Source organism: Silene latifolia, chromosome 10 (genome assembly GCF_048544455.1).
Source record: "Silene latifolia isolate original U9 population chromosome 10, ASM4854445v1, whole genome shotgun sequence".
Classification (NCBI taxonomy): Eukaryota; Viridiplantae; Streptophyta; class Magnoliopsida; order Caryophyllales; family Caryophyllaceae; genus Silene; species Silene latifolia.
Genome location: NC_133535.1, coordinates 10451750 through 10595928, shown reverse-complemented (window position 1 = coordinate 10595928; position 144179 = coordinate 10451750). Strand labels below are relative to the sequence as shown.

The following is a 144179-nucleotide window of genomic DNA, read 5'->3' as shown; positions in this document are numbered from 1 at the left end:
CGATATTAGAGAGTCCAACTTTTTAAGAATTCCTAATGAGTGTAGATCTAGCTTTTTCCTCTTAATAATTTATTAGAAAATTCTCCTAATCAAAGTAGATCTAATACATCAATCATCAATATCAATCAATCAATCAATACTATATATTAAATCCAGAAACCAAGGGACTTCAATGTAATTAAAGAAAGTTATACAAATTAATTATACTATATAGTTTTAAATCAATAGCACCGTGTGATGGACCCGATTAAGGGATCTCAATGCAAATATTATATAGTTTGGGTTAAAATTAAATTATATAGAAATTTGGTAATTTTCCTAAATATTTGTAAGAGACTAAAACATGGTCAATTTCATTAAAATAAAATAATTAATTAAGATGGTCAATTTCCTTAAATCAAAATAAGTATAAACATGCACACTTATGGTATTAATTATTATCATCATAAAATTATATATTAAATTTAAAATCTATGCAATTTTATTAAACTTTATAGTTTATTAGATGTATAGAGATATTAATTATTTAGCATACAAAAATAATTCAAGTTAGATTCCATAATATATAATATTCCATAATTCTTTCGATTTGATTTAATGCATATATGTAATATATTTATATAAATATATAATCCTCTTAAAATTGCATGCCTAAGTAGTAAACGTAATTTCGTCAGTAATGAAAACAATCGTAGTAACATTGGATATAGTTAGAGTTAGAAGACCGAGTCAGGTATGAGATTTAATCACTCATTTGAATAGTAAAAGTAACAATATTATGAGCGAGATTAGTGAAAGTGGTAGAAACAACAACGGGAGTAGTGAAATAATCAATATTAATACGGCAATAGTGAAAGTAACAATAATTACGACGGGAGTAGTAAAATTATCAATATTAATGCGGCATTTGTAACACCCCCATACTCCAAGTGCCTTACCAGGACCACTCAGGTATAAGGATGCTACCATCTCGGTTACCCGAGGCATGATAATCATAAGACAATGAAGAAACATACTTTATTAAACAAGTTAAGTGATTACATAACAAAACCAACTGTAAGCAAAATACAACTGCTCTCAAACTATAAACCAACTGAAAGGAACTGTCCTAACAAACACAGCGGAAGACTAAAGACTCTGATATGTGATGACTTCATCCCCAGCTAGATCCCACGCGTATCCAAGATATACCGCTAAGCACCGCTCACCACCCCGAATGGATCACCACGAGTTTTTAAAACATTTAAACGGGGTCGTACTAATCACACAATTCACCATATATATATATACAATAAGATAAATGACGACTTAACTTAACCGTCACACATACACAACCAACCAACTCCAATCATCTCAATCACCGATTGTCCACTAGACCAGACCACCGCCCGGTGGGGGACCGCAGCCGTACCCACCAAATCCCCGCTCCACATAGTGAGCGATAACCCTGTCCATTAATGTGCACACCCCCTTCCGTGGCGGGTTCCACGAAGGACGAAACTAGGGCGTGAAGTCACTCCCGCAAGTGACCCCACTCAGCCGAGAACGCATCTCGAGAACCATCAACAGCAATCACAACCACAAACACAGTACAACCATAATATCAAACAACCAAATACAACACATCACCAATATCCCATTATGGGACTAATACTGAGTAGGAAATCCTACCTGGAAAGCAACACAATCATCAGACGATCTAGCAGCTGTCTCAAAACCTCTCCTTTACAAATCCTTCTCCTATCACATAATCACATAATCGCAATCTAACCTTAACAAATCATAAAAACCCCCCAATCCCAAAATTAGGGTTTAACGAAACTTGACGAAATACTATAAAATTGGTATGCAGATCTTACCCTCGACGCAAGGATCACAAAGGTATAAAGAACGATGGAATCCGACCTCTCAAACTCCGGGATTTGTCAACAATGCGATTAGGATTAAGAACGTACTTGCCTTCTCTCTTAAACAGTAAATTAGGTTTTGCAAAAGTGATTTAGAAACAATGACGGAAGGTTATATATCTTAATCGCATAATTAACAAAACCCGAGAAAAACTCCCCGTAAACCGGCTACTCGATCGAGTACCCAAGGCTACTCGATCGAGTACCCCCTTACTCGATCGAGTACCCTAGTTACTCGATCGAGTACCCAACAGGTCAGAAACTATTTTATTTCGCAAAACTCCCTTACTCGACAGAGTAAGGCCTACTCGATAGAGTACCCCAAGACTCATAAATACGGAGTATTACAGTCTTCCCTCCTTAAAAAGAACTTCGTCCCCGAAGTTCAACCCATACATAAAAACAAACATACTAACTCGATCAAGACACAACAACGTGACTAAGAACTCAAAACAAAACTCCAACCCAAACATGAACTCGTAACACCAACTCCACTAACTATTCCTACCTCCACAACATGGCTCACGATATCGTATCAACTCCATTATATCTCTCTCAACACTAACTCCATACCCTACCAAAATACTCATAACATCAAACGGAATGTTACAGCATTAGTGACAGTAACAATAATTACGACGGGAGTAGTGTAAAGTTGCATAACCCATAAATTTATCATTAATATAGTTTTCTATGTCATATCCACAAATTACGATAAAATAAATTTTGAGACAAATTCATTACTCCCGCTATTAATATTTAAGTAATTTATTTAATAAAAAAAATTAATGGTAAGTAGAGGTAGCCCGGGCGAAGCCGGACACCAATACTAGTATATATACTTAAAAGAGGAACTTTTGGAGCGATATTATTGGCTATTGTTTTAGAGTGATTTCATTGGTTATTGCTTTTATTGAATAAATTATATGTATAAATAAAATTTGTACATTATTTAGTTATAAAATTTTAAAATAAGATAAATATATTAGTACTTAATAATTGTAAATTATTAAAAAGTTATCTACATAAATCGGGAAAAAAAAACACAAATTCTCATTATAGACGGACACTATCCGTCTATACGTATAGACGGATACCATTTCCCCTCACAAAATATCCATTTGACATAAAGTGGGAAACACATGGGGGTGCCCCACCTTGTCCCCCCTACCCATTTTATTAGAGGTCTTTACCCGTTTGTTCGCCCCACCCGTCTATACCAAGACCTATTGAAAAAAAAATAATCTAAAGAACTTTTCGAGCGATTACAGTTTACAGAGAATAGGAGTCGTCTAAGAGAATGAGAATTATATCTACTTGAATTAAGACTAGAATCATACGTATGATGATTATAAGCGCAAATTCTTATTTGCGACGGAGGTATCCGTCGCAAATAAGAGACGGGTACCATATTCACTCACATAATACCCATAAAGGTGAGAGACAAAGCACATGGGGTGGGTGTCCACCTTGTCCCCTCTACCCATTTCCACTCACATAATACCCGTCGCAAGATCCGACCCGTCACAAGCAAGACTTATTGGATTATAAGAGTCCTATCACACATTATAGTGATTCTCTACTCCCAGCTATATATTGTGATATTGTGGTGCCCCTAACTCCAGAAACTATTACTCTTTCTGTTGATTAGTACTGTATTATTTTTAATTTCAATTGCAATTATTAACAATGCTATTTATTCTTTGAATTATAATTATGTTATTTAAGTTATAGTTTTTGTATACCTATGTTTAATTTGATTTTTTTTTTTGTTTTTTTGTTGTAGGTGGAGAGGATATTACGGGAAAATGAGTACATACACCTATATATTAAGTTGTCGGACAATAGGTCATCATCCGAATAGGCCACCTTTAATCCTTTAGTGTCATAGTTGGTGTTCGATCTTTAAAAAGTAAGACGGTTATTGTACATGTGAGTACTGAGTATGATGGCTGTAGGAGAAGAAATGTTTAAACAAAAAGTCATCTTGTGATAAATTGTTAATGTTGTTGTGGGATGATGAATCTAAAAATATATCTATAGACATAGATGTTTTTGTTGTTGTAGATGGTCTTATTGTCTTAATGACATTATCGAGGTCTTAAAATATAAATATTATTTTTGAGAAATTCTTAAGTACATTTAATTGTCATTTATCAATTTCTATGAATAAATAAATACGGAGTAAAAACTAAGCTATGTCAAGGAGATTAACAAGGATTCTTCAGTACATTTATCAATTTCTATGAATAAATAAACAAAAACTTAGTATTAGCTCTATGAGTGAACATTTACCATGATCCTTCGGCGTTCGCCATGTTTAGCTAAGCCCTTTCTTCATCTGTGTATCTTAGCTCTCTAAATAGAGCACTTATTAGATTATTCTACAAAGTAGTTAATTTAAACAAACTGCAAAAGTCGAATTACTTAAGAAGTTAAGTGGACCTAAACTTTGATTCACAACTTGATAGTTAACTAGGGCAAGAATTTGATCAACAATAGAACAAGTTATATTATCTATTTGAGTAGTATACAAAGTCTATTTGTATATATAAACATTTTTTGTATTATGACCACGATAGATTTCCCTTTCCTCAATATTGGTTTGTTATTATACTGTTACTATATATTTTACAAGATGTTGAATATAATGTCATTATATTTTTGACCCGAATCATTGTGTAAGAAATCTGCACCCAAAACATTATGCAAAATAGTCTACCCAAAACAGCAATCAATAGTACCATATTCATTATTGTAACACCCCCATACTCCAAGTGCCTTACCAGGACCACTCAGGTATAAGGATACTACCATCTCGGTTGCCCGAGGTACTGAATATCATAAGACAATAAAGAAACGTACTTTTAAAGTAATTATAGATTAAGCGATTACATGTTATAACCAAAACTAATAAAAGGAATTACAAGCTTCTCATACGGACTACAGCTAAACTATCAAAGCTACTAGACTTCGTCGACACAATGGAAGACTTCTAAGCGCCACGTGATGACTCATCCCGGCTATCCCATACGCGTCATATATCACACCGCTCAATAATCGCTCACCACCCCGAATGGATCACCACAGTTTTTAAAACATTTAAACGGGTCAGTACTAATCACACAATTCAATACATATATCAACAACAAGGTAAACAGACAGGTGAATTTTAATCGTCATCACACACACACACACACACACACCACCAACTCCCATCGTCTCAATCTCGATCGTCCTTTGGACCATTACGCCCGATGGGGGACGCGCCGTTCCCACCTAAGCCCCGCTCATCGTACGAGCGATAACCCCGTCCCATTAATGTGCACATCCCCTTTCGTGGCGGGTTCCACGAGAAGGCGAAACTAGGGCGTGAGATCACTCCCGCAAGTGACCCCACTCAGCCGAGAACGCATCTCGAGAGCCATCAACGAACACAACCACAATCACAATCACAATTACAATTATCATATCAATCAGCTAATTACAGCACATCACCAATATCCCATTATGGGACTAATACTGAGTAGGAAATCCTACCTGGAAAGCACAACACGCAGACGGTATCTACAGCTGTATCAAAACGGCTCCTCTACGAATTCTCCTCCTATCATACAGCACATAAAGACTACACATCACAAACTACACACCAAAACCCCCAATCCCTAAATTAGGGTTTCACCAATCTTAACAAAACATTATAAAAATTATGTTAAAAGCTTACCCTCGACGCAAGGAATCCAACGACACGAACTACGATACGAACTGACCGTCTGAACTCCGGGAATTGTCAAGAACGCGATTAGGAAGAAGAACTAGTTGCTTCCTCTCTTAAACAGGTTTTAGGTTTTTGTAAAAAGTGATTTAAAACAATGACGAATATGTTTAAATACCTTAATCGCGTAATTAACAAAACCCGAGAAAACTCCCCCGTAAAACCGGACACTCGATCGAGTACCCAAGGTACTCGATCGAGTACCCCCTTACTCGATCGAGTACCCCAGCTACTCGATCGAGTACCCAACAGGTCAGAAACTATTTTATTTCGCAACTTGCCCTTACTCGACAGAGTAAGGGCTACTCGATAGAGTACCCCAAGACTTATAAATACGGAGTATTACAGTCTTCCCTCCTTAAAAAGAACTTCGTCCCCGAAGTTCAACCCATACATAAAAACAACCATACAGACTCGACCAAGACACAACAACTTAGCTGAGGACTCAAGAACTCGACCGAACATAGAACATGAACGCTTAACACCCACTCCACCAACTATGTTTACTTCCACAACATGACTCACTATATCGTATCTACCACATATATATCTCTCACGATACCAACTCCATACATAACCAACTACCATCCTCTAATGCTGCTAGCTCCATAATATCATCAACTATCAAATCCAATACCAAGACACTCATAGACATCAAACGGGATGTTACATTCTACCACCCTTAAAAGGAACTTCGTCCTCGAAGTTTACTCACACTCGTAACCTCATCATCCAACTGTCAACACTAGCGAAATATTCTCACACTCCTAAACATCACGCTACTACAAGCACGGTCATGACCTTTAATAAAATCACCCACAACACGAATCGATCTTTTATTCTACATCAAGACTCAACTTCCGAATATATTACCATATGTACAACCATCAAAATCTGTTTTATCGCATCCTACTCCTCTTAAGACAAACGTTACGTCCTCGTAACTCACTAATACCAAACCATATCTATATCTCATTACCCTCTGTACCACCACATGTCTAAGATAACCGTCTATAACCCAAACACTCACCATTCTTATATCCAAGGCTCCCATACATAAACATTTCCCATTCCTCAACTCATTCGCAAAAGCAAGCACCTAACCTATACCATAAACTCGTAGCAAATCACCATACCCACTCTTCATTATTACTGCCAAACAACATACCTCTCTACGTAAGGCACTTATCTCCCAGAAGCATAACTCACGATCCGCACTCGTTACGTACACGCACACTAGATCCTCAAATTCTTTCTTTCATTACCGCAAAATTCATACACAACTTAACATGACACTAATTTCCCCAACACCCTACACTCACTGTCTCAACAAAAGATTATGAACTACCTGCCGCTTTCAGATCATTACCACACATGTTCCACGAATTATTTTCCATTACCATGTCTACCGATGTCTCATCTGAAAACAAGATCAAAATTACCGTAACAACCTCTCACAACCGTGTCCCATCAACAGATTATTACTATCCCATGACAACAACGAAATATATACAACTCTATTTCAATCATACTCTACCTCATTCCCAACTTAACCTGGTAAAGAAAACATGAATAAGCAAGACAACTGTCTATCAGCACAAACTGACACTCGCAGAGAGCAACATCAAACAAAACAACAATCTATGTATAACTGGTATGTACTTTCGAAACTCGAATCATAATCATCCCGCCTACTCCACCACAACCGGTGACGGCATCACAACACCGCCACCAACAGCCACACCGTAGTGCGAAAATACCCGCATCACAAAGACTATGTACCGTGCCGGATCACCACCCGAGGCACCACAACCACACCGATAGACATCACAACTGCATACAATTCCCATAAATACTGACTCAGCATATAACTTCTCAGACAAGAAAAACTTACTCAAATCCACCTTATTAAATCACCACGCAACATATTATATGGATAAACAGTAAAACAGATAACATCTTATGAACATCATCTCTATCATTTCCCGGAATACACATGTGTTATCAATACACATAAAATTATAACTAGCCATGTCAAATCAATCAAATTATTACCTTTTTGGATATCATTCAATTAAATTACCGTGTCCAACATATATATTACAGAACATTCATAAAACAACTTTATAATTATCACACCATACCACTTCTTGTGAGGTCAGAACCTCACACAAACATTTACACATATAATAGACCCGTAATCACAACCAACTAGTCAATCCTGACCACGTAAGTCACCACTCGAAAAAAATTACCTGCCGCCCGAGTTTAACTCATATGCCCCTCATAACATATTCCCCCATTCGTACAACCATTACTTTCTGCCAAATATAATCACACCTTCACTATTCAACTAATAGCGTCCGCCTCATCTAACCACATCTTATACCCTCTCACAATCATACACAACAATCAGGTCACTACCAAATCAACCTCTTTAGAATTGCTACCTTTCTAATATTCCATCACTCTTAGCCATTAGTGATAACACCACAACGTCACCGCTGCTCGTATATCAAATATCTTACACTCATATCAAAATAACATGGTTTTTCTACCATTTTTGGTTAACATTGCAAATAACGAACATCAAACCCATCCACAAAATTACCTCAACATTATTCCCAATGCTATCTTATTTGTATTGTCATCCACTCTCCACCAAATATCTCGTATCGTGCCAATACTCCACCAACTTCTTACCCCCTTAATTCCTCGAAACTCCTTACCAATCATGTTGCCCTGAAACTCCTATATAACCTTTAGCTAACATCCTCGTGATACCATCACATATTTCGATGATTTCTTATCTTTATATCACATAGCTCCGGTGAACATTTTCCTCAGCTTACTTTTATCCTTCTTTTCTCTTTACACTCAATAATACCAATTAATAGTTCAACTCCTTATTCCTTCTAGCTAACTCTTTAGAAATCTGGTTACCTCTTCGTTGCTTCAAAACTCAGTTCCATTATTTTCTACCGACATCATCTCACTCTTTCTTCCCATGGATCTTCTCTTATTATGCTATCACTCATACTTGCCACTAATCTATCCATAGAACCAACGTTTAATGTTCAAACAATTGCATCCCCCTTTTTACATCTCTAGAAATCAGAATTCATTTAATACCGTTAATTACCCAAGGAAATCACACAGTAGTTTCATCTTTTAATAAACCAAACCTCCCAAACTCACTCACTGTCTACAAATACATCTCGCGACATGTCTCCACAAAGTTCACTATATATTACTCTTCTCAACCCCTTTAAACGAACTTTCACTACATAAATCCATAACCCACACGACTCCTAACCATTTCCCTCCATAACTCTTTACACATCTCAAGCTGCCACTATCCACATTCTTACTTTCAATATTTTCATTCTCACGTTCATTATACTCACATCATCCCTTGCCTATATTCACTTATTTTTACATTACTCAACACACAATCATATCACTCATCCCGTCTCGCAAAACGTGCGCCATGCCTCAATAAACTATACTAATCTTCCTTTTCTTTTTCCACCATCTATCATAATCACATATAACTCATGTCCTCCTCACCGAACTCATACTCATCATAGTGCCACTCTTTACATCATAAGATTGGGTAACTTACGCTTCAGGACCAACACATACGTAAAACAATGCATACAGAAGTAATACAACACCTTTGAATTAGACATAATATGCAACAATTGTCAAAAGATAAACATATGACCCGAAACACGCATATGACCTGCACAGACCCCACTCGATCGAGTACCAGAACCTACTCGATCGAGTGCCCAACATGCTCGATCGAGTGCCCCGACTCTTAACCCAAACGGACCTTCGATCTCGACTTACTCGACCGAGTAGCGGCTACTCGATCGAGTGACCCCATACTCGATCGAGTGCCCGAGGTACTCGATCGAGTGCCCAAAAACACGATTCTGGTCAAAATAACGACAAGTACCCACTCGATCGAATCAAACCCACTCGATCGAGTCATGCAGACTCGTGAATACTACCCGCATGTTATCTCACATACCCCAACGTACTATGCATTCATTATTATTTCAACATTATGATTACAACTACGCATTCAAATCTGCGCGACTCCTCATACAATTAACAAAATAATCTACTTCGTGTTATTAAGTGCCACGTTATAAACAACCATCATGCTTTTCATCCAATTCGTTATATAAAACACATATCATTGAACCTCTATTCTTCATGTTACTACTCACCAAAAGCCAAACATTACCATCTATCATGCTCATATAACATTCAACTTTCTATTACCCGCATGTTTTAAATTTTCATAACTTTTCATAACACAAACCACACCCATACACTACAAATCCTATTCCCATGTTGCTAATACAACAACATTACAAATCCACTAAATCACACATCATCATATACGAACTACTTTCTTTTTCTACCATATCATTCATCATTCTCATATACTTTTCCAACGATTCCAACCAACATGTCAACCAACTATCATGCAACATGCTTTCAACAAACCATACACAGCACAATTAACATACACGTCGCACATATACACACGGACTCCACGTTCCCATACCATGTGACTGGCTTAAGTATCATGGGGCCAAGATTTTGAAGTGAGGGCGCCTACTCACCCAAAACCTAGCATCAGCCGGGGCTCCCATTACACATACACCAGGTTCATTTTATTAGACTCCCTATGTTCATTATGTTCATTTGTTGAGTTCCAAAATCGTCGCTACGATACCATTTGTAACACCCCATACTCCAAGTGCCTTACCAGGACCACTCGGGTATAAGGATACTACCATCTCGGTTGCCGAGTGTGAATATCATAAGACAATAAAGAAACGTACTTTTAAAGTAATTATAGATTAAGCGATTACATGTTATAACCAAAACTAATAAAAGGAATTACAAGCTTCTCATACGGACTACAGCTAAACTATCAAAGCTACTAGACTTCGTCTGACACAGCGGAAGACTTCTAACTGCCACGTGATGACTCATCCCAGCTATCCCATACGCGTCATATCACACCTGCTCAATAACTGCTCACCACCCCGAATGGATCACCACCAGTTTTTAAAACATTTAAACGGGTCGTACTAATCACACAATTCAATACATATATCAACAACAAGGTAAACAGACAATTTGAACTGTCACACACACACACACACACACACACACCACCAACTCCCATCGTCTCAATCCGATCCCTTTGGACCGGACCAGCCCGCGATGGGGGACCGCAGCCGTTCCCACCTAAGCCCCGCTCATCGTACGAGCGATAACCCTGTCCCATTAATGTGCACATCCCTTCTGTGGCGGGTTCCACAGAAGGCGAAACTAGGGCGTGAGATCACTCCCGCAAGTGACCCCACTCAGCCGAGAACGCATCTCGAGAGCCATCAACGAACACAACCACAATCACAATCACAATTACAATTATCATATCAATCAGCTAATTACAAAGACATCACCAATATCCCATTATGGGACTAATGCGAGTAGGAAATCCCCGGAAAGCACAACACGCAGACGGTATATCTAATTTGTATCAAAACGGCTCCTCTACGAATTCTCCTCCTATCATACAGCACATAAAGACTACACATCACAAACTACACACCAAAACCCCCAATCCCTAAATTAGGGTTTCACCAATCTTAACAAAACATTATAAAAATTATGTTAAAAGCTTACCCTCGACGCAAGGAATCCAACGACACGAACTACGATACGAACTGACCGTCGAACTCGGAATTGTCAAGAACGCGATTAGGAAGAAGAACTAGTTGCTTCCTCTCTTAAACAGGTTTTAGGTTTTTGTAAAAAGTGATTTAAAACAATGACGAATATGTTTAAATACCTTAATCGCGTAATTAACAAAACCCGAGAAAACTCCCCCGTAAAACCGGACACTCGATCGAGTACCCAAGGTACTCGATCGAGTACCCCCTTACTCGATCGAGTACCCTGACTACTCGATCGAGTACCAACAGTCGAAACTATTTTATTTCGCAACTTGCCCTTACTCGACAGAGTAAGGGCTACTCGATAGAGTACCCCAAGACTTATAAATACGGAGTATTACAATTATAATTAAAATGCTTCCAAAGCAACAATATCGATCAAGGTAAATATTCAGAAATTATTTCTTGATATTGGCCGGGCATGAAATCTAGTATATACTATTTTAACATTATGAGTTTATTAATCTCTATTGTACACTACCAAATCTAATATACATACCAAAGAGATTAAGAAAGACAAAGAAGACCTAAATTAATTTTACATCCAAATACATGTGAAAAAATCAAACTCGTAACCCAAAAATCAATACCATACTTGATAGCCGTCTCCATCTGACCGTCGCTGGCTGCCGTTAATGGTGGTTGTCGGTCGCCGCCTATTAGAGAGGTGGTTGCCAGTCGCGTATCAGTGCTGCGGTGGTGATTTTCTTGTGTCAGTGGTGGAGTGGTGATATTGTCAGAAGAGTTTGGTTGGGTTTTATTGCTTTATGAGATGAGGAAAGAGAAAGAGATCAGAAAAGTTGTAATTTTGAATTTGAATTTTTTTTTTTAATAAAGGGTCTAAGGGTCGGGTATGGGTCTCATAACTTAGACCCGGACCCGAAATATTTTCTTAAAACCCATACCCGACCCATATCCATTAGGTCTAAAAAAATGAGACCCATACCCGACCCATTAGGGTCCGACCCCCAGAATCTGGGTCGAGTCCCCGACCCACTGCCATCCCTACTCATGATAGACTTAGAAGGGACAGTGGGACGCTTTCACTACTCAAGTTTAGACCTAGTGGGTTAACAAGGCCGATTTCCGTTCGGGTTAATTTCGGATTTGTAAGAGGTTAAGTCACCTTGGCTCATTTTTGGGTCAATTATTATCAAGTTTTTTATGGATAATAATTGATGTGCAACATTAACCATTCAGGTGGAGTTAATTCGAGTACAGGCAGGGGCGGAGCCAGGAATTCAATTTACCTAGGGCTAAATAGTACAATATTGCAAAGTGATATCGATTAAAAAAAAGATATTCTTTTAACGTTTAAAATATAAGGTAAGTATAAAAAATGGTAAGATGTTAGTTTATAAAAGGTTTTGTGGATATATAATATTTTACACTCCTGTTTGAGCCAAATATAAAAATATTAAGCACAAGCCACTAATTTTTATTCATATTATACTACTATGTATTTATTTATGTATGTTGAATATAACTAATTTTTAATTGTTCTAACAATTTTTTAGTGACAAATTATTTATTGTACTCCTAAAAGATTTTAGTAGAATTCTTTTAAATTGATGTAGTGATACTCCAATCTAAAAACCAAAATATTTAAATTAGGACGGAATCTTTGAAAAAAAATGTATTAACATCATTGTAACAGAAGAGTTTTTTTCATACCATAATGAGTAGATCTCCTGAGAGACGGTCTCTCAATAAGTTTATTGAGAGATTATTTTACAATTTTAAGAAAAAAGTGGTACTAAAGGTAATAGAATAGGTACAAATCATGATTAAAGATAAAATGGTTACATTAATTATTTAAATAGGTACGAAATTACTATCACGATCAACAACAAAAGGGTTACGAAATACAAATAAAAGGGTACGGAAGACTGGTCTCTCAATAACTTATTCATTGAGAGACCGTCTCTCCTAAGTTTTAGTGTTGTAACAATTGGATATGGAAATAGGAAGAACCATACTAAAGAAGGCACAATTAAAGTAATGAAAATTTCCACCATAAATTAAGGAAGACATAATCAATAAAACGAAAATATTCACCACAGCAATAGCAAAAACTTCCACTAAAGAAAATATTTAACGCAAATTAAGGAAGGAACAATAAATGTAAAGAAAATCTTTAACTATAATTAATAGCAAAAAGCCAAAAATTGCTTTCATTTATAGGATTCGAACCCAGGTCTCTTGTGTGAAAAGCATGTACACAACCACCACACCACAAAGATATAAGTGACATTCTAGTAATGGATATAATATTTATCTTTTTTCTAGAAAACTACTCGGGCTTAAGCCTGAGTAGCCTAGCCCTAAATCCGCCCCTGAGTACAGGTCAAGCTCGTGTCTTGAGTTTGGGTGCCGGGTTGAGTCCGAGTAGAGACATTCGGCCCGGGTCAGCTTTGTCGGGTTTATAGTCAAGTTATCATAAATATTTGTGTAAATCCGTTCTACAATAAGCTTTTGAGAAATACTTGCGTAAGACGATCTTTCGCAAGTTTATTGTAAAACGGGTTATCATCCCCTATCTACTAAAAGAATAGGTGATCTCGAAAGTTTTCCCGCCAAAATACACATTTCTCAAATAAGGAAACTAATGATAATTAAGTGCATTTACAAAATAAGGAAACTAATGATTACAATTTATTTCATTTAATTATTATCATTTCGTTAAAATTAATCTTTTCATCAAATTATATTATTTTCACTAAATTCTAAAATATAATATTTTAATTAAAATAAAATAAAATTGATATAAAACTATAAATTACAAATTTTTTTGTTGATGGTATTGTTAGATAACTATTATAGACCCCGTGCAATGTATTCACGGTATTTATAGAGTTTTAATTTTCAATGTATTATTTGTGAAATTTAAATTAACAATTTACCTATTTTTCATGTTTCTCATCATTATATTTTGATTTGAGAAATAAAAAATTAAATCGTAAGAATTCATGAAATGAGTGTCTTTTTGAATTTTTTTTACCGAGAAATTAATGACGTTACTTTATAAATATTTACTAATAACATTTTTTTAGCGACAACTTTTTATCATAAATAATCAATGAATTTTAATCATAAAACTCTTAAGAAAAAAAATAAATAATTTCTTTATCAGAGAAAGACCGGAGATAAATTTATGCAAAATGTGAAATATTGAACGTTATAAATATTCAAATCTAAAAGATTATGCCCATTTATAACCTATCATGTAAATACCTATAGTATATGCTAAAAATAAAGAGAAATGCTAAATCCCGCACACACTTTTACTAAATCACGCACATTTTTACGTCTTATTCCGAACATACCCCTCTCACTTCTCCCCTCAAGAGAGAAATCAAAAACCCCAAAAGATAAATTTCCCCAATAGTACGGGACCATCAGATTGCATTTTTTTTACAATAGATTGCAAATTTTGTCGATGGAAAACTGGAATACAACACTGACTTGTTTTGGGAGTGGCTCTCAATAACGATGACGATTAAGTGTACATGGATCATTTAGATTGTAACTACAAAAATTCAAAGGCTGAATTGTGTTATTCTTGTAATTGGTGGGGATGCATCTTTAAATTGTACGTCGTGGACCACTGTAACAGCCGCCACCGTACATCGACAACCGCTTACTACTCCGGCCAAACACCGACGACCGTCGAACCATACTCTGGCCATCTCTACGACAGCCAATATATCGAACCCCTTCAACAACAACAAAAATCAAAACCCTAACTATAAATTTCCTTTTCTTTAAATAAACATTCATCATATCGAAGAAACGTCGTGTTTTAATGAAATTGTTGATAGAAGGGCAAAATTACTTCTAATATGTTGAATTAAGATCCATGATTGACAAACTATTATTGAATTGGTTTATTTTTGAGAGGGAGAGAAGAGAGAAAACGTTTTTTAATTATTTTTAGGTGGAGGGTAAAATGGGAATGTTCGAGGCAAAATGTGTAGGATTAAGTAAAATCTTATGCGGGATTTAGCAAATACGAAAATAAAAAACCCTATTCTAGGAAACATGTTTTAGGCGAGATTTGGAGTTTCGCCTATTCATTTAATAAATAGGGGATGACTTAACCCATATTCCGTATAAAAACGAAATTGTAAATCATTGTTCTTAGTTTCATGACAAAAAGATTTTAGAAAAATTTATAAATTGAAATCATTAGCTTTGTTGTATAAAAATATTTTCATTAAAATACATTTCGGTTCATTACTCAATTCTCTTGATTATTTTTCAGTTCCAACTTTTTTTGTCAAAACAAAACAAAATGTGAACAATTATGAGCTACATATTTTATATGAAATTTTATAAATATAGAAAACTCTATATACCGTGCATATATTGCACGGGGTCTAAACTAGTTATACTATCATATTGTAGAACCGTTTTTATATAAGACTAAATGATTCGGGTTATCTACTGAGAGTCCGAGATCTCATTTTCTTTATTTAGTTACCAAATGACCATCCAAGTAAATAATTTCTGAAACATCCGTAAATATTTTCAACTATTCAAATAAGGTTAAATTACATTTAAGACATCCCCTATTGACTAAAAGAATAGGCAAAGCTACAAGTTTTCCCGCCTAAACTACATTTCCTATTTTGATTATATCTTTTATTTACTTTCTTATTTTGATGTAATTTATTATTTAAAATTTGTCCCTAAGATTTTTGTGATAAAAAATTCATTCTTTGTATGCTAAATCGTAAGTAAACGATATGCTAGTAAAAAAAATTATAAAAAATTTCATTAATTTTGTTTATAAATATATACATTTCATGACATTACTCAATTTTTTTATTAGTTTTATAATTTTTTTTTTCTAAAAATAAAAACTCTACAAATACCGCGCATTTATTGCGCGAGATCTAAACTAGTTTTACATCAAATGTTCTAAAGAAACTCAGCTCTGTAAAAAAAACTCAAACCATTCTTTTTAGTTTTTCGTCCATAAGATAAGTTATTGAATTAAATTTCTATTTTACCCTTCTAATTCACTACCTATTTTTAAAAGATGATAAAATCTCTCTTTTCCTTGATTACTTGATTTTTTTTTTATTTTTTTTGACAATTAGTTACTTGAATTTTTACGTATTCTGAAGTAAATGATATTTGATTGAACTTTCGAATTTTTGGTAAAGAATCTTTGAAATCTAAGTTTTATAAATATAGTGTGGATATTATGCTTAGGTTAGATATAGAAACATCGCACCGATGATAATGCGTTATGTTTGGTCCAGACTCCAGACCAACAAATACCCATCTGTGAAATAAGTGATGGACTGATTAGGTGATCTTCAGAGATATTGAAATTCAGTAAGTAAACACCTAAAGTACAAGAAGCTTAGAGTGGAAGGAGAGAATAACTTTCAATGTTATATCGACATTTCACTTTGACAACATGTCAAATGATGTCTTAGCACGATATAACACTTGAACAAAAGAACGGAATATCTTCACAATACGGACATGTCTCAGACTTGAAAAAATGATTAGCTTGAATTTAGCTTTGGAGTCTGCATTACATTCCCGCTTTCAACAGAATTGAAATTTGCCCGAAAAGCAACCTTATACGCAGGCGTGCGTAGCAATAGGCAAAGTCGCAAAGACGATGAAGGATTACACAATAACAATGAATTATGAATGTAGCACAGAACCTCTAGTTCTACTGCTAGATGTAGAATTATTACAAAAAGACAGGAAGAGTCGAGTCTTTGTAAAGTACAATACGACGAACACACAGTTAGCTAGAGTGGCAGTGAACCCTCTCTTTTTCTCAAACAGTCATTACATTATTGACTGTACAGGAAAGCCACTGAAATTCCACATTATTGCTCAACTATTCTTATTCAATAAAGTTATCATAGAAAGCACAAATATACACCAAAAATTCATCTACGTCAATGAAAACTTCTGATGTGACTGACGAGTTTGCCGTGATAGATGGTGCAGACGTGTAGTTTTGGTCGAATTACCTGCACATGGAAATCAGAGAACAAGGCATCATTGAATGTCTTAATATAAGTCCCAACATATAAAGCTTTCTAATTTCCGTGATTAGAGTACAAATGTCATTAGCTAAAAATTGAATGCCAGAAGTGTAAACTAAATTCCTTCACAATATAGCATAACAACAACATCAGAGCCTTAATCCCAAAATGATTTGGGGTCGGCTGACATGAATCATCCTTTCGAACCGTCCATGGGTGAACGCACGCCTTAAAACAAACTAAATTCCTTCACAATATAGCATAAAACAAAGAAAAACAATTGATCGGGACATAGACATTAGACAGTATATTAATAGCACGTAACTCAAACATATACGGAGTATTTATGAGAAGTTAAATGATCAAAGCTCAAAAAATATTGATCAAGAGGCCAAAGATAGTCCTTGAATCGTGAAATTAGGGGCACATTGACCTCAAGTCAAGCTCTAACAAGCACGGCTGAGTGCTGACAGGCAAGAGTCATTTCGGATGTAACTTCTTGTCTTAAAGGGAAGCTGCCTGCTTCCTGTAAGGCAAAATAAGCTTGTCTTTACTTCAACAACTTCTGTAGTGTGTCAGTGAGTGGCCCACATGACATGTCAGGTTCATAGAACAGACAGCAATCAAAATGGCAAGGTGTGGCGTGTCTTCCATTTTCCAGCTCCTTGAACTCCGATCATACATGGACCGTATATTGTAAAATACTTTCGAGTTGACACCATTTCACTGATTTTTTATTTTTTAAACATTATATATCTTGAGAAAAGGATCGGCAATGAGACCCGAGAATAAATCATGTAACAGTAATAATGGTTAAGTGTTTACCTTAGTAGATGGTGCAAATACCCTTGGCTAACTATGAGACATGGACCACAGAATAAATCCTCATTTAAATGCCTATATAAATGAAAGAGTGATCAAGTTCAAGAGCATCACACAACTATACAAAATGAAACCAATCCACCTCCAAACAAAAAATGAAAGTCCAAGTTTTATTTCAACCCTATGTAACAATGCAACCTTTTTTCTCATCTTTGTTTTTGTAATGCAAAGTATTACTGTAACTTTATCATTCCGTAGTGTTGGCTACCCAGGCAACGAAACCGACCACACTGCATTGCTGGCCATCAAGAACCAACTATTGGTTCCTTCCAAACAGGTTTTAAGCTCTTGGAATGACTCTATTCACCACTGTTCTTGGGAAGGGGTTACTTGTGGGCGTAAACATAATAGAGTGACTGTACTAGATTTGAGTTCCAGGGGTTTGGCAGGAACCATATCCCCTTTCATAGGAAACCTAAGCTTCCTTAAGATCATTAATCTTTACAATAATAGCCTATATGGAGAAATCCCCAATCAATTAGGTCATCTAGTCAGGCTTCAAGAACTACGGCTATATAACAACACAATTGTAGGTGAAATTCCAGGTAACATATCTGGTTGTGTTAACCTTAGAGTGTTTTTCATAGCCAACAACAAACTAGAGGGAAAGCTCCCAACAGGATTAGGAGCATTGTCAAAGCTAATAGACTTTCGTGTGCAAACTAACCATCTTAAGGGGTCTCTTTTTGACATCATACAAAATCTTACTTCTTTAGTAATAATAGTTGCTACTTACAACTCATTTACAGGAACTATCCCAAACAGCATTGGTAGGATGCAAAATCTAACCTACCTTGGAGTTGGAGCAAATGAACTCTCAGGCGCACTTCCCACATCCCTTTTAAATATCTCCTCCCTTCAAATTCTTGATTTTGGCGACAACCAACTACATGGAGAACTTTCAGCAGATGTTGGGCTCAATATTCCTCGTCTGAAATGGTTCAGCCTTGATGGAAACAACTTCACGGGATTAGTTCCAATCACAATCCAAAACCTCACAGCTCTTGAATTTATTGGACTCGGTGATAATAATTTTATCGGAAATGTTCCTTCTTGTTTTGGGAATTTTCATAACCTAAATGTTTTATATCTTGGAGGGAACTTCCTAGAGGGTGACATTAATTTTATAGATACACTTGTTAACTGCAGCCAATTACGTTTCCTCAATTTGGGATACAATCATTTTTCAGGAATATTACCCAAATCTGTTGTCAATCTCTCCACCTCTATGGAATGGCTTATTATATCAAATACTTCGATAAGTGGAAAAATTCCAGAAGGTATTACCAATCTCAACAATCTTGAGAAATTTTCTATGAAGAACTGCGAGATAACAAGATCTCTTCCTCAAGATCTCGGAAAGCTCTACAAATTGGAACAACTTTATCTGAACTCCAACAATTTAAAAGGTAAAATTCCCAATTCCATGGCCAATTTATCGCACTTGAGTGAGCTTCATTTAGAAAACAACATATTGGAAGGGAGTATACCTCCAAACCTTGGGAATTGCCAAAGCTTGTTGTACTTGAATTTATCACACAATGAACTCAATGGAACCTTGGGAGATGAGCTATTTGAAGGATCTGCTACATTTGTCAGTGTAGATTTGTCTCATAATCATTTGGAAGGCTCCCTACCTTTGGAAATGAGTAAACAAAGTAACCTACAAGTCTTAGGACTAGAGAACAATAAGTTTTCAGGTTTCATTCCAGATAGTCTTGGTGACTGTACTGACCTTTAATACCTTGACATGCATGGAAATTCCTTCCATGGAAATATTCCCTCATCCTTCGCTTCTTTGGCTAGCCTACTAGAAATTGACTTATCTCAAAACAATTTATCAGGCCCAATTCCAGCATTCTTCTCTGAATTTCACTTATTATATTACCTTAATTTATCTTACAACAATTTTGAGGGAAGGGTTCCAACGAATTCAGTATTTGCAAATGCAAGTGCGGTCTTTGTTGCTGGCAACAACAGGCTTTGTGGAGTAATTAAAGAGCTTCACTTACCCAAGTGCATTGAGAAGAAAAGCTCGGGAAAGAAGAAAAGAATAATGTCTCGTGCCCTTAAATTGATAATCCCAATTGTTGGCGCACTAATTGGGATGGTAGCCATAGCATCAGGGCTGTATCTGGCATGTATCAAAAAGAAAAAGACACCTCTTTCATCAGGTTCAATGATGGGGATTGTAACCATGAAAGTGTCTTACGACATGTTACTAAAAGCAACGGCTGGTTTTTCTTCAGAAAATCTACTTGGAATGGGATCTTTTGGATCCGTGTTTAAGGGAATTTTGGATGGAAAGACGGTGGCAGTGAAAATCCTCAACTTGGAACAGCAGGTTGCATGTAAGAGTTTCATGGCAGAGTGCAATGCGTTGAGGAATGTCCGGCACCGAAATCTGGTAGGCGTCATAACAGCTTGTTCTAGTATTGACTTTCAGAGAAACGATTTTAGAGCTCTAGTATACGAGTACATGCCAAATGGAAGCCTAGACAGATGGTTACATGGACGGGACAGAAACATGATCAGCCTTGCTCAAAGGGTGGATGTTGCGATTGATGTGGCCCATGCAATCAGTTATCTCCACCATGAGTGTGAAACTCCAATAGTGCATTGTGACTTGAAACCAAGCAACATATTGCTAGACAATGACATGGTCGCTCATGTTGGAGATTTTGGATTAGCAAGGTTTCTTACTCAACCTCGACATCCAAATCAAAGTAGTACTATTGGAATTAAGGGAACTATCGGCTATGCTGCTCCAGGTAATAATATCGTGATTCCTAATTATAATTTGTGTGACAAACACCATGAAGTACTATTGCCAATATATCTACTACTTGCTAAATATGTATAGTCACTGAGTAATTTTAATGCTTTGTCTACTTTTATTAACTACTCAACAATTTTGTGGCTAAGCATTGTCATTGGGTTCACTTGTCAGAGTATGGGATCGGAAGTGAGCCATCTACAGAGGGTGATGTTTATAGCTATGGGATATTGCTACTTGAGCTAATGACAGGAAAAAGTCCAACAGACAACATGTTCAATGAAGGCTACAGCCTTCATAAGCATGCGGAAGCAGCATTACCTGACCAAGTCTTACAAATTGTAGATCCATCACTTGAAGAAGATAATCTCACTGAACAAGCCGATGACAGACGGGCAATTCAAGATGAGCTTCAACGAAGAGAGGAATGCATTACTACTGTGATCAGTGTAGGAGTGTTGTGCTCAAATCATTTGCCACAAGAACGAATGAAAATAGTCGATGCTAGAAGCAGGCTCCAATCAGCAAGAGACAAACTTCTGAATGCTAGAAACAGGCGTAATCTTCCTGCAAGAGGTATATCATTAGACATATCATGAGTTTATTATTAACGAATTATTTGTGAACTTTCAATTTGATTAGAAGTTATGTTAACATAACATTATTTCCACTTGTAGCGCTGATGGTTACAGGGGCCTGACCGCCAAAGGTTGATTTCAATCAGGAATACGATATTGCTGAATGTAATTTCTGCTACGGAGTATTAAGTTTCAGTCAGTTTGCTGTATGCATGACTAATAAATTGTTAAAAGTATTGTACTACTTATAATCATGTACTGTAATTTTGTATTGCTCTTTCTCAAAGCTAACTGGTTTCTTGCGTTTTGCTGAACATCCACATAGTTACCGTTAATTCAACACTCACAATATAATACTCCCTCAGTTCCGTTCAATTATTTTGCTTGGATAAATACTGCTCATAAAGAATAAAAGAAAAGTTAAACAAATAAATGAGACGGAGGGAGTACTACAAGTGCTGTGAGAGTTTAACCTCAATTTCTATGTTCTTATCAAGTAATTATTATATGCATTATTGTAGACTCTGTCCCGGTTATTTATTGTCCTTTCTATTTTAAGAATGAATTTGATGAGTAACTTGATCATTCACACTCAATTTATTCCACTTGTCATTTAGTAATTGACTCCTTCTCCTTTTCTTGGTCTTTGTGCTAAAATCAAAGGATAACAAATGACCGAGACGAAGGGAGTAACATTTTTAGTCTTCAAATAAAAAGAATTGGAAGAAAAAAGAAAGCGCACCTTCAATAATCTTCAATTTCAAACATAATTTGCTTACTTTGCTGCATACCGGTAAATTCCGTGGTTAATCTTCACTTTCCGGTCAAATTTTCAGGGAAGAACTAGAATCTTCTTTTTTGGGGGTTTTTTCTCAATCATAAATTCTGGTTTCAAATGGACTATTTTCGAGCATGTTTGGCCTGAATTCTCAAAAATGAGTTTTTGGTAAAAAAAAAATGGATTTTTAGTTTTTGCAAATTTTTTTTTAACTTTTAAAAAATGGTATGTTTGGCCAAAAAGTATTTTTAAATCCAAAAACACATTTACAAGTTAGGCCAAACACGAAACACACCCTTCGTCTTCCCACAAACATGAAAATTTTGGAGTTTTTTTCAAAAATAAACATTTTTCACAAATTAATTGTCAAAATGGGCCGACTTTCAAATTTATTATCTAAAATGGGTCCACGTAGGATCGGATTTATCAAACCTAGGCCGAGGAGGCAAATCGCCACCCCGCTTGACGACTTGTTTCGTTGTATAATCAGAAATCCCATCCCCCTTTCCCACATCAATGCATTCCCAATCAAAAAAAAAAAAATTGCAAAATCGCCAGCCCAGTTGACGTTTTCGAGTGCGGATCAAATTTTGCAAAGCTTTGGCAATATAATTCCTCGCCCAGACGCCTAGGTGCTTGGCGACTTCAGTCTTGATCGCCAGTTCGGGTGGCGACTTGCTCTAAGAGGCAAACATCAAGTTTGGTTGTCTATTAAGTGAAACTTTGGCTATAGTCGCTGACGGACTTGGCGACTTGAATCCGAGCTTAACTTCGGTGATGACGTGGACCCATTTTGGGTAATAAATTTGAAAGTCGACCCATTTTGATAATTAATTTGTAGAAATTGCCTATTTTTGAAAAAAAAACTCGAAATTTTGAGACCATTCTATAATTAAATATAACCAAAATGCTTAAAGTTAACTTGTTTTCCAAAAGATCATACTTGTGTGTAAAATGATTGGGATATTTTTGTGTCCACTTTTTCATTTTCTAAGATGTATCCTTCTTTTCTTGCAAAAATGTTTTGACTATTAATTTTTGGTTACAAGTTTAGAATACGATAAACCCGTTTTTTCAAATTGACCATCTTAAGAGGTCTTCAGTTTGAAAAAAATCACTGACGTCTCAACTCGTAGTCGGGAATTATGGTCAGTCAAAGTTTATTCGTTACAAAAGGTTTGACCAACAAACTACCGACTACGAGTACAAAAAGCTATTTTTTTTTCCAATTTCAACGCCTTCGGCGCCTTGACTGTAATTGGTTTGAAAAAAAATTTGTCGTTTTCTGAACTTGTAACAGTGAATTATTGTCAGTCAAAGTTTTTTTCGAAAATCGAGAGGTGCACTTTAGAAAACGAAAAAGTTAAGGGTACACGAGAGAATATCCCAAAATGATTTCAAAATCTTGTCCTTTGAAAAAGTTTGGGATATTCTCTCGTATACCCCTCAACTTTTTCATTTTCTAAGATAAGATGTAACCCTCTTTTCTTGTAAAAAACTTTGACCGTTAATAACTTTTGCCTACACGTTCAAAATACGATACATTTCTTTCAAATTGACGGTTTTTAAAAGGTCTTCAGTTTGAAAAAGAATTCACACGACGTTTCAACTCGTAGTCGGAGATTATGGTCGGTCAAAGTTTATTCGTTAAAAAAAGTTTGACCAACCATAACTATCGGCTACGAGTTCAAAAAGCGGTGAATTTTTTTCCAAATTCAAGGCCTTGACGAGAGATAAGTGGTTTGAAAAAAAAAATTTACCGTTTTCTAAACTCGTAACAGAGAATTATTGTCGGTCAAAGTTTTTTTTTGAAAAATAAAAGGTACACCTTAGAAAACGAAAAAGTTTAGAGATACACGAGAGAATATCCCAAAACATTTAGAATGACAAGTTTTAAGAGAAACTATTGTTTCTCATTTTTCCATTTATTCTTTGCTTATTCTACTACTCCGTCTTCCACCACCTCCCCTTTTCTTTGTTTGGGTAAGAGATCATAATTTTGTTTCGATGACTTAGGTTTTTAATTCGGATAAGAGATGGACATATTAAGGTGATGAATTAAAAAAAATTAGATTAAACATGAAAATGACGAGTTACAATTGAAAAGTCGGCTTTTTTTCGTCGAACATGGATTTTGGACGGTTTTTTAGGAAAAGAAGAAATAAAAGGTACTGAAAAGCCCAAAAAAAAAAGTACTTGTTCACGAATAACCCCTAAATAAAAGGTAATTTTTGACAGAAAAAATCCAAATTAAAATAAAAATTTTAAATAGTTCAAATAAGAGCATATACTAAAAATCCACATTTATCATTTTCCTCCATTGTGCCATTTTCATTACCATACACTTCTATCCCAAAAATACACATGATCCCACATTAAAATGATTTTGAACTACAAAAAGTTGTCAAAAAAAGAAAAGAGCGAACAATAAGGAAAATAAATGAAAAGTGAAAAAGGAATAATAAATAAAATTGGAGGGTGTATATAATTATGGCGCCAATAAATGTCAATAATTTCAAAAATAAAAGTAATATAGAACCGCATTCGAACTCTGAAAGACCAGAAATAATAGTGGTACATTAACGAAACAAAATCACAGAAACAACGTAATAGGCCTACTAGTCACCCGATTCAGTATTACCCGACCCAAATATTTATTGTTGCAAAATAATTATTATCCACAAATCATTCGATAATAGCTGACCCGGAAATGACGCAGCCGACCCAACCCGAAGTCTACAAACCCGAAATGACCCGACTTGAAATTGACATGTCAACGATCGATTGGCTGCAAGCAAAATGGGCGGTTGCGAGTGGGAGGCGGTTGAGACATGTCGACGATCAACTGCCTGGGGATGTGCAAGGGTGTTGGTAAAGGGTGGTTGTAGACTTGTAGCTTGTAGGAGTTGGTGGCATCGAATATTATAATGTTAAAATTGAACTGTGAAAAAGAGAGAGAAGATAAGATAATTCACGGAGAGGGATGATATTGGAAAGGTGCACTGTAAATCTGTAATGAGTAAAAACTTACCGCAAAAATAACACCCATTTTGAATATATCCACATGTACTTTCTCAGTTTCATAAAAGAAGTTTACGTTTGCCGTATATAGATATATTAATGCTCGTTTTCTTTTGTTTACATCCTTAGTTGCATATAACTAAAAATTAAAAGTTTAAATATTCATAATGCACCCGGTAAGACAATTTAAACTATCTTTTATGTTATATTAGAAGTTGTATTAAACATCCTCCCCACTTCTGATCGCAAACAGTAAACGTAAACAATTTTATGCAACGGAATAAATATTTAACAAAGCAGATGATCAATGCCTGAACATTTTTGATAGACTCAATAATGTAGGCTAACAAAAAGACGATAGTATAAATGCAAGGCAAGATATGTCTTGCGCAAATTTTCTTTTGCAACTATTGACCGACGACGAAGTGACAATTTTTTGCCAAAAGCACGAAAAAGACGTCGTACCTTGAATTACAGGTTTTCAATCCTGAATTAGACAAGTCATTAGTATTTGGTAAGCAGGAGTTGATTAGTCGTCATTACTCATTAGTATGAATGTAACTAGAAGTGGGAACAAACACAGAGACGGTGAACTCTCCTTTTAGAGGCAGCACCGCAGCAGTTGCCAAAGAAGGCCATTAGCACCCATGCTAAACACATGCTCATATTTCGATGACATTCCGGTCAATCATGTCTCAAAGACTCCCAACATTTCCAGCTGCTCCTTTGATATTGGCACCAACTTCAAAAATGAAGGTTTTAAATTCATGAAGATGTAAGTGCCTATATAAATCAAAGAGTGATCAAGATCAAGAACATCGCACACAAAACAGCTCCTGACAACTACACACAAATACACAATGAAACCAATCAACTTCCAAACCCAAAATGAAGTTCCATGTAATATTTCTCTACTATGTAGCAAACCAGCCTTTCTTTTCGTCTTCATTTTTGTTATGCAAAATACTACAGTAACTTCGGCATTGCATAATATTGACTACCCAGGCAACAAGACCGACTACATCTCATTGTTGGCCATCAAGAGCCAACTATCGGTTCCTTCAAACCGCGTTTTAAGCTCGTGGAATGAATCAATTCACCACTGTTCTTGGGAGGGGGTTACTTGTGGGCGTAAACATAAAAGAGTGACTGTACTAGATTTGCGTTCTAGGGGTTTGGCAGGAACCATATCTCCTTTCATAGGAAACCTGAGCTTCCTTAAGATCATTAACCTTTACAATAATAGTCTATATGGAGAAATCCCCAATCAATTAGGTCATCTATTCAGGCTTCATGAACTATGGCTATATAACAACACACTTGTAGGTGAAATTCCAGGAAATATATCTGGCTGTGTTAACCTCAGAGTGATTTTCATAGCAAACAACAAGATAGAGGGAAAACTCCCAATAGGATTAGGAGCATTGTCGAAGCTAACAAACTTTCGAGTGCATATGAACCATCTTACGGGCCCTCTTTTTAAAAACATACAAAACCTTACTTCTTTAGAAGCAATAGATGTTAATTACAACTCATTTACGGGAACTATCCCTAACGGCGTTGGTAGGATGCGAAATCTAAAGGTCTTTGCAATTTCAGAAAATATACTTACAGGCACGCTTCCCACGTCCCTTTTTAATCTGTCCTCCCTTAAAACTCTTGATTTTGTTGGCAACCAACTACATGGAGAACTTCCAGCAAATGTTGACTTCAATATACCTCGTCTGAAATGGTTCAACCTCAACGGAAACAACTTCACAGGATTAATTCCAATCACGATTCAAAACCTCACAGCTCTTGATGTTATTGATTTCGGTGATAATAATTTTGTAGGAAAGGTTCCTTCTTATTTTGGGATTTTTCATAATCTAACCATTTTATGTCTTTCAGGGAACCACCTACATGGTGATATTAATTTTATAGATACACTAGTTAACTGCAGCCTATTACGTGTCCTAGATTTGGGTAGTACTCACTTTTCTGGTGCACTACCCAATTCTATTGCCAATCTCTCCACCTCTCTGGAATTTCTCGCTATAGAAAATATTCCGAGAAGTGGAAAAATTCCAGAAGGTATTACGAATCTCAACAATCTTGAGATTCTAATTCTGCGAAACTGCACATTAACGGAATCTATTCCTCAAGATTTCGGGAAGCTCTACAAATTGGAACTACTTCACTTGGACATCAACAATTTAAAAGGTAGTATTCCAAGTTCCTTGGGCAATTTATCACACTTGAGTAAGCTTACTTTACATAAAAACATATTGGAAGGGAGTATACCTCCACATCTCGGGAATTGTCGAAGCTTGTTGTTCCTGAATTTATCATACAATGAGCTCAATGGAACCTTGAACAATGAGCTATTTGAAGGATCTGCTTCGTTTGTAAGCGTAGATTTGACTCAAAATCATTTGGAAGGCTCCCTACCTTTGGAAATGAGTAAACAAGTTAACCTACAAGTCTTAGGACTCTCTAACAACATGTTTTCAGGTATCATTCCAAACGGTTTAGGGGATTGTTCTGACCTTCAAGTCCTGTTACTGGACGGAAACTCGTTCTATGGAAATATTCCTTCATCCATGGCTTCTTTGGCTAGCCTCCAAGAAATTGACTTTTCTCGAAACAATTTATCTGGCCCTATTCCATCCTTCTTCTCTAAATTTCCACAACTATATTACCTTAACTTATCTTACAACGATTTTGCGGGAAGGGTTCCAACGACTCCAATATTTGCAAATGCAAGTGCGTTCTTTATTGACGGCAACAGCAGGCTTTGTGGAGGAATTAAACAGCTGCAATTACCTAAATGCTTTGAGAAACGGAGTAAGGTGATCATTCCAATCATCAGTGCACTTGTTGGAGTGGTCGCCATGGCGGTAGGGGCCGCAGGGCTGTACCTGGCATGTATCAAAAAGAAAAACACACCTCTTTTATTAGATTCAATGATGGGAAATGCAACTGTGAAAGTGTCTTATGACATGTTACTCAAAGCAACGGCTGGTTTTTCTTTAGAGAATCTACTTGGGATGGGTTCTTTTGGATCCGTGTTTAAGGGGATTTTGGATGGAAAATTGGTTGCAGTGAAAGTCCTCAACTTGCAACACCGTTGTGCATCTAAGAGTTTCATGGCAGAGTGTAACACGCTGAGGAATGTCCGTCATCGGAATCTGGTAGGCGTTATAACAGTTTGTTCCAGCATTGACTTTCAGAGAGACGATTTTAAAGCACTGGTATATGAGTTCATGCCCAATGGAAGTCTAGACAGATGGTTACATGGAGTAGATCGAAACATGAGCGTTGCACAAAGGGTGGAGGTAGCGATTGATGTGGCCCATGCACTCAACTATCTCCACCATGAATGTGAAACTCCAATAGTGCATTGCGACTTGAAACCAAGCAATATATTGCTCGATAATGACATGGTTGCTAATGTTGGCGATTTTGGATTAGCAAGGTTTCTTACTCAACCCCGACATCCGAATCAAAGTAGCACTATTGGGATCAGGGGCACTATAGGGTATGCAGCTCCAGGTAATATTAGTGTGATACCTATTTATAATTAGTTTGACAAACATTATATAACTATATTATCATCAAAAGACTAAGATGAACAAACTCGGTATCCGCTAGACGTAATCTAAAATATTAGCTCTAATTTTTTTTTTTATAAAATAGACCCTTTCATACATGCAAATTAGAGAGCTTACCTTGCTAACATGATTCTTAATAAGTGAATGTTATAAGACTTGCTTATCTATTTAATACCGATTTACGAGTCTAAGCCTTTGCACTGGGTTCCCATGTCAGAGTACGGGCTTGGAAGTGAGCCATCTACAGAGGGTGATGTTTACAGCTTTGGCATATTGCTACTTGAGCTCATGACAGGAAAGAGTCCAACAGACAACATGTTCAAAGAAGGCTACAACCTTCATAGGCATGCGGAAGCAGCATTACCTGACCAAGTTTTACAAATTGTCGACCCATCACTTGAAGAAGATAATCTCAATGAAGATGCCAATGACACAAGGGCAATCCAGGATGAGCTTCAACGAAGAGTGGAATGCATTACCACTGCGATCAGTATCGGAGTGTCATGCTCGAAACATTTGCCACAAGAACGAATGAAAATAGTCGATGCGAGAAGCAGGCTTCAATCAGCAAGAGACAACCTTCTCAGTGCTAGAAACAGGCGTAATCTTCCTGCAAGAGGCATATCAAGATTTTAATCAAGATTACATGTATGCTGGTATGACATTTCTACTTGTACCGTTGATGGTTACAGGCTGAGAGGTTGATTTTAATCAAGATTACATGTATTCGCAACTGAAGGCTCAAGATAGATCAGAATGATTGAAACTACAAATCCACCGTAGTTGACTGTAAAATGCTTGTAAGTTCCTGTCAGTCTGCACTGCTGTGCACAATGACTGACAAATTGTTATGCAATCTACTAGTTATCGTGTAAAATAGTGTTTTTTCAAGGCTAGCTGGTTTCTTGTGTTAAGCATACCATCCACATTGAATGTACTAGTAAGATTTGATACAGGATTAAAGGATTTTGCTTCTGGATTTGTGTGAAATTATGAGCTTATTATCCACCTTCCGTCCAAGTTGGTAAGGTGTCTTATTGATGAAATAACCTGCAGTCAAGTATACATTCTCCTTGGAAGCCAGCCTGAAACCGCAAGCCCGGGTCTTAAGTTCGGGTGTTCGGTCAAATCGGAGTCAAGTCATTCGGCCCGGATTAAGTTTTGTCAGGTCTACTCAAGTTATCATAATTTTTGACAAATACTTATGTAAGACGGGAGATTTTATCATTAAACTAACTGATTCAAGTTATGAGACCGCCGAGATCATCATGTTGTTATTTAGTTACCAAATGACTAGTGACCATCCAGGTTATAATTTACGAAACATTCGTAAATACTTTCAACTTTCGGATTTTTGGTAAAGAATCTTCAAAAATCTAGGTTGATAAATATAGTTTGGATATTATGCTTAAGTTATACTCCCTCCTATTCACTCATTTCCTCTCTCTTTCCGTTTTCATGATAGTCGGATTTTCTTCCCTCTTTCCTTTTTTGGAAGGTTTTATGTGGTCCAAATCAATTGTATGTGGGGTAGAGTAATTTGTGTAGTCCAAAATTATTTTCTTATTTTTTGTGCAAAATGAAAGAGGAAGAAATGAGTGAATATGAGGGAGTATATAGCACCGTCGCACCCAATGATAATGCGTTATGTTTGGTCCAGACTCCAGACCGACAAATACCCGATTTCTTGGCACGATATGATGAATATAGTTTTTTTTTTTTTTTTTTTTTTTGGCAGCTGTAAAAACGAGTTTCATACAGATGACATTTGACTCAATTGGTCAAATGTACTTATTTTACTAAAACTATAAACTGGAACAACAAGGAAGCTACATCGGGTAACATAAATGTGTTGATAGCGAACGGATGGCTGAATTCGGGAAGCAACTTCAACATCCTGAGCAATCTTGGAGCGACGAACATAGATGGCCAAACGATCGAACCAAACCTTACTCATCTTAACCAACCAACGAGACCCTTGACCCATCGAGAATGAACAAAGTGTACTTACACCACAAGGATGTAGAAAGGAAAGGCGGAATGTAGACCATAAAAGCCTACCTCCAGAGGATGATACGAAATGCGGAAGCGGATTAATAGAAAAATAAAATAAAAGGGATATTTGCCTTGAATTCATGGGTAGAATTCAAGTCAATGGGATATTTGCTCGGGTTAGACCTATAACTCGAACAATGGTGAACTATAATCAAGACCTATTGATTATAAATCGGGTTAATGCTTGAAACGCGTCAAACAATAACAAATTTGGATCGAAACGCGTCGAGCCATCAAACAATTGCAACAGCAACGTTCAAGTTTTTTTTTTTTTATCATTCATGTGTGTGTTCCCAAATAAACTTGATTGGCTATAAATAGCCTTAAAAAGCAGCAAACGAAAAGACAAAGGAAAACTAAAAGACTAATTATTAATGATAGCTATTAATACAAACATTGCATCCACCCATGCCATTGATCCATTGAATCAAACCATGTTTGTCTCGCATCATACTCCCCTTCTTCAAAAAGAATCGACCCGATTCTTGGACCGACGACCTCCCGGATCAAATACAAATGTTGTAGCAAATGTGAAGATAGTTAAATTAGAGTAGACATTAGAATACTTCTTTAGTTCATCATCTTCAATGTAGTGTTCAACCTTGTCAATTTCGATCGAAGTGACTCTCTTGTACCATCCTGCAAACCACTCTCCACGCACAAGACCGATGGAAGTAAACTTTTTTTTTTTTTTGGATGAACAGTACCACGGTGCGTGAACAGTATTTTTTTTTTTTTTTTTTCACGCTTGGAATAAAAGTGATGAACCAGGTATGGATTATACAAAGTCGATCAACCCTCGAACTACCTCGCTCGAGTTTAACCTTTGAATTCCAATCGCAATCGGAAATTCAACCAACATTTTGACTTTGACAAACCTTACCCTTTTCTCCAAACAGTACCGCGTGCCTTGAACTTTTTTTTTTTTTATCCCACGGATGAACATACCGCGTGCCTTGAACAATATTTTTTTTTCTCACGGATGAACAGTAACACGGCTGTGAACAGTAACTTTTTTTTTTTGTAATTTTTTTTTGTCTCCATCACGCCTTCAATAACAAATTACTAGAAACTTGTTCCCGAGATGCAAAACCGATTAACCCTCGAACTACCTGTTCAAGTTTAACCTTTGAGAAAAAAAAATATTCTCATTTTACGCCACATTCGTCCCATTGAGAACGCTCGGGCTAATATTCAATACGCGTTGAATAAAAGCGGAAACAACAAATGCTAAACAAGCAAGAATTGTACTGGTGAAAGGGAAAACTTTCTGATGTTTTTATTTCAAAACTTGAATGGTCTTATTCTCCTTACAACTAGCCTTTATATAGCAAAACAAAACAGAGAAAGACTCTTGGCTTAACCATAACTTACGTACACCTAATCAAACTAGTAATTAGGCCTTAAAGAGAGTAATAAAACAAACATTTAAAAGAGTAAAGAACCATCCTCTTGAGCTACTCAAACCCCTCCTTCAATGCTTGAAATTAAACACACCATGAGGGACTTGGACTCTCCAAACCAGCCGTGTTGTTTCGCCAGGAATTGAGCACGAGCCACGTCATCATTCGAACCCTCACTAGCACCATCGATCACTACCTCATCGACCTTATCCATGTCCGCATCATTCCCTCCCTCTTGGAAAGGAATTGACCTCAATTCCGCTATGCCATCATCATCTAAATATGGAACAAGATCGCCAACATTGAAAGTAGCGTGAACGCCATAACCTCCCGGAAGCTCGACCTTATATGCATTGTCATTGATTTTTGCAATTACCTTATAAGGACCCTCCGCGCGAGGCATCAATTTATTTTTACGCTTGCTCGGAAATCTTTCTTTTCTTAAATGGACCCAAACGAGGTCGCCTTCACTGAACACCCGAACCCGACGATGCTTGTTTGACTTGCGCTTATACATCTCGTTAATGGACTCAATGCGAGCCCGAACTTGCTCATGCAATTTCACCATTGACTTAAGCTTTGAGTCAGCGTCTTTGTGCACCAATTCACCCTTAGGCAGAGGGATTAAATCCAAAGGAACAAATGGATTCAGCCCATAGACAATTTCAAACGGAGAATGCTTCGTGGCAAAAGTAGGAGACCGATTGTAAGCAAACTCGGCATGAGCAAGCTTCGTATCCCAATCCTTTTGAGTCTTACCCACCAATCCGCGTAACAAGGTACCCAAAGTCCGATTTGTGACCTCCGTTTGCCCATCGGTTTGCGGGTGATGAGATGTACTAAAAAGTAATTTAGTACCCACCTTCTTCCACAACGTGTTCCAAAAATAACTTAGGAACTTTGAGTCCCGATCGGAGACAATAGTTTTTGGAATACCATGGAGGCGCACAATCTCGCGATAGTACAAGTCAGCTATGTTACTCGCATCATCCGTTTTATGACACCCGATGAAGTGCGCCATTTTAGAAAATCGATCCACCACCACCATTATCGCATCTTTGCTCCTTTGGGTACGAGGCAATGCGACGACGAAATCCATTGATGTCAATCAACCTCCGAACTTTGACAAGTATGGGGATGGTTGTACCAATTTCAGCTCCAATGCCCATAGACTACGTGCTTCTTTCAATTCTGATCAGGGGTTTGTTGGATTCGTTCAGCTAATCCCGAATACAATTGATGCTCTCGAATTTCAGATTTGTCCAGATTATTATCGGGCTGATATTCAGGTGTTAAGGAATGCATTCGGTTCTAGTAAATTTTGGGGCAGCTACTCGCGTAATTTGCAAGCAAAAATCGATGCTATATTATTCTGGAATCCGGTTTCTTCACAAGGCATGTTCATCAAGCAAGAAGGGCAACCTGGTTGTTCTTGGTGTGAATTTCAATCGAGGAGGAGTTGGGAATTGAACATGATGAACGAGCTTATAGTGTGTGTTGAAGATGACGAACTAAAAGACGGTTCTAGTTCATTGTTAATGCTCAACTTCGATCATGCTTTTATATTCTTGCAGCTCGTGTTTTATCCTCGAGTACCGAGACTAGTTTCTGGTTTTGAAGCATCGTGGTACTCACTTGAGGATGGGTCTGAATTCGATCTAATTACTGAGCCGAGGAGATGCATAATTGATCCTATGATGTTGCAAAATCAGACTTATTGTTTCTTGGTTGTTTTTCAAGCGAAGGATGCTGCAACATTCAGGAATTCATCTTATTTGACTTGCTTGTTTGTTAATGAGTTCGAATTCTTTGTTAAACCAAGCGAGAATGCAGCAACTAAGAAGGGTTCCTCTTGTTTGGGCCATTTGTTGAATTCGGAATTCCAGTTTGATTGTGTCCATAAATTCAGTCTGCAATATGAGCTAAGTTTGGAGTTGCAAGATCAGAAAGATTCATTTGAGTATGGTTATGGGTTCGAATTGTTTTCTAAACTAAACCAGTGCATGCTTGTTCTTTTTGAGTTGCAAGGTCAGTCACGTTATTCTTTGTTCGATTGTCAAGTGAAGAGTTGTGCTGCAACCGTCCAAAGATATGCGAGTTCGATTTGCTTGATCGTCAAGAAGGATCGCGTTGGTCTACCTAGAGTTGTGCACGGAGGGTGGAGGGGAGGAAGGCACAAGCAATTATGGGACAAGCTAGTTTGGCACAAGAGGGTCTCGACTTTCAGCAGCACGGTGAAATTTAAAGGGAGAAACAAGAGGCAGTTATGTGTTGGAGATGATTCGAGTTTGTTGCATGCATTCGTTATCTTGGTTGCTCTCTTGCTTGCATTGTTCGTTTTTGATCCCGGACTCCCGGTGGATTGAAGCTACAAGAATTGAGGACAATTCTCATCTAAGGGGGAGGGGATGATACAGAAATGGCTAGGAGGGAATTAATACCCTATTTAGTTATTATTGTGTTATTTATTTTGTTGAGTTTAATGGTTATAATTAGCTAGTTAATTCTCCTTAATTTAGCTAGTTAATTCTTAGGATGACAAGAGACTTTTCAATTGTCTCTTTTGGGCTATTTAAGCCAGTTACTTGGAATAAGAAAGTACTCAAGTTGTTTTCACAAAAATATCAAATTACTTTGCAATTGTCGAGCACAATTCCGAGTTTGAACTATTGTCTAGACGCGCTTCTAGCATAGTTACTTGAGTTCGAGTCAATAGGTCTTGGCTTGGTCTCGCAATTTGTCGAGCTATAGGTCTAGCTTGTCAAATATATCCTTTGTTCTTTACTTCCGCTTTTAAATTCGCATCATAAGTGGTATCAGAGCTTCGGCTCTTGATTTCCAAAAAAAAAATTAAGACGATCTTGGGATTATCATCTCCTATTTCGTTTTACCAAATTTATTTTTTTAAAAAAAAAAAAAAAAAAAAAACAAAAAAAAAAACAGAAACAAACGTACAGAATCCAAGACATGGCCGAATTTGATGACGATGCTGTACTTGCTCAGGTGCGCGAGATGCTTCGAATTCAGGGGCGAAGGCCAAAGCAGGACGAGTTCAAAATTAACGAACTCCCGGAATTCACAGGAGGCTCCAATCCAGAGGACTATTTGGAGTGGGAAAGAAAGATAGAACGAATGTTCGAATTCAAAGATCTCAACGACGAAAAAAGGTGCAAATACGCAATCTTGAAATTGGGAAAGGGAGCTTCGTTGTGGTTCGAGGGATTGAAGGCCAAACGTACTCGGGCTGGTAAGGAGAAAATCGCTTCATGGGAATCGCTAAAACGCAAACTACGGAAAAGGTATGTGCCATCAAACCATCGAATAACCACTTACCGTAAAATTGCGGAATTTAAACAGGGGAAGTTGAGTGTGGGAGAATATATAGATGAATTTGAGGGATTGTCGTTGATGGGAGAACTGGAGGAAGTCGAGGAACAAAAAATGGCTAGGTTTTTGCGGGGATTAAATTATAATATTGCTAGTATCGTAGAGATGTACCCGTACTCTGATTTCGACACACTTTGCGGGCTTTGTTTAAAACTCGAGTCTCAAGGCAAAAACAAATATGGGGAAAGTTCTGGGTCGGATTCTAAGCCCAAATCATGGTCAAAACCCGAGTCATCTTTTAAATTTAATTCATCCAGTAACAATTCCAACCCTCCTGTAAAACCAACTTCAGGGACTTCGTCTTCTACCCTTAAAACGCCCAACACAATTAAAGAAACCAGCCTGTCCAAAGTGAGGTGCTTTAAATGTCAGGGTTTCGGTCACTATCAAAACGCTTGTCCTAATAAACGAGTAGTGACCTTGAGAGAGGCAGTGGAGTGTCGTGATGAATTACTCGAAGAGGAGGCTCGTCTAGGAGACCTGTTTGTGTTTGACGAGGGAGGCGAGGACGAAGAGGTTGAAGGATACGAGGCACCCATTTATGACACGGCTTTGGTTCTTAGAACCCTCCAAACAAAAAACGTTACCGCTGATTCCTATTAACCAAATATCCTCAATATCCTCCAAATAATAGTTTACTCTATTTACTTATATCATTCTCATTGTAATTATAGAATAGAATTGATCTTGTCTAGAGGCTCCCTTTTCTAACCATATTTAGCTTAGCCTTTCAACTATAAATACATGTACTCATCTCATAACATTGTACAATTCACAATTACTGTAAACACCTTTCTCTAACTATTCTTACATGGTATCAAAGGGTCTTCGATCCAACCTCCTCAAACCCAAACGCATAACCTTCAAACGCTCCGCCTCTTCCAACGCCACCATGACCAACAACACCATTATTTCCGAAATTTCTGTCCCAAACCCACATGATAACTCGAAACCGCTGCAATTTTTGAACCTTAACCACTGCGTAAAATTGAACACCATGAATTACACGGCATGGCGTTTTCAACTTACGAACATTTTCTTTGGTCTTAGTCTCCTTGGCTTCCTTGATGGATCCACACCACAACCAGATGCAACCATCTCTAATGAGACAAAAACTGATCCCAAAACCGACAAAACCAACCCGGCTTACTTGACATGGCTCAAGCAAGACGGACTCATATTAATCGCCCTTATGGGAACCCTTACCGCGGCCTTACAACCCTTAATAGTACGGGCCAAAACCTCTAAGGAAGCGTGGGATATCCTCGCTCATACCTACGCCAACCCGTCCCGTGCCCATATCATGCAACTTAAGGAAAAATTTGATTCGATCAAAAAATCAGCGGATCAATCTATTTCAGACTACATGAACTCAATTCAAGTTTGTGTAGATCAATTAGCCCTCATGGGCAAAATACTAGATCCGGAAGACGTCATAGCCAAGGTCCTTCGCGGCCTTGATTATGAAACCTATAAAGCCGTCATCAACCCCGTAAGAGCTCGAGACAACCCCATCACTTTTGAAGCACTTCATGAGAAGTTACTTCAACAAGAATTACTTATGCAACATGAAACCAACACCACCAATAACACCAATCTCCTGGTCTTCCAAGAAGCAACACAGTCTAGCTCTCTCTACCACCAAAGCTGAATTTCGTGCTATAGCATCCGTTACCACTGAGACAATCTGGCTTCGCAATCTTCTCACTGAGCTTCACATCACTGTCACCAAACCTCCCGCCGTTTTTTGTGACAATATCTCAGCGACTCTCTATGCCAAGAATCCTGTTTTCCACTCTCGAATGAAGCATATGGCTCTTTCCTTTCATTTCGTCAAGCAACAGTTGCATCTTGGTCAAATTCGTATCCAGCACATTGCAAGCAAAGATCAACTGGCAGATGTCCTCACCAAGCCCCTACACAAGTCGCAATTTACTGAGCTCCGAAACAAGATTGGTCTTACTAATCGTACGTCCATCTTGAGGGGGAGTATTAACCAAATATCCTCAATATCCTCCAAATAATAGTTTACTCTATTTACTTATATCATTCTCATTGTAATTATAGAATAGAATTGATCTTGTCTAGAGGCTCCCTTTTCTAACCATATTTAGCTTAGCCTTTCAACTATAAATACATGTACTCATCTCATAACATTGTACAATTCACAATTACTGTAAACACCTTTCTCTAACTATTCTTACAATTCCGACCAACGTAACCAATTATTCCATACCAAGTGTCAAATTGGGGATCGATGGTGTAGCGTTATCATTGACGGGGGTAGTTGTACGAATGTGGCGTCAAGTGAGATGGTGTCGAAATTGGGATTGGGTTCTTGGTTTCACGCAATTATTATTCTCATTTTATAGAATACAAAACTCAAAAAAAAATCAACAAACCTGATGGCAAACTTCGACGACGATATGTTACTCAACCAGGTTCAAGAAATGCTCCGTAATCAGCCAACAGGGAACCGTTTTCGCCCGAAACAGGACAAATTCAAGGTCTCGGAATTGCCGGACACTACTACAAATTTAGGCAACTACAACGCCCCTTTAACAACGATTATTCACGAAAATCACAATAGACGTTGTAGAATGTATTGCGCGAATTTTACTAAAATCAATTACAACGGGTATTGTTATAAAAACCGTTGTTATTATTTTTAACAACGTGTCACACATGCGGAACCGTTGTTAATAATTTGGCGCAAAATTGGCGCAAAGTTAGTGAAAAGTAATCACAACGGTTACTTTTGAAACCCGTTGTTAAAACATATTTGAAAACGGGTGTTTTTTACAACCGTTGTTAAAACATATTTCACAACGGTTGTTGTTTAATAACCGTTGTCAATACCTTCCATACTATAAACCACACAAACAGAAGTCTGCTGCAGCCACAAAACACAACCCTTAATACACAAACACAAACACAGCAGACAAACAAACACAAAACACATACACACTCTCTTTCTCTCTTTCTCTCTTTCTCTATTTCTCTCTTTCTCATCGTCGCTTTATCTTCTCGCCGTCATTGTGATTTCATCGTCTATTACGTTCTGTATTTATCAGGTAAATCTCGCCGTCACGTACTGTTAGTTTCATCGTCATTATTTTCTTTTTCTATTTATTTCTTTTGCATGTATGTGTTTTTATCGACCATTATGTTATTTGTTTAAGTATTGTTCGCATAATTAGTTACTAAAACAATGAAGAAGCAAGATGAAGAAGTAAGATAAACATAATTAATATATATATATATATATATATATATATTTATAAATACATAAATTAAAAAAAAAAATTACATATGTAAAAATGCAATTCTTATATTTTCATGGAGGATCTTATTGTGCTCTATCGTATCCATCCTCTCCTCCTTGGCTATTTGAAGGTTCCGTTCAGCAGTTGCTATATCGTCATATAGCCGCAAATCTTGCCGCTCCGTCAAGCCATCTTCTTTGGCGTGCTTGATGCGGATCGAGCTTCCGCAAGGTAGCTCCTGAAACTTTCCTCAATATGGAGGAACCGGCGGATGAAGTTGTTGTTGTTCTCGATCATGGTAAGAGTCTTTAGGATGAAATCATTCATTTTCTTAGAGTTTTTGAGTTTGATTTGAAAGATTAAGTAGAGTTTGTTTTTTGAGTTAGAGTTTGGAGATGAATATATGAGATAATGGAAATGTTAGTTGAGATATGCAATGTATTTATACTAAGCAATGTGTGGGTTGAGTTAATTGCTTTTTAATTAATATATATGTTAGGAAGTTGTGCCATAATCATCATCATCTCTCTCAATAATCTTTGCTTCAAATCCTATTACTAACCCTTCTCATTCCATATTATCCGTTCATATGTACAAAGTGATGTCGTAATAATGCATGCATTGGAATTCTAACAGGCCGTAATTATGCATGCATCTAGTAATATTTAATTTAATTTTTTTTTATTTTTTAAGAACAAACAACAACGGTTATTTGAAAACAACCCGTTGTCTTTAGTTATAACAACGGTTTTGTATATTAAAACCCGTTGTTATAACTTTCCCCCCAAAATTGAGTCACACTTTCCACAACGGGTTTTTATACATAAAACCGTGGTTAATAGTTTTAACAACGGTTTCCTTAAGTAAACCAACCGTTGTTAAAACCTTCTACAACGGACGCTTTAACAACGTCCGCTTTTTTATATAACAACGGTTTTTGACCGTTGTTATAGCCTGTATCTGTAGTAGTGGGAGTTTATTGGGGGCACGTACCCAGAGGAGTATTTAGAAGTTGTCTTCTCTTTTGAGGATTTTAAGGAGGAAGACAATTATTTTTTGAATTTCGATTTGCCGCCTATATTTGATAAATATGACAATGAGGAGGCGCGGTATTGTACTGAGATTAAAGACCTGATGAATTTTTATATGGTTGATTTTCAAATAGGGGAGCGTGATATAAGTGTTGAAGAGTCGTTTTTTCAGATTGAATATGCCATCAAAACGATTTCTGGCAATCTGAGTTTTCAATCGTCATTCTCATTTAAGGGTAATTATAAATCCCGAATCAAGTCAGATATTGAAGCATTCTTTAACAACGATATGGATTCTGAAACGTGCAGCGGAAATTATTCGGAAAAGGAGCAGAATTTTTTGTTCGTTCATTCCTGTTCCTGTGTCATACTATAAACTCACAAATTCAATCCCAGGTTGCATTAATTTCGTTTTTGCAAATCCTTTTAATTTTGGTAGATGTTTAAGTTCTGAAGTTATGGCTACCATGGTTGAATTAAACGCCATTCCAATGGAGTTGAGTGTGAGTGGGAGTACTTTCTGGGTTGAGTTATTTGTCGTGTGTCCTGCTAATGCTCAAGTTGGTGTCTTGATTTCTGATTTTCCATGGGAGTGTTGGTCCATTGAGAAAGTTATAAGGGTAATGGTTGATTCGAAGGCACCATATTATACACCAACTCTTGGTGTTGGGTTGGATATATTTCGTTCTAGTTGTGGATGCGAGGTTAGTCCTAAGGAGGTTCAAAAATTCTCGTGCTCGTTCGGTTCGTTTGGGGCGACTACGATAGAACCCTTGCACTCGTTCGGGTTGTTCGACAAAGGAGTTCGTGGTAAGTTAGCTATGTTTGTGCACGGAGGGTGGAGGGGTGGAAAGCACAAGTCGATATGGCACAAGGATATTCTGAAAATAAGGCAAAGAAGACTCGTGTTCATCATCATTTTCGCTATCTTGCTGGTCGTGTTCTGTTTTGATCCCGGAGGAGCAATACTACAAGAATTGAGGTCAATTCTTTTCTAAGGAGGAGGGGATGATACGGGTGTTGCGAGTGACAAGATTGACGATGGTGATGTTGCTCGTAGCTTCGTGCTAGCAGTGGGTCAGGATACCTTGTCGGGTTCTTCGTCATGTTTCGTTTGCTTGATATCTTGCAGTGGACCGTCAATTATGTGACGATTTTATTATCCTAGCTATTAAAGTATCTCTTTAACTTCCTTGTTTAATAAGGGTCCTTAATTTAGCATAAATGATGGTCTTAATTAGCAACTTTTCGTGTGTCTCGGGTAGTTCTATCAATCGGTTTGGATGGCTATTTATAGCCCTGAATGATTTGTAATTGTGATGGAACAAAGATAAGAAATTCACAATATTTGCTTGCTTAGCAATTCCCGTTTTTATTCAAATGCGTCTTTGAATATTAACTTTGTCCGATCTCAATAGGTCTTGAGTTCGTTCACTATTGATAAGTTATAGGTCTAACTTGTCAAATATCGCTTCCGCATTTTAATTCGTATCAGAGGAGATAAATCTCCTACACTTTGAATAACAACACTCCCTACGGATAAGAAACTCGTAGCCAAGAACAGAGAGAAAAAAGATAGGGAGCAAAAGAAAGAGCCACATAATCAGCCCCCAAACCAAAACCAACTTAGCAACAAGACAGAGGAAGATGGACACAACACACACCGGATGTAAAACAACGAACTTCCTTATTGACACAAGTAAACTTATTGACACCATTAAAACTAGGAAAATAAAAGGGAAAGCTTTTATTTGTGAAAACGGTAAACACGATAAAAGAAGAAAAAACATCGACAAGAAGCGAAAACCACCGCATCCGACCCAACCAACAAAACTACCAGTAACCCGATTCCTCCCCTACCAGGGACATCTCAAACAGGAAGATCCATCCACCATGACTTCACACCATCCTAAGTGAACGACGACACAACAAACACAAACAATCTGAAAGTCGCAAAAGTCCAGCAAACACCACGAAAACCAGCAAAGAACACCCATTTCGCCAAGCGAATCCTCCCAGGACCACCGCCTTGCATGCAAAAAACCAACCTACATAGACACTCAGGACAAAAGACCGATTGGTGGGGGAAAAGAGGGGATCACCAATCGGTCCCAAAACTGACCCGATGAGCTATGCTCATAAAACGAACACAAGGACTAAGGACCGATTGGTGGGGGAAATGGGGGGATCACCAATGGGTCCCTAACCGACCCAAAGAGCAAAGCTCATAAAGAGTCATAAACGGAAACAACCCAATACAAACAGACCAGGATGACCGAAAGCACACACATCGGAAAACCCCGTCAGAAAGACCGTAACAGACCCACAAAACGTAACCTAAAAGCCGATATACGGCAATATAGTGAATACACGATATGATGACAAATTGACAACACTAAAACTTTGAAGAGACTGTCCCTTACTGAGTTATTGAGAGACTAACTTTTCGTACCCTTTTATTTATATTGCGTACCATTTTTGTTGTTGATCATATCATAGTACTTCCGTACCTATTTACGTAATAAATGTACATATTTTATCATTAATCATAATTTGTACCTATTTTATTACATTTAGTACCACTTTTCTTAAAATTGCACAATGGTCTCTCAATAAAATTTATTAAGAGACCGACTCTCATAAGACCTACTCAATTGATAAAAAATTAAGACAGTGAAATAAGTGATGGACTGATTACGTGATTGTCTACGAAATTCGGTAGAGTGGAACGAGAGAATAACTTTCAATGTTATATCGACATTTCACTTTGACATGTCACGTGATGTCTTAGCACGATATAACACTTGAACAAAAGAACGGAATATCTTCACAATACGGACATGTCTCAGACTTGAAAAAATGATTAGGTTGAATTTAGCTTTGGAGTTTGCATTACATTCCCGCTTTCAACAGAATTGAAATTTGCCCAAAAAGCAACCTTATACGCAGGCGTGCGTAGCAATAGGCAAAGACGATGAGGGATTACACAATAACAATGAATTATGAATATAGCACGGAACCTCTAGTTCTACTGCAAGGTGTAAAATTATTACAAAAAGACATGGAAGAGTCAAGTCTTTGTAAAGTACAATACGACGAACACACAGTTAGCTAGAGTGGCAGTGAACCCTCTCTTTTTTCTCAAACAGAGTCGCTACATTATTGACTGTACAGGAAACCCACTGAAATTCCACATTATTGCTGAACTATTCTTATTCAATAAAGTTATCATAGAAAGCACAAATATACACCAAAAATTCATCTACGTCAATGAAAACTTCTGATGTAACTGATGAGTTTACCGTGATAGATGGTGTAGACGTGTAGTTTTGGTTCAGTTACCTGCATATGGAAATCAGAGAACAAAGCATTATTAAACCTCTTAATATATACAAGTACAATGGTTTCTAATTTCCATGATTAGTGTCCGAATGTCATGGGTGATAATAGAGTAGCTAAGCGTAAACTAAATTCTTCTCACAATAAAATTAAAAAACAAAGAAAAACAATTGATCAGGACATAGGCAGTATATTAATAGCTAGTGAAGAAGTTTTGATCAAGAGGCTAAAGTAGCTACGAGAAATAGGAGACGATACTAGGGGCACATTTGGGATTTAACATGCATTGAGCCAAGACAGTCCTTACATCGTGAAATTTGGGGCACATTGACCTCAAGTCAAGCTTTAACAAGCACAGCTGAGTGCTGACAGGCAAGAATACTTTTGCTATTAGCCTCGCTCCCATAGATAGCCCCCTGTGCAACCAATCAATTCATTCGGTAAACTTGCATTACCATTTACCACCACCTGCAAAGCTTATAATACTTTTGCTGCATATTACAATCAATCCGACTCAAGCTCGGATTAAAATGGATGGTGTAATTTAAAAGTATATAGTCTTGATATTGGCGGGATAAGCACCTCTATGGCTCTATTTCTGAGACGACAGTTCACATGACTGCCAAAGGAATGCATGATATCGCGTATGCAAGATACGATGACAAATCCAAACTCTAAAGACAGTGAAATAAGTGATGGGTTGATTATCTACAGACATGTATGTAGATATCAAAATTCAGTACGTAAACATACACCCAAAGTCGGAGGAGAGAATAAATTTCTCTGTTATTTCGACCTTTCAGTTGACAACCTCACATGATGTGTTAACAGGATACGAATATACGATTATGGTATTGCACTATCATTGTTATATTTTAGCTAGAAGCGTAAACTAAATTCCCCATACAATAAAGGAACAACCAATGAAACACAATTGATCGGGACTATAGGAGAACGACTCAAACATGTAAGAAGTATTTATGAAAAGTTGAATGATCAAAGCTGAAGAGATTTTAATCAAGAGGTCGGCTAACGATAGGAGAACGACATAGATGGGACACATTTGGGATGTAAACATGCATTGACCTCAAGTCAAGCTCCAACGAACACGGCTCATAGGCAAGAGAGTCAAGCTGCCTGCTTCCTATAAAGGCAAAATAAGCTTGTCTTTACTTCCAATAATTTCTGTGTGGCCCAGAAGCTAAGTCGTTAGCGAAGTGGTGTCACTTCGGATCGGAATTTATGAGAAGGAAGACACGCCACATGACTTGTTTTCGTAACAAATTGCAACCAAAATGGTGTGGTTGCATAGAAAAATAAATAAATAAATAAATAATGATTTCAAAATAAAACTGGAAAATGGCTTACAGAGATCCGAACCTGCGCTGCTGCACTGTGCACAGAATGATGGACCAGTGTGGTATCGAACATTAAAAACAATAGAAAAACAAAAGAATTCAAGGTGCTTGTCAACAGTTGATCAAGTCATTAACACAAGTGCTTTACATAAACAGTCTTTCCAGAGTAATTACGGCAGTGATGATGTCTATTCTTCCGGAGAAACAGCAAACACGATCTTTTAAGGGTCACTGGACAAAGTAAAAAAAAACTGGTAAATATTAAACAAAATAGGTAATGCTAGATATTTAAGGTGCGGCACCTTAAAGTGCTGACTACTGACCATCTTCCACAATTTTTCGTGTCATTCAGAATAATGTGTTGACGGTCATCTCCTGCAGACGATGCCTGGCAGGAAGCAGTATCACACCTTAACAATTCATCATTGCAAGTCATTGTTTCATATTTGTAAGTCACAGGAATCAGCACTAACCTTCAAATTTGTACATTGATATCGAGTTATCAAGGTTGTATTGCTGAACATGCAAAACCAGATAAACTGATGTCACTATGTCAGAATAGTTTGGACCTGACGACGGTCTAAGCAGTAATGTTCTCAGAAGATCTACGTACCAGTCAAGTTCCGCTGAAAAGTTCACAGCCTTGAGCCAGTGTCTGGAGAATTAGAGCACATGCGATATTAGATCTCTTATAATCGCCCTCTCCGTGCCTATGTAATTTAAAAGCAAAAATAAACATATCAGAATCAAGATAGTGTGGAGGATAATTACCAGTGGCGTGCAAAGTGCAAACACTCTCAATCTCTCCACTTAATAATTCCAGCAACTAACGCAGGGAAAAAGATGAAACATGTTTATAGACAGTTTAGGATCGTGATTTGTTTACACGACAAACTATACTTAGTAAAATACGAGTATTAAACAAGCCACCCTGCTTGCCGTTTCCATAGAGAAAATGCCACAAGGTGTGGCGTGTCTTCCATTTTCCAGTTCCTTGAATTCCAATCATACATGGACCCTATATTGTAAAATACTTTCAAGTTGACACCATTTCGCTGATTTTTTATTTTTTAAAACATTATCTTGAGAAAAAGTTCGGCAATAAGACCCGAGAATAAATCATGTAACAGTAATAATGGTCAAGTGTTTACCGTAGTAGATGGTGCAAATACCCTTGGGTAACTACGAGACGTAGACCAGAGAATAATTCTCATTTAAATGCCTATATAAATGAAAGTGTGATTAACTTCAAGAGCATCTCACACAAAAAGAAAACTACCGACAACTACACAAATATGAAACTAATCCACCTCCAAACCCAAAATGAAAGTCCAAGTTTTATTTCTCCCCTATGTAACAAGGCATCCTTTCTTCTCATCTTTGTTTTTGTAATGCAAAGTGTTACTTTAACTCTATCATTCCGTAGTGTTGGCTACCCAGGCAACGAAACCGACCACACGGCGTTGCTGGCCATCAAGCGCCAACTATTGGTGCCTTCCAACCGCGTTTTAAGCTCGTGGAATGACTCAATTCACCACTGTTTTTGGGAGGGGGTTTATTGTGGACATAAACATAGGAGAGTGATTGCACTAGATTTAAATTCTAGAGGGTTGGCAGGAACCATATCTCCTTTTATAGGAAATCTAAGCTTCCTCAAGTTCATTAGCCTTGATAATAATAGCCTATATGGAGAAATCCCTAGTCAATTAGGTCATCTATTCAGGCTTGATGACCTAAGGCTAAATAATAACACACTTGAAGGTGAAATTCCAGCCAACATATCTCGTTGTATTAACCTCAGATTTATTAACTTACGCAACAACAAGCTCGGGGGAAACCTCCCAATAGGACTAGGAGCACTCTCAAAGCTAAAAGATTTTCAGGTACAACATAACCATCTTACGGGGGGTCTTTTTGACATCATACAAAATCTTACCTCTTTAGTGGACATAAGTGCTTCTTACAACTCATTTACAGGAACTATCCCAAACAGCATTGGTAGGATGCAAAATCTAACCACCCTTGCAGTTGGATCAAATAAACTCTCAGGCACACTCCCCACGTCGCTTTTTAATCTCTCCTCCCTTCAAGTTCTTCATTTTCCTGACAACCAACTACATGGAGAACTTCCAGCAGATATTGGTGTCGATATTCCCCGTTTAACATGGTTAGCCCTCGGGGGAAACAACTTCACAGGATTGATTCCAATCACGATCCAAAACCTCACCACACTTGAAGAAATTGACCTTACTAGAAATAGTTTTAGCGGAAGGATTCCTTGTGATTTTAGGAATTTTCAAAGCCTGGGTATTTTATCTTTTTCGATGAACTACCTAGAGGGCAATATCAACTTTATAACTACACTAGTTAACTACAGTCAATTAAGTATCCTAGATTTGGGATCAAATCACTTTTCTGGAATAATACCCAAAACCATTGCCAATCTCACTTCTTTGATATGGCTCAGTATCCAACTCAATCCCATCACTGGCATGATTCCGAAAGGTATTACCAGTCTCATCAATCTTCAGATATTAGCTCTGGATAAATGCAACTTAATGGGATCTCTTCCTGAGGATTTCGGGAAGCTTCACAAATTAGAACACCTTCAGTTAGGGGGCAACAAGTTAGAAGGTAAAATTCCCAATTCCATGGCCAATTTATCACACTTGAGTTCGCTTTATTTAGATAACAACATATTGGAAGGAAGTATACCTCCAAACCTCGGGAATTGCCAAAGCTTGTTGTACGTGCATTTATCAAACAATGAACTCAATGGAACCTTGGGCAATGAGCTATTTGAAGGATCTGCTACATTTATTGAAGTATTTTTGACTGATAACCATTTGGAAGGCTCCCTACCTTTGGAAATGAGTAAACAAAATAACCTACAAATGTTAGGACTAGCTAACAATAAGTTTTCGGGTTTCATTCCAGATAGTCTTGGTGACTGTTCTGACCTTCAATACCTCTACATGGAAGGAAATTCATTCCAGGGAAATATTCCATCATCTTTTGCTTCTTCGGCTAGCCTACTAGAAATTGACATTTCTCAAAATAATTTATCCGGCCCCATTCCAGCCTTCTTCTCTAAATTTCACCAACTATACTACCTTAACATATCTTACAATGATTTTGAGGGGAGGGTTCCAACGAATTCAATATTTGCAAATGCAAGTGCGGTCTTTGTTGCTGGCAATAGCAGACTTTGTGGAGGAATAACACAGCTTCATTTACCCAAGTGTATTGAGAATAAAATCTTTAAAAAGAAGAAAAGAATAATGTCTCATGCCCTTAAACTGATAATCCCAATCGTTGGTGCACTAATTGGGATGGTGGCCATAGCATCAGGCTTATATCGGGCATGTATCAAAAAGAAAAAGACACCTCTTTCATCAGGTACAATGATGGGGAATGTAACTATGAAAGTGTCTTACGACATGTTACTCAAAGCAACGGCTGGTTTTAATTCAGAGAATCTACTTGGAATGGGATCTTTTGGATCCGTGTTTAAAGGGATTTTGGATGGAAAGACGGTTGCAGTGAAAGTCCTCAACTTGGAACAACACGGTGCATCTAAGAGTTTCATGGCAGAGTGCAATGCGTTGAGGAATGTCCGTCACCGGAATCTGATAGGCATCATAACAGCATGTTCTAGTATTGACTTTCAAAGAAATGATTTTAGAGCTCTAGTATATGAGTACATGCCAAATGGAAGCCTAGACAAATGGTTACATGGAGTCCACAAAAACATGAGCCTTGCTCAAAGGGTGGATGTAGCGATTGATGTGGCCCATGCAATCAGCTATCTCCACCATGAGTGTGAAACTCCAATAGTGCACTGTGACTTGAAACCAAGCAACATACTGCTTGACAGTGACATGGTCGCTCATGTTGGAGATTTTGGATTAGCAAGGTTTCTTAGTCAACCCCGACATCCGAATCAAAGTAGTACAATTGGAATCAAGGGCACTATAGGCTATGCTGCTCCAGGTAAGAATAGTGTGACTCCTAACTATAATTTGTCTGACAAACACCATGAAGTACCATTGCAAATATATCTATCTATTAACTATTCACCAATTTTGTGGCTAAGCATTGTCATGGGGTTCACATGTCAGAGTACGGACTCGGAAGTGAGCCATCTACAGAGGGTGATGTTTACAGCTATGGCATACTCCTACTTGAGCTAATGACAGGAAAGAGTCCAACAGACAACATGTTCAAAGAAGGCTACAGCCTTCGTCTGCATGCAGAAGCAGCATTACCTGACCAAGTTTTACAAATTGTAGACCCATCACTTGAAGAAGATAACGTCACTGAAGAAGCCGATGACACAAGGGAAATCCAAGATGAGCTTCAACGAAGGGTGGAATGCATTGCTTCTGTCATTACTGTCGGAGTGTCCTGCTCCTGTCATTTGCCACAAGAACGAATGAAAATAGTCGACGCCACTAGCAGGCTTCAATCAGCAAGAGACAAGCTTCTGAATGCTAGAAACAGGCGTAATCTCCGTGCAAGAGGTATATCATGAGGCGTAATTATGCTGAAACTTTCAAGTTATTTATAAATTCTGCTAACATAACATTATTTCAAAATTGTACCGCTGATGTTTACAGGGGCCTGATCGAACAACGTTGATCATAATCAGGAAAACAAGGGGCCGCCAATTGAAGTCTCAAGAGAGATATAATAAGACTACAAATCTACTCTAGTTGAATGTAAAAAGCTTTTAAGTTCCTGTGACTGATAACTTGTTATGTACTTTACTACTTATTATCATTATCATGTACGTCTACGAGAGTAATAACACTAATAAGACTACAAATTAATTACTTATTATCATTATCTTGTGTTAAGTGCATAACATCCACATAGAATGTACAATTAATTCGCTGGGATGATAACCTCAATTTTGCAAATTGATAGCTTAGTTTTTTCAGCGGATTTTATGGCTGATCAGCCAAATTATATGCATCATAACAGTTAACAAATATGAACTGCAGTAAGTAAAAAAATTTTTAAAAAAATAATAATAATAATAATATTGTACCTTTCTAAATCTTCAATTTATAAAATGCATAATTCCGGTGATCACTGAAAATGAAAATAAGCGACGCCATAAGCAGGCTTCGAATCAGCAAGAGAGAACCTTCTGAATGCCAGAAAAATGGCGTAATCTTCCTGCAGAAGGAGTACTTGATATCAGTAGACATATCAATATTTACTCAATTTATATTTCATTACTACTCCCACCGTCCCAATCATTTGCTTATCTTTGATTAAAATACACCTCAAAATGAATATAAAAGATAAATAAATGATTGAGACGGAAAGAGTATCAGTTAATCCGGGGAACTCAACTGCACTAAACAACTGAGTTTTGCAGATTAGGGTTTTACGAATTATTGGGCTTGATTAGAAGTAACTCTAATTAGATGATGCAATCATAATATAACAGGTACTTTGAGACGGTAATCTCAATTATTACTCCCTCCGATACTTTAGAATTGCATCATTTGTTCATAATTTCCTTGACAAGTTTTGAGAAATGAATTACTTGTAATTTCAAATAATCGAATCGGAGGATAATAACTAAATAAAAAGTTTAATTAAAAACCATGAATTAGATAAACTATTAATCGAGAGACTTACATTTTGCCCATGTACTCTCCGATCTCCACTTTCTCATGATAGAGGGGACTGTGGGACGCTTTCACTACAAGTTTAGACATGGTGGGTTAACAAGGCCGATTTTCGTTCGGGTTAATTTCGGATTTGTAAGAGGTTAAGTTACCTTGGCTCATTTTCGGGTAAATTATTATCAAGTTTTTTATGGATAATAATTGATGTGCAACTTTAAACATTCAGGTGGAGTTAATTCGAGTACAGGTCAAGCTCGTGTCTTGAGTTCGGGTGTCGGGTTGAGTCCGAGTAGAGACATTCGACCGGGTCAGCTTTGTCGGGTCTATAGTCAAGTTATCATAAATATTTGTGTAAATCCGTTCTACAATAAGCTTTTGAGAAATACTTGCGTAAGACGGTCTTTCGCAAGTTTATTGTAAAACGGGTTATCATTATACTATCATATTGTAGAACCGTTTTATATAAGACTAAATGATTCGGGTTATCTACTGAGAGTCCGAGATCTCATTTTCTTTATTTAGTTACCAAATGACCATCCAAGTAAATAATTTCTGAAACATCCGTAAATATTTTCAACTATTCAAATAAGGTTAAATTACATATAAGACAATTTACATCAAATGTTCTAAAGCAACTCAGCTCTGTAAAAAAAACTCAAACCATTCTTTTTAGTTTTTCGTCCATAAGATAAGTTATTGAATTAAATTTCTATTTTACCCTTCTAATTCACTACCTATTTTTAAAAGATGATAAAATCTCTCTTTTCCTTGATTACTTGATTTTTTTTTTTTCTTGACAATTAGTTACTTGAATTTTTACGTATTCTGAAGTAAATGATATTTGATTGAACTTTCGAATTTTTGGTAAAGAATCTTCGAAATCTAAGTTTTATAAATATAGTGTGGATATTATGCTTAGGTTAGATATAGCAACATCGCACCGATGATAATGCGTTATGTTTGGTCCAGACTCCAGACCAACAAATACCCCATCTGTGAAATAAGTGATGGACTGATTAGGTGATCTTCAGAGATATTGAAATTCAGTAAGTAAACACCTAAAGTACAAGAAGCTTAGAGTGGAAGGAGAGAATAACTTTCAATGTTATATCGACATTTCACTTTACAACATGTCACATGATGTCTTAGCACGATATAACACTTGAACAAAAGAACGGAATATCTTCACAATACGGACATGTCTCAGACTTGAAAAAATGATTAGCTTGAATTTAGCTTTGGAGTCTGCATTACATTCCCGCTTTCAACAGAATTTAAATTTGCCCGAAAAGCAACCTTATACGCAGGCGTGCGTAGCAATAGGCAAAGACTTTGAATGTAGCACAGAGCCTCTAGTTCTACTGCTAGGTGTAGAATTATTACAAAAAGACATGGAAGAGTCAAGTCTTTGTAAAGTAGAATACGACGAACACACATAGTTAAACGGTTAGCTAGATTGACAGTGAACCCTCTCTTTTTCTCAAACAGTCATTACATTATTGACTGTACAGGAAAGCCACTGAAATTTCCTCATTGCTGAGCTATTCTTATTCAATAAAGCTATCATAGAAAAAACACAAATATACCCCACAAAATTCATCTACGTCAATGAAAACTTCTGATGTGACTGACGAGTTTGCCGTGATAGATGGTGCAGACATGTAGTTTCGGTCGAATTACCTGCACATGGAAATCAGAGAACAAGGCATCATTGAAGTTCTTAATATAAGTCCCAACATATAAAGCTTTCTAATTTCCGTGATTAGAGTCCAAATGTCATTAGCTAAAAATTGAATGCCAGAAGTGTAAACTAAATTCCTTCACAATATAGCATAAAACAAAGAAAAACAATTGATCGGGACATAGACATTAGACAGTATATTAATAGCACGTGACGCAAACATATACGGAGTATTTATGAGAATGAAGTTAAATGATCAAAGCTCAAAAAATATTGATCAAGAGGCCAAAGATAGGATACCGTGGTACTTGGGGCACATTTGGGATGTAACATGAATAATTATATTGAATCAAGATAGTCCTTGAATCGTGAAATTAGGGGCACATTGACCTCAAGTCAAGCTCTAACAAGCACGGCTGAGTGCTGACAGGCAAGAGTCATTTCGGATGTAACTTCTTGTCCTAAGGGGAAGCTGCCTGCTTCCTGTAAGGCAAAATAAGCTTGTCTTTACTTCAACAACTTCTGTAGTGTGTCAGTGTGTGGCCGAGAAGCCAACTCTCCTTTTTTTTTTAAAAAATATACAGTGTAAAAATTTAGCGAAATAGTGTCACTTAGAATCGGAGTTTATGAAAAGGAAGATACGCCACATGACAGAACAGATGTCTTAACACTTAACAGGATATAACAGTGCAACACCATTTTAGGCCACAAGGAGGGAATAATATATTCACAATACACATATGATGACACTTGATACAATGATTAGCTTGAATTTAGTTATGGAGTCTGCTGCATCACAGTCCCGCTTTCAACAGAATTGAAATTTGCCCCAAATGCAATAACCTTGCAAGCAGGGGTGCGTAGCAATAAGCGAAGACGATGACGGATTACACAAACACATATAATGATCAAGTGAGGGACCAAGCAAAACAATGAATGCAGCACAGAGCCTCTAGTTCTACTGCTAGGTGTAGAATTATTACAAAAGGACATGAAGAGTCAGTCAAGTCTAGTCTTTGTATAATACTCCTAATCTAGTAGGACAAAGTCATGGAGTCAAGCAAACTGTTAGTTCGAGTGGGGTAATGAATATTTCTTTTTCTCAAAGAAATGTCATTACATTATTGACCCTACAGGGAAGACTCAAGTCAAGTCAAGTCTAACGATTTAGGATGTAAACATGCATTGACCTCAAGTCAACCTCCAACAAACACGGCTAACATACCAAAAAGATAACTCCTATGATCAAGATTAAAAAAAATACTACAAAGAAAAAAGAAAAAAAGATACCACTCCTTGACAATTATTATTAGAAAAACTCTTGCTTCTCCGGACAACTGTACTTCTTACACTTAAACCTTTATAATGTTTTATTTGATGGATTACTTTTATGTATAAGGAGGACGGGGCACATATGGGATGTAACATGCATTGACTTCAAGTCAAGCTCCAATAAACACGGCTGATAGGCAAAATAAGCTGGTCTTTACTTCCAAGAATTTCTGTCGTGTGTTAGTGTGTGGTCCAGAAGCTAACTCATTAGCGAAATGGTGTCACTTAGGATCGGAATTTATATGAGAAGGAAAACACGCCACATGACATGTCGTGTTCGTAGAACAGACGGCAATCAAAATGGCGTGGTGCCGTGGTTGCATAAAGAAAGCTAAATCCTTTTCATGCCATGTTTGATTAAAATAAAACTGGAAAATGGCTTACAGAGATCGGAACCTGCGCTGCTGCACAGACTGGTATCAAACATTAAAAACAATAGAAAAACAAAAGAATTCGAGGTGCTTTACACACACACTCTTTCCAGGGTAATTACGGCAGTGATGATGTTAATTTTCCTGAGAAAGAGCAAACACGATCTTTTCAGTGTCACTGGACAAAGTAAAAAAAAAACTGGTAAAGAACTGACTACTGACCATCTTCCCCAATTTTTCGTGTCATTCGGAAATAAATGTGAGCAAGAAGCAGTATCTGTGGAGAATAATTACCAGTGGCGTGCAAGCACTCTCAATATCTCCGCTTAATAATTCCAGCAACGCAGGCCGGGAAAAAGATAAAACATATGTATAGACAGTTAAGGATCGTGATTTGTTTACACGAAAAACTATATATAGTAAAATGCGAGTATTAAACAAGCCATCCTTCTTGTAGTGTCCATAGATAAAATGCCACAAGGTGTGGCGTGCGCGTGTCTTTCATTTTCCAGCTCCTTGAATTCTGATCATACATGGACCCTATATTATCAAATATTTTTGACCATTTCGCTGATTTTTTATTTTTTAAAACATTATCATGAGAAAAGGTTCGGCAATAAGACCCGAGAATAAATCATGTAACAGTAATAATGGTCTAAGTGTTTACCGTAGTAGATGGTGCAAATACCCTTGGCTAACTACGAGACGTAGACCAGAGAATAAATCATCATTTAAATGCCTATATAAATGAAAGTGTGATTAACTTCAAGAGCATCTCACACCAACTAACTGCCGACAATTCTACAAAATGAAACCAATCCAAAATAAAAGTCCCAGTTTTATTTCAACCCTATGTAACAAGGCAGCCTTTCTTCTCATCTTTGTTTTTGTAATGAAAAGTATTACTGTAACTTCATCATTCCGTAATGTTGGCTACCCAGGCAACGAAACCGACCACACTGCGTTGCTGGCCATCAAGAACCAACTATTGGTTCCTTCCAAACAGATTTTAAGCTCTTGGAATGACTCTATTCACCACTGTTCTTGGGAGGGGGTTACTTGTGGGCGTAAACATAATAGAGTGACTGTACTAGATTTGAGTTCTAGGGGTTTGGCAGGAACCATATCCCCTTTCATAGGAAACCTAAGCTTCCTTAAGATCATTAACCTTTACAATAATAGTCTATATGGAGAAATCCCAACTCAATTAGGTCATCTAGTTAGGCTTCAAGAACTAGTGCTATATAACAACACACTTGTAGGTGAAATTCCAGGTAACATATCTGGTTGTGTTAACCTCAGAGTATTTTTCATAGCCAACAACAAACTAGAGGGAAAGCTCCCAACAGGATTAGGAGCATTGTCAAAGCTAATAGACTTTCGTGTGCAAACTAACCATCTTACGGGCCCTCTTTTTGACATCATACAAAACCTTACTTCTTTAGTAACAATATCTGCTGCTTTCAACTCATTTACAGGAACTATCCCAAACAACATTGGTAGGATGCAAAATCTAACCATCCTTGCACTTGAAGTAAATGATTTCTCAGGCACACTTCCCACATCCCTTTTTAATATCTCCTCCCTTCAAAGGCTTGAGTTTACGGACAACCAACTACATGGAGAACTTCCAGCAGATGTTGGCGTCAATGTTCCTCGCCTGAAATGGTTAAGCCTCGAGGAAAACAACTTTACAGGATTAATTCCAATAACGATCCAAAATATCACAACTTTTGAACTTATTGCACTCAGTTATAATAATTTTATAGGAAATGTTCCTTTTTATTTTCAACATTTTCATAACCTAAATTCTTTATCTCTTGGAGGTAATTTCCTAGAGGGTAACATAAATTTTATAGATACACTTGTTAACTGCAGCCAATTACAAGTCCTCATTTTGGGACCGAATCATTTTTCTGGAATATTACCAAAATCTGTTGCCAATCTCTCCACCTCTTTGGAATGGCTCATTTTACAATATACACAGATAAGTGGAAAAATTCCAGAAGGTATTACCAATCTCAACAATCTTGAGCAGTTATCAATGGCCAGCAACAAATTAACAGGACCTATCCCTCAAGATTTCGGGAAGCTCTACAAATTGGAACTACTTTATCTGTACTCCAATAATTTAAAAGGTAAAATTCCTAATTCCATGGCCAATTTATCACACTTGAGTGATCTTAATTTAGAATACAATAGATTAGAAGGGAGTATACCACCAAACCTTGGAACTTGCCAAAGCTTGTTGTACCTGCGTTTATCAAACAATAAACTCAATCGAACCTTGGGCAATAAGCTATTTGAAGGATCTGCTTCATTTGTTAAAGTAGATTTGTCTCATAATCATTTGGAAGGCTCTCTACCTTTGGAAATGAGTAAACAAAGTAACCTAGAATTCATGAAACTAAATAACAACAAGTTTTCGGGTGTCATTCCAGATAGTCTTAGCGACTGTTCTGACCTTCAATACCTTGACATGCATGGAAATTCCTTCCATGGAAATATTCCCTCATCCTTCGCTTCTTTGGCTAGCCTACTAGAAATTGACTTATCTCAAAACAATTTATCAGGCCCAATTCCAGCATTCTTCTCTGAATTTCACTTATTATATTACCTTAATTTATCTTACAACAATTTTGAGGGACGGGTTCCAACGAATTCAGTATTTGCAAATGCAAGTGCGGTCTTTGTTGCTGGCAACAACAGGCTTTGTGGAGGAATTAAACAACTTCACTTACCAAAGTGCATTGAGAAGAAAAGCTCGGGAAAGAAGAAAAGAATAATGTCTCGCGCCCTTAAATTGATAATCCCAATTGTTGGCGCACTAATTGGGATGGTAGCCATAACATCAGGGTTGTACCTGGCATGTACCAAAAAGAAAAAGACACCTCTTTCATCAGGTTCAATGATGGGAAATGTAACCATGAAAGTGTCTTACGACATGTTACTCAAAGCAACGGCTGGTTTTTCTTCAGAGAATTTACTTGGGATGGGATCTTTTGGAACCGTGTTTAAGGGGATTTTGGATGGAAATACGGTAGCAGTAAAAGTTCTCAAATTGCAACACCACGGTGCAGCTAAGAGCTTCATGGCAGAGTGCAACACGTTAAGGAATGTCCGGCACCGAAATCTGGTAGGCGTCATAACAGCTTGTTCTAGTATTGACTTTCAGAGAAATGATTTTAGAGCACTAGTATACGAGTACATGCCAAATGGAAGCCTAGACAAATGGTTACATGGAGTCGACAGAAACATGAGCCTTGCACAAAGGGTAGATGTAGCGATTGATGTGGCCCATGCAATCAGCTATCTCCACCATGAGTGTGAAACTCCAATAGTGCACTGTGATTTGAAACCTAGCAACATATTGCTTGACGATGACATGGTCGCTCATGTTGGAGATTTTGGATTAGCAAGGTTTCTTACTCAACCCCGGCATCCGAATCGAAGTAGTACAATTGGAATCAAGGGCACTATAGGCTATGCTGCTCCAGGTAATAATAGTGTGATTCCTAATTATAATTTGTCTGATAAACACCATGAAGTACTATTGCCAATATATCTACTACTCGCTAAATATGTAAAGTCAGTGAGATTGCCTAGCTTAGTCATATAGTAAATGAGTGTTTTAAGGCTCTGGCTATTTATTAAATACTTACCAATTTTGTGGCTAAGCATTGTCATGGGGTTCACATGTCAGAGTACGGGCTCGGAAGTGAGCCATCTACAGAAGGTGATGTCTACAGCTATGGCATATTGCTACTTGAGCTAATCACAGGAAAAAGTCCAACAGACAACATGTTTAATGAAGGCTACAGCCTTCATAAGCATGCGGAAGCAGCATTATCTGACCAAGTCTTACAAATTGTAGACCCATCACTTGAAGATAATCTTACCGAAGAAGATGATGACACAAGGGAAATCCAAGATGAGCTTCAACGAAGAGTGGAATGCATTGCTTCTGTCATTACTGTCGGAGTGTCTTGCTCGAATCATTTGCCACAAGAACGAATGAATATAGTCGATGCCACTAACAGGCTTCAATCAGCAAGAGACAACCTTGTCAATGCTAGAAACAGGCGTAATCTCCGTGCAAGAGGTATATCATGATACATGCCACGACTTTACAGCTTACTAATAACCAATTATGCTGAAACTTTCAACTTATTTATAAATTCTGCTAACATAACATTATTTCAAAATTGTACCGCTGATGTTTACAGGGGCCTGATCGAACAACGTTGATCATAATCAGGAAAACAAGGCGCTGCCAATTGAAGTCTCAAGAGAGATATATTAAGACTACAAATCTACTGTAGTTGAATGTAAAATGCTTTTAAGTTCCTGTGAGTTTGCTGTAAATATGACTAATAAATTGCTATGTACTTTACTACTTATTATCATGTACGTCTACGAGTACTAAGACTACAAATCTACCCGGTATCTTGTGTTAAGTGCATAACATCCACAAACAGGTTCTCTGGGATGATAACCTCAATTTTGCAAATTGATAGCTTAGCTTTATCAGTGGACTTTATGGCTGATCACGCAAATTATATGCATCATAACATTTAACAAATATGAACTGCAGTAATTTTTTTTAAAAAAAAAATTGTACCTTTCTAATCTTCAATTTATTTGACTGTAATGATATACGCTATTTCAGAATGCGAGAAAAATGGCGTAATCTTCCTGCAAGAGGAAGTACTTGATATCAGTAGACATATCAATGTTGCTCAGTCACGAAATATTTACACAGTTACTAATTGATTAATAATTAAAGTATTTCTACGAATTTTCAGAATTACTACTCCCACCGTCCTAATCATTTGTTTATCTTTGATTAGAATACACCTCACAATGAACATAAAAGGTAAATAAATGACTGAGACGGAAAGAGTATCAGTTAATCCTGGAACTCAACTTCACTTAGCAACTGGGTTTGCTGATTAGGGTTCTATGAATTATTGACCTTGATTAGAGCTAAATCTAATTAGTTTATTATGCAATCATATATTATTACTCCCTCCGATTCTTTAGAATCAGAATCGTATCATTTGTTCTAAAGTATGATTAAAAACCTTTGAATTAAAGATAATAGGGTATTAATCGAGCGAGAGACTTACATTTTGCCGATTTACTCTTCACTTTCTCATGGTAGAGGGGACGCTTCCAGTCTTCCAGTACTCAGGTTTAGACCGGGTAAACGAGTCAACTGGGTCGATTTCAGGTTGGGTTAATTTCGGTTTTGTAAGAGATCAAGTTGGATCGACTGATTCGACTCATTTTCGGATCAATTACTACAGTGTAGAACAATAAACATTTTGGTCGGGTCAATTCGAGTTCAGGTTAAAACCCGGGTCTTAAGTTCGGGTGTTCGGTCAAATCGGAGTCGGGTCATTCGGTCCGGATAAGTTTGTCAGGTCTACTCAAGTTATCATAATTTTTGGCAAATCATATCATATACTTCCTCCATTCAACTCCAAACTACCATATTGGTTTTTGCATACTATTCACAAATGAATCTTCAATTGCAATTTTCTCTCAATATATAAGTGAAAATATATTCTTGTGTGATCTTATTTGATTCGTTTTTACGAGTATATTAAAAATATGTAACTTTTATAATTTTTGCATATACGTAGCTAATGATATTTACCGCGCAAAACATGCGTTTGCAAACGTGAAAAGTGTACTATGGTAGTTTGGAGTTGAATGGAGGAAGTATATTATATTAAAGCAGAAACCATCTGCCACATGTCATCAGCAGATGGCTTCTGCCACGTGTCAATTTCAGCATCATTTATTACTAAATAAATTGCTAATTAATAATCCAATTACTAAATTATTATAAAAATATAAATTACTGATATGATCACGTAAATTAAGTCCTATAATTTTGGTGCCTTATCATAAAAAAAGGCAACAATATTAAATCGTAATTTATTTTCGCAGTACAACTTTTACTCATTACAGTACTTTTTGTACCAAACTTTCCATTTATCTACCTTCACAAAAAAAACGTCAGATCTAATTCTCTCTTCCTTCTCTCTATTCTTCAATCCATAACCTCCTTCAATTTCCCTCAAATTTTTCAATTATAAATGAATATGCCACATAGAGAAGGTATTTAATTCAATAATTCATTATTACTAATCAAATTAATTATTTTGTTGAAATTATTTTTGTATCTTGCATTGTCCGTTTACATGAACGAACGCGCTTTATATTCCTCGTCCTGAAATGCACTTTGTATTCCTCATCGCTGAAATACAATGGGCTACAAGCCTACAAGTACAATAATGGAATTACTTTTGCAGAGAAGAGCAACCAGGGTGCCAATTTCTTTGGATCTAATAAAGGAACCCCATTTTTGTAGCTTGATTGGATCAATCAACCAAACAAAGTCTAATTTCGAGAAAAGTTAGAGAGGGAAAATGAGGTAGAAAATAAGAGGGGTATAACTGTCAACATTATACTGTAATGAGTAAAATGTGTACTGCGAAAATCAGCACTTTTTTTATTGTTTAGGTAACAGTTTCTTTAGAAATCAAATCTCGGAAAAATTGATCAACATAATTTAATAGGGTTTAAGGGTGTTGATTTTCGCAGTACATATTTTACTCAATACAGTACCCATTTATCCATTTTACCCCTCTCATTTTCTCTCATATCTTTACTCTTCTCTCCTCTCCTCTCCTAATCAACCTCATAATAAAAACAACCCTTAAGGCCTTAACTACCATTCCCCCAAACTCCGGCCAACCACCACAGGCTGCCGGTCAGTAGCCCGACCTGCCCAACTCCAGTGGTACTCACATGAATGACTCTACAAGCACTTCAAGCATGGAATATTCCATGAGCCATTTCGTCGAACATGTAGCGAGCTTTGATTAATTGACTTTGTTGCAAACACAGAACTATAAGATGGTCATAACTACTTATGCAAGTATGTTGATGATGGTGAATTTGAGGAATTAAACTGTAATATGAACGCCTAAAACACGAATTTTGATTGATAGAGGAATGAAACTGCTAATGACCATGAATTTGAGTAATTATTTGTATTGGTATTGGTATGTTCTGCGTAGGTGTATATGACTAATTTGATCAATAATTATCAATTAAACAATCAAATCAATGTTGAAACATTTAAATTATTGTTTATAATTGAATTTTTTTTGATTAATTTGAAAAGTTGTATGGTGAATGGGGAGAATTAGGTTTAGAGCTTTTTTAGTTAGGGGTACACAAATGGAAAAAACTACGTAAAAAGTACTGTAATGAGTAAAAATTGTACTACGAAAATAAATTACGGGATATTATTATGCATAGTTTAGATATTACAATACGAATATACGATTATGGTTTTGCACTATCATTGTTATATTTTAGCTAGAAGCGTAAACTAAATTCCCCATACAATAAAGGAACAATCAAAGAAACACAATTGATCAGGACATAGGCAGGCACCAGGCAATATAATAGCGCGCGACTCAAACATAAAAGAAGTATTTATGAAAAGTTGAATAATCAAAGCTGAAGAGATTTTAATCAAGAGGTCGGCTAACGATAGGAGAACGACATAGCCGCCTAGATGGGGCACATTTGGGATGCAAACATGCATTGACCTCAAGTCAACCTCCAACAAACACAACTCATAGGCAAGCGAGTCAAGCTGCCTGCTTCCTATAAAGGCAAAATAAGCTTGTCTTTACTTCCAATAATTTCTATCGTGTGTTAGTGTGTGGCTCAGAAGCTAAGTCGTTAGTGAAATGGTGTCACTTAGGATCGGAATTTACAAGAAGGAAGACACACCACATGATATGTCGTGTTCGTAGAACAAATGGCAACCAAAATGGCGTGGTTGCATAGAAAAATAAATAAATAAATAAATAATGATTTCAAAATAAAGGAAAATGGCTTACAGAGATCCGAACCTGCGCTGCTGCACTGTGCACAGAATGACGGACCAGTGTGGTATCGAACATTAAAAACAATAGAAAAACAAAAGAATTCAAGGTGCTTGTCAACAGTTGATCAAGTCATTAACACAAGTGCTTTACATAAACACTCTTTCCAGAGTAATTACGGCAGTGATGATGTCTATTCTTCCGGAGAAACAGCAAACACGATCTTTTAAGGGTCACTGGACAAAGTAAAAAAAACTGGTAAATATTAAACAAAATAGGTAATGCTAGATATTTAAGAGTCACTACTGACCATCTTCCACAATTTTTCGTGTCATTCAGAATAATGTGTTGACGGTCATCTCCTGCAGACGATGCCTGGCAAGAAGCAGTATCACACCTTAACAATTCATTTCTATTCCACATTGTTGAGCGCTGACTCATTTCTCTTTAGCAAAGCAAAATAGAATCTTTCTTCAACCAATAAATTCCACATTGTTGGGCTGTAATGTGCATTCTATTCAATGCTTTTAACTCATAAATAAATTCACCACAAGCAATAATCATGAATTTGTGTTGAGATTGGAAACTAAAGTAAAGACCATACTACACACAAAACAACACACAAAATGAAACCAATTTCTCTCAAAACACGAGACGATCATTCAAGTTTCGGGCCTTTCCTGTGTAGCAAACCAATCTTTCTTATCATCTTTGTTCTTATGGTTCAAAGTATTACAGTGACTTTAGCACTGAATAGCATTGACTACCCAGGCAACGAGACAGACCACACTGCATTATTGGCCATCAAGAATCGGCTAGTAGATCATCCTAACAAGGTTGTAAGCTCATGGAATGACTCTATTCACCATTGTTCTTGGGAGGGGGTTACTTGTGGGCGTAAACATAACAGAGTGACTGTATTAGATTTGAGTTCTAGAGGTTTAGCAGGAATCATATCTCCATTCATAGGAAACCTGAGCTTCCTTACAGTTATTGAGCTTTACAATAATAGTCTATCTGGCAATATCCCCGCACAATTAAGTTATCTAATCAGGCTTCAAGTATTAGACTTACGTAACAACACACTTGTAGGTGAAATTCCACCCAACATATCTAATTGCGTTAATCTCAGGGTTATTGCTCTTGGCAGGAACAAGCTAGAGGGAAAACTTCCAGCAGGATTAAGGGCATTGACGATGCTAACAGTATTTATTGTGAATAATAACAATCTTACTGGCCCTCTTTTTGACATCATTCAAAATCTTACATCCTTAGTAAGCATATCGGCTGCTCAGAACTCATTTACAGGAACTATCCCATACAACATTGGTAAAATGCAGAGCCTAACTAATCTTGAAATTGGAGGTAATGAACTCTCTGGCAAACTTCCCACATCCATTTTCAATCTCTCATATATTCAAACTCTTGATTTGGCAATTAATCAACTACACGGAGAGCTTCCCACGAATATGGGCTTCAATATTCCTCGCCTGAAATGGCTAAACCTTGCAGAAAACAACTTTTCAGGAACAATTCCAATCACCATAAGAAACCTTACAAACCTCGAGTTTATTGGACTGTTGCAGAATGGTTTTACAGGAAGCGTTCCTCGGGATTTTAGCCATTTTCATAATCTAGAACTTTTAGATCTTGGAGAAAACTTCCTGGTGGGTGACATTAGCTTTATAACTACCTTAGTTAACTGTAGCCAATTACAATTTCTATCATTGAAAGATAATGATTTTTCTGGAATATTACCCCAATCCATGGCCAACCTCTCTACCACTTTAACATCGCTGATGATCGGAGAGAATTTGATTAGTGGAACACTTCCTGCTGGGATTACCAATCTCATCAATCTTGAGAGTTTATATATAAATGACAACAAATTGACAGCATCCCTTCCTCATGATCTCGGGAAGCTGCAGATGCTACAAGGTCTTGATTTAAGTTCAAACAGACTAACAGGTACAATTCCCATTTCCATTGGAAATTTATCACTTCTAAATCAGCTTAATTTATACAACAACATCTTGGAAGGGAGCATACCTGAAAGCATTGGGAACTGTCAAAGCTTACAATACTTGATGCTGCAAGGCAATTACTTCTCAGGAAAAATACCAAGTGAGCTCTTTGCAGGAGATGCTAAATTTATTTTTATATCCTTATCAGAAAATCAGTTGGAAGGGTCACTCCCTCTTGAAATCAGTAAGCAAATAAATTTAGTTGACTTGGAAGTGTCTAGCAATAAGTTGTCAGGAGTATTTCCAGATAGTCTAAGTAAGTGTCTTTCTCTTCAATCGTTATATATGGACGGAAATTCATTTCGTGGTTCAATTCCAGCATCACTCACTTCTTTGGAATCCCTTGAAGAAATTGACATTTCTCATAACAATTTGTCGGGTCAAATACCAGTCTACTGGTCCAAATTACCTTTAAAATATTTAAATTTATCTTACAACAATTTTGAAGGAAGTGTTCCAACAGTAGGAGTTTTTGCAAATGCAACTGGCATCTTTCTTGCTGGTAACAACAGGCTTTGTGGAGGAATACAGGAGTTACATTTGCCCAAATGTGTCAAAAATGAGATAGCTAAGAAAAGACGTTCGTGTAATACCCTTAAGAAGGTGGTAATTATAACTGTGTGCACACTGGTTGGGATGTTGGCCATCTTATTAGCCTTGTATCTGATCTATAGAAGGAAAAAAAGGCAACCCAATGTATCAACTTCAATGATTGGCAAAACATTCACAAAAGTGTCTTACCACATGCTACTCAACGTCACATCTGGGTTTTCTACAGACAACTTGCTTGGCACGGGATCTTTTGGATCAGTATTTAAGGGCGTTTTAGATGGAAAATTTGTTGCTGTCAAAGTTCTAGACATGCAACATCTAGGCGCATCTAAGAGCTTCATTGCAGAGTGTAACGCATTGAGGAATGTCCGTCACCGTAATCTTGTTGGTATTGTAACAGCTTGCTCCAGTATTGATTTTCAGAGAAATGATTTTAAAGCACTAGTGTACGAGTTCATGTCCAATGGAAGTCTAGATAGATGGTTACATGGAGTATATGGAAGTATGAGCCTTGCTCAAAGGGTGGATGTAGCGATTGATGTGGCCCATGCACTCGGCTATCTCCACCATGAGTGTGAAACTCCAATAGTGCATTGTGACTTGAAGCCGAGCAACATATTGCTCGATAATGACATGGTCGCTCATGTTGGGGATTTTGGATTAGCAAGGTTTCTCACTCAACCTCGACACCCGAATCAAAGTAGTACAATTGGAATCAAGGGAACTATAGGCTTTGCTGCTCCAGGTAATAATAGCCTGATTCCTAATTATAATTTGTCTGACAAGCACCATGAAGTACTATTGCCAATATATCTACTACTCGCTAAATATGTAAAGTCAGTGAGATTGCCCAACTTATACATATAGTAAACGAGTGTTTTCAGGCTTTGTCTATTTTTAATAACTACTGAACAATTTTGTGGCTAAGCATTGTTATGGGGTTCACATGGCAGAGTATGGGGTCGGCAGTGAGCCATCCACAGAAGGTGATGTCTACAGCTATGGCATATTACTACTTGAGCTAATGACAGGAAAGAGACCAACAGACAACATGTTCAAAGAAGGCTACAGCCTTCATCTGCATGCAAGAGGAGCATTACCTGACCAAGTCGTACAAATTGTAGACCCATCACTCGAAGAAGATAATCTCACTGAAGAGGCCAATGACACAAGGGCAATCCAAGATGAGCTTCAAAGAAGACTGGAATGCATTACTACTGTTATCAGTGTTGGGGTGTCGTGTTCCAATCATTTGCCACAAGAGCGAATGAAAATAGTCGACGCCAGAAGCAGGCTTCAATCAGCAAAAGACAACCTTCTGAATGCTAGAAACAGGCGTAATCTTCCTGCAAGAGGTATATCATTAGACATATAATGAGTTTACGGTTAACGAATTATTTGTGAAGTTTCAATTTGATTAGAAGTTCAGCTATCATAACATTATTTCTTCTTGTAGGGCTGATGGTTACAGGGGCTTGACCGCCTAAGGCTGATTTTAATCAGGAATACAAGCATTCGTCAAATGAAGTCTCAGGATAGAATTATTAAGACTACGAATCTACCATCGTAGAATGTAAAATGCTACTCCGTATTAAGTTTCAGTCAGTTTACTGTAATTGTATTGTGTTCACAAAACAATACTTCCTCCATTCCGTTCATTTATTTAGCTTCGATAAAATACGCCTCACAAAGATAAGAATAAGAAAAGGTAAACAAATGAATTAGACGGAGGGGGTACTACAGGTCTACAAGTGCTCTGAGAAACTATAACCTCAATTTTGAGGTGGTTTCTTGTGTTGAGCATAATAACATCCACATTTTTATTGCTAATTATTCAAATTGCAAATGTAAACCCCAGGAACTTAAAAAAAAAATTGCAGAATTTTTAGTCTTCAAATAAAATTAATATAAAAAGGGAAAAAAACGCACCTTCAATAATCTTCAATTTCAAACTTCAACGTTGGGTTTGTTTACATATGGTGACACTTGATTCCAATTCCGAGGTTAATCTTCCAATCTTCCATGGTGTTCTTCTTTCTTTCTTTGTTTGTGATCGAGCTTGGATATGTTGGAGATTGGTTCCAAAAATGAACATTTATGATGGGCTTTTCTACCACCTGGCAAACCAGGTTAATGGGTCGGGTTTAGTTCGGGTTGTGTCATTTTTGGGTTTAATATAATTCCGATCGGGTCAGGTCATTTCAGGTTGGGATTATTTCGGGTAGGTTATTAGTTATAACTTATAACCAAGTTATTTAGGGATAATGAACTGTGTTGAACAATACCATTCGAGTCAGGTCAAGCTCGGGTCCTTAGTTCGGGTTTTAGGTCAGGTTATTTGAGTCGAGTCATTTTTGTTAAGTATAGGCTTGTATAGAAGCTTGTAGAGCCTAAAAGATTAAAGATGAGATATGTCTTCGAAAATATATAGCCCGTGTCAAGAATCTGCAAGGGGCGAGGCCACTATGACTTGTGGTGTAGCAGCCGCTACACCGAAAGCGAAAAATTCGGTTAGAATTTCGTGATTTGTTACACCAATTTTTAGCGATTTCACACTAATTATCTATACACTTTACCTTAAGTATATATTTTGCTACACCGAAATCAAAATCCTAGACTCGCCTCTGAGAATCTGTGTGTGTAAAAAGCAATATGATGTGCTTCCAATGCCATAAGTGCTTCCAATACCATTGTGGAAGACATTATTGAATTAGGAGGTTGTTTTCATTGTATTAATCTTTGTTATATCTCTAGGAATGGTAATTATGTAGCTCATAACTAGAGAGAAAGAGGCCTCTTGTATGTCGTATCCTCCAGTCCAATTGTCGAAAAAAAAAAAAAAAAAAGTAAATTAGACTAAAAATCACAGTTATTGCTCCATGTTGCAACGCCATTCTTTTAACCGAGTTCTGCCGCTTTCGATTTTGTAATTTCAGGAGACTACTCTTGATTAAACTACTGAATTACTGTTAGTAGTATTATAACCCGCGCATCCTTCCTCGTCTGTATAACCACCCTGAAACCACCACACATCCCGCTAAGGGTAGCTACATCCACATTAACCTTCCATTTCCCTGACAGAGGAGGCTAGCATTTATTGGGGAGATGATTTCGTTGGCAGTAGGACTCTCGAGAATGCTATTAGCCTCGCTCGCTGCATGCTTGCCCCTAGCCCCCTGCGCAACACATCAATTCATTCGGTAAACTTGAATTACCACCACCTGTAAAGCTTATAATACCCTCACCCATTTCCAGAGCATTATTTCATCGGCATAGCTTAGCCCGAACCACGCTATACCAGTCCTTCACAGTATCAGCATTTGCCCATTGATAATAATTACCATAATACAGATGAACCTTATTTAAAAAAAAAAAAAAAAAAATTGTTGCCTTAAACAATCAATCCGACTCAAGTTCGGACTAAAATGGATGGTGTAATTTAAAAGTATATTGTGATTGTCCTGATGTTGGTGGGATAAGCGACTCTATTACTGAGACGAGAGTTCACATCACGACTGTCGAAGAAATGCATGATATCGCAAATGCAAGATACGATGACAAATCCAAACTCTAAAGACAGTGAAATAAGTGATGGGCTGATTATCTACAGACATGTAGATATCGAAATTCAGTACGTAAACATACACCCAAAGTCGGAGGAGAGAATAAATTCCTATGTTATTTCGACCTTTCAGTTGACGACGTCACATGATGTGTTAACAGGATACAACACTGCAACACCATTTTAGGCCACAAGGAGGGAATATATATTCACAATACACACAGGATACATACAACACTGCAACACCATTCCATTGAGTAAAAGGCATCATTGACAATTTGAAGCTCGTAATATAAGTCGAACTAATAAAGCTTTCTAATTTCCGTGATTAATGTCGTGCGTAATATCTATATCATATTGATTTAATATATCCACTAGGATAATATCTACAAAATTGAAGAATTATAATAACCATAACAACAAAAAGATAATAATTCCAATAATAATCAAGATTATTCTGCATACTCTTCTTTCCAACAAGCACCTCTTATTTCTGAGTTAGACAACTCACATACTAGTAGTACCCTGGCTTGCATGCAATTGAACCCATTCCAAAACAGCAAAACCTGTGGTTATTATATATATATAACCAAATTAAGTGGTCATTATCTCTGAACCAACCTAAGATTGATTATTCCAACTTGGGATGTAACGTGCATTGACCCAAGCCCAAGGTAGTCCATAAATCCTCAAGTCAAGTGACAACAAGAATGACTGGCAAGCATAACTTATCCTAAAGACAAGCTCACGGCAGTATAACCTCATACTCCTAAGACGGTTTTACATAAATATATTATAAACATGGATCTAACCATTTAATCAAGGTCCATAGTAGTTATAAATATATAGTTTGGGTATTATTATGCATAGTTTAGATATTACAATACGAATATACGATTATGGTATTGCACTATCATTGTTATATTTTAGCTAGAAGCGTAAACTAAATTGTGATTCTCAGTTAGTCTTGCTGAAGACGGGTCAGAGCAAGTTATGGGTAATGCCACTTACAAAACGGATAGGGGGGACAAGGTGGGGGCACCCCCATGTGCTTCCTTCTCTCCTCTATTTGGGTCATTTGTGAAAGGAAATGGTATCCGTCAGTCCAAAGTGACGGATACGTGCCTTCTTCAATGAGATTTTGTGATTCCCCATACAATAAAGAAACAATCAAACAAACACAATTGATCGGGACATAGGCATGCAGGCGCGCGACTCAAACATGTAACAAGTATTTATGAAAAGTTGAATGATCAAAGCTGAAGAGATTTTAATCAAGAGGTCGGCTAACGATAGGAGAACGACATAGATGGGGCACATTTGGGATGTAAACATGCATTGACCTCTAAGAGACAGAGACCAGTTAATAAATCATGATGATGTAAGTGCCTATATAAATCAAAGAGTGAACAAGATCAAGAGCATCTCACACAAAAAAACTGCTGACAACTACACACAACTAACAATGAAACCAATCCACCACCAGACCCAAAATGAAAGTCCAAGTAATATTCCTCTACTTTGTCGCAAACCGGCCTTTCTTCTCGTCTTTGTTTTTGTTATGCAAAATATTACAGTAACTTTTTCACTGCGTAGCATTGACTACCCAGGCAACGAGACCGACCACACTGCGTTGCTGGCCATCAAGAGCAAACTACTGGATGCTTCCAACCGGGTTTTAAGCTCATGGAACGATTCTATTCACCACTGTTCTTGGGAGGGGGTTAATTGTGGACGTAAACATAAAAGAGTGACTATATTAGATCTGAGTTCTAGAGGATTGGCAGGGACCATATCTCCTTTCATAGGAAATCTGAGCTTCCTTAAGATCCTTGACCTTTACAATAATAGCCTATATGGCGAAATCCCCAGACAATTAGGTCATCTAGTAAGACTTCACATACTACAGCTATATAACAACACACTTGTAGGTGAAATTCCAGAAAACATATCAGGTTGTGTTAACCTCAAGAGTACTTTTCTTAGCCAACAACAAGCTCGAGGGAAAACTCCCAACAGGATTAGGATTATTGTCGAAGCTAAAAGACTTTCGTGTACAAACTAACCATCTTATGGGGGCTCTTTTTGACAACATACAAAACCTTACTTCTTTAGTATTTATAGCGGCTACTTACAACTCATTTACAGGAACTATCCCAAACAACATTGGTAGGATGCAAAATCTAACCTTCCTTGGGGTTGGAGAAAATCAACTCTCGGGCACACTTCCCACATCCCTTTTTAATATCTCCTCCCTTCAAATTCTTGATTTTGCTCACAACAAACTACATGGAGAACTTCCAGCAGATGTTGGCGTCAATGTTCCTCGTCTGACATGGCTAAGCCTCATGGAAAACAACTTTACAGGATTAATTCCAATCACAGTCCAAAACCTCACAGCTCTTGAACTTATTGCAATCGGTTATAATAATTTTATAGGAAATGTTCCTTTTTATTTTGGGAATTTTCATAAGCTAAATTTTTTATTTCTTGGAGGGAATTTCCTAGAGGGTAACATAAATTTTATAGATAAACGGTTAACTGCACCAATTACGAATCCTCATTTTGGGACCGAATCATTTTTCAGGAATATTACCCAAATATGTTGCCAATCTCTCCACCTCTTTGCAAATACTCGATATACGAAATACTCTAATAGGTGGAAAAATTCCAGAAGGTATTACCAATTTCAACAATCTTGAGGAGTTGGAGATGAACAACTGTAAATTAACGGGATCTATCCCTCAAGATTTCGGGAAGCTCTACAAATTGGAAAAACTTTATCTGCACTCCAACAATTTAAAAGGTAAAATTCCCAATTCCATGGCCAATTTATCATACTTGAGTTGGCTTTATTTACATGACAACATATTGGAAGGGAGTATACCTCCAAACCTCGGGAATTGCCAAAGCTTGTTGTACCTGCATTTATCAAACAATGAACTTAATGGAACATTGGATACTGAGCTATTTGAAGGATCTGCTTCATTTATTGAATTACATTTGTCTCACAATCATTTGGAAGGCACCCTTCCTTTGGAAATGAGTAAACAAAGCAACCTACAAATCTTAGAACTAGCCAACAATAAGTTTTCGGGTTTCATTCCACATAGTCTTGGTGAATGTTCTGACCTTCAATACCTCTTCATGGATGGAAATTCTTTCCAGGGAAATATTCCATCATCTTTTGCTTCTTTGACTAGCTTCAAACATATTGACTTTTCTCGAAACAATTTATCTGGCCCAATTCCAGCATTCTTTTCTAAATTTCCTACATTATATTACCTTAACTTATCTTATAACGACTTTGAGGGAAGGGTTCCAACGAACTCAGTATTTGCAAATGCTAGTGCGGTCTTTGTTGCTGGCAATAACAGACTCTGTGGAGGAATTAAACAGCTTCATTTACCTAAGTGCATTGAGAAGATCAAAAGCCCCGGAAAGACGAAAAGAATAATGTCTCATGCCCTTAAATTGATAGTCCCAATTGTTGGCGCACTAATTGGGATGGTGGCCATAGCATCAGGGCTGTATCTGGCATGTATCAAAAAGAAAAAGACACCTCTTTCATCAGGTTCAATGATGGGGATTGTAACCATGAAAGTGTCTTACGACATGTTACTCAAAGCAACGGCTGGTTTTTCTTCAGAGAATCTACTTGGGATGGGATCATTTGGATCCGTGTTTAAGGGGATTTTGGATGGAAATACGGTTGCAGTGAAAGTTCTCAACTTGCAACACCGTTTTGCATCTAAGAGTTTCATGGCAGAGTGCAACACGTTAAGGAATGTCCGTCACCGGAATCTAATAGGCATCATAATGACTTGTTCTAGTATTGACTTTCGTGAGAAATGATTTTAGAGCCCTAGTATACGAGTTCATGCCCAATGGAAGCCTAGACAGATGGTTACATGGAGTCGACAGAAACATGAGCCTTGCACAAAGGGTGGATGTAGCGATTGATGTGGCCCATGCACTCATCTATCTCCACCATGAGTGTGAAACTCCAATTGTGCATTGCGACTTGAAACCAAGCAACATATTGCTTGACAATGACATGGTTGCTCATGTTGGAGATTTTGGATTAGCAAGGTTTCTTACTCAACCTCGACATCCGAATCAAAGTAGTACAATTGGAATTAAGGGAACTATAGGCTATGCTGCTCCAGGTAATAATCGTGTATTCGTGTTATTCGTATTTATATTTAGTCTGACAAAAATCATATAACTATATTATCATCGAAAGACTTAGATGCACAAACTCAGCAATCTGCTGGACTTATTATCTATTTACGACCCATTTATGTGTCTAAGCCTTGTCCTTGGGTTCACATGTCAGAGTATGGGCTCGGAAGTGAGCCATCTACTGAGGGTGATGTTTACAGCTATGGCATATTGCTACTCGAGCTAATGACAGGAAAGAGTCCAACAGACAACATGTTCAAGGAAGGCTACAGCCTTCATATGCATGCAGAAGCAGCATTACCTCACCAAGTCTTGGAAATTGTGGAACCATCGCTTGAAGAAGATAACCTCACTGAAGAAGCCGAAGACCCAAGGGCAGTCCAAGGTGAGCTTCAAAGAAGAGTGGAATGCATTACTACTGTGATCACTGTAGGAGTGTCGTGCTCAAATCATTTGCCACAACAGCGAATGAAAATAGTCGACGCGAGAAGCAGGCTTCAATCAGCAAGAGACAACCTTCTTGGTGCTAGAAACAGGCGTAATCTTCCTGCAAGAGGTATATCATTAGACATATTATGACTTTACAGTTAATGAATCATTCGTGAAGTTTCAATTTGACTAGAAGTTATGCTAACATAAGATTATTTCTTCTTGTAGGGCTGATGGTTAAAGGGGCCTGACCGCCTAAGGCTGATTTTAATCAGGAATACAAGCATTTGTCAAATGAAGTCTGAGGATAGAATTATTAAGACTACGAATATACCATATTGTTGAATGTAAAATGCTACTCCGTATTAAGTTTCAGACAGTCTGTTGTATACATGACTAATAAATTATTAAATTGTGAAGTATTGTTCGGGTCCGTTATAATCATGTACTTTAATTGTGTATTGTTCTCCCTCAATGCTAGCTGGTTTCGTGTATTAAGCTGAACATCCTTCACAAAATAATACTCTCTCAGTTCCATTCATTTATTTAGCTTCGATATAAAAAAAAAAAAAAAAAACCTCACGAAGATAAGAATAAGAAAAGGTAAACAAATGAATGAGACGGAGGGACTACCTACGAGTGCTCTGAGAAGCTATAACCTCAATTTTAGGAGGTTTCTTGTGTTGAGCATAATAACACACTTGTAGGTGAATTTCCACCAAACATATCTAATTGTGTTCACCTCAAAGTTACATCGTTAAACCACAACAGACTCGAGGAAAACCTCTCAAAGGGGTTATAAGAGCATTGTCAAATTAACATTACCTATCTGTGAAACATAACAATATTAGGGGTCCTTCTGTTAATAGATCATGATTACTATCAAAACACTGATGCAGAAACTCAGTAAGCTTCTCGACTTAATGCTAACTTGGTTCCCTATATTTTAATCAACTGATATGTAGATCATTGATGGTCAGTGAGCTTCTCTATCTATCATAATCTCTGATTCTCTGATTTGAAAAGAAATCAAAATGGGAAAAATGAGTATTTAATTAAGAGAATATGACTATATGAAATACTTCGTATTCTACAGATTTTTTTTTTTTTTTTTTTTTTTTCAATCTTATATACTCCCTCCGACCCAGACGAAAGGTAACATGGTGAAAAATGGGTTATTTAAGAAAAGGGGTAAAAAGGAGGGGAAAAGAGTGAAAGATCATAAGAAGGCCGGACCTAATCCTTAATTTGAGACACCTTTGTTATATCGAATCTCTACGACTTTTTACTAATATATGCTTCTTAATCTTCTAATAATATCTAAGAAGATATAAGCAGGTAAACTTAGGACGCGCCTATCTTTACCACGAGCACCATGCCTAGGCAAAACAAGTTGCCATTGTTATTCACTGAAGAGTAGCAATCATGGATTTAAAGTTATCATAGAAAAAACAGTGTCATTACATTATTGATTTGGAAACTTCGATGTGACGAGTTTCCGTGAGAGATGGTGTAGACGTGTAGTTTTGGTTGAATTACCTGCATATGGAAATCAGAGAACAAGGCATCATTGAAGCTCTTAATATACAAGTACAATGGATAAAGCTTTCTAATTTCGTGATTAGTGTCCGAATGTCATGGGTGATAACAGATTAGCTAAAAATTGAAGTGTAAACTAAATTCCGTCACAATAAAGCATAAAACAAAGAAAAATAATTGATCGGGACAAAGACATTAGACAGTATATTAATAGTGTAACATGCATAATAATTTTATTGAATCAAGATAGTCCATGAATCGTGAAATTTGGGGCACGTTGACCGTAAGTCAAGCTCTAACAAGCACGGCTGACGCGCAAGAGTGCAAGACTCAAGAGTCATTTAGGATGTAACTTCTTGTCCTAAAGGCAAGCTGCCTGCTTAAGGCAAAATAAGCTTGTCTTTACTTCAACAACTTCTGTAGTGTGTCAGTGTGTGGCCCAGAAACCTACTTTTTAAAAAAAAAAAAAATACGGACCAAAAATTTAGCGAAATAGTCTCTTAGAATCGGAAATATATGAGAAGGAAGACACATTATTATTCCCATTCCCGGATTAAACCAAACAACTTTAAACATGTATGGGATTCTAGAAAGTAGAATCCATTCCATTCTATACCTAATGTTTGAACCAAACGCCCCCTAAATAGTAGTCTTTATCATTTCGACAATTCGTCATCATTTTAACAATACCTCATGTCATATGCATGCTTTAGTCAGTCAGCAAGATGCAACCTTGTCAATGCTATATTTGTTGACTTAACCTTCCTTCCGCGAGGTATCCGTTTTTGCTTTCAAATACTGCCCAAACATAAAAAGTTAACGACACATATACGAGGTACATTACTTGCCTCATTAGATCGTAGAGAAAAACGTGTCCAAGTACCATACTCGTTTTTAAAAAGCGTATGCAACATAATACGAAGAATCTACCCACCTTGAAAAAACATAAAAAAGAATTATGTTCTTTATCAGTTACAGTGCTACTCCGAACATTGGAACATTCATACTGACTATAATATAATATAATGTTACCAGAAATCAGAAATGTAAGTCTTTCTTTTCTCTTTTGAAAATTTACAATCATCACACTGATAGTGCGAGGAAGCCACTTACACCAACAACACAAAAAGTTTGCATTCTATATAGTATTATATAGAAAACACAATTAAATTCACCCAAAAAGCTTTCGACGCCAATGAAAACTTGTAGATGTGCCTAGAAAAATCTTCAGAGATTGCCATTTTTTTTGTAAAGCAGGGAGCAAGTCATGATTTAATTCACATCCAGTCCCACACATAAATATATGTATACTACAACAGCATATACAATAAAAATTCACACGTAGGCTTTAATTATTTTGTAGTTCAAAGGATCTCACCTATAGCGAGGCATAATATCGAGGTACTTGTCTATGTGCGATTGGTGCGACTTGTCTCTCTTAACAAATAATACCGATGTTTTAAGTTAAGAAATGAGGTTTTCAAGGATACACGATAAGATATGAAAAACCTATATGGCCAAAAATAAAAAGACGACTATTATGTTCCTATGCTTCAAGAATTCCACAAAGCTGGGAAGTAGAGCGCATTCCATTAATAAACCAGTTCATAGAAAATTAGCAGTACAATTCATATGTGATATGTTAGTACGGTCTCAGTAGTGAAGCATCTACAGATGTCGATGTTTACATTTATGACATATTGGCACTCAAGCGCATGACAGGAAAACACCAAAAGACAACATTTTCAAGGAAGACTATAACCTTCATCACAAATACTATCTTACAACCAGTTGTATATTAGCATTGTACAACCGCCTCAAAGTTGTTGAGTTCTTTACACAAAGTTGTCGAGCTATTTTATAAGTTATTGAGCTAATTTAAAAAGTTGTTGAGTTTAATAATTATTTCTCTTAAGCTCAATAACTTTGTATTGTAACTCGACAATTTTGTTAATAAAACTCGACAACTTTATAACAAAACTCGACAACATTGAAAATGTTGTACATAAACTACATACAACCAGTTGTATAATCTACTAATTGAACCTTCATATACATGCAAAAGTAGGAGTACCTGATCAAATAACCGACGTCACAAGCAGGCTTCAATCAGCAAGAAAGGACCTTCTAAATGCTAGAAAAAATCACAATCTTCCTGCAAGAGGCATATCACTAGACATATCAAATGTTTCTAAGTACAAAATTAATGACAGTTCTAATTTGATAAGAATTTTATGCTGACAGTACAGTATTTACGCTTGTGACATTATCGAATCTGCCAAAGTTTGATGTAAAATCTTTCAAGTTCTGTAAATTCAGGAAACACTTGACTAATACCCCATAAGTCCCAATCATTTGTCTACCTTTGATTAAAATATCCCTCATAAATAATAAAAAGGTAAACGAAGAATGATTAAAATTGTTCTCTACTTTACTTGCTAGTTGCTACTGAATAATCTTCCGCCGCACTGATTTCTACTTTCTTTCTTAGGTTCACTGAATGTTGTAACATTCTCCATAAGTCTACAAGACCAGAGAATAAATTATGATTTAATTCACCATAAAGCCAAACAATCTATAAAGCTCGTCTGATTGCTGAAAAAGTTATTCATTGTTTAAATGCCTACAAAAATGAAAGAGGGGTAAAGTTCAAGAGCATCTCACAAAAAAAAAAACTACAATATGAAACCCATCCACCTAATCATCTTTGTTTTTGTAATACTCAATATTACAGTAACCTTAGCATTCCGTAGTATTGACTACTCAGGCAACGAGACGGACCACACCGCGTTGTTGGCCATCAAAAGCCAACTATTGGTTCCTTCCAACAGCATTTTAAGCTCATGGAACGAATCAATTCACCACTGTTCTTGGGAGGGGGTTTATTGTGGGCGTAAACATAGCAGAGTGACTGCACTAGATTTAAATTCTAGAGGTTTGGCAGGAACCATATCTCCTTTTATAGGAAATCTAAGCTTCCTCAAGTTCATTAGCCTTAGCAATAATAGCCTATATGGAGAAATCCCCAGTCAATTAGGTCATCTATTTAGGCTTCATGTACTAGGGCTAGAAAACAACACACTTGTAGGTGAAATTCCAGCCAACATATCTCGCTGTGTTAACCTCAGACAGTTTTTCTTATCCAACAACAAGCTAGAGGGAAAAATCCCAACAGGACTAGGAGCACTGTCAAAACTTAAAGACTTTCATGTAGAAAGTAACCATCTTCAAGGGGCTTTTTTTGAGAGCATACAAAACCTTACGTCTTTGGAATCAATAAATGCTAATTTCAACTCCTTTATAGGAACTATCCCAAACAGCATTGGTAGGATGCAAAATCTAATCTTCCTTGAAGTGGTACAAAATGAACTCACAGGAGTACTTCCCATGTCACTTTTTAATATCTCCTCCCTTCAAATTCTTGATTTGGATTCCAACCAATTACACGGAGAACTTCCTGCAGATGTTGGTGTCAATATTCCTCGTCTGAGATCGTTCATCCTCCGCAAAAACAACTTCAGAGGACTGATACCAATCACGATCCAAAATCTCACAGCTCTTGAATTTTTTGGACTCAGTTCTAACAATTTTATAGGAAATGTTCCTTCTTATTTTGGGAATTTTCATAACCTATATTATTTATCTCTTGGAGGGAACTTCCTAGAGGGTGACATTAATTTTATAGATACACTTGTTAACTGCAGCCAATTACGTTTCCTCATTTTAGGACCGAATCATTTTTCTGGAATATTACCCAAATCTGTTGCCAATCTCTCCACCTCTTTGATATGTCTTGGTATGGAAGATATTCTGATAAGTGGAAAAATTCCAGAAGGTATTACCAATCTCAACAATCTTGAGCTGTTATGGATGGACAACTGCAAATTAACAGGATCTATCCCTCAAGATTTCGGCAAGCTCCAAAAATTAGAACACCTTGTTTTGAGCTCCAACAGATTAGAAGGTAGAATTCCCAGTTCCTTAGGCAATATATCACACTTAAGTAGGCTTTATTTAGATGACAACGTGTTGAAAGGGAGTATACCACCACATTTGGGGAATTGCGAAAGCTTGTTGTACCTCCGTTTGTCAAACAATGAACTCAATGGAACCTTGGCCAATGAGCTATTTGAAGGGTCTGCTACATTTATTGAACTATATCTGTCTCATAATCATTTGGAAGGTTCCCTACCTTCGACATTGAGTAAACAAGGCAACTTAGAAATCTTAGAAGTGTCTAACAATAAGTTTGCAGGTCTCATTCCCGATGGTTTACGGCTCTGTTCTGACCTTCAACACTTGTACATGGATGGAAATTCCTTCCATGGAGATATTCCTTCATCCTTCACTTCTTTGTCTAGCCTCCAAGAAATTGACTGTTCTCGAAACAATTTATCTGGCCCGTTTCCATCCTTCTTCTCTGAATTAAAAAAATTATATTACCTTAACTTATCTTATAACGATTTTGAGGGAAGGGTTCCGACAAATTCAGTATTTGCAAATGCAACTGCGATCTTTGTTGCTGGCAATAGCATGCTTTGTGGCGGAATTAAACAGCTGCATTTACCTAGATGCATTGAAAACCGAAGCATGAAAAGGACTAAGGTGATCATTCCGATCATCAGTGCACTTGTTGGGGTGGTCGCCATGGCGGTAGGGGCCATAGGGCTGTACCTGGCATGTATCAAAAAGAAAAAAACACCTCTTTCATCAGGTTCAATGATGGGGACTGTAACCATGAAAGTGTCTTATGACATGCTACTCAAAGCAACGGCTGGTTTTTCTTTAGAGAATCTACTTGGGACGGGTTCCTTTGGATCCGTGTTTAAGGGGATTTTAGATGGAAATTTGGTTGCAGTTAAAGTTCTCAACTTGGAACACCGCAGTGCATCTAAGAGCTTCATGGCAGAGTGCAACATGTTCAGGAATGTCCGTCATCGGAATCTAGTAGGCGTTATAACAGCTTGTTCAAGCATTGACTTTCAGAGAAATGATTTTAAAGCACTAGTATATGAGTTCATGCCCAACGGAAGTCTAGACAGCTGGTTACATGGAGTGCATGAAAACACGAGCCTTGCTCAAAGGGTGGATGTAGCGATTGATGTGGCCCACGCAGTCTGTTATCTCCACCACGGGTGTGAAACTCCAATAGTGCATTGCGACTTGAAACCAAGCAACATATTGCTCGATAATGACATGGTCGCTCATGTTGGGGATTTTGGATTAGCAAGGTTTCTTACTCAACCTCTACATCCGAATCAAAGTAGTACAATTGGAATCAAGGGTACAATCGGCTATGCTGCTCCAGGTAATAATAGTAAATGAGTGTTTAAGACTTTGTCGGTATATTATCTACTCACCAATTTTGTGGCTAAGCATTGTCATGGGGTTCACATGTCAGAGTACGGGCTTGGAAGTCAGCCATCTACAGAAGGCGATGTTTACAGCTATGGCATACTCCTACTTGAGCTAATGACAGGAAAGAGTCCAACAGACAACATGTTCAAGGAAGGCTACAACCTTCATCTGTATGCGAGAGAGGCATTACCTGACCAAGTCGTACAAATTGTAGACCCATCACTCGAAGAAGATAATCTCACTGAAGAGGCCGATGACACAAGGGCAATCCAAGATGAGCTTCAACGAAGACTGGAATGCATTACTACTGTTATCAGTGTCGGGATGTCGTGCTCGAATCATTTGCCACAAGAGCGAATGAAAATAGTCGATGCCAGAAGCAGGCTTCAATCAGCAAAAGACAACCTTCTGAATGCTAGAAACAGGCGGCGTAATCTTCCTGCAAGAGGTATATCATGAGAGATACTATAGGTTTCAATTTAATTAGAAGTTCTGCTAAGATAACATTATTTTCTACTTGCAGCGCTGATGGCTACAGAGGCCTGACCGACTGAGGTTGATTTCAATCAGGAATACAATAATCCGCAAATGAAGGCTCAAGATAGGTTTATTAAGACTACGAATCTACCTTAGTTGAATGTAAACTGCTTTTAAGTTCTAATTACATCGCTGTAAACTTGACTAATAAATTGTTATGTAATCTGTTACGGAGTACTTACTATGTAAAATACTCAGTAGTGTTTTATTTTTCATGGGTAGCTGGTTTCTTGTCATAAGCATATTATCCACATAGTTACAGTTAATCCGACGTTGACCTCTACAAAGTATACTCCGTCCGTCCTAATCATTTGATTATATAAACGATAAAATTTAGGCTAAGGATAAAGCTCTCAATTTCATAGTTACGGTTAATCCAAATGTCATGCTCTAAGCATTATTTCCCGCCATCATTTAGAAATTCCTCACGACATAAATAATCCATACGCATGCTTTAGTCTTCGAGACAGGTTATATATGAGGTACGCTGCACGCCTCATTAGAACTTCGAGAAATCGTGTCCAAGTACCATACTCGTTTTCAATAAATGTATGCAACACAGTACGAAGAATCTAGTCACTTTGGAAAAACATAAAAAAGAATTCTTATCAATTTACATAATGTTTCTAGAAATTAGAAATGGAAATCTTTCTTTAACCACAAATCCTTGAAGACGACAATATTAAGTTTACTTGTAAAACGGATCCAAATAGGTATCATATGATAACACTTGAGTAGTTGTCTAAGTTATAGCAAAAAGTTTGTCTTATTATCATCACGTGGTAATATTTGAATCCGTTTTACCATTAAAATGGACCTTGCCGTCTTAAGCATCTCTTTTCTCTTTTGCAAATTTACAATCATCACATTGATAGTGCGAGGAAGCCACTTAATCACCAGCAATACAAAACTATTAATTAAAGTGCTACCAAAAATTCCACATTGTTGGCCAGAAGTATCAACTTTGCACTCTATTCAATCAAGTAATTTTATTATATTCTATAGCAAACACAATTAAATTCAATCAAAAAAGTTTTCGACACCAATAAAAACATCTAAATGTGCTTAAGAAAAATCTTCAGAGATTGCCATTTTTTGTAAAGCAGGGAGTAAGTCATGATTTTAATTCACTATTCTGATGAATAAATGAAAACATAAAGAGCATCCGATCCCGCTCATACAAGTATACTACAACTGCATATATAATGAAAATTCACAGGTAGGCTTTAATTATCTCGTAGCTCAAAGGATCTCACCTATTGCGAGGTATTCGTCTATGTGTGATTACAGTTAATACTTCTGTTTTGAGTTAAAACATGAAGTTCACAAGGATACACGATAAGATATGAAGAACCTACACGGCTGACATAAAAAGATTACTATTATGTTCCTATGGTTCAAAGAATTTCACAAATTTAAATTTGGGAAGTATATTTGCAAAAGGAGTACCTGATCACAGCTTACAAATTGTAGACCCATAGCTTGAATAAGATATCCTCAGTGAAGAAGTCCACGACAGGTTGTCAATCAGACGAGCTTCAACGAAGACTGGAATAATGTATTATTTCTGTGATTAGTGTTGGACAGTAATGCACTATCTTATTTAATAAAACAATTCACAGAAAATTCAATTCATTCATCAAAAAGTTTTCTATGCTAATTATAACTACTCATATGCCTCGAAAAGTCCTTATTTGAGCTTACCGTGCTAGACGGAGTATTTTTAGGTTGACTAGTGATCGATGGGTTGGGCAACGGCCTTCGGACCTTAAGCATCAATCTTACTCCAAAAAAATAATTAAAGGCTAATAGTGACATCGAATATAGAATGCTAAAATACGTTTCTGTCTATGACAAATTTTAACACTGTCAATCTCCCCACTATCCATTCGATCTTTTGGTCGAAAGTCTTGGGAGCACCTTCACACAAGATGGTGATATATTGTGAAATCGAGTCACCGCCAACGCGCCGCGTAAGTTACACGGTTGGAGAACAATTACAATTCACCAGAATTGAAATTTTGTCTTTGAACGCGTAAACTAACAGTCAAAAAGCAACCAAAATGACATTTCTAACCTACTTGTTATTCTTCTCTTTGTCAAGTACAATAGCATTGGCTAACAATACTTCTAGACTTGTAAAGTTCACCAACAATTCCCCTTTGGTGGCCGTAGTAGTGTAGTACTCACCCTATTCAATAAAGTAACACAGATTTTTATTAAAAACGGATATATCCGTTTTAAGATTAAGACGGGTCAAGTAGTGTGAATAACACAAAAGCAGAATGCATAGGAAAAAACAATGGATTGGTCTTTTATGCACAAGTGGGATGATGCTTGACCCGTTTTATTGTTAAGACGGATGTATCCGTCAACAGATAAAGTAATCATAGACAATACAATTAATTAACTGACCGAATTGTATTACTGGCCATCAATTGCTCATGCTGAAGGAGATTAAGCTGATCACATGAGTGATATATATATATATATATATATATATATATATATATATATATATATATAGAATTAGGATCACATGAGTCCACCCTATCTTTTTGAGTCCCGTGAGTCCACTTATGTATCACACGCTCTACACAAAAATATCACAATTTTTTTTTATGAATTAAAAAAAAAAAAAAGTTAAAAAAACTTTTTAAAAAAAAAAAAAAAAATTAAGCTGTGATATTGTTTTGTATAACCCGTGATATTGTATCTGAGCCTGTGAGTCCAGTAAAAAAGTATCACAACTTATACAAAACAATATCACACCTTACAATAAACAATACCACTGGTTGTACTAAATAATATCACGGGTTATACTATACAATATCAAGAGTCCAACTTATATTAACTATAAACTAAAATAGTTAATAACCGTCAGAAAATAACCGTCAAGGGCATCACCTTTTTGTTAAAATCAAAGGGATGCAATATTGCTGGATGTTATTGACTTGGAAGACACGATTTTCTTGGCTGCCGGATGTTTTTACAAGACAACTTTTTTTGCTGGAGTACAGATGGCGTCATAATGCTTGTTGTACACAAAAAAATCCTTTAAAAACATGTAAGCGTATGTGTGTTGTGTATATACATGGCAACATTTGATATACTTTAATGTTGTAGCAAAGATGATACACCATGAGGCAGGAGTAATGCTCATCTGAAGAAATACTCTGTCTCACAAAACCTTAGACGATTCTTCTTTCATGCGGGATATATTATTTGACGGTTATTTTCTGATGATTCTTCTTTCATGTGCTGAAATATAATATCCAGTATAGCCTTCATGGACGCATGTTACATCTCATTTGCATTGTCGTTCAAAATTAAAAATATTCGTGATATTGTTATGTGTAGTGCGTGATACATAAGTGGACTCATGAGACTCAAATATATAGGTGGACTCACCGGATCTTGCCTCTATATATATATATATATATATATATATATATATATATATATATATATATATATATCTGCATCTTCATTCCTAGATGACCATAAAAACAATGAGATTTGCAATATTGATGGTTATGAGATGCTCATAAATATAACAAGCTGTGTTTAATCTTTCCAATGGCTAAGTTTACAGCTACCCGATTCTCCTCTATCCAATAGTAGCGCATGTTATTACAACCCGTGCATTTTTTTGCACGGGTTTAAAACTAATTTCATTAAAACTTGTTTATAAAAGTTCAATTGATAAAAAAAAATCTTATCAATTACATTAGTACTGACTATAATACAATGTTTCTAGAACTAAAAAAATGGAAATCTTTCTTTAACCACAAATTCTTGTTTAAGACGATAATATCCATTTTATCGGTAAAACGGATCCAAATAGGTATCATGTAATAGGAGTAGTTCTATAGTTTTGTCCAAGTAATAGCAACAAATATGTCTTAATTACATCACGTGATAGTATTTGAATCTGTTTTACCATTAAAATGTAGTATATTGTCGTTTTAAGCAAGATTAGTTATTTTTTAACAAGCGTACACACTAATCTCTTTTCTCTTTTGCAAATTTACAATCATCACACTAATAGTGCGAGGAAGCCACTTAATCACCAGCAACACAAGACTCTTAATTAAAGTGCTACCAAAAATTCCACATTGTTGGCCAAAAGTATCAACTTTGCATTCTATTCAATCAAGTACTCCATAATTCATATTTTATAGCAAACATAATTAAGTTCACCCAAAAAGGTTTCGATGCCAATGAAAACTTGTAAATGTGCCTAGAAAAATCTTCAGAGATTGCCATTTTTTGTAAAGCAGGGAGTAAGTCATGATTTAATTCACTATTCTGATCTGAAACCGAGCAACATACTGCTTGATGATGACATGATTGCCTATCAAAGTTTCATAGTTAATGAATTCACCAACATACAACATATTCAAGGAAGACAATAACCTTCATATATATTTATGCAAAAGTAGGAGTACCTGATCACGGCTTACAAGTTGTATTTTTGTCCTCAGTAAACAAGTCCGTGATAGAAGGGCAATCAAGCTTCAACGACGACTGGAATGTATTTTTATGAATAGTGTTCAGAGTGTCATGCTCCAACCCATTGCCACATGATCAAATGAATATATCCGACGCCACAAGCAGGCTTCAATCAGCAAGATAGGCCTTCTAAATGCTAGAAAATAAGCGTAATCTTCCTGCAAGAGGCACATCACTAGACATATCAAATGTTCCTTAGTAACAAAATTAATGACGGTTTTAATTTGATTAGAAATTTATGCTGACAGTACACTAATTCTGCTTGTGACATTAACGAATCTGTCAAAGTTTGATGTAAAATCTTTCAAGTTCTGTAAATTCACGAAAAACTTGATTAACAGTTTAATACTCCCTACGACACAATCATTTGTCTACCTTTGAATAATATACTTGTTATCTACTTAGCTGCGCTGATTTTTACTAACTATCGATCTAAGGTTCACTAAGTCAAGACCCTCTCCATTTCCTAAAAGAAATAGTTGGTCCTTTCCAAATTGTATTCCGGCGTCATCCAACGGCTCTAAGTTTATGCATGAAAATAAACAAATAATGACTATAGAATAGGATCCTTTTATTCATTGCGGTTTCCATGTTGGACTATGATAAGCCAAAGACAACAGAGCCTTAATTCCAAAATGATTTGGGGTCGGCTAAAAATACTAGAGAATAAATTATGTTTCTAAACATGGAAGTCTTTCTGAGGGCACTGACCTCATTTCTCGAAGAAAAATCAGTACACTGCAAAGAAGCTACTTAATCAATCAGGTAGTAATTCATGTAGAATTTCAGAGGGAGGAATTTCATAAAGACAATTGTATTTTATTGATAGTTCGATGTCTACGATTACAATAAGAGACACATTATATAGAGTCTAAAACCTAGACCTAGAATCGTCAAGAAGATATTATTACTATAACAAATGTTTCTACGCATGCTGAGGGGATCTATGACAAATTTTGACACTGTCAATCTCCGCATTATCCACTCCATCTTTTTGTCAAAAGTCTTGAGAGCACCTTCACACACAAGATGAAGATATAATGTGAAATCGAGTCACCGCCAAAGAGCGGCCTAAGTAATACAGTTAGAAAACAAATACCATTCACCAGATTTGAAATTTTGTCTTTGCACGCGTAAACCAACGGTCAAAAAGCAACCAAAATGACATTTCTAAACTGTGGCCTACTTGGGATTCTTCTCTTTGTAAAGTACAATAGCATCGGCTAATAATACTTCTAGACTTAAAAAGGTTTACCAACAATTCCCTTTTGATGGCCGTAGTACTCAATTACTCATTCTATTCAATAAAGTAAACATAGAAAATACAATTAATTAACTGACCGAATCGTATTACTGGCCATCAATTGCTCATGCTGAAGGAGATCAAGCTGATCACATGAGTGATATATGTCTCTGCATCTTCATTCCTAGATGACCGTACAAACAATGATGTTTGCCATGTGAACTGGATGGTTATAATCTGTGCCACTATTGATTAGATCTACACATTGGTCACAGAATCAAAGTCGACTAGTTAGAGAACGAAAAGCACAAGGATGGAGCAAAGGCTACACTGTCTAAAATTGAGTTACGCCCGCTAATTTTGAGGCCCTACATAATCGCACGGCCTACATAATACTCCCTCCGTAGCGGCCATTTCTTTACTTATTTCATTTTTGGGTTTTTCAGTCATGTGTGTCAAAAGTAAATGTAAACAAATGTCGGAAACAGAGGAAGTATCATCTTAGTAAATAATATTTTTTACTAGAATAATTTTCCTTGAGTGGATCACTGACATCATTTCTCTTTAGCAAAGGAAATCATTACATCGCATGTGCAGTGAAACCACAAAATCAACAGCAAACCACTCTTTCTCCTACCAATTATACAACATTGTTAATTACCTTAATAAGTACTCCCTCCGGCTTGTTGTTTTCTTCCCATTTCATTATAATACTCCTCACATATATTAGAGAATCGGGAAGAAAAATAAAAGCCAGAGGGAGTACTTGACTGTCTATATTTATGAAGAGAGTGGATTTTAAAGAGCATCTAACACATAAAACAGCAACACACAAAATAAAACAAATTTACCTCAAAATCCATCACGATCGTTAAGTGTAATGTCTTCCTTGTGTAGCAAACCAGTCTTTCCTATCATCTTTCTTATCATCGTTATAATTGCTATTAAAAAAGTCACAGCAACTGAGTCTCTGCACAGTGTTAAATTACCAGGAAATGAAACTGACCGAGTGGCATTGTTGGCTATCAAAAACCAACTGGTGAAATATCCCGACTGGGTTTTAAGCTCATGGAATAACACTATGCACCATTGTAGCTGGCAGGGGGTTACTTGCGGGCGCAAACATAACAGAGTGACTGTACTAGATTTGAGTTCAAGGGGATTGGCAGGAACCATATCTCCCTTCATAGGAAACCTGAGCTTCCTTCAAAGCATTAGGCTTTATAATAATAGCCTGTATGGTGAAATCCCCAAGCAATTAGGTCGCCTATTTAGGCTACGTGAACTAGGGCTACAAAATAACACACTTGCAGGTTCAATTCCAAAGAATATATCACATTGTATTAACCTTGGATTTCTTAGTTTAGGCAACAACAAGCTAGAGGGAAAACTACCAGCAGGATTACGAGCATTGATTAAGCTAGAATACCTTAGCATTTCCCAAAACTATTTTACAGGCTCTCTTTTTGACATCATACCAAACCTTACCTCCTTAGTAACAATATCTGCTGCTTATAATTCCTTTACAGGAACTATCCCAATCAACATTGGTAAGGTGCAAAACCTAACTAACCTTGAAGTTGGAGAAAATTTACTCTCAGGCACACTTCCCACATCCATTTTCAATCTCTCCTATCTTCACTTTCTTGATTTGCCTGCCAATCAGCTACATGGAGAGCTTCCCGCAAATATGGGCTTCACTATTCCTCGTCTGAAATGGCTAAACCTATTTGAAAATAACTTTTCAGGATCAATTCCAATCACCATAAGAAACCTTACGAGCCTCGAGTTTATTGGATTGTCGCTGAATGGTTTTACAGGAAGTGTTCCTCAGGATTTCAGCCATTTTCATAATCTAGTTCATTTAGATCTTGAAAAAAACTTTCTGGTGGGGGACATTAGCTTTATAGCTACCTTAGTTAACTGTAGTCAATTACAATTCCTCTCATTGACATATAATGATTTTTCTGGAATATTACCCCAATCCATAGCCAATCTCTCCACCACTTTAAAATGGCTGACAATCGGAAACAGTTTGATTAGTGGAACAATTCCTGCTGGGATTACCAATCTCATCAACCTTGAGAAGTTAGCCATGTTCGAAAGCATATTGTCAGCATCCCTTCCTCATGATCTTGGGAAGCTGCAGAAGTTACAAGCTCTTGCTTTAAACTCAAACAGACTAACAGGTACAATTCCCATTTCCATTGGAAATTTATCACGTCTCAGTGAGCTTTTTTTATCAGACAACATACTGGAAGGGAGCATACCTGAAAGCCTTGGGAACTGTCAAAATTTACTATACATGGACCTGCATAACAATTACTTCTCTGGAAACATATCGAGTGAGCTCTTTCAAGGAGGTGCTAAGTTTATTTTCATATCCTTATCAGAAAATCAGTTGGAAGGGTCACTGCCTCCGGAAATCAGTAAGCAAATAAATATAATTGACTTAGAAATGTCTAACAATAAGTTGTCAGGAGTGCTTCCAGATAGTTTGAGTGAGTGCCTTTCTCTTCAATTTATATATGTGGACGGAAATTCATTCTGTGGAGCAATTCCAACATCATTTACTTCTTTGGCATCCCTTCTGGAAATTGACATTTCTCGAAACCATTTGTCAGGTCAAATACCAGTCTACTGGTCCAAATTACCCTTGATATATCTAAATTTATCTTACAACAATTTTGAGGGAAGGGTTCCAACAGTAGGAGTTTTTGCAAATGCAACTGGATTCTTTCTTGCTGGTAACAGCAGGCTTTGTGGAGGAATACAGAAGCTACATTTGCCCAAATGTATCGAAAATGAAATACCTAGAAAGAAAAAACGTTTGTCTAATACCCTCAAGAAGGTGGTAATTTCAACGGTGTGCACACTGGTTGGGGTGATGGCCATGTTACTAGCCTTGTATTTCATCTATCGAAGGAATAAAAGGCAACCCATCTTGTCAACTTCAATGACTGGCAAAACACTAACGAAAATGTCTTACCACATGCTACTCAAAATCACATCTGGGTTTTCTTCAGACAACCTGCTTGGAGCAGGCTCTTTTGGATCAGTATTTAAGGGGGTTTTAGATGGCCAAGTGTTTGCTGTCAAAGTTCTTAACCTGGAACATCTAGATGCATCTAAGAGTTTCATTGCAGAGTGTAAGGCTTTGAGAAATGTCCGTCACCGTAACCTGGTTGGTATTGTAACAGCTTGCTCTAGTATTGATTTTCAGAGAAATGATTTTAGAGCCCTAGTATACGAGTTCATGCCCAATGGAAGTCTAGACAGATGGTTACATGGAGTAGATGGAAACATGAGCCTTTCTCAAAGGGTGGATGTAGCGATTGATGTGGCCCATGCACTCATCTATCTCCACCATGAGTGTGAAACTCCAATAGTGCATTGCGACTTGAAACCAAGCAACATATTGCTCGATAAAGACATGGTCGCTCATGTTGGGGATTTTGGATTAGCAAGGTTTCTTACTCAACCTCGACATCCGAATCAAACTAGTACAATCGGAATCAAGGGCACTATAGGCTATGCTGCACCAGGTACTAATAATGTGATTCGTAATTATAATTAGTTTGAAAAACATTATGAAATAAATTTATCATCAAAAGACGAACATGCATAAACTCGGTAAATCCCTGGACCTTGATGCTAAAATGGTTGCTGTAATACTTTCTTCTTATCTAAAATCGACCACTTCATACATGCACCGATTAGCAAGGTTGGCTAACTAATAAATTATTAAAGTAAATGGATGTTCTAAGGCTTGCCTATCTATCTATCTATCTATCTATCTATCTATCTACTCCCCGCTTATGTGTCTAAGTTCTGTCATGGTTTCACATGTCAGAGTACGGGCTCGGAAGTCAGTCGTCTACAGAGGGTGATGTTTACAGCTATGGGATATTGCTACTTGAGCTAATGACAGGAAAGAGTCCAATAGACAACATGTTCAAGGAAGGCTACAGCCTTCATCTGTATGCGAGAGAGGCATTACCTGACCAAGTCGTACAAATTGTAGACCCATCACTTGAAGAAGATAATGTCACTGAAGAAGCCGATGACACAAGGGCAATCCAACATGAGCTTCAACGAAGAGTGGAATGTATTACTGCAGTGATTAGTGTCGGAGTGTCGTGCTCAAATCATTTATCACAAGAAAGAATGAAAATAGTCGATGCGAGAAGCAGGCTTCAATCAGCAAGAGACGACCTTCTTAATGCTAGAAACAGGCGTATTCTTCCTGCAAGAGGTATATCATTAGACATACCGTATTTTATCAAAGACTAACTATTCGAACGGTTTCAATTGATCATCAGTTCTTCTAAAGATAACATTATTTCTACTTGTACCATTAATGATTGCAGGGCCCTCAAGTTGATTTACAGAAAAACTATTGAACCCTCAAGATTACAACAACAACAACATTACCCCAGTGCCTCAATGGCTCCCGCAAAGAGGCTGTTTCCGAATGACCCAAGATGAAAATTGCGTCCAAGTACACCAAATTCAACAAATTCCTCCCAATTTTTGGGTTATGAATCCTAAATACACCAATGTCTCTATCGGCTTTTCCATTACCTCCCGTTTTTCAATTATTAATCCAAGTATCGTTCAGTTCGCGCATCTTGCACATTCATATAATAGTTCATAAACAACTAGTGAAGTTACATGCTACACTTTACTAATTTAGCAAGTAACATCAATTATTTACAGTAACGCTCACAAAAAAAAAAAAAAATCAAAAATCTTTAATTGTATACGACATCCGTTTCAAAAATACCTCCCGTATTCGATACGGTATAAGATTTTATAAATCGTATATGACAATCTACATTTTAATTGTCATACAAAACGAGTGTAAAAGGTATTTCTGAAACGGAGGGAGAATACGGTGAACTGAACTAACCTAACTAAGATCGGAGCCTTGTTAATTGGAAAGTGTGTGTTTAATTTGAAAGTGTTCTTCCTTTTGCTTTCCCTTTTGGATCACTTCAAGGTCGTAATGACTAATCAGTTGGAAAAGAGGGTAAAATGACACCTCACATGTTGTCATATTCACATGTGACACAAAATTGCGAAGCATAAAAAGTGCATAATAACTTCACAAAATTTTGTGTTCGAGCCCTAGTATAGTATTGAAAATGTATCAAGAATCGGAAATTCTTATTTCAGACGGGCTATTTTTGTCTGAAATAAGACGGATCAAATTTAGTCATTTTACGTTAAAATGTTATTATTTTCTGATGAAATATTACCATCAGTTTCAGGGTAAAAAGTGATAACTTTAGTTATAACGTACCGCGGAATGGAATTACATTCTATAAATAGAATTACATTCTATTAACAAAGGTATATATTTATATGGTATTTTCATTTTCTTTCAAATTTTATTTTATATCTAGACTTGACAAACGAGTGGACCGTGGGTTGAGATTAGGTGGCATTTTCAAGTTTATAAAACTGCGTCGAATTGGATTGAGTCGAGTCATTTTGGGTCTATTATTATCAAGTTATTTATGAATAATGGTGATAAGATTTTGTCGTTATGCCTAAATCAAACAAAGACTCAACAAATGCAGTAGACTAGTAGGTAAGTTGAGATCGATCCTTGAAGATAGTGTGGATTTAACAATTTGATTGGGTTGATTAGGCTATGAACTAATGGAGAGGAATCTAGATTAAACTAAAATAATAATTAAGGTGTTGTTTGACCAAGTTTATGTGCAATGAGGACTCTCTCTATTTTCTAAAAGAAATGGATCCTCCATTTCTATTTAACGGACAAGATGAAATTTGGGGACGATCCAACAATTCGGGTTTTTTCATGATAAATAAAGGTAAAAGGTAGTAAAGAGGAGAATGCAATAGAATATTACATTGTGAGAGGGAAATGGACTCTCCATTTCTTTTAGGAAATGGAGAGGATCCATACTCGTTTATGTGAAAGAACTTCTATTTCTTAGGAGTTTTTTTATAATCTACTTTTTGAAAAAGTTGTGGTTGTTTAGCCTAATTTTTGCAAAAAATTGTTTCTCAACAAATTGATGTAGAATCCAAGAGTTTAGTGGAAGCAGAAGCATCAATTGGGTGCTTCTGCTTTTGATTTTTTTTTTTTAGTTTCTGACTTTTCAAAAATAGTTTTATAACTCTTTAAATTGTAGTGTTTGACCCACCTTTTACTTTTACAAGTAAAAAAGCATTTAAAAAGTTTGACTAAATAGGCCCTAATTATGATCAAAAGATGGTTGATTCAAACAATAAGGGAAGGTTTAGGGGTGTCGGGCACCTATGTAATAGGGGATGGTTGCTCAAAGTGATTGGTAGATTGTCGGATGCTTATCTAGGTAAAATCATATCTTTCGATTTGAGACGCCCCTTAAGGTAGAGCTAGAGTTTAATGAGCTTTCGCTCCTGTTAGGTCAAATCTATAGATATTGTGCAATCTAAACACTAGAGTTAAAACTTTCGCCCCAAGACAAGTTAAGGGTAAGATTATCAACAAGACTGTGTCACATTAACTTTTCACCAACTTTTATTATTTCTTTATTATTCAGACTCACCTCAGACTTTATACATTATCCATATACTCTACTTTTCCACTTAACTTCTTTTGAGTAATATGTCAGACTCAACTATTCTATGAATAATGCTTATGTTTTAAGCTCGAAATGAAGTTTTCAAACATCATGGGTATCTAGATACCCGAGAAAAAAATGAAAATCCTCTTTGATCAACATAATAAAACTATATAATTATGTTCTTGTGCAATCGGTGCTTCAAGAATTCCACAATATTAGGCAGTAATCTCAGTAGCGGGCATTCCATTCAACCAATTCATAGAAAATACAATTAATTTACCAAAAAGCACCGAGCTAGACGATTAATTTTTGTTTGACTAACTGCATTTAAAAGATACAGTATCAAATAATCTGTCATGATTTAACTGTCTAAAATACTGAAGAGATTGGTAATTAAATACTCCCTCCCCTATTCTATGACGTTTTGCTATGTGCACATGAATTAAGACGTAAATTTCCTCCACTTTCTTATCACTCTTCATTTATTTACAGTACATAGAATTCTATTTTAGAGGCAAAAAATGGTGCATTATTAACCACTTGTCTTTCTTTTGCTTTTTCTATTGGTTGGAATGGAAAGGCTGCATAAACCCTACTGTATCTTGGAAAATGTGGAGCCTTAATAAATAAAGACTAAAACGTCAAATATAGAGTAAAAATTAGAAAACCTTAAAACGTCGTATAATCAAAACTGGAGGGAGTACCATTTAATTACCAATTTCTTTCTGTTGTTTGATCGTATACCAATCGAGTCAAAAACTCTGTAGCTCATGTTTTAGCTCATTTATTTCCTCGAGTTGTAGGTCGTACTGAGTGGTCGGATGTTTTACCTCCGATTGCGCACAACGCTGTTATCGCTGATTTATTAATATATTGATGTACCATTAGAGTGCTTTTCTCAAAAAAAAAAAAAAAAAAAAAAAAAAAAAAAAAAAACATCCGGCTCTAAAACACCACCACACAAAATGAAACTAATGTACATCAAACTAGTTATGAAAAATCCAAAAAAAAGAGTTGTGTTATGTATATATATATATTGTCAAAAAAAAAAAAAAGAGAAAAAAAAGAGGGCAAGCAACACCCCTACTCATCATTTAAAGGGGTAGAAAAAGCCGTTGCTAAATAAAGGGGCAATTTGATGTTTTTCCAAAATGAGTCGGGTTTACACAATTTTTGCATGACTTGGGAAACCGGGTTTTTGTTAGGGTGTAGACGTTACCATTTGTTGAAATAAGAGGAGTACTTTCAAATTTTTCCAATTTGAGTTGGGTTTATGCAATTTTTGCATAGTTTTGGTGATCCATGCTATGTTAGGGCATAGACGTGTCTCATGTGTTGCAATAAGAAATGGGTTACGATGTGTCGGCAATTCTTGATTTGAACTCCACATATCAAAACGGTGCTTGCACCAACCCCGTTTTGTCCTACTCCCTAGCCCCGTTACAACCCTTGCTTCATATCGTGTGCACTTTACTTTTGTTTGCATTTCATTGGACATAGGACGACCTTGCACATTAGATTGCGGGCACGTTTTCGCTAGTCGAGTTAGGAGAGTGATTTTGGTTACTACTTGTCACAAAAATCACCTTATTCTTTCATTGAGTGACGAGTGAAAACCGCGAGGATGTCGTCGCCTAGGTCCCCTTAGTCATGGGCCCCTTTGGTTGAATCTCGTGTTGATTCGGTAATTCTCTGCGGACTTGCCTACTTCCCCTTTCCCCGCTCTTGAATGCGTTTCTTGAGCATTGGTTACACGAGGGTTGCTTGAGTCATGCTTAGGGGGTTGGCACCTCCGTTGGAATTTCTAAGACGGTACTCCCGACCAAGACCATGTTTTGTTGCCTGAAAATCCGGCCACTTAGATGAGGAAAGTGGACCATTTTGTTAGATGCATTCTATTGCTTGGTTACGTGCTTTCATGATAGATGCATCGCAATTTTGTAGCAAGACCCAACTTGCCTTGCAATAGGGCACTTTTCCCTCATGGGTGTCAAATTGTGAGTTGAAGGGGCGTTGAGTGCGCTAATACTCATTCGGATGTTAATTGTAGATTGGTTGAGTGATGCTTATATTGTGCATACACTCTTGGTTCCCATCATAGTAGTGGCTCTTGTATTGATTTTGGACTTACTCGAGGACGAGTAATGTTCAAGTGTGGGGAGGTTTGATATGTGATTTATTTGCACCGAATTTCCCTTTTCTTTTACGCATTCCGACTCATATCGAGTCGGTTTCATATGCCTTTCCTTGCATTTTGTGCCCAATCCCCGTACATGTGATTTGGTGTATCCTCTTGCAGGAATCGAGTCGAGTATAGAGGAATTGGAGCAAGGAAGGCATTTCAATGCCTTTACATGAACAAAAGGGAGATAAGGAGCTGAGGATAGTCCTCTGCCGGCAGGCGCCCCAGCCGGCCCACCGGTAGAGGATACTGCTGTGAGGAGAAAAGGTGGAAAAGAAGGTAGGAGAATTCCCTACCGGCAGGCCGGCAGCCGGGCCACCAGCAGGGAACACCAGGCTATACTTAGAATGAATTTCTGAAGGAGTGTTTGTGAGCCAAAGTTTGAGAGTACTCGCTGCCGGCATAGGTAGCCGGCAGCCGGCAGGGAGCAGCATCTTATGAAGAAATGGAAGAAAAAGTCCAGAAGGGGAATTCTCTGCCGGCAGCCGGCCCACCGGCAGGGAAATACACCACATCTATTTCTTTCCAGATTTTGAAGAACTCGCTGCCGGCACAGGTGGCCGGCAGCCGGCTGACCGGCACAGGACCTACAACACGCAAATGGGCTTTACCCTCATTTCCTCCCTTAATCCAATGAAATACTATATATACCCCTCCCCTAATCAATTGTAACCATAACCCTAGATCTGAAAACTTTCCCTAATTATTGTAATCTTTCCCTAATCAAGGTTTAATCTTACAATTATTATTAATTCCTTAGTAAAAATTAGTTAGTATTAGCAATTGTCAATTGTTTACACTTGTTTTTGAGGATTGTATTGGGAGATTTTTGGAGGATTTCCTTCATTCATTCAATCAAAGCAATCATCTTTACTTTTGTTGGTACATCTCTTCTCTTGTTTACTTCATTAATCAATTGTTTACATTTTGATTTGTCTTTTATATTTGCTACAATCATTACTATGTGTTCTCTTTTTGTTGTTTGTTTTTCTCCATTTATTTGCTTGAACAATTTTGACATGAGTGAGTTGATACCCTTCTAGGGTTTAGGGGTAGTCTAAATCGGATTATTGGGCATGATAGGTTGATTATCTTGAGTCTTTGGTGAGGAATTTGTCTTTCTTAGTATTGCATACAAGGTATTTGATGGATTGTGTGAGTGAGAACTTGTGCTTTTTGTCTTTGTTGCTTAATTCCTCCATTAAATGAGAGTTTGTGGTGGTCTTGTTGCATGCTTAGAATGGGTGGTTGCTCAATGAGAGTTGGTAATCACCTATAGGATTTTCAAGAGATTGAATCCCATCCTAGGACAAACTTTCATCGTTAGACTATTTAAATCGACTTGTTTGCCCATAGTTCATTTAGATAACCCCGAAAGCCCTAGCCTTTAATCATTTGAACACATATTCCTTAAATAGCTTGCTAAGTTGCATCTAGTAGTTTAAATCAATCCTTTTTCCTCGTTTTTGACTAAATTAAGACTTGAACGGACTAAGTATACACCCCCGCCATCTTTGTGTTCGACACCCGAATAAATACTACTTTTATTGGGTAATTTATAAATTGTTTTTGATTGGGAAGTGACGACAAATCCTTCCACATCATACCCCTAATTTTAAGTTTCTACAAATGGTACCCATGTGTTCACCTTTTTCTTTCCCAGAATACCATTTGACAACTTTCGTCATTACTCCCATGACTTGTGACTCCTTTTTCTTTTGTTATCTATTACACAAACACTTCATCATCTAATTCCTAATTCCATATTTTATTTAATAAACTAACATCTAATACCTAAATAATAAAACACAAATAGCATGGCATGCTCAGTTACTCATCTAGTTACTCATAGGAGTAACGACATTATGAAAAAATTAAACACAAGGGTATTATATGTAGAAACTTAAAATTATGGGTATTATGTGTAATCTACCAAAATTCGAGGGTATAGTACAATGTCTGTTATAATATTTACCATTTTATCGCTCTTTCTCCCACCTAAAATGCTGTTACAACTTTAAAAATTTAACATTTAATTCAAGATTATGTTTAAAGTCTCTTATATAATAAGTATACTTTGAGAGATTCAATATATTTGGGGTGATACCTAAGTTCCAAGGATAAATCCTATTTATAATCATGGGATCACCTAACCATCTGATAATCTTCTGATATGGGACCATTCAACTATTTATACGTAGTATATATTTATCACACCTACATTATTTTTCAATGTCAGATGAATAACATATTTAAAGTACACCATATTTTTTGAACCTAATTCGACATCCAACCCGATTTAATAATAAACAAATACTATATTATCTATTAATATTCATACGTTTGTTTTCTATTTTTTTTTATCATAATTAAAATATATGCAAATGATATGAACTTATACTCTAATAATAGAATTTTTTTTAATACAATTCTAATTATATTATTTAAACGTAGTATATTTACCACACCTACATTTTTTTTCAATGTGGGACATATAAAATCTATAGGTAGAAAATAATGATATAAACTTTTAAGAGCTCTCAAAGACAATACTTAACAGACTCAAAAGATTTTGGGTTATGACTTCTATTTATAATCATAAGATCACCCTGTCTTATGGTAATCTTTCGATGTGGGACAATTCTAATATATATATATATATAGTATATTCACCACACTTACATGACTTTTCAATGTAGGACAAATAACATACTAAATAAACCATTTTTTTTTTCGCACCTACTTTGACATCAACTCGATTTAATAATGAGAAAATACAATAGAATATACACTCTAATGATAGCATTTTTTTGTCACCATCTAATTATATAATTTTCATACGATACTTTTTTGTCAAATGAAATATAAAGTTTTTATATCAAAATTATAAACATCACTTTAATATAATATAGAAAATGTATATATATGAGACAATTCTTTTATTTATACATAATATATTCATCACACCTACATTATTTTTCAATGTGGGACATATAGCATACTAAAAAGTGCATATCTTTTATATATAAATTTTGTGTGTTAATACCTAAGTTTCAAGGATGCCTCATATTTAAATTTCACCCTACTAAAAAGTACATATCTTTTATATACTTTTCTTTTGATGTGAGATACATAATTTAATTATTTAGACGTAGTATGTTCAACATGCCTACATTATTTTTCAATGTAAAAGATATAACATTGATAGGTAGCATTTTCGTCGGATTTTACCCATACTTTTGCTCTTATTCAACTCGATTTTGTGTGCGTTAAATGACTTAATAGCTCATTTATTTACTAATTTATAATAATTAGTTGCATTAGTTATATTACAACAACCCGCGACAACCACATCTCGCATTCACCAGCATCTCCACCAATTCCGAATCCGGTTACCAATTACCACCTCTGTTGCTTTGTGTTTCGTCCTCTGCCTCCATCATCGCCATTCATAAACAATCAACTTCATTTACATTCTTTCCACCATCTCCATTTCCACTTCGTTCTACACCATCACCATTCAACCTAGCACAACCATGGCAGCCTCGCCTCATCACATCCCCTTCATTCACCAATTCACAAACCTGCAAATCCATTGACATCCACAATCACCAAAATCAACTCCACCGTATTGCTCCTCTTTCAACAACCACTCCGCGTCAACCACCGAGTCACACAACCACCATAACCATTGGAGCACGGGTTCAGACCCATTAAGATTGAACCCGACCCCGTTCTCACCTGTACCTGCACCACCATCAAGGGCTACCGTCATTTCAGCCATCACGCTCTGAGCCGGTCCACCGGCCGCCGCCTCACCGGCTCCCAACCCGCAACAATTCTCAAGGAGGCTCTCAGCCGGTTAACCGTCTGCCGATCTTCAACCGGCTCTAAATCCTATCAAATTTCACCTCAATTTTCCAGCGGGTTTTGTGCCGGTGTACAGCCGGCGGCCGGTGAGCCGGCTGAGACCCATGTAGCTGCGTTTTTGTGTCTTGTCGTTTTCCCCTCTACCCTTTTTGTTGTTTCGTTTGCTTTGTTATATTTGGTGTATGTAAGTGTCGTGTGTGAGGAGTTAGCTTTTTTATTATTATTATTATTATTATTATTATTATTATTATTATTATTATTATTATTATTATTATTATTATTATTATTATTATTATTATTATTATTATTATTATTATTATTATTATTATTATTATTATTATTATTATTATTATTATTATTATTATTATTATTATTATTATTATTATTATTATTATTATTATTATTATTATTATTATTATTATTATTATTATTATTATTATTATTATTATTATTATTATTATTATTATTATTATTATTATTATTATTATTATTATTATTATTATTATTATTATTATTATTATTATTATTATTATTATTATTATTATTATTATTATTATTATTATTATTATTATTATTATTATTATTATTATTATTATTATTATTATTATTATTATTATTATTATTATTATTATTATTATTATTATTATTATTATTATTATTATTATTATTATTATTATTATTATTATTATTATTATTATTATTATTATTATTATTATTATTATTATTATTATTATTATTATTATTATTATTATTATTATTATTATTATTATTATTATTATTATTATTATTATTATTATTATTATTATTATTATTATTATTATTATTATTATTATTATTATTATTATTATTATTATTATTATTATTATTATTATTATTATTATTATTATTATTATTATTATTATTATTATTATTATTATTATTATTATTATTATTATTATTATTATTATTATTATTATTGTTATTGATGGGGCATATTCTCGCACCCATTGACCGAGTCAACACATTGAGCAAGGTCAAGGATATCCACAACAAGTCAACGACCTAGACAAATTTAACCGAGCGCACTGTCCAGGTCCCTCATTTGAGACAACTAGCTTGATCGGGGCGGGCACATCAGCGTACTCATATCCGAGACCCCTCGGCGGTGAGTCAACAGGCCCGCCGGCTGTCATAGGTCCCTCGGCCGAGGGGTAGATCGATCTTTCCACCGCTAGCCACTTGGCCACTACGTGACAAAAGGTGAAAGTCTATAAATACTCCTCTACTCTCATTGAGTAGGGGATCCACAATTTAGCCTAAGAATCACTATTCATCTGGTAACATCTTCCTTATCTCTCTACAACACATACTTAGCCAAGTAACATACAACTCAGTCCATTCGAGTTTCGACTTGAGCGTCGGAGTGAGTACGCTTGGCACAAAGCCAAGCCCTCGCCCGCTCATTGTTGCAGGAGAGGCCGAGGAGAACAATCAAGGCGAGGAAGATTCAACCAAAGACGTCATCTTACAAGCGCGGGTGGTAAACAAACTTGCTCGGAATTACACCAGGAACAATTGGCGCGTCTCGTGGGGAATAGATACTAGAAGCTAGTCACATTCATTCCCAAACAAAAAAACCCACCCAAAAAGCTAAGAAGATGTCGAAACAACAAGAGGTATTCGAATCGACGAAACCGAACCCTACCAAGATGATACCGTCCACATTCGGTGTTGCGCGACCCTCCACCGCCTAGTAATTCAGCGGAATACGGGATGCCAATAATGCCGATACGCCGCTACCCACCGACCGATCACCATCATGGGACATGTGGTCGAAGCAAAGAAACCGAGGCCGCTTCGGAACTAATAAGTAGTGCGCCGGCTCACACCTTGTCACACCGACAAGAGCGGCGGAACCCGTCCAGAGACCAGGGCCCATAATGTGACTCCAAGAGACTTGAACGAAGCACTGGAAGAAGCTGGCCCTGTCAAGACGCCGGGGGAGCCCGGAGCGCTAGTGGCGGACCTAAGCCCTTCCCGCACTCACGGGAGGACGGGCGCCGCAGCGCCGACGAGGCATTCCCGGAGGAGTGAAAGAAGTCCGACTTATCTAAGTCGGAGAAGAAGCCCGACTTACCGCAGTCGGGAAGAAGCCCGACTCACCGGAGTCGGGAAGGAGTCCGACTCACCGAGTCGGAGAAAAAGCCCCTCCCGCCACGGGGGAGGAGCCGGACTAGGGGTGCGAGGAGTCGATCGCCGCGTATCGTTCGACACACGGTCGACAGACCTCTCGGCGCCACGTCCCGGATACTCCGGTGCCGACTAAGTGAAGTTGCCACCCATAGCATACAAAGGGGAAGGCGACCCAACCGACCACGTTGAGGCTTACGAGTCTCACATGTCGGTATGGGAGCAACCCGACGAGGTTTGGTGCCGAGTCTTCCCAACAACACTGCATGGGATGGCGCAAAGTTGGTATAAGGGGCTACCCTACGGGTCGGTATACTGTTACACCGACCTAAAGGACACTTTCCTGGCCCAGTACTCTTGCAACAAGAGGAGAGCCGTCGAGACATCGGACCTTCTGACTATCAAACAGGAGGGAGGCGAATCTCTCCGGCGTTACGTGAAGAGGTTCGACGCCAAGGTTCAGCAGATCCGTGAGCTGAACAGCGAGCTGGCGGCCTTCGCGCTGATGAAAGGCCTCCCAAGAGGGGACCTAAAAAATGAGCTCATCAAGTGCGGCGGCCTGAACCTGGAGTCCGCCAGGAAAATGGCCGATCAGGCCATAAAAGTAGAGGACTACCACAAAACCTGGGTAGGCTCCAGCGAGGCCGGACACTCAGAAAGAAAGAGCCGCCGGGAGGACAACCTGGACGAAGGACGCCGTGACTATAATAGGTCACGGCCTGACAAATCTGTCAGGAAGCAGAACTCGGCGGGCGTCGGGGGGAGGTCGGGAACATACTACCCGAAGCAGTACAACGAGCACACCCCCCTAGTCGTGCCCGCCGCCGAGGTCTTCGCCCTGAGCAAGAGCGAGGGCCAGAAGTGGGAAAGGCCCCCCAAACCAAAGGGAGACGGTGACACGAGTCAGTACTGTGAATACCACGGCCACACCGGTCACCATACTGACGACTGCCGGCATCTGAAGAATGCCATTGAAGAGCTTATCCGGAAGGGGAGCCTCGGCAAGTATGTTGCCAAAGATCAAAAGACTGATGCCGGCGGCTCGAATAAGAAATCCGTCTTTGAACGGATAGGTGTAATCCATGTTGTCATCGGGGGCAACGAGAACGGTGGGTCCGCTCATGGGCACAAACGGCACTTAAACGAGTTGTATCAGGCCATCAACTTTGTGCCCAAAACAGCGGCCACCACTTCCAACATCCCCGATATGACCATTGGGAAGAAGGACTACGGGGGAGTCATCGCCCCGCACAGCGACCCACTAGTAGTCCACTTGGACATATCCAATCACCTGATCAAGAGGTGCCTAATTGACACAGGCGCCTACACGAACATTATGTTCAGGGAATGCTTCCTAGGACTCGGCCTGAAGACTGAAGACTTGAGCCCCTGCACCAATCCGCTGTATAGCTTCTCCGGGGCCGGCCTGGTACCCCTGGGATCGATCAGGTTGCCGGTCATGTTCGGCGAGGGGAATGCGGCCAAGAATGTCCTATCGGAGTTCGTGGTCATTGACGGCTCATCCGCCTACAACGTCCTCATAGGCCGAGTCACTCGAGCGAGGCGACGCAGTGATGTCCATCGGGCCCCGACACCGATGTATGTCTCGGACCGGGGAAGCGCATAAGCTCGTCTCCAAGAACGAGAAGGACGAGGTGGTCAACACCCAGATATCCGCCAGAGGGTGCAACATGCAATCCCTCAAAGTGGCAAAACAGTCAGAGAAGGGGAAGAGCCCATCCTTGCAGCAGGAGGAAGACCCGATGAATACCAACGTCGGCATGGTTGGAGGAACCCCGACCGACCAAGAAGAACCACATCCCGGCATATGGGAAATAACTACTGACGGGCCCCCTACAGCGAACAGCTCGGGAGCCGGCATCCTTATCACCGACCCAAGCGGGAACGTGTCTAAGCACCCCTTGAAACTTATCTCCTCGGCCTCAAACAACGGGTCCGATTACGAGACGGTGGTAAAAACATGCTCACTATTGGTGGCCAACCAAGTCAGGGAAGAGTATAAGGCCCGAGACGATGGGATGGGAAGATACCTGGAAAGGATAAAAGCCGACACCGCCAGATTAGAGTCTTTCCAGATACAGTACACTCCCAGGTCCGACGCTCTCTCAAGACACACCGGCTGACAGACATGGAGGGTGCGCCTTTAATACACCATTGGGACGGGCAATCTCGAAAAAATCTTGTATAGCGGCGGAGGTGCCCGAAACAACTGTGGGCACCCCGACGCATGTTATTTCTAATGAAGAATGGTCCCAAGTTTTCCATCAAAGTGTTCATTTCCCCCCAGAGTCACTATCAAGAAGCAGGCGCCGTCGCAGTCAACCCAAGAAGTAGACGCTACGGCAGTCACCCTAAGAGGTAGACGCCGCAGCAGTCACTCCAAGTGGTAGACGCCACGGCAGCCACGCCAAGAAGCAGATAGGCCAAAAACCTCGATTACCACTACAAAAAGAATTAAAACAGGCGACTGATTTTGGCGACTGAAATCAGTCGCCAAAATCAATTTGGCGACTGAAATCAGTCGCCAAACGTCAGTCGCGGACCTTAGTCGCCTTTTTTAGCTTTGGCGACTAAAGTCGGTCGCCAAATTTAGCGACTGACAAATCAGTCGCCAAATACCAAAAATGGCGATCGAAAGGGTAGTCGCCAATTTGGCGATCGATGCCAAGGTAGTCGCCAAAAATGGCGATCGAAATGCGATCGCCAAATCTTTGGTTCGTCGCCATTTTTGGGTGACGTAGCAATTTGATCGAGGCAATTTGGCGATTCTGATTTGGCGACTACATTTCAGTCGCCATTTTGGCGACTACCTTATTATCAGTCGCCAAATTGGCGACTGACTTGCAGTCGCCAAATAAGTAATCAGTCGCCAAAGCTACTGTAAGTTTTGGTGGATTTTTTCGTTTTCATTGCTAGCCAAAAATTTACAACCTGCATACAAACCGATGTTCCACAACACCATACATCCCATTTCAACACACACAACACCATACATTTCAACCCAACACCTCCCAATTTCTCAAACTTCATTTCATATATTGAAAATGAAAGTTTTACAAGCTAAACTATTCTAAATGTTCAAGTCTAAATGTTCAAGTCTTACAAGCTTACATGCTAAAATCATCTTACTTGGAAGCCAACACCGGCTCCACTCCCCCCATGTGGACCATGCGGATCATTTGGATCGTAGTTGGATCTATGTCCGGGGTTACAACCTTGCCACCAATCCTCAAACATTTCCATTCTTTCCTTCATTTTCCGGAATTCTTCATCACGTTTGGCAAGTTCTTCATCACGTTTGGCATCACGTTCATCACGCTCTCTTATTTGACTTTGAAGTTGACTAATAATTCCCGGTTGATACGTGTTGCTGGGAATTGTTGAAGTCGATCTCCTACGCGTTTTCTCATAGAAAGCCGGTGTTGAACTTCCGGTACCATACACATTCCCTTTCTTGAAGCCATCCACCAACTTATACCATATGTCATTATCCGGAGTTTCTGGATTGGCGGCTTTTTCTTGTTCAAATGCTTCCTACAATATTAAACAAATGGTTGTAAGTTAATATGGTAACCACCTTATATACGACATTTTAAAAGAGAGTAAATTAACAAAAATTAAGTGTTACGGAAACTTACATATAATTGCTTGTCTTTTGGCTTAGTCCAAATTCTAACCCCTTTGTGGTCAACCCTGGAATGCGTGTCCGTAAAGCTTGATTACCGACGCAATCGGCCGTGACTTCTTCTTTCCTCTCTCGAATGAAAAAAAAAAAAAAAAAACATACATGTTAGAAAATCAACAAAAAATGTAACATAAAATAAACATGTTGCATTGAAAACAAAAAAAAAAGTGTGAAATAATGGACAAACTTACCCCCAACATACGATTCCGTAACGATCGTGAACCCGCGAAATGAGTAGGCTCGTTCACGGCGTCTTCCTTTCCTCCTCTTTTGTTGAGGGATGCTTGCTTAGACTTCTTATGAAAAGCGGGAGTTTTGGTATGCTTTATTAAGCCTTCATACTTGTCACCTGCAATTACACATATGAAATCATAACTAATAAGTTATTGATATTATTTATAATATAAGAGAGTATATACTAATTAATACAAATAACAAAACAAGTTAATTAAATACCTTTCATGTGCTCTGGTTCCTTTGGGCGCCTAACTACCTTCCAAATCACGTCCCGATATCGTCGAGTACCGACTTCCTCGTACCTGATACGGACATTCCGTTCTTGAGACGGTGACCAAGCATATGATTGCTACAAAAAAAAAGCGACAAAATTTCATATTAGTATTTATAAAAGTATAACCTTGGTTATTAAAACAAAGAATTACGGAAAATATGTACCCGAAAGTTATTGAACCACGCATCTCTTTGTGCTTGAGAAGCTTGTGTCCACGATGTAGGAATTGGACCCACGAAATTAGTCTTCGTGCTTTTCGTGACACCTCGTATCACGCAATCGTCCATAAACCTGCATTTATTTTGAACATGTAAAATTACAAACAATTATTATTTTAAAAAAAAAAATACAAAAAAAACAAAATAGTAGACTAATAAAGAATAAACCTTACCATAATCCCGCCGGCTCAAGAATCATCTTATGATCCGAAGTGTACCGTATCGGCACCCGTGGCTCGTCGGTAGCGCGGTCTCCTCACCGTCACCGTCACCGTCTGCCCGCATCGGATCCTCCCGCACAAACTCCTCCTCCAGCTCCGGACGCGTACTTGTCCTCCTCCCGAGCCGCCTCCACGCTTCCTACCTCGACTGCTCCGGCCATCTGCGATAATACAAATAAAAATTAACACAAATAATGATAAATGAAAATTATACGGACTTCTAAATTTTAATTATTTACTCTTGAGCAATACAAAATTATACCAATTTAATCATCTTCATCTTCAAACCCCTCGTCCTCATCCTCATCCTCTTCCTCATCGTCATCATCATCATCATAATCATCTTCATCTCCAAACCCCTCGTCCTTCCTCCTTTTCTCCTCCTCCCTTCTCCTCCTCACCTCATCTTCCCCCCTCCTCTCCTCCTCTTCTTCCCTTCTCTCCTCCTCCTCCTCCGCCTCATCATCCTCCCCCTAGAGTCTCTCTTCCACATCATAAAATTCTTCCTCTTCCATGTCTTCACCATCTTTATTCTCATGCTCATAGTTGATTTCATCGGGTGGAGACAAAAGCGTTTCATTTGAAACGTTTTCTTCTTGGAAAAAAGTTGTATCAACTTGTGACCGTGCCTTCGTCTTAAAGATTGCACACCACGCATTTTGATTTCTATCATTTGTTGTGCTTGGATAAGTAGCAAAATACACTTGATGAGCCTGATGTGCAAGTATAAATGGATCATACTTAGAGTATGTTCTAGTACGATTCACTTCTACAAGCTTGTATTGTTCATGTACTCTCATTCCAGCCACAGAATTATCCTTCCAGTCAACCTTGAATAAGACAGTTTTATAAGCTCGGTCACGTCCACTATAACTAATTTCAAAGATATCTTCAACTATACCATAGTATTCGTTGTCATCAAGAGAAGAAATAGTAACCCCCCAATTGCACCTAGCCTTAGCTTTACCGTGGTTGAATGTTTGAAAATCACATACCGTCTTCCATATCTCATCCCCAGGCACTCGTTTCGGAGGGGCATCAAGCACCTCTTTACCTTTTGTGAAAGCTTTCTTGTTCTTCCTATGTGGATTTCCCTCTCGTAAGAAGCATCTATGACAATCAAACCAGCTTATTTTCTTGCTATTGGGAAGCCAAAATGCTTTACTTTCCTCCATGCAACAAGGACATGCTTTTTGTCCTTGTGTAGTCCACCCAGATAGCATACCATAGGCGGGAAAATCATTTATTGTCCACAAAAGGGAAGCTTTAAGTTGAAAATTTTGTTTTTTAGACACATCATAAGTTTCCACCCCAACTTCCCACAAATACTTCAACTCCTCCACCAATGGTTGTAAATAAACATCCAAATTACGTTTCGGGCTTTTTGGTCCGGGAACAATAAGTGACAAGAAGATAAATGGTCTTTTCATACATAACCAAGGTGGTAAGTTGTATGGTGTGACCATAACGGGCCAACAAGAATACTTCCTCCCAAAATTACCGAAAGGATCAAATCCATCCGCACACAAGCCAAGTCGTACATTGCGGGGTTCCTTGGCAAAATCGGGATACATCCGATCAAATCGTTTCCATTCTTCCCCATCACTAGGATGACTCATCTTCCCTGGAGCACGTGGGTTTTCTTTGTGCCATCTCATTTGTTCGGCAATGTTTTTGGTGGCATAGATTCTTTGAAGTCTTGGTGCGAGAGGAAAGTAAAACAATTGGTTACATGCTATTGGTTTCTTACTCTTTTTGGCCCTCTTACTACCGTTGCCTTTTTCAACACCAAAACCGTATCTCCTTCACTTGTCTCATATCTATCCGCCCCACAACCTTTACATTTGTCAAGCAAAGCATCATCTTTCCAAAATAGCATACATCCTTCAGGACATGCATCAATCTTTTCATGCGGTAACTGAAGACCTTTAACTACTTTTTTGGTAGTATAGAAACTTCGGGTCATGATATTATCATCGGGGAAAGATTCCTCAAGGAACGAGGCAATTCCATCAACAGCAACAAATGGCATATTGAACTCACATTTCAAGGTAATTAGCCTAGAAGCGGCTTGTAACAATGTCATTCTGCTTCCTTCATACAAGGGTTTTTCTGAGGCTTTTAACATGTCAAGAAAGGCTTTTGCTTGTGGGTGTGGCGGTTGTTCTTCAGAAATAGTTGTATGGTCATCACTATTAAAAATAGTGGAATCCATAGCATCAACAACCATCTCTCTATATGGGTTCTCATCATTTTGTATTTGTTGGGTGTGAGTTTGTTCATGAATTGGAGAATATGCTTCTCCATGTGAAATCCAATTGTAATAATTTGGCTTAAACCCGTTTATAATGAGATGTTCTTCTACTACAATGTCAAGTTGGTATTTCAGGTTTTTGCATTTGGCACAAGGGCACCTAAGTTTTTTGTCTACCAAGTCATATTCATCTTGTTGTTTAGCAAATTCAATAAACTCGCTAACACCCTTTATAAATCTAGCGGTAGGACGTCTTTTCTTATTGGAATGGTCTAATCTTCCTTCATACATCCATGAACGTTCCAATCTCTTCATTTTAATCTAAAGAAGACCCCAAAGAAATTTAAACATTTTTAAAAAATAACAATAATATTAAATACAAAATTTAAACATTATACTCCACATTATACAATAAACATATGAAAACAATATATAAATATTGTCAATAAGTAATCCATCTTCGAATGGGGTCCTTATCACTCCAACCTAAACCCGTCAATGTACGTTTCAAGTCACTAGCAAACACACTTGTAATTTATTAATGAGGAAAAAATTCGGCGGCAATTCCCTTTAGTTCTCCAAATACACATATACATGTATTCGGAGAACATTAAAGGGATCGCCACCAAACTCATTCCTCATTAATAAATCACAAGTACGTGTTTACTACCTAAATGACTTGAACGCGTGCAAAGACGATCCCAAAATGGGGACTATTCAAGAATTACTCCTAATGAGTAATTCTTGAACGGTACTAAGTCAACATCAAATCAAACAACAACACAATCAAGTACTAAATTAATTAAGTCAATCAATAGCCCAATTCAACCACATAGTAAAGGCTTCTATCCTAAAGTCCGTAACATAATTTGAACTAAAATTAGTAAATTTAAAAAGTAACTGGTAAGAAGAGGTTACCTAATCAAGTAAAAGCAAAAATGAAAAGAAAACAAGAAGCAACAGCTACTACGCGACGGTGGTGCCTAGCAGCATGGGACAACCTGAAAAGAGAAACGAAAAACAAAAATAACAAGGTTATTCTACCTCAATTCATCAATAACATGAATTATCAAACTAAATTTATCAAAATCAAGTCCTAAAGAAGGTTCTACTTAGCTAATAGATAATTTCTCTTAATCCAAAAGACGGTTCCACTTAGCTAATTCCATTAATGCAAAGGACGGTTTCACTTAGCTTAACATTAATAATAATAAGGCGGTTTAATTAGTAATAATAATAATAATAATAATAATAATAATAATAATAATAATAATAATAATAATAATAATAATAATAATAATAATAATAATAACAATAATAATAATAATAATAATACTAATAATAATACTAATACTAATAATAATAACAATAATAATAATAATACTAATACTAATAATAATACTAATACTAATAATAATAACAATAATAATAATAATACTAATACTAATAATAATACTAATACTAATACTAAACCCTTCCCCCACCGCCACCACCCACGGCCACCCTTCCCCCACCGCCACCCTTCCCCCACCGCCACCCTTCCCCCACGGCCGACCAAACCCCCACCCATAACCCTAAACCTAAACACAAACCCCCTTAATCATTCCCTTTTAATTCAAACACAAATTAAACTAAATCTAACTACAAATTAATCTAACATACTAACTACAAATAAATCTAACAAACTAACCACAAATTAATCAAACTAACTACAAATTAATCTAACAAATTAAACTGAAATTAAACAAAAAAAAACTAACCTAATTAAAGAGAGTGATGGAGGCAATGAGAACGGTGGTCACGGTGGTGGAAGTGGTGGTGTGGTTGTGTGGTTGTTGTCGTCGCCTTTCGCCCGCTGCTTCCTCTCTCTCTTTTTTTTTTTTTTTTGTTTCGAAAGAGTAAAGCAGGAGAGAGGATCGACCGTTTTCTATAAAAAAATTGGCGATCGAAGAGCCATTTGGCGATCGCATTTCGATCGCCAAATTTGGCGATCGCACATATATCCGTCGCCAAATTTTAATACTCGGTCGCCAAATTGATTCCCTTTTTAAAAATTGACAGCCTGGTTTCTACTTACAAAATTGGCGACTGATTGTCAATTTGGCGACTGAGTTTCAGTCGCCAAATTGGCGACTATATCTAATTCAGTCGCCAAATTGAAAGTTTCAGTCGCCAAGTTTGATTCCTTTTTTGAAAAAGTCAATCGCCATATTGGCGACTAATTTCAGTCGCCAATTTAAAAATCAGTCGCCAATTTGGCGACTACTTATTTCAGTCGCCAAATTTCGGTCGCCTGTTTCAGATTTTCTTGTAGTGTACCCCGGCTTTAAGCCGGGAGCAACGGGAAAACGAGCCCACATCTCCACATATGTACACAGCGGATAGAGCCAAAACCTTGATCACCTCGGCTAATTAAGACCGAGAGTGACGGGGGAACGAGCCAATATGCTAACATGTGTGCAACAGCAGTCAAAACGTAAACTCCATTGCCCCCGGCAAATTAAGACCGGGAAGAGACGAGTAAAACGCGACTTGCCCTCGGCAAATTAAGACCGAGCTTAAGACGTTAAACACAGTTGAGATACGCATTCTAAACCACCTCGGCCCGGCCGAAGGTAAAAAGAAGCGCTCAATTAAATAACGCAAGAAGATAAGTGAAGAGCGGTGATCAAAACCCCGGCCAAGGCCGAAGGCCAAAAAGCAAACTTCATTGGAAATAATTGCAAGGAGAATATAGACGACGGCCGTCCCCATAGGGATAAGCCAAAACTCTACCTACCAAAGTGTTACGAAATACAAGGAAAAAGAAAGCAAAAGGTTACAGACTTATAATTTGAAGCGCCAAAAGATGGCAGGGAGAAAAGGCCTAATAATTGGCCCCCGAACAGCTAAAGCTATCCGAGATGCCGGGTGAGCCTGGTGACGACCGCCCGTCTCCCTATGCCTGTGGCTGCCCGCCATCTGTGGGGTTAGCAGCATCGCCCTTGGTGGACGAACCAGGGGCTTCCTTGGTAGCCCCGACCTCGGTCTCAGCCTTCTTGACAACCTCGGCCTCAGCCTCAGCTTCCTTGGCCGCGTTAGCATCCTTAGCAACTATCTCCTTCCCTGCGGCCTCATCTTCCTCCTTCTTCACCCTTGCTTCCTCCTTGGCCTTCTCCTCCGCAGCCTTCTCCTTGGCCTCGAGCTTGTCATCGAACAGCTCGTCATATTTCCCCCACGGAAAGGAGCCATCAAGAGGAAAGAGCTCCCCAATTGTTTCCCTGGCGGCTTCTTCGGCCAGGTCCCGGTATTGGGTGCACATGTTAGGAAGGACAACGGTTTGGAGCATCTCAATGTCCTTCTCCCTCTGGGCAATAACAGCGTCCTTGTTCCGGATCACCTTCCCCTGGGCCTTATACCCGGACCTCAGCTCTTGGTAGCTCTTAGCATTGAGGTCGGCGAGCCTCTGAAAGTGGTCACGCTCCTCCAGCAGCCTAGCGGCATTGCCATCCGCAGCCTCGACCTTGGCCTTTTCAACAACTAGTGCCTTTTCGGCGTCCTCCCGAAACTTTCGTTCAGCGAGGACCGCCTTTTCGGCCTCAACCTTGGCCCTACAAGCCTCCTCCTTCGCAGCGCGAGCAAGCTCGGGATCGGAGTGCTCAAGGCCGAGGCGCGGCCTCGGCCATGGCCGAGCTGCTCCACAACGAGGTTACCGGCCACCTCGGCCCACTTTGACAAAGAACTTAACCAAGCTTAGGCCCTCCGACCTAACCCTGGAGTGGGGTGGACTTCGGGAAGGATGTGACAACGGCGGCATCTTGGCCACTTGCTCGCGCAATTTTCTTCTCGGCATGCCGCTCGACGGTGTGACCCGTGAGAGACGGCGGCGGTTGATCTACAAAAATCCAATCAAGGCATCTGTGTCAACATACATAGACATACCAGAGAGCCCGTCATCAGGAACGCCTAATGAGCCGGCTAAATCTGAGCCACAGGTTAGATCAGTACCAGAGGGCTTGGCCTTCTTGGTCGGATGCCCTTTATCCTTGCCGGCCTCGGCGGTAGCGGCAGTAGCAGCAGAGGCGTCAGTGGCAGGGGTAGGCTCTTTCCTCTTACGAACATGAGGAGATCCCTCTGCATCGGAGTCCTCCCCAGCAATAACATCAACGACTTCCACTGTCCCTTTTTTGATCGAAGGAATGGAAGGCGGGACTGATGTCGACGCCGTCACCGCCGATTTCTTTGTTTTCCGCGTTCGGCGCGGCATATTACCAATAACCGTCGCCTGGGCCGCCTCAGCATTTAAGCCTTTCAGCTGCTGATCCATGAGATCATTCGGCGGCGTTTTGCGGTCACGAGCCAGAGCCTTAGGGTGCTTATCAACAACTGACTTGTCTGCAGCAAGCCCCATTCTCCTAAGGATATCCTCCGACAGGTCCGGGCCAAAATGGTCTGCAAAAGAAGCAAAGCAACAGTTAAGTGGAAGGAATGAAATCAAAGTTCAAGAAACATGAACATTTAAAAATGACAGAAAGGGGCCTCACACCGACCCCACTCACCCTGTGCTAGGGCCGGTATGAGGCCGACGTGGCAGAGCGGCGCATCCTGGAGAATGATCTGCGTCGGAGGAATCCATCCCTTCGGCAACCCATCATCTCCCACCTCAAACAGCTTCATCGCCCGCTCCTCATCGGCGTTAAGAGGGACCTTGCTGGCATCCATCTTAAGTTTATTTGGGGTGACCCATCTGTCACGCTCCGCCTTAGTCTCACACCGCAAATTGACTTGGTCTTTGGAAGGACCGGGCAAGGGATATTCCTCCGGAACCTCAACAAACACCCACCGATCCTTCCGGCCCTTGCAGAAGAAAGCTTTTCAACGGAGACGTAACCCGACTCCGTCTGCACGCTGTACCATCCGACGCGACCAGGAAACGACGGTCGAAGGTGGTGAAGCCGACGAAATAAATTAACCGTCGGAACCTCCCCCCTAAAGAGACAGAGCCAGACAAAGCCGACTATGGTCGTAACAGCCAACGGGTGCAGTTGGGCCACGACAACGTTCATGGCTCTAATAATGGCCATAACGTATTCATTCAGAGGAAACCGGAGCCCATACTCCAGGTGTCTAATGTACACGCCGATGTAGCCCTTGGGAGGGCAACAGACCGCCTGGTCGACCCCGGGAATGACGATACTATACCCCCTGCCAAAGTAGAAGTGACGCGCGAAAGCGTCGGGACCAGAACAGCTGGCAAATTTATGGGTCCAAGCGCGGTTAGGGCAGGCCTTACAGGCATCGCCGTGATCCTCGATATACGGCCTCCCCTCATTAGGATGAGCCCCTTCGGCATCATCATCTTCCTCATCCTCCCAACCCTCCAGAACTTCTGGATTAACTTCAGGAGAAAGAGGCCTAGGACCCCTAGACCTTATCGGGATAGCCTCTAGTATCTCCTCTTCATTAAGACGCGACGGGGAACCCCCCGGCGCACGATTACTAGGCCCGGCGTCAGCAGAAGACATGGAAGCAACAATTATTTAACAAAGAAAAGATCGAGAATTTGATTGTTTACCTTGGAAAAAGGGTTACGCCGAGTAGAAGTTTGAAGGCTAGAGAGAAGTTCCGTCAATGAGAGTTTAAGCAAGAAGGAAATTTTAGAGAAAATGAAATTGAGGGCCAATTTCAGGGGCTAACTACCCTATTTATAGGAAAAAGCCCATGAAGAAAGACCAATCACGGCACAGCCCATGAAACGTCAGCCAATCAGCGAACAGACACGTGTCAGACATGCGACCACGGAATGTCAATCGTTGCAACAGTTGAACGTCAATCAATGCAACAGTGACCAAGCTTCTTCAACACGCCCCTTCATATCTCTCTGCCTATTCATCTCCCTCAACAAATTCCTAAAGTATCTGTTCTCCGCCGGCCATATGATCAACCGAGCTTAAAGACCGGCCGGGGCAATCAAAGCACACCGGCACTCTCAACCTCGGGTCCACCGGCCACCGCCATCTTCTCTTCCACATTTGATGTCCATTACACATCCATGTGGAGGGGGGATATGGTACGGCCTGCACGAAAGTGAGCCGAGGGAGAAGAAGCCGGGGATTTAAATTCGTTTCTTACGCAGAATATACGCTCAACATACATCGGAGTCCATACCACGGCATAGACTACGCTGGGGGCAAATTGATGGGGAATATTCTGCACCCGCTGACCGAGTCAACACATTGAGCAAGGTCAAGGATATCCACAACAAGTCAACGACCTAGATGACCCCTAACCGACGCACTGCTGTCTAGGTCCCTTTGAGACAACTAGCCAGTCGGGGCACACATCAGCGTACTCATATCCGAGACCCCTCGGCAGTGAGTCAACAGGGCCCGCCGGCCTGCCATAGGTCCCTCGGCCGAGGGGTAGATCAGTCTTTCCACCTGCTAGCCACTTGGCCACTACGTGACAAAAGGTGAAAGTCTATAAATACTCCTCTACTCTCATTGAGTAGGGGATCCACAATTTAGCCTAAGAATCACTATTCATCTGGTAACATCTTCCTTATCTCTCTACAACACATACTTAGCCAAGTAACATACAACTCAGTCCATTCGAGCATCGACTTGAGCGTCGGAGTGAGTACGCTTGGCACAAAGCCAAGCCCTCAGTTCGCTCATTGTTGCAGGAGAGGCCGAGGAGAACAATCAAGGCGAGGAAGATTCAACCAAAGACGTCATCTTACAAGCGCGGGTGGTAAACAAACTTGCTCCGGAATTACACCCGGAACAATTATTATTATTATTATTATTATTATTATTATCATTATTATTATTATTATCATTATTATCATTATTATCATTATCATTATTATCATATCATCATTATCATTATCATTATCATTATCATTATCATTATCATTATCATTATCATTATCATTATCATTATCATTATCATTATCATTATCATTATTATTAATATTATTAATATTATTATTAATATTAATATTAATATTATTATTATTATTATTATTATTATTATTATTATTATTATTATTATTATTATTATTATTATTATTATTATTATTATTATTATTATTATTATTATTATTATTATTATTATTATTATTATTATTATTATTATTACTACTACTACTACTACTACTACTACTACTACTAATAATAACCTAGTATATAAACACTAGACATTAGATAGAACAGGGGAGTCTACCACTAACACTACCATTTACCTTAGAAATTAGATAGAAAATTAGAATAGTCCATTAGTCTCTCTATATTGTAACCCAAGAACCCTAATATTCTTTTTCTCATTTTCATTCAATAAAATTTGCAATCTTTCTTTAATTATTAGTTTAATTCTTCCTTTGTTTATGCAAGTTCTTCATTTCTCATTAGTATACAATTAGTATTTTGGGTTGTATTTGAAGATTAGAAGAAATTCATTCTTCCATTATTATTCAAGCTTGCTACTTTCCTCTTAGTTGGTATAATTCTCATCTTTTGTTTACATTATTTTCATTTGTTTACATTTCTTATGTTGGTTAATTATTATTCATCAAAAGTATTAGTCTTTATCGTGTTTACAATGTTTACTTGTTTATTGTTGCAATTTGTTGTTAATTTCTCACCCATGAACATGAATGAGTAGTCTTATCTAAGGTCATAGGGGGAATTTGGGTACTTAAGGGGATGAATTTGGGTTATTAACCTTTTGAATTGGGTGATTATGTGGTTTCTACTCTTAATGCATTTGAAGTGTTTGTAGAAATGCCTCAATGAAAATTGGACATTTCATTAACATGTTTGGCTTACCTTGGTGCATTGTGCTATTAGATAGTTTTAGAAGTGTTTATCGATGAGTTTTAATGAAAGTTAGAACATTTCTTTGATGCATTCGATCCGTCTTGGTGCTCATGCTATTGGGTAGTCTTTATGCTTTATTTGTAGCTAGTTCATCTAGATCAAGTGACAACTTATTGAGGAGTTTAAGGTGACTAAGAAATTAGTCTTAAACCCTTGACCACCATTATTACCCTTCTCTGGTTAGACCTTGTTTCACCCCCTAATTGCCCTTTGTGAACCCAAAGACCTAGCCTTCCCTTATTAATTAAAATCAATTTCATTTACTTTAAATTTTATACCTTGTTGCATCTTAGTTTATAATTAATCAACTTTATTTTTATTTGACTAAATTGAGACTTAAACGGACTAAGTATACACCCCCGCCATCTTTGTGTTCGACACCCGAATAAATACTACTTTTATTTGGTTCTTTATAAATAGTTTTTGGTACCGGAAGTGACGGCAAAAACCCGGTCATCAAACATACCAATAAGTAAATGTCTCTTCTTAAAAAAACCATTATTGTATACGTATTATTTTTCTTTGAAAGTAAAACCACTTAGTCTCGATCGACGATCATTAGATAAGGATCTCTATATCGTACATATAACGACACATTAACGCTCTATTAATGCATTCAGGAGACACCCATTAGTAAAATCTTTAGTTTTGTATTGTGTTAGGAGACAACCATTAGTAAAACTCTTTGTTTTGTATTGTGCTTTAACTTTGTGTAGGTTGCCTATGTGACACCAATATTAAGTGATTTTTGCTTCTTTTGTTCATGTTCTTAACTCTTTCCCGAGTAGTTATCATCAATCTTCACTTTAGTTTTTATATCATATCATAGAGATAATAATAGAAAATCTTAAGAGAGCTCTTTAAAACAATATTTATAATACTCAAAAAATTTTAGGTTGATACATCTTTACACCTTAACATAAAAGTCACTAAGGGTGTGCACTGTTCAAATGACTGAACGACACCGTTTTAGCTGATTTTTACTGCGTTTTGGCTAGCGTGTTTCAATGGGCCGTCCTGAGTCCTACTTCTACAATTGTATGTTTCTGTGGGCTGTTTTGTGTATACTTCTATAATTGGGCTTCTCCACACTCACAATTGTCACAAACACTCACCTAGCCCAAGCACTACTACTACTACTACTACTACAGTACTACCTCTACTTTCCTCTCCTTGATTTCTTTCTTTGTTCTAAACATTGACCCCCTCTCTCTCTCTCTCTCTCTCTCTCTCTCACTCTCTCTCTACGATTACCCTAATACAGATCCTCCTTCCTTTCCCCTATCTGATTTCTTTCGGGAGAAGATGATGAAGTATCAAGAACTAAAAGAACTGACGGTAGAGACGCCGCCAAGAGAATTAATCGGGTAAATTAAAGCCAGTACTCCCCTCATCTTTCCTTTTCATAATCGGACCTTCATATTTTTTCAATTTCTTCATAATAATTTTGATTGTTATCTTCTTGTTATTCTTGTTTGTTTGATATCTTTTTCAAAGTGTGTTCTTTTCTCGCTCCTATCTCAATTTAGAAATTTTTGTATTGTATCCCTGCTACAGGCTGGCGACGATTGTTAAGTTGGCACTCTGAGTGGAACATAGGCATCGACTAATAAGTTGTTGGTGCTTCAGGTATTCTTATTTTCCGTTTCTTTTTCCTTTATTTTGACAAAAATAACATAGTAGTAATGGACCCTTGTATGTTCCAGTCGATTGCTTCCTCCTAATAGTCACTTATAGTTGTTGTTGTGTTTGAAGTAAGACTTAAATTGAGTTGGCTTAATAGTTAGGTTTATCAATTTAGGGGTTTAGATTCCCTTCAATTTACTGGTTTTGATGCGCCTGTTCTGATGAGTTTGTCTATGGATAACTCCGTAAAAGTAAGCCCGGTTAGGTCTATTGATGTTCTCCATTTTCCCCAATTGTTATTATTTTGCGTTTTTGTTGCTCCTGTTTATTTCTATTATTTCATTCTAATTTAAGCTCACAAGGGGACAAGTATTACTTTTTTAGTCTTCGGGATTGTAGCCAAAGGTGTGTAAATCGTTTTCTCCATTTTAAGTTTATAGTATGGATTATCAGATCAAAAGAAGAAGCAGAGGGAGAAGGAGATGACGAGGGAGGGAGGGAGGTGACTTTGACATTTTTTTGTTATCGGTGTAGAAAATTCCTTTTGTAATGGCTAGGTGACGTCATGCTGCCTCAATGGGGTAACAAGGAAATGATTGGAAGTGCTACACGGAATTGTTCAATCTCTATTGATTTTCGTAATCATTATGTTATCTCATATTGTACAGGGTCTTGATGAGTTACTTGTTATTTTAAGGTGATTGGAGTAGTGTAGGTCTATAGGGCTTTAGTATTTTACACATCCAACAAATGAAATTTCAATCATGTTCTTGTTCTTATTCTTGTTCTTATTATACTGTAGATAATCATTTATATTTAAGCGAACTGGAGTAGAGGAATTGGGTTTTTTATGTTTTAAATTGAGTCGGATTATTATTAAGAAGTTTTGTCTTGAAATTACCGTCTTTGTTTAATTTGATAGCTACTCCTTCTAGCATAAATTTGTTTGGCTTGTTTTAGGTATCAAAAGATGCACTCTTTGAGCTGCAGAATTATTTTTGGTATTCAATTTACTGATGTTCAAACATGGAAGGTTCAAAATATGGAGAATTCGATGTTCAGACATGGCAGGTAGAAAAGCAAGGGGGTGTTTTCGCATGGTTTTACAAAATTCAACTGAACCAAGGCAGGTATAATGACTTTCTGTAGTATGCTGTATCTTTTTTCTGGGGTAGTCTGAGGCACAATGGAAGCTGATGTTGTGTAATGTGTGGAGTACATCATCGTACGCAACAAACATTAATACTCTGATGTGGGGAGTTTATAAGCATGGTCTTCACACTTGAATAATGATTTCAGCAATTGACCGTGTCCACAAATTTCAGAAATTTCGTGTCAAGCACGCCGACACGTGTCGGCATGTTTGAGTAACATAGAATCGTATTTCCTGAGTTAGACGAGAGCATGGTTACCGAATTCGCTCGGTGCCCTGCGAATCGTGAATTAGTAAAAGCGAATTCTATCATGTTGCTTACTAAAAATACATATAATACACATTCTATAGGAGCGAATCGCGAATTGGTAAGGACGTATTCATAGCGAATTCGGTAACCATGGACGAGAGGGATTCGGATGTACGCAGCCTGAACCTTTAAAGTTTTTGAAAAAGAACATGTGATAAATAAGCCCTCTTGTAGTTTGCTCATGGTTATCATATTCACAAAGAAAGAAAAGGTAATAATTCTCTATATCATTTCTTTTTGCTTTGAAGTTGAATATTTAAAAGTTGGTGACCAAATTCGTATTTTCAGAGTTAGTCGTAAGGGATTCTGATGTACGTGGCCTTCACCCTTCGAGGTGTTTGGAAAAAAAATGTGACGACTATTATTGAATTGGTAATAAATAGAAAAAAAAAGATATAATGATCTATGCTATTTTTTTTTGGCTCTGAAAATATTATAAAGTTGGCAGCATGTATACAAATTCAGAAATATTCCTTAAGAGTACACCCCAATAAGTGCATTGTTTATAAGTCAAAAGTGTTGCAGGGGTTCTGATCTATGTTATTTCAGTTTTGATGGTTCACGCCATGTCCTTTTGATGTTTTTCATTGAAGTCATGATGTTCTTTGGATTAAACCGTGTGATTGTAAACTAATGTCATTGTTAACGAGTGTATTTGGATGTGCATCAGTATGAACTAATGTCTCGTATTCAATTGCAGGGGCACTCGAGAAAGCATGCCTTGCAGCTTGATTAGAGATTCGGAAGCCATTGCAACTCCCGGCTCAACTACACTGCGTAGATGCTCAGGTGTGGTGTGCCTGTGGTATGCAAAGCGCAAATCCAACAACTCCGGAGATGGAAGAGTTCTTTGCTGGCTTTGACCTTCAACAACAAGAACAGTTTTGATGGATCTTTCAGTAAAAAAAGGGGAAACATAATCAGGTATTCAACTAATTTCCATTGGTTTACATTCGATTTCTGTCTATTGATTTACATTTAACTTCTGGTTTAAAGTATTTCTTACTCGAGTTTGGATAAATTTCTGGAATAAAATTGGGTTTAGATTTGATTAGCCATAAATATGTAGTTCTAAGCAAACAACTTAGGTGCATGGTTTCTAATTTAGGTTAGCTCAAAATGTAATTTCCTTAGTACAGCTGCGTTTTCATGCAATCATAAATCATAATGACAGACTTCAATTTGTGTGTAGTTAAACTAATTGAACACTAATGACATGGTTTCTAATTTTAAAGCAGACCTAAACCCTCCGTTAAACACAGTGGCACCGATCACCGCAGTGAATAGTGAGTGGATTCCCGAAGAACGAAGGACCTCGTGGCAGCGGTCGTGAGATGACGGCGTCGGTTCCCGGGACGGAAACATACATAGATATATCCAAATACCACCGTATGCTTTTTATTTATTGGCAGACATACAGTTTTTTGGTGACCGGGTTTATGGTGTCGCCATGGGCTCCTGACAGGATCAGGGATAGGGTCTAAATTTAAGGTATGTTTGTTAAGCAACTCGAAATGCATCTGCTTTTTATAGCGTTCTCACTGACGCCTTATGGTATTTTGGTCAAGTAAATTTGACACCCTTTGCTTTCAGTTGTTCCCGTTGACTTTAATAATGAAAAGCGGAGAAAGTAATGCATATTTTTGCAGACGATATTTGGGTTGATCTTCATTATTATAGACTATACTCAATTTCATTTTCTTTTCGTAGAAGCTACGGAATTTGAGTTGGCAGGAAATTATGAATTGTTAACTAATTTGTGATGCATGTTTAAACTGAATAGGGGAGCTCAGCTGGTAATATCTGAAGGAAAGAATAGAATGTGTGAGAAAATATGTGATCCACCCTCTTGCCCTGATTTGCGTCCGATGTCATTTGGGCCGGCTGGGTCCATGGTTCATGTTTGGTTGCTTAACACCTGCTCTATCGTCTTAGAAGGTCACGATGGCTGCCTAAGTTAATGAGGTACCTAGACTACCTACACTTGACAGAACTTTCAGGCCTCCTAAGATTTGGTAGTAAGCATAAAAAATTCCCTTTGTATTGTGTGATTGTGTCAGACCCGTCAATATTTTAACGGAAAAGGGATACCATCATCTAAGATGACTTTTTGACACACCTCAAAATTTAGATGGTTTGTGTAGTTTTATTGTATTTTACATTTTTTTTTATTTTAGCCTTTTTAAGGGGTGTTTTAATTAAAGGTAAATAAATGATTGGGACGGATGTCATACATTTCTTTAAATTGTTCAGATTATGTTTATTCAATTTTGAGATACTTTTTTGAAGGTAAAATGTTCTTCTGGATTATTGTCGTTTTCAGAATTGTGCAGTAGTAATGTCGCTTTATAGGAGTATTTAATATCCCGATTGCCTATTTAGGGGGAAGCCGCCTTTGCCCCCTTCGACCACTGGCTTTTCTAAAGTTCAAGGTTTTTGATGATCCGATTATTTTGGCTTCCGATAAAGTTACTATTCATTGAGTTTTTTGCATTTATGGATGATGGGTTATGTAACTTAATTGGGAGTAGGATTTGGTGTTTTTTTAATCAAGTTTCAATCTTTAGATTTGGTCGGTTAATATTCTAATTTTGAAGTTTCTCTTTATCCAGTCACCATATACCAGCACTCTAGCTGGCATAACAGTAGTTACACTTTATATCAGTAGTTACACATCGTATTGATGTAAACTATGATCCTAAGAAAACCAAGTCTGATGCACTATTGTGTGACCATAATTTGAAAAAGTGTCTCGGCTTGGAAAGAAACATGCCAACTAAGAGCATATAATGGCACCACGTTTGAAATTTAATTAGCTCGGGCTTGTAATCACCATTTCACCGATATCTAGAACATGCCTCTTGTATAATAAGTAAGCTGGATTTTGTGAATCGTGGTTAATTTTATGAAAACCCTCTTTATAACTTTGTAAGAATTATGGATTAATCGTATCTTAATTATTCGTACTTTTGTTAATTTAAATAATTATTCACTATTTAAGTTCTCAAATCCGAAATCAATTGTATCGGTTTCTATATCTTGGGGTATCGCACGCACCGCGTGCGATACATCAACTAGTTAATGTTAAAAGTATGATATGATGCTGCCAACGCTAAACATTTTGCTTGATTGCAGTGTGTTTTGTGTCTACTACCAGCTTAATGGTATATTTCTTTAATTTTTTTAGCTTCATCTTTTCTGTAGTTATGGTTATGCAATGGAGATATACTCTTATACGAATTTGAACATATACTCTTATACGAATTTGAACAGGCTGCCTCGTAGTGTTGAACTCCTTACCCTCAAATTTCAAGTCTTGTTGAATGTGTGTATTAATTTGCTGGCTCTCAACTTATTAACTAAACTAACTGGTTTGAATTGACACTCTCATACACTAATACACTACAGTTCAGACACACTATGTTATCTGCAAAGCATTGTTTCCAGCTGAGTTTTTCCGATTATTAATTTTTGCGAGTTAAACTTTGCTTTATCAATTTGTTTTAGTGTTTAGTTTGCCATCAGTTTTTAACATTTGGAAGACTATCTTAAGGTGGAATTGGCTTTAAATGCAGCTCTGGACAACAAAGCTTTTCTCGGTGATTAATGGAAGGTTTCAAGTAAAGCACATTGAGTCTATTTTTGAGAAAATATGCCAGCTTTTTTTTCTTATTGTTACAGAGTTGGACGGGGGATGATGTTCTTGAAGTGAAGATTAAAGAGACAATGCAAGAGCTTGAAGTAATGTAAATGTTACAGTGTAGTATATATATTTCTTTTGTGTTTTGGAAGGGTGTTAATGATTTAATATATTGTAAGGCCGTAATCCAAATTTTGTATTGTTATTAATGTTCATCTACTTTGTACTCGGCTATTTCTTTTATCAATGATAAAGTTTATTTGATGGGTTACTTTTTAAGGATCTTATCATTTAGTTCCTTTTTAATTTGCTAGAGTATATTGGGATATATGAAAGAATTGGAGCCAAAAGAAACGAGATGGAAAAGTGCGGAGAGGTTCAAAGATTCATGATGTATAATAAAATGAGAGCAATTCTTAGATGCATAAAAGCGTCGCTCTTAAAAAAGGCCTTGACGCAATAAAGCGTCGACAAGGTTGACGGAAAAAAGCGTCAGAAAATCTTGATGCACAGAAAAACCACGCTTTTTAAAGCGTCGAGAAATAAAATGGCAACGCTTTTAAGCATCGAGAATAGCCTAAAAAGCGTCGGAAATGCAAGGGATTTGTTGTAGTGGAAGAAATGAAGAATTAGAAAGAAGATGAGTTATGAAATCAGAGTTTGGGGATGAACTTATGAACATAAGGGTTTAGAAAGGTTGAAGGTAAGGGTATTTTGGTCTTAAAAAATGAATTTAAGTCATAAAAATTAAAAATGACATTAATTTTCCGCCGGAGTTAAAGTTTTGGTTGTAATTTATGATCAGAAGTAATATTATGGATATAATTTTAAAAAAAAAATTATATAAACCAATAATTTTCAAAAAGTGATTTTTATAAGGATATGATTAACAATTTTCTCAAAATAATAATAAAAAATGATGATAGCGGACTAGTTTGGATAAATTATTTGCTCTCCCCTACGTATGAGTTGCTCGGTAGTCGGTACGATGATGTATGCAGCTCCAATCATAGCTGCATAGGTTTAAAAACCTGTACGCTTATACTTTTTCTGTTCTAATGAATATTGACACATCAACATCATGATTTGAGGAGGGAAAATATTGAAAGGGAAAGCAACGTACACTTGCGTTATGATTTATGTGGAATAATACTCGCACCGTCCCGGGTATTTATTTATAGTTACCTTTGGCATAAACACAAAGAAAACAGATGATGTTCAATTATATGGTAACATGTGTACTAAATTACTTATTAAATATATTCCTAAAATTAAAAGGTAAATAATTAACTGAGACACCATAAATATAATAGAGATACAAATAACCAGAACAGAGGGAGTAGGAGATTAACAAGACTAGCATCATAGCCATTCTTGTTACAATATGTCTCACTTGTGATGGATATATCCGTCATATCAGTCACAAACTTGTGACATATCAAGTATCACCTACATGGATAGATAAGACAAAAAGTAGATGTATAGGGTATTACAAATGAGTTGTTTTTGTCCTCTCATGTGGGTTTTATTTAACCCCATCACAAGCTTGTGACGATATCATCCGCTACAAATGAGAATTTGTGTTCTTGTTAGCTGGTTTAAGTCAACGTATAGTGAAGAAATATAGCATACAGATTCAGAGCACACTATTATAATAATAATAATAATAATAATATATCGAATTACGGAGGAGTATATAATAGTGCAACCATTAGCAATTTACAGGTCCTTGAGTAAATACGTACTCTTTTCAACTATTTGAAGAGAACTTATTATAGTTGAACTTAACTTAATTTAATAGCTGAACTGAATAGAACTAAAATAAGACTTAATTTGTGAAGAAAAGAAAAGAGCTGAGCGGCGGATGTAATACTCTACTGAACCGAAGACGTTATTCGGGTGGGCTACCCCTTGAAGAGGTTCATTGATTGACTTAAAATCTGACTAGTGCTTAAAAGAGATTGAAAGTACTACTCATATCAACAAAGTGCACTTTCTTTTCTGGTTATCCATGCGAAAAAACTCCACAGTTAAGCGTGCTTGACTGAGAGTAGTCTTATGATGGGTGACCTCATGGGAAGGTTCCCGAGATGCGCATGAGTGAGGACAAAATGCGGTGGAAACGATCCGTGTTGATCTGTGGACCATGTACATAGCCTTGCGGACTACCGTGAGTGACCGCTTGTGACCCTAGGTTTAGATCGGGCTGTTACAGCTGAACTGAAGTAATAAATTGAGCTAAACTGAATTAAAATGAGCGAAAATTAAGTTCACGGGACATAGTTGATAATTGCAGCGCGATAGAGCGTGCTTAATTTTAAGAGTTCTTCTATATCATCCATGGTTATTGATTGTTACTTAGTCCTTCATCAAATACGGATGACTTAACTTGTTTTATCGGGTCACCCGTAGTCGCTATAGAGCGTGCGTCTTCAATTCATGTAGTATATAGACTGTTATACTCGTATTCGTGTAACTATATCGTCAACATCTTGTTATTGTAAGCCAAACATTTTCATAACATTGAGCTTATATCGTGCCTCTTCAAATCTTGTACTCCCTCTGTCCCGGTCATTTGTTGTCCTTTTTCATTTTGAGGTGTGTCAGTCAATTGTTGTCCTTTCTATTTTAGGATTGCATTTGATGAGCAATTTAATTCTTCGCACTCAATTTCATACACTTGTCATTTTATAATTGACTCCCTCCTCTTTCCTTGGTCTTTGTGCCAAAACCAAAGGACAACAAATGACCGGAACGGAGGGAGTAGTATATAGAAACCGAGTCAAATAAAGAGATTGCTTCCTCTTGGTGAAAGCCCATGCATGGCGCTTATTAGTAATAAAAAAAATTCAAGAGACGAACATAAAATTAGTAAATCAAAATTCAAGAGAACATAAACCACACAAATTAAATACACAATTGTACTTCTTTTTATTGAAATATAATTACAAGATCGAAGAAGACAATTACAATTTACATCAACACTTATATATTTAAAAAAAAGCCGGATAATTTCCACGATAACAGAATGGTACTTTATTTTGATTGACCCATAACAACATGAAACCATTATATTGACAACAAACAATAAAAAGAAAGCACACGACACACCAAACTGTTGACGGAAAATATACGGCCACGTTATATGATGAATTCAAGTTCAATACTACCATACTCATAATGAATTATTTTATTAATATATGATTATATTATGAGTAAAGTGGCACAGAGACTTAGTATAACCTGGTGGCCGGTATTGATTGCATGGGTGATTCTAACAGCTAGGACCACCCCAAGAATCTTTGTCACCACTGGATAAGCATGCGTTTGTAAAAGCCCAATTGCTGCTACATGTACAAGTACCGCAACAATCTGCAGAGGAAGAGCAATGTACCCCAAGCCCCCCGCAAGTGAGGGGACGGGCGACATCGTCAGCCATAAAAGCAGAGAGGAGCTTAATTTTGCCACTAGTAGCTAAGGCGGGTTTAGGAGTGGTGGCTAGTAGCACTAAGGCGAGGATCGCCACCACACTAACCATCTTCATATTTTTCATCTCCATAATCAAATTAATATTATTGGTTTTTGTATAGACGCTAATACTTTAATTAATAATCGGATTTTATGGAATTGCTTGTTTGTGGTTTATATGATAAAATCCATCCCCTTTTTATAGCCCTAACTAATGCATTACAGATCACTCTAGTGGTTATTACTGTAAATCATTTTATTATTCATATTTATTATTTATATCAACTTTACATAAAATAATCAAAAATATCATGAATTCAGTTGAAATTTACATGAGTAGGCAGACCTGAAAACTAAGTTTGAAACGATTAAAGCCAACTTGTTGCCCTGTTCCACGTTATTCATCAAGTTAATGTTGCTTTCACCTTTTTTTTTTTTTTTTTTTTTTTTGTTAAAATAGAAATAATATTCTTATGCATGTTTGTTGCATGAACGGTCAAAACCAAAGTGTCAATAAGGATCAGCCGAACCATATCGGATATACGATTTTTAAAAATTATAAATTTGTTCTTACGGAACCAATCTGTTTATTTTCGTTTACCCGGATACGGTTCTCGGATGTTGATGGTGGAGGTCGTGATAGGGGAGGGGTTAAGATGGGTGGGTAATGATGGGGTGAGGAGTCGAACATAAGGTTATGAGAAGGGTTAGGGGTCGCGCATGGGGTGGAGCCGGGATGGTGGTTATGTTGGAGGTGCGGGATGTAGGGGATAATGGAGGCAAGATAGGGCAGAGTAGTTGGAGTATGTAGGATATGGATTGCAAGGGGTGGTTAGTTGTGGGGGCTATTGAGATAGGGGTTGAGAGGGACGTCGTGGTCTAAGGTGTTGGGTGCGGTCACCACGCACTACGGTGAAGGGTTTACTGGTGAATCTTGAGGTAGTCGGTTAGTGATGCCGAATGTTACTTTCAGACGTCCAGGCGATGGTGGGTGAGAGTGCAAAATGAGAGAGAATAATGTAGAGAACTGAAAGGAGAACAAACAAGGGGGTAATATGATTAAAAAAACGTACAACAATGAGAAAAATTAATCGTATATTGCGTAAATATACAGGTTAGAAATCTACAATAATTTTACATTCACTTTTCATATTTCACCTCTTATAAGTTAAAAAATACCGAGAAAAAAAAGGCAAGTACTTCAAATAAAATTAAGCAACATAAACTTATCAAAACTGTATAATTAAGTAGGCAAAGTAAATTTTTCTAAAATTTAGTTATTTACTAAATAAAAAAATACATACTTTTTTTACTTTTAATAATACTTTCCGTTAATACCCGTGTAGTGCACGGGTTCAAAAACTAGTAAGTTCCAAATATGTCTCCTATTTATAATCATAGGATCACACTACCTTATACTAATCTTTCGATGTGGGACAATTTTACTATTTATATGTAGTATATTTACCACACTTACTTATTTTCCAATGTGGGACAAAACATACTAAAAAGTACACAATTTTACATATTAAGAAGTACGTCAAATAATATGAAATCTATACTCTAATTATAGCATTTTTTACCATAAAGCTAATTATATTATTTTCATAATTTTTTTAACGATATTTTTTTGCCAAATGCAATGTAAAAGTTTGATATAAAAATTAGAAATATCCCTTGAATATAATTTAGGAAATATACATATTATAATAATTAAAAAATTCTCTACTTTATTTTTTACATCAAAAATTATACTTTACTAAATTGATTTTTGATGATGTAGACGCTCTCAGATCGCTCGAAAAAACTCTCTTTTATATATATACTAGATTTAATGCCCGTGCGATGCACGGGTCTATTTGTAATGTTCTACCGTGTATATTCTCACAAATAACATTATACCTTCAGTGGTATAATAGTACCGTACAATCAACCTATATCTAAGTAAGTTTATGTGTAATTTTATGTTTAAATAGGTGAGTTCGAAAACTTTATGATATAGCTCAGATTCTTTAAACAAAACTCAATAACTTTAAGTCTCATTAGCATGCTGGTAATAATAATAATAATCCCATTTTTCAAATTGGACACCCGAGTTTTGAGCCTTTATAAAGTCTTGGTCAAACATAAAAACCATATTAAATTGGCATGCATCAATTAATTTAATACCAAGAAATTAAATTTAAAACAATAGTTAATAGTTAAAATAATAAGATTTATGTACCAAAAATAATGACTCTTATTAAATGACATTATTAGTACAATTGTAACCTCTCAAAATCACAAAATTAAAAATGCTATTTATAAATCACGTATAAGAACTCTAAGACTAAAGACCCACATTATGTCTTTTTTTTTTTTAAAAAAAAAAATGAGCGAATTATATCGCGGGTAAGAATCGAATCTCCAATCTCACTATTGAACTAAAAGAGCTATTATCACTTGACCTAACTCTTTTTCTTATTACCCACATATATGTGAGTATATAATTGTCTTAATTGATAGAACCGATTCTGAGTTAGAGAGTAAAAACATATAGATTGAAAAAGTTAGGGGTACAATTAATTAGTAAATCATAAATCATCTATAATATTAAAGTGTTTAGTATTTAGAGGGAGAACCGTTGTTATTAACCCCTCCTTCCGATCTACAACTCAAATGTACACATAAGTTATTTGTGTTACATTAACATTATTAGAATTCTTATGTTGCTTGAATACTTGGAGTTGTTTCTGGTGAACTCTAAAAGATAAAAGTTCATCACTTCTGTATCAAACTAAGCAAAATTAATTAAGAACTGTTGTGACGGATGCTACTTCAATCTAGCTAATTCAAGGCAATTATGTACTTAAGTGTTTCGATAAATAAGTCAACTCAGTTTCTTATATACTGCTTAAATTAATAAAGTATGCTTATCAATAGAGTTTTAACCATGATCAAATCTTAAGATATCTTTTTTCACTTATCTATCTATATCATCTATTCATCTCAGTCATATAACTACTTATCTTAGCATTGAGTAGTCCATAAAGTGAAAACTTAAATACCGCTCAAGATTATGTAAAACTGTATTACCTATATTGAGTTTTACGTAATACAGTACTTCTTATGAATGACTACCATATAGAATCATGTCATTATGGTCAATGTTTCTTTGGAGTCTAGATGGTAATATATACTAATGAATGAAATACTTTAGATCAAAAGCCGAAACTATCTACTATATATCTTAAATTGCTATGCGCCTATGCCATACGATATCTCGATTAATCTTGACCAAAATTAAGTTGACCATATAATTTGTAAATAAATCTGCCAACAAATTTAGTTACATAAAATAAACTGAAAATTAAGCAAAAACAGATAAATCTTCTTATATAAACTAACTTATTACAAATGTTAATACAAATAATACACTCATATTATTGTATAGTACAATTGTACATTTTCCCTTCTAGCAATATGTACGATGATTTTTCCTACACAGAAAAGGGCAGTTTGTTAAGTACTTGATTAACTTAATTGTAACGCATAAAAATAATGGTTATCTTCTAGCAATAATTTTCTATAATTTGGTTTACTATAATTAAGTTAAAAAAACTAAATATACGGATAAAAAAACTGAATTTGTTACCTAATGTTATTATTGGCTTTTGTCAATTCATACCTATGTATCCTGCAAATAAAGAAAATAGACGATTAGCTCTCAAATCTATAATTATTAACACAATAACCAATGACAACAATATTATATAAAATCAATCAATCAATGGCAATAAGTCAATCAATACTACGGAGTATTTATATAGGTTAGTTTGTGTTTCCTAGTCCTAGTTAAATTTTGGTACCCCTCAAACTCCTCTTCTCCTCGTTTATTTTTTCTGGCCAAGTGACCAAGACCCAGTAAGACTCAACTATTTTGATTTTAAATGTTAGTTACAGATTTCAATTATATCTTAATCGTATAGCTATTTATGTATAATCTATATAAAATAATAAAACAATAACCATAACATATTTTTTTTCCCTCCAAAACCTCACTTCCACATTTAACATAGATTTTATGATTTCTTAAAAATAGGCCCACTAACTAAATACCCAATATATAAAATTTATTTTATATTGTTAGCATAAGATTTATACCACCATATTTTATTATTATTTTTACTAACTTCTCTATATTATAAGGTCTCCATAATATCATAATTAGGTTTAGAATTTTGTGATCTTTTTAAAATAATTTTCATATCCTATATAGTATATACAATTGTTTGGCATGAATTTAAATTTTTCAAGCATCATGTTTTTTACTCAATTAGACAATATTGTTTAATAATGCAATTTAGATGATCGTTAGTCTCAAAATCATTCCTTTTACGTTTTTAAACCGGTGTGAATAGCTATTTGTTAAAGTTTTCACTCATGTTGAAGTGTTCATAACTTTCAATCTAACTATCTATACTAATTAATAAAACAATAACAATTGCCATAGTATTTTCTTGATTAATTTTTTTTTTTACTATGAACTTAATGTTTTGTTGCCGATCTTCGATTATCATGTTATTATAGCATCTCCCCTTTTCTTGCAAAAGTAAATTGAATAATCTAACAACTAACAAATTGGATTTGAGAAGCGTTGGGTAAATGTCTTTAGAGAAGGCCATGAAAACGAATAAATGAGTACAATGTTATATCAGTAACTTATTTAGAGCCTATCTCCGATCTCCCCTCAAATTTTTTTATTAGTTAATGCAATTTATACGAATGAAATTTGATTATGAGTAGGTTGGCATTGTTTAAACATTAATAAAGGATTAAAGGGTATGCATTAGAGAGTTTTGATTGGATGTATATTTAACATTAGCGAACATGAATAAGGGGTCTACATTCTAAAGTGTCAAAGGCCTAATTCTCAGTCACAAATTATACTATGATATGATACCCTAATATGGTGGGACCAGATAAAAGTAACCATTTTATGGTAAAAATTTAGGTTTTGATATTAAAAGTTACCACTATTTTGTTATTAACAGTGACTACTTAAAAAAAAAAACAATCATTTTTACACAAAATGTCACTATTTCTTATAAATTGGTCACTTTTATCAATCTACATTCTACTTACATTGATAAAAGTGACCAATTTCTTATTTATTATTTCTTATAAATAATAAAACACAAACAATAAATATCTTTTTTAATTTCTCGCATAAATACCCACCTCATACTAAACATAATTTTACCAAAATTCATTAGCCAACTAATCAAATGGCCCACAATGATCATCAAATTTATATCTACTAACTCAACACGACTAATATTGACTATAAAATGAGTCCACCATATTAACAAAAATGAACATCAAATTGATTTTCAAATTGATTTTGCACCAATTTCTATTAGTCAAATATTGAATACCTTGAAACTAAAAAATAAATTCAACTTAGTTTATGACTTTTGAATGTGTGCATCAAAAGATATGAGACACGAGTAATATTATGGGAGATAGAGACTAAATATGTTTCGCGATTAACGGGTCGTAAAATAATTTCAAAAGCTCAAAGAGGTTTTAGTATGGTCATTTACATATACTAATTAGTATCAAATAGAAAATAATTTATAGAGATATCATAATGTGTAACTCATAGTCTCATAAGCGTTCTTTCCTTTTATGCCAAGTTTTCAAGTGTATACGTTAACTGATATTGTTTTGACTTAATTCGTAATTCTACTTTTGTTTAATCATTTGTTTACTTTTGAATAAAATACTAATCAGAAAGAATAAAATGGTAAACAAATTATTGGGACGAAGGAGTAATAGACTAATAACATGAGGTATTTGCACGTTTTACTTCTATAATGCTATAACGTAAACAAATGATTGGGACGGAGGGAGTAATAAACTAACATTAGGTATTTGCACGTTTTACTTCTATAATGCTATAACGTTATTTTTCAATTCTCACTTCTATTATTACTCAAAAACTCAATCTACTCATAAGCATACCCCCCAAATAAAACTCGTAGTCCTTCATGCATGTTTCTTTTAAATTATCTCACAAATAATTCCCAGACATGATGAAATCCTTATGAGTTGACGGTGTCTTGACATATTTCATGTGCATCTTTTATATGTTTGTTGTTTGGATAGTTCATTCTTTAACTTTGCACCATCAGATTAACAGTCCTGCAAACTTGACCATCAAATTAACAGTCAGTTTCACATACATGTAACTAATGCAAATGTACAAAGAGTTTCACATCAAATTAAAAATCACATTATGGTTAGCAAGATGATACACATAATAACGACGATGAAACAAAACAAAATAGTAATTGTACCTTGATGGAGAAGTAACTTATCACGCCCTACATGCACAACATGAAAACAAAATAATAATTAGAATGATCAAGCATGCATAAATTAGAATGTTTGTAATGCAAAACCTTCGGCAAGAACGTACGTATATGTACTGTGAAACAATAATAAATAATAAAATATAATATATTTGAATCTAGTTGACGTATTTGACATGTATTGAATAGCTTTATAATCATCTTATACTTGACTACTAACACCTATGGATGGAACACAATAAAGTACTCCATCTATCTTTCTAGTTCTTGTGTTTTACGAAACACAAGATAAATTAATATATCTTTATTAATATGTTTGGTCAACTTTAAAAGTTTATCTTTAGATAAATTCATATATTAATAATGTATTATCATTATCATTATTATATTTAAGTAGTTCGTAAAATTTGGAGTCTCTATAATCGCTCGAAAAAAGCTTCCTTTATTAATATAGACTAGATTTAATGCCCGTGCAATGCACGGGCCTAGAAATAATATCGTTTATTTAACTTTTCTTTAAGGCTAACAATACACTATATTTAAAAAATACATTATCGGTGCTAACAATACAAAATACATTTTCAGCTTAAGCATATTGTAAAATCAGATTATATCGTTTACTAAAAAAAACTGTTACCGCCAATAGTTTTCTCAAATGAAAAATTGAATGAAATATATAAACCATAATTACAATAATTTATTGATGATTTGGGATGTTCTTGCTCAAGAATAAGGACTTGTGCACAAAATAATGAAAATAAGATGGGTAATAATAACGTACTCATAGTTAATAAATAGGATGCTTATATATACATGAAATATATCATTGGTATGTCGTACCAAATTTTGTAAATCGTTTAAATAAATGAAAAAGAAATGACCAATAATATGGAGGGATGAGAGTTGTGTGTGGAGATTTATGTGAAATACTACCAAAATTCTTATGTACTTTTAAAGTGCTATATATTATATATATAGAAAGTAGTATTTGCGTACAATATATAGTTATATAAGCAGGTTTGCACACAAATACACGACATCATGCTCTTAAATTCAATCATATAAATTACGGAGTACGATTTGAATTAACATTACCTCAATAATTCTCACTACACCCAAATTCTATCTCAAATACATAATAAGATAGTTAGATATAGTGTTTTTTTATGGATAGGATAAACAATTAATAATAAACAAATTAAAATGGAGTGATTCGTAAAATTTGATATCGCTCGAAAACTAAAGTGGGAGACAGGTCAGAAAGCAACGCTTAAACCATGAATGTTCAATTTTTTTTAATAATTCTAAGGTCGTTGATGCCTCTATTATTGCAAGAGTAAAACACTATTTTGATGGTAATAAATCATGTCTTTTATCTATCATAGAAGTCCATGTTTCTATGTGTAGTGATTTACTGGGTTTATGAAGGGGTACTCCTTTTATTCCGTTCATTTGTTTATCCTATTTAATTTTAGTGTGTCTCATTCATTTGTTTACCTTTCTATATTAGGAAGAATTTTTATGTGTAACTTGATCACATGCACCTATTAAAGTCCACTTGTAAATCCTCTAACAACAATCGCATGTCTTTGTGATGCCAAAATCGAAGATAAACAAATTAAATAATCGCGACAGATGAGGGAGTATTTGTAAAATGCCAAAGTTTATAATCTCAAATTTCTTAACAACATACGTCTCTTATTGTAAAAAGAAATTTGTAGTTTAAGTTTTTCAAAGTATATAAACTGCTATTATTAAGTAGAGTATTAATTAGCAACGTTTGATTTTAGTAGGCAACACAATACTCGGGATTATATTCCGCTCGATTTTGATTAATATAATTGTACAATATCAATATGATATACGGGTTCCTTATTTCATTTACATTGAATTTGTGTATTGTGTGTATGATTATATGTACACAAAATCCTTTCTCCGTTCATAAAGTATATCACCAAAGCTCCTTCCCAAGTCACCAAAAAAAGAATAAAAAAGCCTCTTCTTTATTTGATTACGTTGTCCAATTTCAATCCGACACACAAATATCTTGACAAAAAAGTATATCTTGATTTACTATCTCCTTTGGAAGTTTCGGTGATAAAAGCTCATAGATCTGCTTTAGATAGATAAAAAAGATCAATCCGACACACAAATTACGTAAATATCATTTCAATGTTATGGCGAGACAAAATTAATAAATAGACTTATTTTGCTCAAACTCACAATCCCGCTATTTTACGGGGATAAAGTCACATGTCTTGCTCCATAAAATCTTTCTTCATAAGAAAGAAATACATCCCAAAGATACACGCAAACAATAGAAAAGAATGTAAGGATGGACTATGGAGCTATATATGCAACTATTTGCTATGCGTAAGGTAATTTTGACGTACATAGGGGAGAAATATACTTGAGATCGAATGAGAGATTTAAATAAGAATCAAACATAGATGGATTAAGCTTGACATATATACTCCGTACTTTGATTGTTTGTTTCTGTTGGGTGGATGGACATATAGCTTTTGTCGTTATCTTACCTAGCTGCAAGAAATTTGATTTATTGAATAAAATCGTCAAAAATAAGAGTATCTAAAAAGCTGATTTACGAACAGATAGTACATCCAATTAATGTGCTCAATATAACAATGAAAAAGGGAGTCTACAGGCAGTGCTTACCAAATTCACAATTGCTTACAATAACAATGGATTGGAGATGCAACGCATAGTGAATATATATACTACTGTATTTTTTAGCGTAATTTCACATGGAATTAAGTTCTAATAAGACTGAAACTTTAGTTATCAGATAAAAAATATTTTGAAAATTTATCACTTATGATAAAAACAGATTTTAATTCTCTTTTAAATTCATCTAGGTAGTTTTAAAAAGTTGGAGACTGTAATATTGCTCGAAAAAAGCTTCCTTTAATAATATAGATAGATAGATATATACTAGTTTAGGACCCGTGCAAAATGCACGGGCATATATAGACGTTATGTATAAGTAAAATCGCGAAAGTGGTGATTAGCCCCCATAACTTTAGCCAATTGTGAGATTAAGCCCCATAACTTACAAATGTAGTAATTAGACCCCATCACTTTGATAAAAAGTGAAATTCAACCCAATTTTTTTATTTTCAACCAAAATTGCACCAAAAAAAAAATAATTTCATTCATCAATACAATTTATAAGTATAAAATAAAACTTATTAAAAATTTAAAATTGATTATGCAATTTATAACACATTGTTGGAAACAAATATTTGAATGAAATAAATAAAATTGAAGACTTGTAAACTTACTCTCATATGTATGTGAATTATAATTGATGGGGCATATTCTGCACCGCTGACCAAGTCAACATATTGAGCAAGGTCAAGGATATCCACAGCAAAGTCAACGACTTAGGCAGCCTAGCCGATGCAGCCCATCGGCCTGTCACCTTGGTCTCGGCATGGTCGCCAGCCAGCCGGGACACATATCCGCGTACTCATATCCAAGGACCCTCGGCCGGCCTGCCATAGGTCCATCGGCCGAGGGTAGAACGGTCTTTCCACCTGCTAGCCACTTGGCCACTTGGCCACTACGTGACAAAAGGTGAAAGCCTATAAATACTCTTCAACCTTCATTGAGGAAAGGATCCAAAAATTAACCTAAGAATCACTATTCATCTGCTAATATCTTCCTTATCTAAGTGTGAAAGGATTAAAGCCAACTTGTTGCCCTATTCCACGTTATTCATCAAGTTAATGTTGCTTTCACCTTTTTTTTTTTTTTTTTTTGTTAAAATAGAAATAATATTCTTATGCATGTTTGTTGCATGAACGGTCAAAACCAAAGTGTCAATAAGGATCAGCCGAACCATATCGGATATACGATTTTTAAAAATTATAAATTTGTTCTTACGGAACCAATCTGTTTATTTTCGTTTACCCGGATACGGTTCTCGGATGTTGATGGTGGAGGTCGTGATAGGGGAGGGGTTAAGATGGGTGGGTAATGATGGGGTGAGGAGTCGAACATAAGGTTATGAGAAGGGTTAGGGGTCGCGCGTGGGGTGGGCCCGGGATGGTGGTTATGTTGGAGGTGCGGGATGTAGGGGATAATGGAGGCAAGATAGGGCAGAGTAGTTGGAGTATGTAGGATATGGATTACAAGGGGTGGTTAGTTGGGGGGGGGGGGGGGGGGGGGGGGGGGGCTATTGAGATAGGGGTTGAGAGGGACGTCGTGGTCTAAGGTGTTGGGTGCGGTCACCACGCACTACGGTGAAGGGTTTACTGGTGAATCTTGAGGTAGTCGGTTAGTGATGCCGAATGTTACTTTCAGACGTCCAGGCGATGGTGGGTGAGAGTGCAAAATGAGAGAGAATAATGTAGAGAACTGAAAGGAGAACAAACAAGGGGGTAATATGATTAAAAAAAACGTACAACAATGAGAAAAATTAATCGTATATTGCGTAAATAAACAGGTTAGAAATCTACAATAATTTTACATTCACTTTTTATATTTCACCTCTTATAAGTTAAAAAATACCGAGAAAAAAAAAAAGGCAAGTACTTCAAATAAAATTAAGCAACATAAACTTATCAAAACTGTATAATTAAGTAGGCAAAGTAAATTTTTCTAAAATTTAGTTATTTACTAAATAAAAAAATACATACTTTTTTTTACTTTTAATAATACTTTCCGTTAATACCCGTGCAGTGCACGGGTTCAAAAACTAGTAAGTTCCAAATATGTCTCCTATTTATAATCATAGGATCACACTACCTTATATTAATCTTTCGATTCGATGTGGGACAATTTTACTATTTATATGTAGTATATTCACCACACTTACTTATTTTCCAATGTGGGACAAAACATACTAAAAAGTACACAATTTTACATGTTAAGAATTAAGTACGCCATCTTTAATATGTGCAAATAATATGAAATCTATACTCTAATTATAGCATTTTTTTACCATAAAGCTAATTATATTATTTTCATAATTTTCTTAACGATATTTTTTTGCCAAATGCAATGTAAAAGTTTGATATAAAAATTAGAAATATCCCTTGAATATAATTTAGGAAATATACATATTATAATAATTAAAAAGTTCTCTACTTTATTTTTTACATCAAAAATTATACTTTCCTAAATTGATTTTTGATGATGTAGACGCTCTCAGATCGCTCGAAAAAACTCTCTTTTATATATATACTAGTTTGGATGCCCGTGCGTTGCAACGGGGTAATTAACTTAGTAAAAAAAATGGTTATAAGGTCTTAATATTTACATCTTATGTCTAATCATTTATTTAGATATGATCAAAAGTCAAAACATCTTATTTAAGAGACGTAAAAGATGTTGGGTTGATACCTAAGTTCCAAGGATGCCTTATATTTATAACCATAAGACCATCACATCTTATGTTAATCTTTCGATGTGGGACAATTCTATTATTTTTATATAATCCTATATTATTTTTCAACGTGAGACATATAACATACTAAGAAGTACACAATTTTATATATGTACAAATTGTATGAAATCTATACGCTAATGATAGCATTTTTACCACGAATCAAATTATGTTATTTTCATAATTTTCTTAACGATATTTTTTTGCCAAATGAAATCTAAAAGTTTTTATAAAAAAATTATTTATATAAAAATTAGAAGCATCACAATATAGGAAATAAATATTATAATAATTAAAAGATTCTCCACTTTATTTTTTAAATCAAAAATATTATTTATGATACTTTCCTAAATTAATTTTTAGGATCACCCCACCTTATGATAATTTTCTGATGTGGGACAATTCAACTATTTATACGTAGAATATTTACCACAGCTACATTATTTTTGAATATGGGACAAATAACACACGAAAAAGTACATCATCTTTTTTGCACCTATTTCGATATCCAACTCGATTTAATAATGAGAAAATACTATACTATCTATTTATATTCGTACGTTTTTTTTCCTTTTTTTTCGTACCTATTTCGATATAATTTAAATTACATTTTTTTTCCTAACATGACTTTTAAGATGTAATTGAGGGGGCAATAAAATGTATAAACAAATGCAAAATATTTTCTTTTTCTGGTGCGATTTTGATTAATGGTTAAAAATTATGATGTCTTCTAGTTACTCAAATGTAAAGAGGCATAATAATTACCTATATTTGAAAGTTAAAAAAGTTTAATTCTACTATTTATCAAAGTAAAAAACTCATTATTGATTTGTTTGTGGATTCAAGATCTTTTTATGCAACACTTGATTGTATTATAATTCATAAATTTTCTATTTTAGTGTAGAGATTATCATTATATATGACACATTAATAACCAATTTATGTATATTTAGCACCCATTTTATTTTTTAATTATGATTTTGTCTTAAATAAAGTTATTATACTATCGATTGTCTTAATATAAACATTATAATATCACTAATATAGTAATATATAATCGTTTTTATAAATAACTACGTGATTAATATTTGTATGGTATTGTTGTAACTAAGGTTTGTCGTTAATACAAACTCTTATAAAAACTCTCTAAGATAATATTTAAGCGGTTCAAAAGATTTTGGGTTGATACCGCTAAGTTTCAAATATGTCTCCTATTTATAATCATATGATACCTCACTGATAATCTTCTAATGTGGGACAATTCAACTATTTATATGTAGTATATTTACCACATTTATATTATTTTTCAATGTGGGACAAACAATATATTTAGAAATACACCATCTTTTTCGCACCTAATTCGACATCTAACCTAGTTTAATAATAATAAGCAAATACTATACTATTTATTAATATTCGTATAGTACATTTTTTTTAACTTCTTATCATACATAAATAATTAAAATATGTGTAAATAATAAATTTATGTTACTTTTTTTGCTAAATGAGATGTATAATTTTTATATAAAAATTATAAACATCACTTGGACATAATATATAAAATATATATATCATACCGTGGAGATAATGATATAAACTCTTAAGAGCCCTCCAAGACAATGCTTAAGAGACTCAGAAGGTTTTGGGTTAGTATTTAGGTTCTAAGTATGCCTTCTATTTATAATCATATGATCACCCACCTTATGCTAAACTTTTGATGTGGGACAATTCTATTATTTATATGTAATATATATATTCACCACACCAACATATTTTTCAATGTGGGGCAAATAATATACTTAGAAATACACCATCTTTTTCGCACATAATTCGACATCTAACCCGGGTTAATAATAATGAGCAAATATTATACCCCCTCGATTCAAAACCAAATACAACATTCCTTTTTTTACACTATTCATGAACGAATAAAATCTTTACGATTCCTTGCAATATGTAAGACAAAATATGATCATGTGAAATCTTATTTGATTCACCTATAAAGTACAATGAGAATATCAAATTTTTAAATTTTTTATAATGTAAACTTAAATATATTTACGTTATAATTTGTGTCTTGGCAAGTGTGTAAATGAAAATGTTGTATTTGTTCTTGAATAGAGGGAGTACTATTTATTAATATTCGTACGTTTATTTTTATTTTTTTATCATAATTTAAAATATATGCAAATAATATGATACTATATTCTAATGCTAGCATTTCTTTTACCAAGAATATATGATAATATAATTTTCATAATTTTTTTATAATACTTTTTGGGCAAATTAGATGTATAAGTTTTTATATAAAGATTATAAATATCACTTGAATATAATACATAATATAGAAAATATATATATTTATATATCCTACTGTGAAGATAATGATATAAACTCATAAGAGCTCTCCAAAACAAAATTTAAGAGACTCAAAAGGTTTTTGGTTGGTAAATAGGTTCCAATGATGACTCCTATTTATAATCATAGGATCACCCACCTTATGTTAATCTTTCGATGTGGAACAATTTTATAATTTATACGTATTATAATCACTAAACTAACATTGTTTTTCAATGTGAGACATATAACATAGTAAGAAGTACACCATCTTTAATATGTGCAAATCATATGAAATCTATACTCTAATAAAAATATTTTTTACCACGAATCTAATTATATTATCTTCATAATTTTTGTAACGATATTATTTTGTCAAATGAAATGTCAAAATTTTTAGTATAAGGTGGTTAGATTAGAAACTTCTCATCAATATAAAATAGGAAATATAGATATTATAATAATTAAAAGATTCTCACTTTATTTTTTACGTGGAAAATATTATTTATGAAACTTTCCTAAATTAATTTTTGATGATGTGGACGCTCTAGAATCGCTCAAAAAAACTCTTATATATATATATATATATATATATATATATATATATATATATATAGTATTAGGATCAAGTGAGTCCATGTCTTACACTTGAGTCCATAAGTCCTCATCCAAGCCTTTGGATGAGGAAAATGGGTGGCTTAGATCAAACCTCCTAAAGGGAGATTAATTAGCTAATCTAACTCTCTCTCTCTACTCTTTTTAATTAATCACTAACCCATATCAATTAATCACTAATTTAATATATACACTTTTTCACACAACCATTTCTCTCACCTCTTACACAATTTCATTTCCCTCATCTCTCTAAAATCCAAATAAATCAAAAACCTCCAAAAATCACCCAAAAAAAAAACCAAAAAAAACCCAATAAAATCACCCCAAATAATTCACCCTCTCTCCCACTAACCACCACCCCAACCCATCACACACCACCCCACCCAACACCCCACCCGCACACCCACCACACCACCCACCACAATCGTCACCAACCATCCCGCCACCACGCCGCCACCTTCCTCCTTTCATCGTTTCGTTTCGTTGTTTTTTTTTTTTTTTTTTTTTTTTTTTTTTTTCGCAGATCTGAAGTTTCTGATTTTTTTTTTTTTTTTTTTTTTTTTTTTTTCGAGTAACATTGTGTGTGGTGGTGTTGTGATGGTGGAGATGTGAGTCTTTTCTAACAACCGTCACCAACCACGCCGTCACCTTCCTTTTCGGTTTTTTTTTTCTTTCTTTCTTTCCGGCCAGATCTGAAATTTCTGGTTTTTTTTTTTTTTTTTTTTTTTTCCGAGTAAAGTTGTGTATGGTGTTATTGTGATGGTGGAGATGTGAGTCTTTTCTTAAAACAAATACTAAATGTGGTTTTTTTTTTTTATAAAACAAGTACATTATTTACATTAGCATATTTTACATCTATTTTTTTGTTGAAAAGAAATTGTTGGTGTTTTTTTTCTTTTTTCTCATATTTGTTGGTGTTTGCTTTTTTTTCCCAGTGATTCGTTTTTTTTTTTTTTTTTTTTTTTTTTTTTTTAGTTGTGATTGTTGGCTTCTCATTATTTTTTAAATTTTAGATCTAGGTTTTTTCTTCAATTGTTGTTATATTAGATCGTTTTATTTTAGTCTTAGATCTAATAAATAGATCTAAGGTTATTTGTTGATTTTCATCTTAGATGTGCATTTTTTTCTCCTAGAATTACTCTTTTTCCTGCTATTATTACTCTTTTTTTTCATCTTAGGTTTACACTTTTCTCTACTAGAATTACAATTACTCTTTATTAAAATTACACTTTTTTCTATTAAAATTACACTTTTTTCTGTTAAAAGTACACTTTCTTCCGTTAAAATTACACTTTTCTCCATTAAAATTACACATTTTTTTGTTAAAATTACACTTTTCTCCATTAAAATAGCACTTTTTTTTCGTTAAAATTACACTTTTTTGTTGTTGTTAGAATTACACTTTTTTCTATTAAAATTACACTTTTTTTCATTAAAATTACACTTTTTTCTGTTAAAATTATACTTTTTTCTGCTAGAATAACACTTTTTTCTGCTAGAATAACACTTTTTTCGGCTAAAATTACACTTTTTCTGCTAAAATTACACTTTTTGTTGTTGTTAGAATTACACTTTTTTCTGTTAAAATTACACTTTTCTCCGCTAAAATTACACTTTTTCTGCTAGAGTTACACCAACTTCTATTGGACTAATGTTACACTCTCAATGGACTTGGTCATATTCTCATATTCTCATTGGACTAATGTTACACTTTCAATGGACTAAAATTACATTCTCAGGGACTGAAATTATACTTTTATGGACTAAAATTACACTTTTCTGGACTAAAATTACATTCTCCTTGACTAAAAATAACAATCTCATTGGAATAAAATTACACTTACCTGGACTAAAATAACACTTTTTGTTGTTAAAATAACACTTGTAAAATGCTAAATTACAATAACTTGTGATAAAATTACAAAAATTCAAAATATTATTCGTTAAAATCACTCGGAAAAGACTGAAGTTAAACTCGTAAAACGCAAAATTCTTGTAAACATTCCTTAAAATTACAAATTTCAAAATAATATCCGTCAAAACCGCTAAAGTGTAACTTAGTAAAAATTGATAGTGTGTGCATCTTTTATCATTTTATGAGTGTAATTTTAGTCCCTAAAAGTGTAATTTTAGTCCAAAAAAGTGTAATTTTAGTCTACAAATGTGTAACTTTAATCCACAAATGTATAACTTTAGTCTACAAAAGTGTAATTTTAGTCCACGAAAGTGTAATTTTAGTCCATAAAAGTGTAATTTTAATCCAAATTGTATAACTATAGTCAAAATTTGTGTATCTTTAGTCCAAATTGTGTAATTTTAGTCCAAATTGTGTAATTTTAGTCCAAATTTGTGTAACTTCAGTCCAAATTGTTCTAACTTTAGTCCAAAAGCGTAACTTTAGTCATTGAGAAGTTAACCTTAGTAGAGATAAGTGTAACTTTAATAATAGAGATAAATGTAACTTTAATGAAGACAAGTGTAATTTTAAAGGAAAAAAGTGTAATTTTAACGAAAAAAGTGTAATTTTAACGGAAAAAAGTGTACTTTTAACAGGAAAAAACTGTGATTTTAACCAAAAAAAGTGTAATTTTAACGGAAAAAGTGTAATTTTAACGGTGAAAAGTGTAATTTTAACCGAAAAAGTGTAATTTTAACGGAAAAAAGTGTGATATTAACGGAAAAAAAATGTAATTTTAACCGATAAAGTCATTTTAATAGATCCTAAATCACACAATACCAAAAGAAAATTTTAAATACGAAATTTGGCAAATATATAACAAGACGGATATTAACAAAGTTATATCAACAAGAAAAAAGTAAAAAATAAGATTTCATAACTAATAGATTTAGTACTAAAAACCAAAACATCAAAATTGAAAAAAAAAAAACAAAACGGAAATGAAAAAAAAACGGGTCAATGAAAATTGATCTATTTTAGTAGATCTAAAATTAAAATTAAAAAAACTAACAAATTTGAAACAATATTATATAGCAAGACGATATAAGGAGAAAAAAAAACAACAAAAATAAAATAAAAAGAACACACAAACATCAAGTATTTAAAAAAAAAAAAAAAAAAAAAAAATTAAAAAAATGACGTCGGATCGGCGACGGCGGTGGTGGCGACGGCGGTGGCGGCGGCGGTGGCGGTGGCGGTGTCCGGTGGGTGGTGGTAGGTGGATGGTGAATGAGGAAAGGATGAGTAAATGATTTATTTGGATTTTTTGGGTTTTTTATTTGTTTGGTTTTTGGGTTTTTTTTTTTTGGGGTTTTGAGAGAGAAAAGTAGTGAAATGTGTGAGATGAGAGAGAAGTGAGTGAGTGAAAAATATATATAGTGAATTAGTTTTTAATTATGTTGTTAGTGATTAATTAAAATGTGTAGGAGAGAGAGTGGAAAATTAGTGTTAATTGTGCTTTTTGGTTTCAATCTCCACCATCCATATTGGATGATCCAAGGGCTATAGTGAAGACTTAGGGACTCAAAGGCATATGGTGGACTTAGAAGAACTTTGCTATATATATATATATATATATATATATATATATATATATATATATATATATATATATATATAGAGAGAGAGAGAGAGAGAGAGAGAGAGAGAGTAAGGTTCAAATGAGTCCTCTACATCTATTGAGTTCCTAAGTCCTATTATGGGCCTTTGGATGAAGAAGATGAAGGGATGAGATTACATCTCAATGGAGGGCCACAAATGAACCTCACTAATCCCCTCCTTAATCATTCCTAACCTCCTCTTCATTTTAATCTTCCTCCTCTCATCCATTCATAATCACTCTTCATTTATCAGCTTATCTCTCCTCATTCCTAACAAACATAAAAAACAACAAAAAGAAACTCAAA

General features: G+C 36.5%; 6 protein-coding genes, 3 long non-coding RNA genes and 2 pseudogenes across 10 annotated transcripts; 8 read left to right on the top strand and 3 right to left on the bottom strand.

The window, feature by feature from the left end:
• Positions 1–18230: 18230 nt before the first annotated feature.
• LOC141607084 (uncharacterized) lies at positions 18231–21727 on the top strand (annotated as a pseudogene).
• A 4638-nt stretch (positions 21728–26365) lies between these two features.
• Positions 26366–29734, top strand: LOC141607083 (uncharacterized). The gene is made up of 2 exons (XM_074426444.1): positions 26366–29039; positions 29316–29734. Exons 1-2 carry the CDS (start codon positions 26366–26368, stop codon positions 29732–29734), a joined length of 3093 nt encoding a protein of 1030 aa, XP_074282545.1.
• Positions 29735–43236: 13502 nt separating this feature from the next.
• On the bottom strand, positions 43237–59250 carry LOC141605075 (uncharacterized). Its single transcript, XR_012526289.1, has 7 exons — positions 59096–59250; positions 58588–58661; positions 45551–45647; positions 45411–45453; positions 45261–45325; positions 43887–45168; positions 43237–43582 (listed from the first exon to the last, which is right to left on the bottom strand). It is a non-coding gene; the product is annotated as an uncharacterized LOC141605075 (long non-coding RNA).
• Positions 46219–49939, top strand: LOC141605073 (uncharacterized). The gene is made up of 2 exons (XM_074423704.1): positions 46219–48930; positions 49059–49939. The coding sequence occupies exons 1-2, from the start codon at positions 46233–46235 to the stop codon at positions 49469–49471; spliced, it is 3111 nt and encodes a 1036-aa protein (XP_074279805.1). The 5' UTR covers positions 46219–46232; the 3' UTR covers positions 49472–49939.
• LOC141605067 (uncharacterized) lies at positions 54520–58392 on the top strand. 2 transcript variants are annotated; one of them, XM_074423697.1, is made up of 3 exons: positions 54523–57463; positions 57670–58068; positions 58193–58392. In XM_074423697.1, the coding sequence occupies exons 1-3, from the start codon at positions 54775–54777 to the stop codon at positions 58198–58200; spliced, it is 3096 nt and encodes a 1031-aa protein (XP_074279798.1). In that variant the 5' UTR covers positions 54523–54774; the 3' UTR covers positions 58201–58392. The 2 variants fall into 2 exon arrangements, with proteins under 2 accessions (XP_074279797.1, XP_074279798.1); XM_074423696.1 differs by lacking the exon at positions 58193–58392 and having other exon boundaries at positions 54520–57463; positions 57670–58185.
• Positions 59251–61813: 2563 nt separating the features above from the next.
• Positions 61814–66592, bottom strand: LOC141605078 (uncharacterized). The gene is made up of 4 exons (XR_012526292.1): positions 66388–66592; positions 65559–65804; positions 62193–63931; positions 61814–62118 (listed from the first exon to the last, which is right to left on the bottom strand). It is a non-coding gene; the product is annotated as an uncharacterized LOC141605078 (long non-coding RNA).
• Positions 62394–80178, top strand: LOC141605066 (uncharacterized). Its single transcript, XM_074423695.1, has 2 exons — positions 62394–65203; positions 79575–80178. Exons 1-2 carry the CDS (start codon positions 62509–62511, stop codon positions 79988–79990), a joined length of 3111 nt encoding a protein of 1036 aa, XP_074279796.1. The 5' UTR covers positions 62394–62508; the 3' UTR covers positions 79991–80178.
• LOC141606926 (putative LRR receptor-like serine/threonine-protein kinase At3g47570) lies at positions 70584–72885 on the top strand (annotated as a pseudogene).
• Positions 74886–79804, bottom strand: LOC141605080 (uncharacterized). Its single transcript, XR_012526294.1, has 3 exons — positions 79722–79804; positions 76248–76328; positions 74886–74971 (listed from the first exon to the last, which is right to left on the bottom strand). It is a non-coding gene; the product is annotated as an uncharacterized LOC141605080 (long non-coding RNA).
• LOC141606925 (putative LRR receptor-like serine/threonine-protein kinase At3g47570) lies at positions 78896–79498 on the top strand. Its single transcript, XM_074426312.1, has one exon. The coding sequence runs from the start codon at positions 78896–78898 to the stop codon at positions 79496–79498; it is 603 nt and encodes a 200-aa protein (XP_074282413.1).
• Positions 80179–86682: 6504 nt separating the features above from the next.
• LOC141607081 (uncharacterized) lies at positions 86683–90210 on the top strand. Its single transcript, XM_074426443.1, has 3 exons — positions 86683–89371; positions 89680–90081; positions 90197–90210. Exons 1-3 carry the CDS (start codon positions 86707–86709, stop codon positions 90208–90210), a joined length of 3081 nt encoding a protein of 1026 aa, XP_074282544.1. The 5' UTR covers positions 86683–86706.
• The last annotated feature ends 53969 nt before the right edge of the window (positions 90211–144179 follow it).

Coding starts and splice junctions, on each gene's coding strand:
- LOC141607083 (XM_074426444.1), top strand. CDS start 26,366: ATGAAACCAATCAACTTCCAAACCCAAAATGAAGTTCCATGTAATATT. Junction 29,040..29,315: donor TATAGGGTATGCAGCTCCAG/GTAATATTAGTG, acceptor TTCCCATGTCAG/AGTACGGGCTTGGAAGTGAG.
- LOC141605073 (XM_074423704.1), top strand. CDS start 46,233: ATGAAACTAATCCACCTCCAAACCCAAAATGAAAGTCCAAGTTTTATT. Junction 48,931..49,058: donor TATAGGCTATGCTGCTCCAG/GTAAGAATAGTG, acceptor TTCACATGTCAG/AGTACGGACTCGGAAGTGAG.
- LOC141605067 (XM_074423696.1), top strand. CDS start 54,775: ATGAAACCAATCCAAAATAAAAGTCCCAGTTTTATTTCAACCCTATGT. Junction 57,464..57,669: donor TATAGGCTATGCTGCTCCAG/GTAATAATAGTG, acceptor TTCACATGTCAG/AGTACGGGCTCGGAAGTGAG.
- LOC141605066 (XM_074423695.1), top strand. CDS start 62,509: ATGAAACCAATTTCTCTCAAAACACGAGACGATCATTCAAGTTTCGGG. Junction 65,204..79,574: donor TATAGGCTTTGCTGCTCCAG/GTAATAATAGCC, acceptor TTCACATGTCAG/AGTACGGGCTTGGAAGTCAG.
- LOC141606925 (XM_074426312.1), top strand. CDS start 78,896: ATGGGGACTGTAACCATGAAAGTGTCTTATGACATGCTACTCAAAGCA.
- LOC141607081 (XM_074426443.1), top strand. CDS start 86,707: ATGTCTTCCTTGTGTAGCAAACCAGTCTTTCCTATCATCTTTCTTATC. Junction 89,372..89,679: donor TATAGGCTATGCTGCACCAG/GTACTAATAATG, acceptor TTCACATGTCAG/AGTACGGGCTCGGAAGTCAG.